Source organism: Sphaeramia orbicularis, unplaced genomic scaffold (assembly GCF_902148855.1).
Source record: "Sphaeramia orbicularis unplaced genomic scaffold, fSphaOr1.1, whole genome shotgun sequence".
NCBI lineage: Eukaryota > Metazoa > Chordata > Actinopteri > Kurtiformes > Apogonidae > Sphaeramia > Sphaeramia orbicularis.
In genome coordinates, this window is record NW_021941630.1 from 47,501 (window position 1) to 174,138 (window position 126,638).

Here is a 126,638-nt window from a genome sequence, read left to right on the forward strand (position 1 = left end):
TAATCCTTGGTTTCCTGCCGTTCCATATATACCTAGATATGAGCTTATCCCACTCAACAAATCGTTGGTTTGTCACCTCCACTAGAAATGTCTGAAAGACGTACAGTATCCTTGGCATCCTGCATTTATTTTAATGGATTCAACCCTTGAGCTTAGATTTAAGAAAGGAATAACTTCCCATCTTCAGCTAGTCTGGTAAACCTCAGTCACAATGCCTCTTAAGAACGTTGAGTTCGTACGAATCTCCCGGTTGGTATGAGATCTGGAGTTCGTAGACATTTGTGGAAGGATCAGTAGTTTCTTACGGCCGTCTTATGAAGCTGGTACAGCTGCCGTTCAAAACGCAAGATTAACTGAGGCCTCCGTCAGAAAATGTGCGATTTTGTCGTACAGTTGTTACGTTCTTCGTAAGTGTGCCTTGGGACCTTCCTACATCAGACCTACGGCCACTTCAGGAATTTTTCTTGTCATAAGGTGAATTCACTATGTGAAAGTCACGGTGCTCTCCAGGCGCTGGTAGAAGATCGTACACTGTTCAGAATATTTAGGTCGGTGTATAAACAGTGGCCGTGTACTAAAGTCCTGTGTCATGATTATCGCATTCAAGATGGTAATAATGCTCACAACACTGAAACTTCTACAGATGCAAGACAAAGAAAAGGAAGATCCAGTGGTTGTGGCCGCAGCAGCAGAAGCAGAGGAACATTCTAAAACACTTCATGTAAAAAAAGCTTGACATCACTTAAGGCCCTAGAACAGCGATCAGTCATCACCAAAGTTCGTGTGGACGTCTGCAGTCGTGTCCACTTTCACCTCTGCAAAAAAACTTAACATAGTTTAATCTAATGCTGCATTTCCACTGCGTGGAACCGGCATGACTCGGCTCGGCTCAGGTACCAGGTCCTATTCCAGACCGTTTCCATTACAGAATACTACCCACTTCACAGTACCTGGACATCATAGTGATGCGGCGTGTTACTTCCGTGTCGTCTGCTCAGAGTTGCTGATAAACTCGCTCGTTGCCTGTTGTCTCGTCAAACTCATGCTGAATTTTTACGTCGGCCACCAAAGACTGAACCTCCTCACCTGCCCATGGTGTAGTTCTACAGGCTGTCATCATGTGGATGAACCTACGGCCATATTTACTGTCCACTTCCACATGTGTTTTGTAAAAGGGCGGGTCACAGAGACGACTCTGACCAATCAGTGGTCTGCAGTGTTTACACGTCACGTTTTAGCATCTATTCCCCCATCCTGGAACCTCAGCGGAGGTGGTACCAAAAAAACTAGTACCAGGTACCAGATTCCAGGTCCTTTTCCATAATGGAAAAGCAAAAAGGCCGAGTCGAGTCGAGCCGGTACCACGTAGTGGAAACACGGCATGCGAGTATTGTTTTTTCATTCATTCATTCATTCATTCATTTTCTGAACCACTTTATCCTCCAGACAGTCGTGGAGGCGGAGCCTATCCCAGCATTAGAGATGTCCACCATAATTTGGTGATGATTGATGCTCTTTTCAGACATTAAACTGCATTAAGCTTTTTTACTTTAAACGTTTTAGAATTTGAATTTGCGTTTTATATGTTTGGGATTGTGCACTGTCCGTGGTGCTGAATCACACATTACTGCGGGAAAACTGACCTGTACTTTTAAAAATTAGGAGTCATAATAAGATGTCAAACTAAGAAATTTGAAGTAGAAAGTAAAAGAATAAAACAAAGATACACAAGAATAGTAGAGGGAAGTGAATGTTGAAAACACTAACTGTTCAACACCAGGTACTGAACCCTAACTGGTCCTCGTCCCTGTGGACTGCAGACTGTACATGATCTGTCTACAGGTTTTGGTTCATGTTCTTCTTGCTGTTAATAAAACACTTTCTCTTCAGCACCGTGTGTTTGAGTCCAGTCATTTACCCCCTTAAAGAACACCACCAATGATGCACCAATGATGCACCACTGTCTATAGAAACACCTTCAGTCCACCTTAAGAAAGCCTTGTGAATCTGTCTGTACGTCTGTTCATGTGAACTCCTTAATGGACCCCTAATAACAACATGTGTTCTTCTGATCTACTTGCAGCCACCACAGGAACACGTGGGTTCTGGAAAGGCCTCCTGATCCACGAATGTCGTGCGCTGTTCTTAGGTTGTTCCTAAGGCATTTGTTAGGGCACCTTATGAAAGGGGATTTCCCAGTGTGTTGGTAGAAAGTCTTGCACAAAATCCTCCACCTGGCTACGAACTTAGAAACGGTCCACGAACACTCCATTCTTATAAGTCCACCTGAGAAGGTCCTACAGAATGGTCCATAAATCATTTGCATGGTGTTGGTAGCTGTTCATAATGGCATTTGTGACTGAGGCATAAGTCTTTGGGTAAGTACACACCCAAGTATGTTACTGAGTCGTCTTCCCCTTCTAGCTGATATTTTTGAATGTTTTTGGTGAGTTCATAAATGAATGTGAGAATCTGTGTTTTTGACGTATTAAGCTTGTATTCAGACATTGGACCACATGCTCCCATACAATCCATCAATCTGGGTAAAGATTGTGTGGGCTGTTCTAAGTATACTAAGACATCATCTGCAAAAAGTGTGATCTTTTGTTCACCCCCCATGGTTGAAAATCCTCTAATATGAGGGTCTTGGCAGATCCACTGACTTAAGGGCTCAATAAATATGGCAAATAAGAGAAGGGAGACAGCACATGCCTGTCTGCATCCTCCCTGTAGGCAAACGGAGGTGGTCCGATCCCTGTTCACTTTGATTCTAGCTGTTGGTTTGTTGAATGAAGCTTGAATCACTTTAATGAAGTTCCCATGAAATCTGAATGTAAACAGTGTTTTATATAGAAACAAACTTTATCAAACATGTTTTGGGCATGTAGGCTAATCAAAGCTGATTCAACATTAGTTTCTGTGACATGTCGTATAATACGTAATGTTCTTATGTTATCCTGTGTCGGTCTTTGCTTCATAAATCCAGTCTGGTCAAGATGAATATTGACTAGTAGAAAGTTTTCTAGTGTAGGCTCCTACAGAGTCGGGTGTACTGTGCACGTACTGTGCACGTACTGTGCACGTACTGTGCACGTGCTGTGAGTGGCGCAGACTCCACGTGCACTGTCCACAGATGTTTAAGGTTTCATAGTCAAGCAAACCAACTTCACATTTAAAACAGGTCGATGTGAAGACTTCCTGCCAACAGTCTGTTATGTGACACCAAGTACAGGGAGTCCACGCAGTCGTAAAAACTGAGCTTTGCGTGTCCGGCGGATGTCTGCTTTGGGTCCGCCTCCAGTACACATGGACGTCCACAGAGTCAAGTCCACCTGACTCTGTGGGGACCTTGTCTTTGTTAGTATAGATGTAAATATTCGGTAGTCTACATTCAGAACACTTATAGGTCTTAAATTTTCACATTCTTGTCTATTTTTCCTCTCCTTGGGAATAAGAGGTAACTGCTTCTCTCCATGATGAGGGAATTTCACATTTTTTATGAACCCAGTTCTACATTTATATCAATCTGGGCACTAATTTATTCCTCAGATTTTTTTTCACCATTCAGTGATAGAACGGTCCAACAGTTCATAGTCTGGTCACAGCCTGGGTCATGTCCTCAACAGTCACCTCAGCTCCAGGAATGTTATTTGGGTGTCTGTGACTTTTGGCAAATTGAGTGACTGTAAAACATGTGTCTATTTCTGAGTCATTGTTGAGAATTGTTGTTGTAAAGTTTTTGCTCAAAAGATACCAAACATAATCTTTTCCTGCTGGTATTCAATGATCTTAGTCTCAGGATTCCTTATTTTGTACACAGTACTATCAGCTGGTTTTTTCTTTCACCTATAAGCCAATAGTTTGGATGTCTGACCACTGGTCTCCAGTTTCTCTATTTCAGATAGACGAGCTTTTTCTGTATTTCTTCAGTTTATATTTCATCAGTCTCATTTTCAACTATCTTTATTTCTTGCTCAGTTTTAGAGTCTATATTAACTTTATGCTTTCTTTGTGTTCTTTGTGTTTTTTTAAACTGAATTCTAATTAACCTGGAATGCTTAATGTTGTTCTGCTGGTATGATGGTTTTTCCAGTTAAGGCATCAATTTCAGTGGTTTTTTGATGGTTTATTACATAATGCACCAAATTATCACTTTTTTTCCCCAAGTGTTACACTCGCATTGTGATGGCGTTAGTACAAACACTGAATCCAAATGCAGGAACTCGGACACAAAAATAAGGTTCAAAAGGTTTATTATTCACACACAGGTGTAAGACTAATAATAATGACAGAATCTTGAGGATAAAGGTGGGAGATATCCTCCTCTGATTCGTCCTCCGGTTCGAGGGCGGCAGCCCGTCTCCCCGAGCGGCGTTTGGGGTATTTTTCCCGACTGGGGAAAAGCAAAGGGAGGTCAGGGACGGAAACAGGTCATACACAGGCAGGCTATCACTCAGGCAACAGGACATAAGGGCTAGACAAATACTCACGTACCAGAAAGTCAGGGCAAGAAGATCGAAACCAGGTATCAGATGAGGCAGACAAAACTGACAGGGAGCAGGCAGTAGGCAAAAAACCGAGGAATCCAAAACGGGTCACAACAGGCAGAAAAAACGAACAGACGAGGTCAAGACGCTGGTAAGAACTGCAAGAGTTACAAACTGGCGACTGACTGAGGGAAGAGACAGGGTTTAAATACACAAAAGGGAGGGAAGACAACTAGACACAGGTGGAGCAAATCAGGGCGGAGACAGGTAATCAGGTAAGAGGTCAGGGAGAACAGGGAACAGGAAGTAAAGACGACAGACAAGACACATGAGGGGAAACTTAACAAAATAAAACAGGAAGTGACAAACAAAACATAAAAGACAGACAAAACCAGACTAACGTCTGGCTGCGGGTATGACAGTACCCCCCCTCCTAGGGACGGCACCAGACGGACCAGGGACATCAGGATGACTGCGATGGAACTGTCGTATCAGGTCCGGGTCCAGAATACGGGAAGCCGGCACCCAGGAACGTTCCTCAGGTCCATAACCCTCCCAATCCACGAGGTACTGGAACCCTCTCCCCCGCCGACGAGCTGCCATTAGTCGTCGGACCGTGTAAGCTGGATCCCCATCAATCATCCGTGGAGGAGGTGGAGGTTGGGTGGGCAGGACCAGGTGGCTCTCTTTCACCGGTTTGATTTGGCTCACATGAAAAGTGGGATGGATCCTCATAGACCTTGGCAGTTTTAGGCGTACAGAAACAGGATTAATAACTTTCGAGATAGGAAATGGACCTACAAACCTGGGTGCCAACTTGTGACTCTCAATGCGAAGGGGCAGGTGTTTGGCCGACAGCCAAACCCGCTGGTCTGGATGGTAAACGGAAGCGGGGCTTCTATGGGAATCCGCCGAGGTCTTGTAACGGCTAGAAGCCTTTAACAGGGCCTGTCGAGCTCGAGTCCAGGTCCTCTTGCATCTGTGGATCAGAGCCAAGGCCGAAGGCACGCCCACCTCCTTCTCTAGTGAAGGGAACAAGGGCGGCTGATAACCATACACCACGTGAAATGGTGATAAACCCGAAGAAGCACTGGGAAGCGAGTTGTGACCCACACCAGATGACGGCTCCAGGAGGCGGGGTTTTGAGAGGCCAACACACGGAGTCCCACCTCCAGGACCTGATTAAGCCTTTCCGTTTGGCCGTTGGTCTGTGGGTGAAAACCAGAAGACAAACTGACAGAAGCACCAACGAGAGAACAAAAGGCTTTCCAAAAACTAGCAATGAACTGGGGCCCTCTATCGGAGACCACGTCTCGAGGGAAACCATGTATGCGAAAAACATGAAGAAGCAGCGCCTCTGCTGTTTCCTTAGCTGAGGGAAGTTTAGGTAGGGGAATAAAATGCACCATCTTAGAGAACCTATCCACTACAGAAAGAACAACCGTGTTACCGTTGGACAAGGGCAAACCAGTCACGAAGTCCAGAGCAATGTCCGACCAGGGCCTTTTAGGGACAGGCAACGGCCGCAGCTCCCCCATGGGAGCCTTATTGGAGACTTTATTGACGGCACATATAGGACAGGCGGCCACGTATTCGGCGACGTCCTTCTCCATGGCTGTCCACCAAAAACGTTGCTTCAGCACAAACAGAGTCCTCTTCACCCCGGGATGGCACGCCATCTTGGATGCGTGGCCCCACTGGATCACCTGGGGGCGGAGGTGAGGAGGGACAAACAGGCGGTCTGGCGGTACGCCATCCGGAATCTCACAGTCATTAAGGGCCTCCATAACCAACTTCTCAACACCCCACTGAAAAGCCCCCACCATACAGGAACTGGGTAGAATAGTTTCAGGTTCAGAGATAGACGTGTCAGGAGAAAACACTCTGGAGAGAGCGTCCGGCTTCCCATTCTTGGAGCCAGGACGGTAGGAAAGGGTGAAATTGAAGCGAGTGAAAAACAGAGCCCACCTGGCCTGACGGGAGTTGAGGCGTTTAGCTGATCGCAGATATTCAAGGTTCTTATGGTCAGTCCAGATGAGAAACGGCACATCCGTCCCCTCCAGCCAATGCCGCCATTCTTCCAACGCCACCTTGATGGCCAACAACTCACGATTTCCAATGTCATAGTTCCTCTCCGCTGGCGACAGTCTCTTAGACAAGTAGGCGCAGGGGTGGAGCCTACTGTCAGCAGGAGAGCGTTGAGATATGACAGCCCCGACACCCAAATCAGAGGCATCGACTTCCACCACAAACTGCAGAGCTGGGTCAGGGACGGACAGGACAGGAGCGGTGGAGAACGCCCCCTTCAGGCGGTTAAATGCTTTATCAGCCTCGGGACTCCACCTGAATACAGACTTGGAAGAGGTGAGAGAATGCAGGGGGGCAGCCACACTGCTGAACCCCCGGATAAACTTTCTATAGAAGTTAGCGAAGCCAAGAAACCTCTGAACATCCTTCCGGGAAACAGGAGTGGGCCACTCCCTCACCGCACTAACCTTCTCAGGATCCATCTGGACACTTCCCTCTGAAATGATGAAACCCAGAAAGGAAACCGTAGGCTGGTGGAACTCGCATTTTTCTGCCTTGACGAATAGTTGGTTGGCGAGTAATCTTTGAAGCACCTGGCGAACATGTTGAATGTGCGTCTCCTCGTCTGGGGAAAAAATCAGAATGTCGTCCAGATAGACAAACACAAACACATTTAGCATATCCCTGAGCACGTCATTAACAAGGGCCTGGAAGACAGCAGGGGCGTTGGTGAGGCCAAAAGGCATTACCAGGTACTCGTAGTGGCCACTGGGGGTGTTGAACGCCGTCTTCCACTCATCTCCTTCTCTGATTCTGACTAAGTGGTAAGCATTGCGAAGGTCTAGTTTGGAGAAAATCTTGGCCCCATGTAACAGTTCAAAGGCTGAGGACATCAGCGGCAAAGGATATCTGTTACGGATAGTAATGTCATTAAGCCCCCGGTAGTCTATGCATGGCCTTAGCGACTTATCCTTCTTATCTACAAAAAAGAAGCCTGCTCCTGCAGGCGACGAACAGGGCCGAATTAACCCAGCTGCCAGGGACTCATCTATGTACTTTTTCATGGCTAGATTCTCTGGACCAGACAGAGAATATAACCTCCCTTTAGGAGGAGAAGTACCAGGTCGTAAATCAATGGAACAATCATACGAACGATGAGGAGGTAGGGCCGTAGCCTTAGACTTACTGAATACCTCCTTTAGGTCATGATAACATAGGGGAACCTTTTCCAGTGCAGGGAAGTCCTTATCCTCCTCCTGAGGAACACTAACCGGGGCCACGGAGATCTGAGGCATCTTGGGAGGACAAACAGGTAACTTAACAAACTTGCAACAAGATCCACAGTCTTTACCCCAAGAATAAACCTCCCCCGTGCCCCAGTCAATAAAGGGTTCGTGTTTCTGCAACCAAGGATAACCCAGAATTAGTGGCTGAGTGTCAGAGTTATAAATATGAAAACTAATGTTCTCAGTGTGTCCGTCCATGAACTGCACAGCGACCGGCTCGGTACAGTGGGTTATCCTGCAGATCACGTGATCATCCAGGGCTCGAGCTTCTAGCGGACGCTGGATCGGAGTAGAGCTGAGTCCCAACCTTTGTACCAGGTTCTGGTCCATAAGATTAGCGTCGGAACCGGAATCGATCAGGACGGGGTGCTGGAGAGACAGAGAATCAGAGCACAGAAGAACCACAGGAAACGGACGAGTGACAGTGGACAGACAAACAGTTCGGCTCAGTAGCGACCCCTCACCTGTCTTAGCATCCGGTCTTAGAGTACAGGTGCTGACTCTGTGCCCTCCTTGTCCGCAGTATAGACAGAGACCTTCAACCATACGTCGTCGGCGTTCTTCAGCTGAGATGTGAGCCCGGCCCAGTTGCATTGGCTCCTCCTTATTACTGCCGGTCTCAGCAACCGGGAGACGAACCACCTCACGACCTGGTCCCTTACTAGTCGGAGTGCGGACCTCAGGTTCCTCTGACTGCCACACTGATTCTTGATCAGCGACCCGGATAGCCTCGGTGATGACGTCGTCTAGGGAGTGAAGCTGTTGGCGAAGCGCCATCTCCCGACCAACAGAACGATTAAGGCCGGTCAAAAAGGCAGTGATCAGGGCCTGGTTGTTCCACCCTGATTCTACTGCTAGGGAACGAAAGGCGCTCACATACTGCCTGATGGTCTTATCTCCCTGTCTAAGCCTCATGAGCTGATGACCAGCAAATTGGCTCCGGACCGGGTGGTCATATACTCTCTTAAGTTCTGATACAAGGGCCGAAAAAGACTGAACAGCAGGGGATTCTTGCTCAAAAAGAGCAATGAAATAGCTTAAAGGAGGACCCTCCAACAGGCTGACCACATAGGCAATCTTAACAGAGTCTTTAGCAAATCAATTCAATTCAATTCAATTCAACTTTATTTGTATAGCCCAATATCACAACAAGGTTATCTCAAAGGGCTTTACAGAGGCAGTTAGAGTAAACAACAGTCAAATGAACAGCAAGAAAATGAGTCATGTCCAGGGCATCCCCCGTCCTTAGACCCTCCTTCTCGGCAAGGAAAAACTCAAAACCCAGTGGGAAAAGGGAGAAACCTCGGGGAGAACCACAGTGAAGGAGAGATCCACTCCCATGGACGGACAGGCTATAGATGCACCAGGACTGATGGACGTCCATTTGCAGATGTAGTTCTAGTCTGCAAGGATGCAGTAGGGTGGACACATGGGGGGTCCATCCCGCTGGATGAGACAGGCAGGGGCGAGGAGGCCCATCCACAGTGGTGAGGCCGAGGACGTCCATCCAGACAGGTGGGGGAGGGGGTCAGGACACAGGACAGGGCAGGACACAGATGGGTCAGCGCAGATCCTGCCATCATTGGCTCCCAAGTGGTTACAACTGAAAAAGTAGCCACTCCCCCGGAGGGGAGTGGGGAAAGGGGACATCGGGTGAATAGTACTGCACAGACTAAGTTGGCTAAATAAATAAATAAATCAATCAAACGGGCTGGGAATCAAAAATTAACTGGAGCTGGGTGAAAAAATCTCGACAAGTGTCAGGATTACCAGAATATTTAGATGGCGCCGGAATGTTCGGTTCAACCGAGTCACGAACTGGCGGGATAGCGGCCCGATTCTCGCCTGACGCAGCTGCAGCCGCAGCTTGGGTACTGGTGAGTTGGGTGACCTGAGTAGTGAGCTGGTTCATTTTGTCGAGGAGGGTGTGGAGAGCCTGGTCATGTCCACCCAGCCTGTGCCCCTGGGACTGGATAGCCTCCTTGACCTGTGTGAGTTCTGCTGGATTCATTTTGTGGCCAGTTTGTACTGTGAAGGCGTTAGTACAAACACTGAATCCAAATGCAGGAACTCGGACACAAAAATAAGGTTCAAAAGATTTATTATTCCCACACAGGTGAAAGAATAATAATAATGACAGAATCTTGAGGATAAAGGTGGGAGATATCCTCCTCTGATTCGTCCTCCGGTTCGAGGGCGGCAGCCCGTCTCCCCGAGCGGCGTTTGGGGTATTTTCCCCGACTGGGGAAAAGCAGAGGGAGGTCAGGGACGGAAACAGGTCATGCACAGGCAGGCTATCACTCAGGCAACAGGACATAAGGGCTGGACAAATACTCACGTACCAGAAAGTCAGGGCGAGAAGATCGAAACCAGGTATCAGATGAGGCAGACAAAAACCGACAGGGAGCAGGCAGTAGGCAAAAAACCGAGGAATCCAAAAAGGGTCACAACAGGCAGACAAACGAACAGATGAGGTCAAAACGCTGGTAAGAACTACAAGAGTTACAAACTGGCGTCTGACTGAGGGAAGAGACAGGGTTTAAATACACAAAAGGGAGGGAAGACAACTAGACACAGGTGGAGCAAATCAGGGCGGAGACAGGTAATCAGGTAAGATTGGGTCTGCTCAACTGCAGACCCACTGCAGTTCACCTACCAGCCTAACATCGGGGTTGAGGACGCCGTCATCTTCCTCACGCAGAGATCCCTGTGTCACCTGGAGAGGCCTGGAAGCACTGTGAGAATCATGTTCTATGATTTCTCCAGTGCTTTCAACACCATCCAGCCAGCTCTGCTGAAGGACAAACTGGACCATGCAGGAGTGAGCCAACAACTGACACCATGGCTCGTAGATTTCTTAACCAACAGGCCACAGTTTGTGAGGACAAAAGGCTGTGAGTCTGACACTGTGGTCTGCAGCACGGGGGCTCCACAGGGGACTGTCCTGGCCCCTCTCCTGTTCACCATCTATGCAGCAGACTTCACACACCACACAACAAACTGCCACCTGCAAAAGTTCTCAGACGACTCAGCCATTGTCGGTCTCATCAACAATGGAGACGAAAATGAGTACAGAGAACTGAACCAGAACTTTGTGGCCTGGTACCAGCGGAACTGCCTCCAGATTAATGCTGGAAAACAAAGGCGCTGGTGGTGGACTTTCGCCGGCAAAAGGCCACCCCTCCCTCCCCAGTGAACATCCAGGGTACAGACATTGAGACAGTGGACTCTTACAAGTACCTGGGTGTTCACCTGAACCAGAACCTGGACTGGGCTGCCAACACCCAGGCTCTTTTCAAGAAGGGCCAAAGCAGACTCCACCTACTGCGGAGACTGAGGTCCTTCAGAGTGCAGGAAGCTCTCCTGAGGACCTTTTACAACTCTGTAGTAGCATCTGCCATCTTCTACAGTGTGGTCTGCTGGAGCAGCAGCATCACGGCAGCAGAGAGGAAGAGACTGAACAAACTGGTGAAGAAAGCCGGTTCGGTTCTAGGCTGCAGTCTCCATCCAGTGGAGGTGGTGGGGGACAGAAGAATGACAGCGAAGCTGTCGTCAGTCATGGACAATGTGTCCCACCCCCTACATGAGACTGGAAGAGCCTGGGAAGCTCCATCAGTGAGCAGCTTCTTCACCCACGCTGTACGAAGGACAGATACCGCAGGTCCTTCCTTCTGCTGTCAGACTGAACAGTCAGTCCTGCTCCCAGAAGATCACCACATATGTGGAGGAAGAACAACCTTCACTGCATTCCATCTATGCTGTATATACTCAAATCTGTATTTATATATATATATATATATACATATATATTTATATTCTAACCATTGCACTACATCATACCAAACCATATTTGCACTATCCTTTTTAAACACTTTTTTATTCAAATTTATATGACTGCTCTTACGTGTATGTGCATGTTGTGTGTATGTTTCTATGCTGCTGTTAACACTGTGAATTTCCCCATTGTGGGATCAATAAAGGAATATCTTATCTTATCTTATCTTATCTTATCTTATCTTATCTTATCTTAAGAGGTCAGGGAGAACAGGGAACAGGAAGTAAAGACGACAGACAAGACACATGAGGGGAAACTTAACAAAATAAAACAGGAAATGACAAACAAAACATAAAAGACAGATAAAACCAGACTAATGTCTGGCTGCGGGTATGACACGCATTTTGTAATAACTGATGCAATATGTGATAAGTTATTACAAAATGTGGCAAAGTTTATTACCTCTGCCAGGAGGTATTGTGGTCACTTCGCTTTGTGTGTTTGTTTGTTTGTTTGTTTGTTTGTTTGTTTGTTTGTGTGTTTGTTTGTTTGTTTGTTAGCAAGATAACTCAAAAAGTTATGAACGGATTTCCATGAAATTTTCAGGAAATGTTGATACTGGCACAAGGAAGAAATGATTACATTTTGGTGGTTATCAGGTGGGTGGGGGGGCTCAATCTGTCTTGGCGGAGGTCTGCGCTCTCCGAGTGCTTTTCTTGTTCTAAAATGCGTTCAAAAATTTTATTACAAAATGGGGCATTTAATTACAAAGTGTGGTGTTGTTACACAATGAGGTGAAAAAGTATTACATTATTACATACTGCATCATTATTACACAATGCGACGCTACATGCGTCACTAACACGCAGCCGCCATGTCAGCTGACAGGATCAGAAGCCTCATCTTACTGTTTGTTCTGCTTTCTTAGAATAACGGTCTGCCTGACATTCGGCTGAAAATCACCCCCCCACAATGAGATAATCTGGGTAAATTCTACATTTCCTGAATCCTCAGAGTCCTGCCAGTATTACAGTGTTTGTATTTTGAATCTCTGATGTTTCCTGATGCCACAGGACGAAAAGAAAAGAGATGATTTAGGTGAAAATGGTAGGAAAAATTGTGTGACTAAAAGTTTGAAGAGCTCCAGTGTCTACTGTCCTGGTCGAAAGTATTCACAAAAGAGCTGGAATGAACGCCCAGAGTGTCCCCTTTAAAACGATACCAAACATGTTCATATAAAACACTCAAACATGTCCTTAATCAGGACCAATACCAACATAGGCACCAGTACTTTTTCAGTGGGGGGGGGCTTTAACAGCTGAAAACATCATTTAGCTGCGACTGCAGAAGGTGATCAGAACAACATGGGGACCACACACATGGACCTGTTACCTATGAGACACCTGGACTGGACCCACATCTGATCTGGTCCACGGACTAAGAGGAAACAGCTGGACAGGTCAGCATGGGCACACTGGGACAGGTTTACTGCAGTGCATTGTGGGTACTGGTCATGTTGCTTTTTTCTGTGCAGGGTTCAGCAGGTTGTGGTGTTGGTGTGAATCTGGAGTACGTGTGTGTGTGTGTGTGTGTGTGTGTGTGTGTGTGTTGACTCTCAGTGTGAGTCAGAGCCACAGTTGAACCAGACCTGAACAGTTCATCTGACGTCACTTTACTTCATTTAATGTAAATGACGTCCCAGCTGTCAGATTTACTCCTAAATATTCGTGTGAACATGTTTCTTTGAGTTCTTTAAGTCGAGCATAGGTACATTTGTTAAAGTGCAGTCATTCCTAAGATAAAAGAATGTTTAGATCAAATTATTTACTTTGATTAAATTCAAATTAATGCACTGATCAGTGTATACGATTATTGCTCAATTATATATCACTGAAATGTAAAATTAAATCCATTTTTTATAAAGACTAGTGCTGGGACTGTTGGTTCTGTGAAGGGAGTCGTTCACTCAGGAGTCGTTCACTGAAAAGAGTCGTTCACTGAAAAGAGTCGTTCACAGACTGGCTCTGTTCTGTTTTTTTCATTCTTTTCAAACACCAGTGTTTGAAAACTAAACAGGCCACATGTGATGACTGACATTCCATTTTAAAGGTGTTTGGTTAATATTATCTCACCATAAAACAGAATGGTTAGTTCAAATGTGTGGGTTAAAGCCATGACAGTAGACAGATGATGGAACTGGAGCAGAACCATCCCAGTCCGTTCTGTGGACTAGTCTGTCGAAGTAAAATGAAGAAGAAAAGAAAACAGTTTCTGATGAAAGAACATTTGATTCTCCTCAAAACCAGAACAATAAATGTGTGGAAACAGACGGAAAAGCTGCACAAACAACACAGATGAATGACTGTAATTATTGAAACAGCTGAACTGGAGGACGCTGTCAGAACTAGAACAGTCTGGAGGTGAACTGACCGTCACACACTCCCTCCTTAAAAAAAAAATGAACGGCTCTTTACAAAGAGTCGGTTCCCATCGTTCATTTCAAAGAGCCGTTCAAAAGATTCGATTTGTTCGTGAACGTCACATGACTAATAAATACTAATTACATATTTAGAAGTTTATCTTTTTCGTATCAACTCAGTGTTTGTGTTTAGTTTTGAATGAATCCCATGTTGTTTCACATTCAGACCTCCTCATATGAGTGGATGACCATTAGAGGCTTCATGTCGTTCACGTTTACTCAACACCAGAGTCACATGTGACTCAGAACACTTGTCCTGTGTTGTCTCAGTTTTACTGAGTAGATAGGGGCTGTCTGTTTTTATGTTCAGTTCCACACAGTCTAATTCAATGGTAATTAAGGCTGAAAAGGTCGTTAAGGAAGAACCTGTGCAGCAGTCATTAGATGGAGCTGGCATCGCTGTCACTGGTGAACCATAACCAGCTGAATGAGCAGATGAAACCCTGAAAGCACACGGCTTCAGCCCTGGAGTCAGGACCTCATGTGGGGTCGCCTGGAATTTCTAGTAATAGATAAAAAATGAAAACTTACCAATAAAAATGTACATTATCCAGTCTACATGTTAATTAAACTTAATGTTTATTTGCTACATATTATAGTAAACTGTTACATGATGAAAAACAAATGAATTTTATGAAATAAATGTCTGTGTTTTGAATGTGTGATGTTAAAAGTACCTGGGGTTAGCCTTAGACCCAACATTAACACTTAAACTACACATAACACCACAGAAGAAGACGGTGCATTTGAACAGAGACCCTCTGGAACCACCTGACCCCCCAGACCCTCACACGCCTGTCCTGTCCATGACTGTCACTCATACTGAATCCTGGTGAACTTCTGCTGGAACCACACTCACACCCATAGGATCCCCTTTAACCCTTTCATGCACAGTGGTCAGTCCAGTGGTCAGTCCAGTGGTCAGTTCTTCTGCAGCTGTTCTCTTGTATATTCATGGGTTTGTTGTTTCAGTTCCAGATCAGCCAACACAGTGGACACTAATGCACCATCCCATAATAATCCCTGTCCACTCAGACCAGAACTGGAACTGCTGTTCTAGATAAACCTGGTCTGCACCAACAGGTTTTAAATCAGCTGCGAATTGTTATTCGACTATAATTAACAGTTTTCTTAATCAAAAAGTTGTTTTTTTGTTTTTTTTTTTGCATCTTATCTCCATGAAGTCAGCACTAGTATTAGAGTGAGTTCAAAAGAGAGAAAACAGCAGATGATCTGTGGGTTTGGGTCCACAGGTGTTCTTCTTCCAACTCCTTTTCCAGAGTAGACGAATGATTCTGGAATTTTTAATTTGCATGTATTCTGTAAATGCTCTAAATAAACAAAAACTAATGAATGAACAAATGAATGAATGAATGAATGAATGAACAAACAAATGAATGAATGAACGAACAAACAAACAAATGAATGAATGAATGAATGAGCAGCTTCCACACAGTCTGTGTCTTTCTGATGATGGGTTTTAATTACATGTTTCTTTGCTTCAGAAATTAAACCCGTGGTGTCCGGCTGAGTGGACGTGTTTGTAACTCCATGACAAACAGGTTCATAAAAAAAAAAAAATAATAATAATAATAAAAAATTTCAATTGTATTGGTTTTTTTTATGCCTAAAGAGGAATAAAAACACTCAGGAAAAAAAACTCTTGACAAAGGTTCTTGTTGTTGGTGAATGAAAGGGTTAAAAAAGCCACACAAATATTTGATAAAACCGTTTCATTTCCACCACTGCATTGTTTTAGATAAATATAAGGTTCTTAATTTTAATAATTTTGTGAATGTTAAAAATGCTTACCTGATATTTAAGGTCTTGCATGGACTGGCCCCTCCTCCCTGGACAGATTTTATCCAATCCCGCTCTGTCAGTGGGAGGGGCCACACAGGTGCACTGCTATTGGACAGACTCCGCTGTCAGTCAGTGGGACTGACTACTGGACCAGTTTACCAGTAAACAGAGCAGACTCCCAGTCCTCTGCCTCCTTCAGATCACAGCTGAAACAGTGAGTGAAGGAAAACCAGACTGGGAGCGACAGCAGAGCGTCCCCACTGTGTTCGGTTTGGTTTTAGGAGGTTTTATGTTTCTGTCATCTGTCCGCTGTCCTGGGACCACAGACGGACATGAGCACTGCTGCTGCAGTCGGACAGGTTCAGGAACCGGCACTGGCCCTAGTAAACAAACAAACAAACAAACAAACAAACAAACAAATGTGTTCAGGAACAGAAAAGGGTTGGGACCACTGGACTGAATAGAACAGAACTAACCCTACACAAATAAAGCAGCTCCTGGTGTTAGACAGCTGTCAGACTCCCTTTCCTGTTCAGGTGGGACTCATGCTCAGGTGGGCTTTGCTGACATCCGTTCGTTCACTGGTTTCAACCTGTTTTTTTTTTTTCTTCCTGACTCCATTTGAACATCACACATTTCAGGCGAACCCACACATTCAGAACAGAGACTTTTTATTTTGGCTAAAATTCATTTGTTTTTGATCGTCTAATAGTTTGTTATAACATGTTTCAAATAAAGGTTCATTTTATACAACAGTTAGTTTATATAATCGACATGTTTTATTTGTAAGTTTTAATTTTTTTTATCAATTACCAGAACTTCCAGGCGACCCCACATAGAAACACTGCATGAACTGCATCCAGTCCCCTTTGTCAGCTGTGGTCCGGTCCGGTCCGGTCCGGGTCAAACTGATCCAGTCTTGTAGCACAAACATGTGAGACCAGTGTTGACGGGGTTAAACTGACCTGAGGAGGACAGAGGGTCCGATCCAGAGGTTCAGCTCCAGAGCCCCCAGCAGAACAGCCAGCCTTTTACACTGGAGGAACTGGTTTTTTTATCAGTTATTAGAACTTCCAGGCGACCCCACTGGGGCACCGACCCCACTGGGGCACCGACCCCACTGGGGCACCGACCCCACTGGGGCACCGACCCCACTGGGGCACCGACCCCACTGGGGTACCGACCCCACTGGGGCACCGACCCCACTGGGGGCACCGACCCCACTGGGGCACCGACCCCACTGGGGCACCGACCCCACTGGGGCACCGACCCCACTGGGGTACCGACCCCACTGGGGCACCGACCCCACTGGGGGCACCGACCCCACTGGGGCACCGACCCCACTGGGGGCACCGACCCCACTGGGGCACCGACCCCACTGGGGCACCGACCCCAGGGTAGAAACAGGGCGTTAGAACAAAAGCTGTGACTGACCTGAGGACAGTACGGACCCTGTGAGGACGGTCCACCTGGGCCTGGTCTGGATCTGGATGAAGAGTGAGCCTGTGACCTGACACCTGAACCACTTCCATCTGAAGTCCACCACACCTGTGTATGGAGGTCAGTCTGGGCCATCAGGTCCTGAATTACAAAAGACATCGAATTTGTAGTTCTGAGTGTTTTTGCACCAAAATTAAGTATGTTGATTGTGTGTGAATTCAACTGTGTTTATAAATTTATGAAAAAAAAAAAAATCAGATGTAAAAAATTTGGATACTTAATTTCAGTGCAAAAAAAACCAGTGTTATAAATCCAATGGCTTTTATAATTCACATTCTGACGACACAGATTTCCTTCCATTCAAAGCTGCTGTTAAAGCCCTGTATTTAAAAACAAAGATCCTTTACAGTGGTTTCATGTTGAGCCTTCTGCAGACACAGGTGGGAGGTCTCACTCTGATCAGAAAACTGAGACCAAAACCATCAAACACAAGTTCATATGTACCTCAGCATCTGCGTCGTCCCATTGGTTTAGAGCAGACCAACCTGTCAATGAGTCACCACACAGGCCACGCCCCCATTACCACACAGGCCACGCCCCCATTACCTGAACTCCAGCTGTCATTTCCTGCTCGATGCAGATTCAGTGACATCATCAGTTTTCATGGAGGTCACATGACGTCTCCAGTGTGTGAGGATGGAGGAGCAGGAGGAGGAGGAGAGCGGGGGTGGGGGGTGGGGGTGGGGGGGAGGAGAGCAGGAGGGGGGGGAGGAGGAGCAGGAGGAGGAGGGTTGAGGAGGAGGGGGGGGGAGCAGGAGGAGGAGGAGAGCGGGGGGGGGGGGGGGGGGAGGAGGAGGAGCAGGAGGAGGGTTGAGGAGGAGGGGGGGAGTGGGAGGAGCAGGAGGAGGGGAGGAGGGGGGGGGGGGAGGAGCAGGAGGAGGGGCAGGAGGAGGGTTGAGGAGGAGGGGGGTGGAAGGAGGAGCAGGAGGAGGGTTGAGGAGGAGGGGGGGGGGGGAGCAGGAGTAGGAGCAGGAGGGGGGGGGGGAGCAGGAGGAGGAGGGTTGAGGAGGAGGGGGGGGGAGCAGGAGGAGGAGGAGCAGGAGGAGGAGGGTTGAGGAGGAGGGGGGGGGGGGGGAGGAGCAGGAGGAGGGGCAGGAGGAGGAGGAGGGTTGAGGAGGAGGGGGGTGGAAGGAGGAGCAGGAGGAGGGGCAGGAGGAGGAGGGTTGAGGAGGGGGGGGGGGCAGGAGTAGGAGCAGGAGGGGGGGGGAGCAGGAGGAGGAGGAGCAGGAGGTCCAGATGGTCCTGCAGGAGGAGGAGGTCCAGCAGCTCAAGGACCAGACTGGACTAGATCAGACTAGACCAGACCGGACCAGACCGGACCGGACCAGACCGGACCATTGTAAACGTTGGTAAAAACAGTACCAGCCGGCCCCTCAGAGCGGTTTCATGAATGCGAACAGTCCCAGTGCAGTTACAAATCTGTTTTATTGAGAAAGCGACACAAGCTCGTCTTAAAAAAAGTGAATAAAAGAAAAACACGTCCAACAATTCACCAAAAAAAGAAAGAAAACAAAAAAAAAACAGAGAAAATAACTGTCATGACTGCAGGGGTCTGGGGGGGGGGGTAGTTGGTGGGACGTCGGGTCAGTCCGGCCTTTGTTTAGAACCTTCCCGAACGTTCTCGGTCCCTCGACCGCCGCCGCTCGCGGTCCCGTCGTCGATCCCTGGAGCGGGGAACGGCGCTCCCTGGAACGTGAGCGAGAGCGGTGCCTGATGAGAAAAAAAAAAAAAAAAAGCGTCATTACGAACTTTAAACAGAAGGAGGAGCTTCGTCAGTGAAAAGACGAGAAAAGTGAAGCTACGACAAAATTTAAACGGATCCGTTCAACAGTTCATCCACGACTTTAACCGACAAAAAAATACAAAAAAACTGTGGAAGGAGACACGACAGCCTGGGTTCAGAGGCCCCGCCCACACCACCACAGCCTGGGTTCAGAGGCCCCGCCCACACCACCACAGCCTGGGTTCAGAGGCCCCGCCCACACGGGGCTGTGAAGTGTCGTATGGTGCCGCTAGCTAAAATTGCTAGAGCAAAATAAATCGATTTTGCATCAATCTGATGTTGACAAAACTGAAAATGAAGGGAATTTTATCCATAATTTTTGTTTTAGTTAGTTTTGTAAACACCGAGGTTATTATCGTTAACGAAAACTAACAAATGATGAAAACTACAATTGACAAAACATTTTCGTTAACTGAAATAAATAAAAACTAGAATTAAAAGAAAAAAAAGATAACTAACTGAAACTATTGTGTGTTTATAAAACTAATACAAAAAAATTATGGATAAAATTCCCTTCGTTTCCGTCTTTGTCAATGTCAGATTGATACGAAATAAGAGAAAAGATACAACTAAACTAAAATTAATACTAAAACTAAACTAAAACTAAGCATTTAGAAAATAATGAAAACTAATAAAAACTATCAAACCTGCTCTAAAAATGAATTATAACAAACTGAATTAGAGAAAAAAAGTCCAAACTAAATCAAAGTAAACTAAAATGAAAAATGTAAAACTATTGGAACCTTGGTGCTAAGGCATCGGGGTTTGGGTCCGCTCTTTCGCAGGCGCTGCGTACGAATCCATATTTTCAATTATTGCCGTGGACTGTTTTCTGTGTTTGTCTTCATCCGGTACATTTTGTTTTATTGAACTGAACATGTGGACTGGCTTCAACTGCAGACTGAACAGCTGTAGGTTCAGCTGACCGTCCAACATGGAGGCAGACGCTGTTTACGTCCCACAATGCACTGCACAGTGACGTCTGTTTACCAGGATCTACTGAAAATATACATGTTTATGGAAGCAGATCTGTGTCATCAGATTCTGAATTGTAAAAGCCATTGAATTTATAGCACTGATTTTTTTTTTTTTTTCTTGCACTGAAATTAAGTATCTGAATTTTATGAATTTTAAATTTATGAACATAGTTGAATTCAGGGACAAACAATTCAGATATTTCATTTCAGTGCAAAAAAAATAAATTCAGATACTTAATTTCAGTGCAAAAAAATTCAGTGGTACAAATTCAGTCTTGTAATTTTAAATGTGATGGCACAGATTTACTTCCATACCTGTTCAATAAACAGTCCACCACCTCCATGTGTGTGTTGAACACCCACCCACCCACACATGTTCAGGTTCTACAGTTGGACCTGGAGAACAGACACTGAAATAAACCACACAAGTGCATGTGACGTGTTCACACCTTTTCCTGCGTCGGCCGTACAACTCCCGTCGAAGTTCCCGTGAAATGGGTTTGAGGTGCATGAAGTTACAGAAGCCTCCTCTGGTGCACTCCCTGAGGAGAGAGAGAGCAGGGTTAAAGGGTTTAAGGGTTAAAGGGGGACGTTTGGGTCTGTAAGGGTTAAAGGTGGACGTTTGGGTCTGTAAGGGTTAAAGGGGGACGTTTGGGTCTGTAAGGGTTAAAGGGGGACGTTTGGGTCTGTAAGGGTTAAAGGGGGACGTTTGGGTCTGTAAGGGTTAAAGGGGGACGTTTGGGTCTGTAAGGGTTAAAGGGGGACGTTTGGGTCTGTAAGGGTTAAAGGGGGACGTTTGGGTCTGTAAGGGTTAAAGGGGGACGTTTGGGTCTGTAAGGGTTAAAGGGGGACGTTTGGGTCTGTAAGGGTTAAAGGGGGACGTTTGGGTCTGTAAGGGTTAAAGGGGGACGTTTGGGTCTGTAAGGGTTAAAGGGGGACGTTTGGGTCTGTAAGGGTTAAAGGGGGACGTTTGGGTCTGTAAGGGTTAAAGGGGGACGTTTGGGTCTGTAAGGGTTAAAGGGGGACGTTTGGGTCTGTAAGGGTTAAAGGTGGACGTTTGGGTCTGTAAGGGTTAAAGGGGGACATTTGGGTCTGTAAGGGTTAAAGGGGGACATTTGGGTCTTTAATCTGACAGAAATGCCGTTATGTGTTTTGCATCATTGGTGGTTTTCTTTCCAGTCTTTTGTGGTCTTTTTTGAGGTCTTTTGCAGTCTTTTCCGGTCTTTTCTCATCTTTTTTGCGTTTTTTCCTGGTCTTTTGCAGTCTTTTTTGTGGTCTTTGCGGTCTTCTTTGGTCTTTTGCGATCTTTTTAGTGGTCTTTTGCAGTCTTTGGTCTTTTGCGGTCTTTGGTCTTTTGCGGTCTTTTTGTGGTCTTTTGCGGTCTTTTTGTGGTCTTTTGCAGTCTTTGGTCTTTTGCGGTCTTTGGTCTTTTGCGGTCTTTTTGTGGTCTTTTGCGGTCTTTTTGTGGTCTTTTGCAGTCTTTGGTCTTTTGCGGTCTTTGGTCTTTTGCGGTCTTTGGTCTTTTGCGGTCTTTTTGTGGTCTTTTGCGGTCTTTTTGTGGTCTTTTGCAGTCTTTGGTCTTTTGCGGTCTTTGGTCTTTTGCGGTCTTTTTGTGGTCTTTTGCGGTCTTTTTGTGGTCTTTTGCAGTCTTTGGTCTTTTGCGGTCTTTGGTCTTTTGCGGTCTTTTTTGTGGTCTTTTGCGGTCTTTTTTGTGGTCTTTTCTGGTCTTTTGTGTTTTTTTCCGGTCTTCTGTGATCTTTTTTGTGGTCTTTTGCAGTCTTTTCTGGTCTTTTGCGTTTTTTTCTGGTCTTTTGCGGTCCTACTCACCCCATCTCGTACTGGCGGCAGCACGCTTCCCTGAAGTCGGTGACTGGCGACAGCTCTGCGTGGATGGGTTGGGCGTTGAACCAGCGGTTGTTCAGGTCCATCACCGCTTTCTCTGCGTCTTCCTCACGACGAAACTACAGACGAGCAGAAAAGAGAAGACGATCTGAAGACGGAAAGACGCGATTCCACCCAAAGGACCGTTTCAACCCCACACCTCTGTTTTCTACGTACTCACAGGTTTGGACAGAGGACATGGAAGACTTTAAGGGTTAAAACTCACTTTAATAAACGTTTCACAGCCTGTTTCGCAGCCACACTGACAAAACTCGGTGACTCCTTGACTTTAGGAAAACGCATTAATTTCGTCCAACTCCTTGGTTTGTGACGTTCAGAGTCAGTTCTCACCAGGGCTGAAAATTTCGCTTTAACTGGTTCCTGATTTCTTTTTCGTGGCGTGTCTTGTCCAGTATCGTAACAGCAGAATGGTGGTCTGGCTGCACTGTTGCGCTGAACTAATCCGCTTTGCCAAAGGGAACTTCAGCAAGTATATAACCGGTTCCTAATTTCCATCTAAATCGTGGGTTTGGAACTGAGTTGACTGACGTTCTTAACGGACACATGTAAACTCAACAGGTTTACGCCCACAGAACTGAAGACCTACCAGACCATATGAAACACCTTCAAAGACTTTTTTAAGGCGCTCAGAGCAGATTTGTAAATTCCAGACTTTTCAGACCCCGAGGGAACCCTGTGTTTCACAGTATCTGACTTTGGACACACTCATAATCACATGGACTCCAACGTTTAGACCGTATCATCACCAACCTTAACATAGACATTGCCGACAAGATGGTCACCTAAGTTATCGCATACGTTCATCTCCTCCACCTCTCCGTACTTCTCCTCCATTTCTGTGAAGACTTCCTGTGAAGAAAAGAAGAAGAGCATGAGCCAATCAGAGCGGTTCCTGACACTGAGGTTCTGTATGTTCTAACTCTGTGTCTGTGTTGGTTCTGTATGTTCTAACTCTGTGTTTGTGTTGGTTCTGTATGTTCTAACCCTGTGTTTGTGTTGGTTCTGTATGTTCTAACTCTGTCTGTGTTGGTTCTGTATGTTCTAACCCTGTGTTTGTGTTGGTTCTGTATGTTCTAACTCTGTTTGTGTTGGTTCTGTATGTTCTAACTCTGTGTCTGTGTTGGTTCTGTATGTTCTAACTCTGTGTTTGTGTTGGTTCTGTATGTTCTAACTCTGTGTCTGTGTTGGTTCTGTATGTTCTATATGTTCTAACTCTGTGTTTGTGTTGGTTCTGTACGTTCTAACTCTGTGCCTGTGTTGGTTCTGTATGTTCTAACTCTGTGTTTGTGTTGGTTCTGTATGTTCTAACTGTGTTTGTGTTGGTTCTGTATGTTCTAACTCTGTGTTTGTGTTGGTTCTGTATGTTCTAACTCTGTTTGTGTTGGTTCTGTATGTTCTAACTCTGTGTTTGTGTTGGTTCTGTATGTTCTAACTCTGTCTGTGTTGGTTCTGTATGTTCTAACCCTGTGTTTGTGTTGGTTCTGTATGTTCTAACTCTGTTTGTGTTGGTTCTGTATGTTCTAACTCTGTGTCTGTGTTGGTTCTGTATGTTCTAACTCTGTGTTTGTGTTGGTTCTGTATGTTCTAACTCTGTGTCTGTGTTGGTTCTGTATGTTCTAACTCTGTGTTTGTGTTGGTTCTGTATGTTCTATATGTTCTAACTCTGTGTTTGTGTTGGTTCTGTACGTTCTAACTCTGTGTCTGTGTTGGTTCTGTATGTTCTAACTCTGTGTTTGTGTTGGTTCTGTATGTTCTAACTGTGTTTGTGTTGGTTCTGTATGTTCTAACTCTGTGTTTGTGTTGGTTCTGTATGTTCTAACTCTGTTTGTGTTGGTTCTGTATGTTCTAACTCTGTGTTTGTGTTGGTTCTGTATGTTCTAATTCTGTTTGTGTTGGTTCTGTATGTTCTAACTCTGTGTTTGTGTTGGTTCTGTACGTTCTAACTCTGTGTCTGTGTTGGTTCTGTATGTTCTAACTCTGTGTTTGTGTTGGTTCTGTATGTTCTAACTGTGTTTGTGTTGGTTCTGTATGTTCTAACTCTGTGTTTGTGTTGGTTCTGTATGTTCTAACTCTGTTTGTGTTGGTTCTGTATGTTCTAACTCTGTGTCTGTGTTGGTTCTGTATGTTCTAACCCTGTGTTTGTGTTGGTTCTGTATGTTCTAACTCTGTCTGTGTTGGTTCTGTATGTTCTAACCCTGTGTTTGTGTTGGTTCTGTATGTTCTAACTCTGTTTGTGTTGGTTCTGTATGTTCTAACTCTGTGTCTGTGTTGGTTCTGTATGTTCTAACTCTGTGTTTGTGTTGGTTCTGTATGTTCTAACTCTGTGTCTGTGTTGGTTCTGTATGTTCTAACTCTGTGTTTGTGTTGGTTCTGTATGTTCTATATGTTCTAACTCTGTGTTTGTGTTGGTTCTGTACGTTCTAACTCTGTGTCTGTGTTGGTTCTGTATGTTCTAACTCTGTGTTTGTGTTGGTTCTGTATGTTCTAACTGTGTTTGTGTTGGTTCTGTATGTTCTAACTCTGTGTTTGTGTTGGTTCTGTATGTTCTAACTCTGTTTGTGTTGGTTCTGTATGTTCTAACTCTGTGTTTGTGTTGGTTCTGTATGTTCTAATTCTGTTTGTGTTGGTTCTGTATGTTCTAACTCTGTGTCTGTGTTGGTTCTGTATGTTCTAACTCTGTGTTTGTGTTGGTTCTGTATGTTCTAACTCTGTCTGTGTTGGTTCTGTATGTTCTAACTCTGTGTCTGTGTTGGTTCTGTATGTTCTAACTCTGTGTTTGTGTTGGTTCTGTATGTTCTAACTCTGTCTGTGTTGGTTCTGTATGTTCTAACTCTGTGTCTGTGTTGGTTCTGTATGTTCTAACTCTGTGTTTGTGTTGGTTCTGTATGTTCTATATGTTCTAACTCTGTGTTTGTGTTGGTTCTGTACGTTCTAACTCTGTGTCTGTGTTGGTTCTGTATGTTCTAACTCTGTGTTTGTGTTGGTTCTGTATGTTCTAACTGTGTTTGTGTTGGTTCTGTATGTTCTAACTCTGTGTTTGTGTTGGTTCTGTATGTTCTAACTCTGTTTGTGTTGGTTCTGTATGTTCTAACTCTGTGTTTGTGTTGGTTCTGTATGTTCTAATTCTGTTTGTGTTGGTTCTGTATGTTCTAACTCTGTGTCTGTGTTGGTTCTGTATGTTCTAACTCTGTGTTTGTGTTGGTTCTGTATGTTCTAACCCTGTGTTTGTGTTGGTTCTGTATGTTCTAACTCTGTTTGTGTTGGTTCTGTATGTTCTAACTCTGTGTCTGTGTTGGTTCTGTATGTTCTAACTCTGTGTCTGTGTTGGTTCTGTATGTTCTAACTCTGTGTTTGTGTTGGTTCTGTATGTTCTAACTCTGTGTTTGTGTTGGTTCTGTATGTTCTAACTCTGTGTCTGTGTTGGTCCTATATGTTCTAACCCTGTGTCTGTGTTGGTTCTGTATGTTCTAACTCTGTGTCTGTGTTGGTTCTGTATGTTCTAACCCTGTGTCTGTGTTGGTTCTGTATGTTCTAACTCTGTGTTTGTGTTGGTTCTGTATGTTCTAACTCTGCTTGTGTTGGTTCTGTATATTCTAACCCTGTGTTTGTGTCGGTTCTATATGTTCTCTGTGTTTGTGTTGGTTCTGTATGTTCTAACCCTGTTTGTGTTGGTTCTGAATGTTCTAACTCTGTGTTTGTATTGGTTCTGTATGTTCTAACTCTGTGTCTGTGTTGGTTCTGTATGTTCTAACTCTGTTTGTGTTGGTTCTGTATGTTCTAACTCTGTGTCTGTGTTGGTTCTGTATGTTCTAACTCTGTTTGTGTTAATTCTGTATGTTCTAACTCTGTGTTTGTGTTGGTTCTGTATGTTCTAACTCTGTGTCTGTGTTGGTTCTGTATGTTCTAACTCTGTTTGTGTTGGTTCTGTATGTTCTGACTCTGTGTCTGTGTTGGTTCTGTATGTTCTAACTCTGTGTCTGTGTCGGTTCTGTATGTTCTAACCCTGTGTTTGTGTCAGTTCTATATGTTCTCTGTGTGTTGGTTCTATATGTTCTCTGTTTGTGTTGGTTCTGTATGTTCTAACTCTGCTTGTGTTGGTTCTGTATGTTCTAACTCTGTCTGTGTTGGTTCTGTATGTTCTAACTCTGTTTGTGTTGATTCTGTATGTTCTAACTCTGTGTTTGTGTTGGTTCTGTATGTTCTAACTCTGTGTCTGTGTTGGTTCTGTATGTTCTAACTCTGTTTGTGTTGGGTCTGTATGTTCTAACTCTGTGTCTGTGTTGGTTCTGTATGTTCTAACTCTGTGTCTGTGTCGGTTCTGTATGTTCTAACCCTATGTTTGTGTCAGTTCTATATGTTCTCTGCGTTTGTGTTGGTTCTATATGTTCTCTGTGTTTGTGTTGGTTCTGTATGTTCTAACTCTGTGTTTGTATTGGTTCTTTATGTTCTAACTCTGTGTTTGTGTTGGTTCTGTATGTTCTAACTCTGTGTTTGTGTTGGTTCTGTATGTTCTAACTCTGTGTCTGTGTTGGTTCTGTATGTTCTAACTCTGTTTGTGTTGGTTCTGTATGTTCTAACTCTGTGTCTGTGTCGGTTCTGTATGTTCTAACCCTGTGTTTGTGTCAGTTCTATATGTTCTCTGTGTCTGTGTTGGTTCTATATGTTCTCTGTGTTTGTGTTGGTTCTGTATGTTCTAACTCTGCTTGTGTTGGTTCTGTATGTTCTAACTCTGTCTGTGTTGGTTCTGTATGTTCTAACTCTGTTTGTGTTGATTCTGTATGTTCTAACTCTGTTTGTGTTGATTCTGTATGTTCTAACTCTGTGTTTGTGTTGGTTCTGTATGTTCTAACTCTGTGTCTGTGTTGGTTCTGTATGTTCTAACTCTGTTTGTGTTGGTTCTGTATGTTCTAACTCTGTGTCTGTGTTGGTTCTGTATGTTCTAACTCTGTGTCTGTGTCGGTTCTGTATGTTCTAACCCTGTGTTTGTGTCAGTTCTATATGTTCTCTGCGTTTGTGTTGGTTCTATATGTTCTCTGTGTTTGTGTTGGTTCTGTATGTTCTAACTCTGTGTTTGTATTGGTTCTTTATGTTCTAACTCTGTGTTTGTGTTGGTTCTGTATGTTCTAACTCTGTGTTTGTATTGGCTCTTTATGTTCTAACCCTGTGTTTGTGTTGGTTCTGTATGTTCTAACTCTGTTTGTGTTGGTTCTGTATGTTCTAACTCTGTGTCTGTGTTGGTTCTGTATGTTCTAACTCTGTGTCGGTTCTGTATGTTCTAACCCTGTGTTTGTGTCAGTTCTATATGTTCTCTGTGTTTGTGTCGGTTCTATATGTTCTCTGTGTTTGTGTTGGTTCTGTATGTTCTAACTCTGCTTGTGTTGGTTCTGTATGTTCTAACTCTGTGTCTGTGTTGGTTCTGTATGTTCTAACTCTGTGTCGGTTCTGTATGTTCTAACCCTGTGTTTGTGTCAGTTCTATATGTTCTCTGTGTTTGTGTCGGTTCTATATGTTCTCTGTGTTTGTGTTGGTTCTGTATGTTCTAACTCTGCTTGTGTTGGTTCTGTATGTTCTAACTCTGTGTCTGTGTTGGTTCTGTATGTTCTAACTCTGTGTCGGTTCTGTATGTTCTAACCCTGTGTTTGTGTCAGTTCTATATGTTCTCTGTGTTTGTGTCGGTTCTATATGTTCTCTGTGTTTGTGTTGGTTCTGTGTGTTCTAACCCTGTGTTGGTGGTGTCTAAACCCCGCCTTCATCTGAAACATAGTTGGATAGGCTCCGCCCCCTTGGTCCTCTTAAGGATAAAGTGTTTTTATTTGAATGTTTTTTGTTTTGTTTTTTGCTCCTGTCAGAGGTGCAGTCTGTGCTGGTCAGTCTGTTAGTTTTGAAGGACTCCTGCTGAACTTCCCACACAGTCATTTTTGTTGAAGTTTCTTCTGGGTGCATCCAAAAACACAATACATTTGGAGAAACAGCCCCAGTTGTGTGTTTGATCGTGTTTGGACTGGTCTTCTGTGGTGGTCTGTAGGTAGAGGACTGGTGGATATTCGTCCACATTTACAGACCACAGGTTTACATGCATGAGTGAGCAGGAGCAAACAATCCAAGGTAAAACTGGACTGAGCGAAGCAGGGGTGGGGTTTAAATCCAATCAAAGGTCATGGGAGGGGCCAATGGGAGGGGCCAATGGACATGCATCTGGTTTTCCTCAAAACTGTCAGGTTCCAGCATTAACACTTTGGACACCATGTCAGTTTCATTTCTTTACCCATGGTTAATCCTAGCCTGTCCTGTCCTCAGGGACATTTTCAGACCTAAACAAGCTGAACAAGAAAAAGACTGATCTGGCCGCCCCACCCCCCCCCCCCCACCGCCACCCCCAATCACCACCAAAATTTAATATATTATAAATAAAATAATAAATAATAAATTTAATATATATATATATATATATATATATATATATATATATATATGCAGGGTGGGGAAGCAAAATGTACAATATTTTGAGGCAGGGATTGAAAGACAGTGTATGACCAATTAGTTTATTGAAAGTCATGAGAATTTATTTGCCACAAGAAAATGTCCATAATAGAAAATGTTTTTATTCTATGTGTCCTCCTTCTTTCTCAATAACTGCCTTCACACGCTTCCTGAAACTTGTGCAAGTGTTCCTCAAATATTGGGGTGACAACTTCTCCCATTCTTCTTTAATAGTATCTTCCAGACTTTCTGGTAATAGTTTTGCTCATAGTCATTCTCTTCTTTCCATTATAAACAGTCTTTATGGACACTCCAACTATTTTTGAAATCTCCTTTGGTGTGACGAGTGCATTCAGCAAATCACACACTCTTTGACGTTTGCTTTCCTGATTACTCATATGGGCAAAAGTTTGTGCAAAGGTATGGATAATAGTGTTAGGTATGATTATGACATCAGTATATGTTTGGGTTCAAAACAACTGACGTAGTGTCTGCTGAGAAAAAACAACTAAATGTTCATCGTAAATTTTGCTTCCCCACCCTGTATATAGATATAGATAGATAGACAGATAGATAGAGGGAGAGAGAGAAATAATGTTGTTCATATGTGACAGTGTTACACATGTCATATCCATTTACCTCTGGCACTATTTCCCAGATCCTGCTCTATTCTATCTCTCTCTCTCTATATATATATATACATATATGTATATATATATATATATATATATATATATATACACAGTACAGGCCAAAAGTTTGGACACACCTTCTCATTCTTCACATTTTCTTTATTTTCATGACTATTTTCATTGTAGATTCTCACTGAAGGCATCAAAACTATGAATGAACACATGTGGAATTATGTACTTAACAAAAAAGTGTGAAATAACTGAAAACATCTCTTATATTCTAGTTTCTTCAAAGTATCCACCCTTAGCTCTGATGACTGCCTTGCACACTCTTGGCATTCTCTTGATGAGCTTCCAGAGGTAGTCACCTGAAATGGTTTCCACTTCATAGCTGTGCCTTGTCAGGGTTACTTAGTGGAATTTCTTGCCTTATTGATGGGGTTGGGACCATCAGTTGTGTTGTGCAGAAGTCAGGTTGATGCACAGCTGACAGCCCTATTGGACACCTGTTAGAATGCATATTATGGCGAGAACCAATCAGCTAAGTAAAGACAAACGAGTGGCCATCATTACTTTAAGAAATGAAGGTCAGTCAGTCTAGAACATTTCAAAAACTTTGAATGTGTCCCCAAGTGCAGTCGCAAAAACCATCAAGCGCTCCAACGAAACTGGCTCACATGAGGACCGCCCCAGGAAAGGAAGACCAAGAGTCACCTCTGATGCTGAAGATAAGTTCATCTGAGTCACCAGCCTCAGAAATCGCAAATTAACAGCAGCTCAGATTAGAGACCAGATGAATACCACACAGAGCTCTAGCAGCAGACACATCTCTACAACAACTGTTAAGAGGAGACTGCGTGAATCAGGCCTTCATGGTCAAACAGCTGCTAGGAAACCACTGCTCAGGAGAGGCAACAAACACAAGAGATTTATTTGGGCCAAGAAACCCAAGGAATGGACATTAGACCAGTGGAAATCTGTGCTTTGGTCTGATGAGTCCAAATTTCAGATCTTTGGATCCAACCGCCGTGTCTTTGTGCGACGCAGAAAAGGTGAACGGATGGATGCTACATGCCTGGTTCCCACCGTGAAGCATGGAGGGGGAGGTGTGATGGTGTGGGGGTGCTTTGCTGGTGACGCTGTCGGGGATTTATTCAAGATTGAAGGCAACCTGAATCAGCATGGCTACCACAGCATCCTGAAGTGACATGCCATTCCATCCGGTCTGCGTTTAGTTGGACCATCATTTATGTTTCAACAGGACAATGACCCCAAACACACCTCCAGGCTGTGTGAGGGATATTTGACCAAGAAGGAGAGTGATGGAGTGCTGCGCCAGATGACCTGGCCTCCACAGTCACCGGACCTGAACCCGATCGAGATGGTTTGGTTGAGCTGGACCGCAGAGTGAAGGCAAAAGGACCAACAAGTGCTAAGCATCTGTGGGAACTTCTTCAAGACTGTTAGGAAACCATTTCAGGTGACTACCTCTGGAAGCTCATCAAGAGAATGGCAAGAGTGTGCAGAACAGTCATCAGAGCTAAGGGTGGATACTTTGAAGAAACTAGAATATAAGAGATGTTTTCAGTTATTTCACACTTTTTTGTTAAGTACATAATTCCACATGTGTTCATTCATAGTTTTGATGCCTTCAGTGAGAATCTACAATGAAAATAGTCATGAAAATAAAGAAAATGCAAAGAATGAGAAGGTGTGTCCAAACTTTTGGCCTGTACTGTATATATATATATATATATATATATATATATATATATATATATATATATATATATATATATATATATATATATATATATGAAAAAGGTGTTTATTCAAATTCCTGTAATTTTCCAAATGTAACAGAATTTCCAAACCTCCTTTCCTTGGTTTGTCTCTTCCTGTTCTCAAACTGACATCTGCTCTGGTCCAGACTCTGATGACAAACACAACCAGTGGAATCACACAAACACAACCAGTGGAATCACACAAACACAACCAGTGGAATCACACAAACACAACCAGTGGAATCACACAAACACAACCAGTGGAATCACACACAAACACAACCAGTGGAATCACACAAACACAACCAGTGGAATCACACAAACACAACCAGTGGAATCACACAAACACAACCAGTGGAATCACACACAAACACAACCAGTGGAATCACACAAACACAACCAGTGGAATCACACAAACACAACCAGTGGAATCACACACAAACACAACCAGTGGAATCACACACAAACACAACCAGTGGAATCACACAAACACAACCAGTGGAATCACACACAAACACAACCAGTGGAATCACACAAACACAACCAGTGGAATCACACAAACACAACCAGTGGAATCACACAAACACAACCAGTGGAATCACACAAACACAACCAGTGGAATCACACAAACACAACCAGTGGAATCACACACAAACACAACCAGTGGAATCACACAAACACAACCAGTGGAATCACACAAACACAACCAGTGGAATCACACAAACACAACCAGTGGAATCACACACAAACACAACCAGTGGAATCACACAAACACAACCAGTGGAATCACACAAACACAACCAGTGGAATCACACAAACACAACCAGTGGAATCACACACAAACACAACCAGTGGAATCACACACAAACACAACCAGTGGAATCACACAAACACAACCAGTGGAATCACACACAAACACAACCAGTGGAATCACACAAACACAACCAGTGGAATCACACAAACACAACCAGTGGAATCACACAAACACAACCAGTGGAATCACACACAAACACAACCAGTGGAATCACACAAACACAACCAGTGGAATCACACACAAACACAACCAGTGGAATCACACAAACACAACCAGTGGAATCCCACCCATGTCCAAACAGTTCCTTGGTATTTGTGTTTGTTCACCTTCAGTGTCTGCTGTCAGTTCAGTTCTGTTGCAGGTCTCAGAGCAGACTGTGTCTTTTAGGCATAAATATAAAAACAGTCTAGTGCTGTGAGGTCTGGAGAACACTGAGGGGATTCACCCAGACCCAATCCACCTGTTGGTCCAGTTCACCAGACCAAACCCCACTGGACTACCAGTGTCTGGACCAGAACCGACGTCAGTTTGAGAACAGGAAGTGACAAAACAGGAAAAGGAGGTTTGGAAATTCTATTACATTTGGAAAACTAGAAGCACTCGGAGAGTGCAGACCTCTGCCAAGGCTGATCAGTGGCCCCCCCCGCGGGCCCCCCCACGCCCGATCACCACCAAAATTTAATCATTTCTTCCTTATCCCATTTCCAACAAACCCTGAAAATTTCATCAAAATCTGTCCATAACTTTTTGAGTTATGTTGCACACTAACGGACAGACAGACAGACAAACAAACCCTGGCAAAAACATAACCTCCTTGGCGGAGGTAATTACATGAATTTGAATAAACACCTACTTTACAATTATTTAAAATGTGGATACATTTTTTGAGACATGTATACAGATATATTCTTGTTGCAATGGAGTTTATATTTTATGCTCATTCTGTTTTTCATGCCATGCTTAAATGCTACTTTGTTTTATTTGTTTTCATTTTCTTCATTAATTCTTCTACGTATTCTCATCCATCTTAAATCCTCTTTTTATTGTCCAGATAAACCTGTTTCTACTGAACACAGGACAATAAAACACTCGTCTGTTTTCCATCAGACATCTGTGTAACACTTTACCCATATTTACTGAATGTAAAAAAAAAAAAAACAGAAGTGTGTAAAGTGGGTGTTTCCATTAAATCACAAATGCAATGATTTGTTTATTTATTAGCGCAAAATGACACGAGAAGTCATTCCCTAACTGTGGTGTTTATTTACAGATATATTCCTTGTTCTTACATATTCCTCCTCTATCTCCTCCTAAATTCTAAACTGATGTGGTTTCCTGCTGTGTCCACACAAACCCACATGTTTGGGTTCAACTCTTCTCTCGTTCTAACATCTGTCAACATCCATTTGTTTTTTTAATTGACGTGACTCCAGTTGCACAAAAAAGTCTTTCCATTGCAGTTTTGTGTCATATACCATTTGTGCTCCGCCTGAAAAACCACCCCTAACCATGGTTATTATCGTTAACGAAAACTAACGAAATGACGAAAACTAGAATAAAAGGGTAAAAAACATTTTCGTTAACTGAAATAAATAAAAACTATAATTAAAAGAAAAAAAACATAACTAACTGAAACTGTATTGTGTGTTTACAAAACTAACTAAAACAGATAAAAATTATGGATCAAATTCCCTTGGTTTTGGTCTTTGTCAGTGTCAGATTGATGTTAAATGGATTTCTTTGTCTCTCTCAGTTTTCTGTGCTGTCTCCATACGACACTTTTTGCTCCGTCACTTGTGTTCACTTGTGGTTTCCAGTCGTCTTCTGGTCCCCACTCTACCTGGAAACATGGAGACTAAAGCAGCAGAGTCCTGTCTGGGATTGATTTGAATAGGAGCACAGAGAAGAAGAGAAAAGAGACCACTGAACTACAACTAAAACTAAACTACAACTAAGCATTTAGAAAATAACAAAAACGAATAAAAACTATCAAACCTGCTCTAAAAACGAAATAAAACTAACTGAATTAGAGAAAAAAAACAGTCCAAACTAAATTAAACTAAACTAGAATGAAAAATCCAAAACTATTAGAACCTTGCCTCTAACAAGAACAAAATCTTTAGATCGAAAAACAACAGTTTGGGCGAAATTGTTGTTTTTATGCGCAAGTTATATTGATGTAATGGACTCTGCGCAGCTCCACTACTTCCTGAACTTCAGGTGGGTTTATTTCCTGTCTGTCATTACTGGACACACTGGTTAATCCAGGTGTGTCTAATTAATCAACAGTCACAACAAGAAGCAGCAGACACACCTGGATTAATCAGTGTGTCCAATAATGACAGACAGGAAATACAGAACCCACCTGAAGTTCAGGAAGTAGTGGGGCGGAGCTTAGAGTCCATTTGAGGGTGAATGGAAAAGCGACTCTTTTGAATGTGTGAAGTTTAGATTATTCAGATTGGATGAACAACACTGGACAGAAGAAACAAAACCCCGCTGACGTAAAACCGTCCCATGTTGGCGTCGACCTGTCCTGGTGAAATGAGCAGAGCTGGTGTCAACAGTGCATGTGTGCACCCGTCAGAGCCAGAACAGCTGCTGGACTGTCCTGCTCAGTCAATATTTGTCCAGCGTCCATCTGCATGTGTTCACTCTGCACTAACCACACTCCTCTGTACAGACAGGACGCTCTTTTCTGCTGCATTCAGGGACACCACAGCAGATAAAAGCCCTGTGTGACGTCATCAGAGGGAATAATGCACATGTGTAACGGCAGGACACTCACCTCAAAGAACTCATCGTAGTGCTCTTGCATTTCCACATCACTGACAGCACCTGGAAAAGGACAACAGACGGGTCACAGACGGGTCACAGACGGGTCACAGACAGGTCACAGACGGGTCACAGATGGGTCAGGGTTGGACAACGGAACCGAACAGAACATCCTGCACATCTGACCGTCCAGTAAAGGTCCAGTATAAATGTGTCCATCAGATGAAAAGAATCTGTCCAACTACATCTGTGTCAAACACAGCACAGACACCTGGACCAGAGGTCGCACTAGACATTTTTATTGTCCGTCATTTTGACAGACAGGGTTGTAAAAATTCTGTCATAACATATTATTATCCATCATTTCAAATGTTTATTTTTTAATGATAAAGAGATATATTTAGTAGTATTTAATGTTCAAAAACATCTCAGTGATGCAGCAGCTGTAGTTGCTGTTGGCTGATAAACCAACGTGATATCACGACTCACATAATTCTATAGGCCACTTTGAACTGGTGTGTTCTCATGCACTGAGGGTAGGAGTTCAGCTTCTGTGAACCACAGATCTACACACAAATTTACATGCCATCAAACAACACATGAAAGGTAGAAAATGTGTACATAGAACACACCAAATGACATCAGAACTGGAGTATTCCTTGCTTGTCCTTCATCCTTCACTCCATCAGTCCCTCTTTTTTTAACCGCGTTTATCAATGTCATCACATTTACTGGGCTTTAAAATAAGGAGACTGGGCTGTGTGCACAGTTTGCACTAGCAAAGGAGCATCGAATTTAGGCTAAAGTCAGAAAAACAACAAGACAAGACTGACACTGATAAATATTCACACTCACCGGCAACTGGACAGGGTCTACTACAGCTGGACTAACTGGACAGGGTCTACTACAGCTGGACTAACTGGACAGGGTCTACTACAGCTGGACTAACTGGACAGGGTCTACTACAGGTGGACTAACTGGACAGGGTCTACTACAGCTGGACTAACTGGACAGGGGGTCTACTACAGGTGGACTAACTGGACAGGGTCTACTACAGGTGGACTAACTGGACAGGGTCTACTACAGCTGGACTAACTGGACAGGGGGTCTACTACAGCTGGACTAACTGGACAGGGTCTACTACAGGTGGACTAACTGGACAGGGTCTACTACAGCTGGACTAACTGGACAGGGTCTACTACAGGTGGACTAACTGGACAGGGTCTACTACAGGTGAACTAATGGTGAGTCATGTGACTGCAGTACTGCTGTTGTATTCAGTGTAGTTGTGAACAGTGGTGCTGTTGGTTCTATACAGGTGGATGTAGGTTCTATACAGGTGGATGTAGGTTCTATTCAGGTGGATGTTGGTTCTATACAGGTGGATGTTGGTTCTATACAGGTGGATGTTGGTTCTATTCAGGTGGATGTTGGTTCTATACAGGTGGATGTAGGTTCTATACAGGTGGATGTTGGTTCTATACAGGTGGATGTAGGTTCTATACAGGTGGATGTAGGTTCTATACAGGTGGATGTAGGTTCTATACAGGTGGATGTAGGTTCTATGCAGGTGGATGCTGTTCTGGACTGTTTGATGCCTTGCTCACAGACAGACCAGCGATTCTGCAGCAGGTTCTGTTCAGTGTTGTGTGAAAACTTTCTTTGGTAGTGTTATGAGACCGGTGTGTGTGTTCCTTTAAGTGTGAGAGCGGTGTGTGGCGCATGCGTGTGCGTATGGTGTGAGTGGTCGAGCAAGGTGAGGGAGCGTCAGTTTTGAGTCTGAGTGTGTCAGAGGACAGAAGTGACAGTGTTCTAACATGGACATACTGTGCAGAAACCACAGCTGCTGTCTTCCACTGCTGCTAAAGGAGTTAACCCACATCTGCCCTGGAGGAAACCTGCCCTGTGCTCGCTGACTACGGTCGGACCAGCCGAGCAGGAAAGGTTAACAGTAGATTACCCTCAGGATCTGAATCTGTCAAAATGACGGACGGCCTTCAGAATTTTCCATCATTTAAAAAAAATATTTGTCAATGACGGAATATTTTCGGTTAACGCGACCTCTGACCAGGACAGGCATGTTCTACTTCCACCACATGTCCCTGCTGGGTCATTCCATATGAAATCAACAGATTTGAAGAAAATTTCCCACCTGACCCTCTCAGATTTTTCTAAATTTTTACATACTTCCAGTACATTATATATGATGGAAAAATCCAAAATGTCAAGGCTTAATTGTAAATAGTTCCAAAGTTCTGACCATTTGAAGTAGGTAGGGCCTACCCTAAAATTGCGACCCAAATTCAGACTAACTGTTCGTCTATTTTCAGGCTTCTGTAACTTCTGAACAACAAGAGCTAGAGGTCTGAAATTGTTCATTTTGGGGCCTTTCTTTGGCATTTTTTTTCTTCAATTTTGTTCAGTTTGTAGCTTATTTTGTTAATTTTACTAATTATTTTGTTGATTTATTTTTCATTTTGTTTACTTTATTAATTATTTTGGTTGCTTTTGTTCAGTTTGTGGCTTATTTTGTTCATTTTACTAGTTATTTTGTTGATTTATTATTCATTTTGTTTACTTTATTAATTATTTTGGTTGCTTTTGTTTAGTTTGTGGCTTATTTTGTTCATGCTACTTATTATTCCGTTGATTTATTATTCATTTTGTTCATTTTCTTGATTACTTTGGCTGCTTTTGTTCATTTTGTGGCCTTTATCAGTAGATGATTTTGGTAGATGGTGGATGTTTGGGTCTTTATGGGTTAACCACTAATATGGTCATGAGCACTGACCTACTTCTAGAGGAAATAAGGAGACAACTGCCACCTTATGAACAGTGCTTCACACAGGTGAGCTCTGGACAACACTGGAGCTCTACCAGGTTCTATATGTTTTATATGTGACATAAACTGAATATGTGTCAGTTATTAGAGACAGACATGTTGAGCTTTGGGAAACACTTCTTCACCATTTTGTGGAAAACTGGAATAATGGTATGTAATCATTCCATAATAACCTTATTTAATCCTTGTCATATGCGTTTCAGAGGCTCCAAACACATCTAATTGCGTCCTAAACTGTATTAGTCACATGCAGTGGGTTCATACATTTACATGTGAGCGATGTCCACGCTGAGCTGAAACGTGGGACAAACATAGTCTGAGTACCAGAGCAGGTGTTTTCTGCTGGTTCTGATAAGTGACTGTAAATATTTGGTTTGGGCCACTTGGGAGATACTGCGGTCTCGAGTTTTTTCTCCCGTCGACGGAGCTGAAGCGACACCTGACCGCGATATTTAGAGGGCAACATGTGTACGGACGTGTCCGACAGATGTGAGACTTACAGCGAGAGGCGTCGGCCGTCTGTGCGCTGTTCTGGGGATTCCGGTAGATGTTCTGGATCAGGATGGTCTGCAGAGGAAGCACAGGAACATGGGTTAGGACAGGGGTCTCAAACATGTGGCCCAAACGGGGGCCAAATGCAGCCCACCAAAGGTTCCAGTCCAGCCCCTGGGATGAATTTATACAGTGCAAACATTCCAGTCTTGAACTGAATTAAGCAAAAAAATAAAATAAAATCAGCTTGAATTAAGGAAAAAAATGTTGAATTAAGCAAAAAAAATCTTCAATTAAGTAAAAGAATCTTGAATTAGGCAAAAAAATATTGAATTAAGCAAGAAATCTTGAATTAACTTCAAATTTTTTCTTTGTTTCAGTGCAAAAAATAACATTAAATTATGAAAGTATTTACATTTACAAACTATCATGTAACAATAAAATGTGAATAACCTGAAAAAATATGAACAACCTGAAATGTCTGTATTAAATTCGGCCCAATTTGAACTCTTTTCTTCCTGTTCCTCAGTGTTTAGTGTCACTCTGTAGATCTGATCCAGAATGCACATGGACCAATGAGAAGTTACTACTTAAAAATCACCCAAATTCACCCAAAAATTACCCTAAAACCACCTAAAAATTACTCAAAAAACACATAAAAATCACCCCAAAATCACCTAAAAATTACTCAAAAAACACATAAAAATCACCCCAAAATCACCTAAAAATTACTCAAAAACCATCTAAAAATCACCTCAAAACCACCTAAAAATCACCAAAAAAAACCCATCTAAAAATCAACCAAAAAATGACCCCAAAACTATCTAAAATTACTCAAAAAACACCTAAAAATCACCCAAAAATCACCTAAACCACCCAAAAACCACCTAAAATCACCCAAAACCACCTAAAAATCACAAAAAAACCCAAAAGAACTTAAAAATCACCCAAAAATGACCCCCAAATTACCTAAAAATTACTCAAAAACCACCTAAAAATCACACAAAACCACCTAAAAATCCCAAAAAACCCCACCTAAAAATCAACTAAAAAATGACCCCAAAACTACCTAAAATTACTCATAAAACACCTAAAAATCACCCAAAAACTACATAAAAAACCACCCAAAAACACCTAAAAATCACCCAAAAATTACCCAAAAACCACCTGAATAGAACCCAAAAAAAACACCTAAAAATCACCCAAAAATCACCAAAACCACCCAAAAAACACCTAAAAATCACCCAACAACCACCTAAGAATCACAAAAAACCCAAAAAACTTAAAAATCACCCAAAAATGACCCCCAAATCACCTAAAAATTACTCAAAAACCACCTACAAATCACCCAAAAACCACCTAAAAATCAACAAAAAAATGACCCCAAAACTAACTAAAATTACTCAAAAAACACCTAAAAATCACCCAAAAACTACGTAAAAACCACCCAAAAAACACCTAAAAATCACCCAAAAATTACCCAAAAACCACCTGAAAATCACCAAAAAAACACCTAACATTATGCCTATAAATAATGACAACTTCAAATTTTAGTGCAAAAACCCCCCATTAAACTATGAGAATCTTTCCATTTCCAAACTCTCCTGTACCAATAAACTGTGACTAACCTGAACAAATGTGTCCAACCTGAAATGTCTGTATTAAATTCAGTCCAGTTTGAACTCTTTTCTTCCTGTTCCTCAGTGTTTAGTGTCTTTGGAGATCTGATCCAGAATGCACATGGACTAATGAGAAGTGGAGGAAGAAGACTGAGAAAATTACACTGATTTTACTGAAGAAATGTCAGTTTTTTTCAGGTTATTCACATCTTTTCTTTTTTGTTTGAATAGTTGATAAAAGTAAGTATTTTCATAATTTCATGTTTTATTTCTTTACACTCAAACACAGACATAAATTGTCAGTTGTCATTATTTACAGGTTATTATTCTGTTCTTATTTGACTGGTTCGGTCCACTTCAGATCAAATCAGGCTGAATGTGGAACCTGAAAGAACATGTGTTTGAGAACCCTGGTTTAGGAGAAGGTGGATCTGCACCTTTCCACCACTCTATTCTTTTCTATTTCAGATGATCTCTTTCCAGTGTTTGAAAGGATTTCACATCAAACTAAACAAAAATGAGCTTAGTCCTCTGTTACATATAAATCTATCTTCCATAACTGTTAGACGGTGGATGTGAACTCAGTCTGAGCTCCATGGACCTGATAGTGTCAGAAGAATGACCCCATTTAACCCTAAACTCCAGCAGGGACTCAAACTGACCCCATGTGAACTCTGGATGGAAGACAGAACATGGACATGTGGAAGAACAGCAACAGGACCCACATGTGACTCTGGATGATTTATGTCCAAAACACTGGTGTTGAACTACAGCGCCCCCGTGTGGACGACTAATAACACTGACAGAAGCTGAAATCCATAGAGTTCTTCTTCTAGGGGTTCATTATGGTGGTTATCAAGAGGAAATCCAACCAAATCTGTCTGAGTTATCGACAAAACACCAAGGAGATCCGACAGCGATCAGGGTAAAACCATTATATGAAGAACAGGAAATCTAGTTCTGTCAGCTGACAGATGGGAAAAGATCTTCAAACTACAGTGGATGACTTCAAGTTCCAACAATTGGAGGGAATTCTGTTGGAAAAGTATTGTTAGATTTTTTTGTAACTCCTGCCCAGAAAAAACCTCAGGGCAGTGGAGACCCCTGTTGGACACTCTGTGGGACAAAGAACACCAATCACTATCATATTTTCTGGAGTTGTCCAGTCATCAAACCATTTTGGGAGCAGTTGTGTGAACATTTAAATAACATTTTTACTGAAAAAATTCCTTGTAAATGTGAAGCCCTGTATTTAGGAGATATTTCATGTGAGAACTGGAGTTAGGGCTGCACGATTTTGGCAAAAAAAAAAATCCCGATTTTTTCCTCTAAAAACTCGATTTTCGATTTTGATTTTTGGGTAAAACTACAAAAGACAACAGAAGTCAGCATGCCATTTTCGTGAGCAGCCCACAGTGCAAGGCACTGCTCTAACCTCAAATCTGTGATGGGATCACGTGATGAACCCACAGAAGTTTTATTCTTAATTAAATCTTTATTGAATGAAGTAGAGTATACAAACAATATATACAACAAGAAAATAACAGAACTTTGTCAGGGGGAATACACTATATAATACAATGTCCAAATCAGAGCAAATATTTATGTTTTTTACAGCCTTTTTGTTTCCACATTTATCTAACAGCTTTAAATAAAGTTCAACATCTTTCAAAAAATAAATAATATTTGGTTTTGTGTTACAGAACTTACATTTGTGAATGAAAAATTTAGCAAGTAAGAGGACTAAATTATAAATATATATAAATATATAAATATATATATATATATATATATATATATATATATATATATATATATATATGTATATATGTGTATATATATATATATATATATGTATATATGTGTATATATATATGTGTATATATATATATATATATATATATATATATATATATATATATATATATTTGTTTTGGGTTTTTTTTTCCTGGGTATCTGGGCCCACAGAAGTGATACCAATGTAAGTCAGTGACAGGCATCAGTCGTGCGTGCGTGTGGACCAGGTTAATATGAGTGATCCACATGTGGTTCTATTTAAACTGGGGGATCCGTGCGTGGAACAGACCGACCCAGGACACGCTGGAGGGATTCTATGTGTGGAGCTGGTGGATGTGTGTGGGCTCCTCTGCTGAGGCTGATGACCCAGAGACTCGGACCCGGTTCAGCAGAAGACAGTACGGTACGGATCCGGGACAACGGAAGATGAGTGATCCACATGCAGTTCTATTTCAGTTGCGGGATCCGTGCATGAAGCCACGGCTTATATTTCTATAAGTACTGCGGGCTCAATAACACATTTAAAGTCCAGTCATTACATGGACTTCTGTGACAGACTGCTGTCACTGAAAGGAGGAGGAGCCTACGGGAGCCCGCAAGTGCGCGGCCCGCAGGCACAAGAGAGATGAAATCGGTTTTACGATTTCCCTTTTTTTAAAATCGTACTAATTAAAAAATCCGATTTCGATTTAAAATCGATTAATCGTGCAGCCCTAACTGGAGTGTGAAAGATAAAAAAAACTGTTGTTAACGCTTTTGGCAGTGAGTAAAAAGACTATCAGTAGAAAATGGTTAAAGCCTGAAGCACCCACAACTGAAGAATGGATGGACATGGGACAGGACATTTACACTCTGGACAAGTGGACATTTGATTTTAAGGGTCAAAGGGAATCTTTTTTCACTATTTGGTCAAAATGGACAAACTATGTTAAATTTGTAATGGATGTGAAATGAATACATCAGTGACGTGAATACTTTTACATGTGAAACATTTGTGTTTAGAGTGCTGTAAACATACACACCTTATAGAGTCTTGTCTTTTCAGTGAAGTAATGGAGTCAGCCCTCTCTTCCAGCCCACTTTTCCTTATTTACTTTATAAGTTCTTTATATGACAGAAAATCTTGGATAAGCATTTTTTCATTTGACGTGTAGAAATTGAACTGTGCATGGAAAAGAAGTTTTGTAACTTGTGCTTTTCCAAATAAACAAAGAATTTAAAAAAAATAATAATAAAATTATAATAATAATAATAAAAATACCTATTATAATAAAACCTATTATTTTGCTGATTTATTATTTATTATGTTCATTATTTTGGCGTTAGATTTCTGACCATATCTACGTCAAATTTTGTCCTTTTTCAAAATGGAAAAAAACTGGTCAAATCTGCTGATTTTAATCCGCACTGCATTAGCATTACAGGTATGGGTGAGGAAACACCTATGTACAGATCTGTTTTTATGTCAAACATATCAGTATAGTTTTAATTTAGTACCATTTTAATTTTCTATACCTAATATTTGGAACCAATATTCACTTTAAAGTCTTTGAAAAAGTTTGTGAAGCATCTGTGTGTTATTTATGCAATAAATTATATACATTTTTCAAATCAGATTTTACATATTTTGTGTGTTTTTTGTCCTTTTGTGTTGATATTGTAGGTTATTTACTTATTTATTTATTTTTGTTGTTTTTAATTGTGTAACTTTGCAATCTATTCTTGTATTTTATTCTTTTATCTGAGTTTTATTTATTCTTCTGTATAGCACTTTGTTCTTTTTTGTACAGTTTCTGTGTCTTTAAATCTATTTCTGTATTTTATTCTTCTATTTTGGTTTTAATTATTCTTCTGTACAGCACTTTGGTCCACTGCGTTTTTTTTTTAAAGTGCTTTACAAATCAAGTTGGAGTGGATTGGATAAGGTGAAAAAATAATAGACAGATGAGATACAAAAACAGATCCCAAACATGGGTATAAGAAACATTTCTGAATATAGTATATAAAGGCCAAATCTAAATGACTGAAAAACGGACAAAAAAGACTCAGACCAATAAAGGTGGAGTAAATATATATAAAAACAGGTGTGTAAAATACAGTTGTGTGTGATTCTAACTGTGTGGCTCTAAGGTGGACAAAGACTGGACGATGTGGTTCATGGTGCATTCAGGTGCACCATGACACCCCCCACCCCCCCACCAGGCCTGGCCATGGAACAGCTGACTGAGACCGGGTTTGAGATGATCCAGGTTGAAAATTCTGCATCTGAACGAACCAGGAGCACTTTCCCTCCGCACACCCCCCACAGGTAAACGTCGAACAGAAGGGGTTTGTGTATTAAAGCCTCAGACCAAACTGGGTCCAACACTCACCTGGCTGAAGGTTGGTTTGTTGTGCAATCTAGAGCAGCGGTCCCCATGTCTGCAAGCACCGATTTTAAAGTAGAAGGAGCAGTTGACCCTGGACAGGAAGGAAGACCAGGTTATATTAAAGAGTAGAGTTATTGAACACTAACAGAAGACATACGACCATGACAGAGCGGTATTAACTATAAATACACCTGTGAACAAGAGATACGACCACGACAGAGCAGTATTAACTACAAATACACCTGTGAACAAGAGATACGACCACGACAGAGCAGTATTAACTACAAATACACCTGTGAACTGAAGACATACGACCACGACAGAGCAGTATTAACTACAAATACACCTGTGAACTGAAGACATACGACCACGACAGAGCAGTATTAACTACAAATACACCTGTGAACTGAAGACATACGACCACGACAGAGCAGTATTAACTACAAATACACCTGTGAACTGAAGACATACGACCACGACAGAGCAGTATTAACTACAAATACACCTGTGAACAAGAGATACGACCACGACAGAGCGGTATTAACTACAAATACACCTGTGAACAAGACATACGACCACGACAGAGCAGTATTAACTACAAATACACCTGTGAACTGAAGAGATACGACCACGACAGAGCAGTATTAACTACAAATACACCTGTGAACTGAAGAGATACGACCACGACAGAGCAGTATTAACTACAAATACACCTGTGAAAAAGACATACGACCACGACAGAGCAGTATTAACTACAAATACACCTGTGAACTGAAGACATACGACCACGACAGAGCGGTATTAACTACAAATACACCTGTGAAAAAGACATACGACCACGACAGAGCAGTATTAACTACAAATACACCTGTGAACTGAAGAGATACGACCACGACAGAGCAGTATTAACTACAAATACACCTGTGAACTGAAGAGATACGACCACGACAGAGCAGTATTAACTACAAATACACCTGTGAACAAGAGATACGACCACGACAGAGCAGTATTAACTACAAATACACCTGTGAACTGAAGAGATACGACCACGACAGAGCAGTATTAACTACAAATACACCTGTGAACTGAAGACATACGACCACGACAGAGCAGTATTAACTACAAATACACCTGTGAACTGAAGACATACGACCACGACAGAGCGGTATTAACTACAAATACACCTGTGAACAAGAGATACGACCACGACAGAGCAGTATTAACTACAAATACACCTGTGAACTGAAGACATACGACCACGACAGAGCAGTATTAACTACAAATACACCTGTGAACTGAAGACATACGACCACGACAGAGCAGTATTAACTACAAATACACCTGTGAACTGAAGACATACGACCACGACAGAGCAGTATTAACTACAAATACACCTGTGAACAAGAGATACGACAACGACAGAGCAGTATTAACTACAAATACACCTGTGAACTGAAGACATACGACCACGACAGAGCAGTATTAACTACAAATACACCTGTGAACAAGAGATACGACCACGACAGAGCAGTATTAACTACAAATACACCTGTGAACTGAAGAGATACGACCACGACAGAGCAGTATTAACTACAAATACACCTGTGAACAAGAGATACGACCACGACAGAGCAGTATTAACTACAAATACACCTGTGAACAAGAGATACGACCACGACAGAGCAGTATTAACTACAAATACACCTGTGAACTGAAGACATACGACCACGACAGAGCGGTATTAACTACAAATACACCTGTGAACTGAAGAGATACGACCACGACAGAGCAGTATTAACTACAAATACACCTGTGAACAAGAGATACGACCACGACAGAGCGGTATTAACTACAAATACACCTGTGAACTGAAGAGATACGACCACGACAGAGCAGTATTAACTACAAATACACCTGTGAACTGAAGACATACGACCACAACAGAGCAGTATTAACTACAAATACACCTGTGAACAAGAGATACGACCACGACAGAGCAGTATTAACTACAAATACACCTGTGAACTGAAGAGATACGACCACGACAGAGCAGTATTAACTACAAATACACCTGTGAACTGAAGACATACGACCACGACAGAGCAGTATTAACTACAAATACACCTGTGAACAAGAGATACGACCACGACAGAGCAGTATTAACTACAAATACACCTGTGAACTGAAGACATACGACCACGACAGAGCAGTATTAACTACAAATACACCTGTGAACAAGAGATACGACCACGACAGAGCGGTATTAACTACAAATACACCTGTGAACTGAAGACATACGACCACGACAGAGCAGTATTAACTACAAATACACCTGTGAACAAGAGATACGACCACGACAGAGCGGTATTAACTACAAATACACCTGTGAACAAGAGATACGACCACAACAGAGCAGTATTAACTACAAATACACCTGTGAACTGAAGACATACGACCACGACAGAGCAGTATTAACTACAAATACACCTGTGAACTGAAGAGATACGACCACGACAGAGCAGTATTAACTACAAATACACCTGTGAACAAGAGATACGACCACGACAGAGCAGTATTAACTACAAATACACCTGTGAACTGAAGACATACGACCACGACAGAGCAGTATTAACTACAAATACACCTGTGAACTGAAGACATACGACCACGACAGAGCAGTATTAACTACAAATACACCTGTGAACTGAAGAGATACGACCACGACAGAGCAGTATTAACTACAAATACACCTGTGAACAAGAGATACGACCACGACAGAGCAGTATTAACTACAAATACACCTGTGAACTGAAGAGATACGACCACGACAGAGCAGTATTAACTACAAATACACCTGTGAACAAGAGATACGACCACGACAGAGCAGTATTAACTACAAATACACCTGTGAACAAGAGATACGACCACGACAGAGCAGCATTAACTACAAATACACCTGTGAACTGAAGACATACGACCACGACAGAGCAGTATTAACTACAAATACACCTGTGAACTGAAGACATACGACCACGACAGAGCAGTATTAACTACAAATACACCTGTGAACTGAAGAGATACGACCACGACAGAGCGGTATTAACTACAAATACACCTGTGAACAAGAGATACGACCACGACAGAGCAGTATTAACTACAAATACACCTGTGAACTGAAGACATACGACCACGACAGAGCAGTATTAACTACAAATACACCTGTGAACTGAAGAGATACGACCACGACAGAGCGGTATTAACTACAAATACACCTGTGAACAAGAGATACGACCACGACAGAGCAGTATTAACTACAAATACACCTGTGAACAAGAGATACGACCACGACAGAGCAGTATTAACTACAAATACACCTGTGAACAAGAGATACGACCACGACAGAGCAGTATTAACTACAAATACACCTGTGAACAAGAGATACGACCACGACAGAGCAGTATTAACTACAAATACACCTGTGAACTGAAGACATACGACCACAACAGAGCAGTATTAACTACAAATACACCTGTGAACAAGAGATACGACCACGACAGAGCGGTATTAACTACAAATACACCTGTGAACTGAAGACATACGACCACGACAGAGCAGTATTAACTACAAATACACCTGTGAACAAGAGATACGACCACGACAGAGCAGTATTAACTACAAATACACCTGTGAACTGAAGAGATACGACCACGACAGAGCAGTATTAACTACAAATACACCTGTGAACTGAAGACATACGACCACGACAGAGCAGTATTAACTACAAATACACCTGTGAACAAGAGATACGACCACGACAGAGCAGTATTAACTACAAATACACCTGTGAACTGAAGACATACGACCACGACAGAGCAGTATTAACTACAAATACACCTGTGAACAAGAGATACGACCACGACAGAGCGGTATTAACTACAAATACACCTGTGAACTGAAGACATACGACCACGACAGAGCAGTATTAACTACAAATACACCTGTGAACAAGAGATACGACCACGACAGAGCGGTATTAACTACAAATACACCTGTGAACTGAAGACATACGACCACGACAGAGCAGTATTAACTACAAATACACCTGTGAACTGAAGAGATACGACCACGACAGAGCAGTATTAACTACAAATACACCTGTGAACAAGAGATACGACCACGACAGAGCAGTATTAACTACAAATACACCTGTGAACTGAAGACATACGACCACGACAGAGCAGTATTAACTACAAATACACCTGTGAACAAGAGATACGACCACGACAGAGCAGTATTAACTACAAATACACCTGTGAACTGAAGAGATACGACCACGACAGAGCAGTATTAACTACAAATACACCTGTGAACAAGAGATACGACCACGACAGAGCAGTATTAACTACAAATACACCTGTGAACTGAAGACATACGACCACGACAGAGCAGTATTAACTACAAATACACCTGTGAACTGAAGACATACGACCACGACAGAGCAGTATTAACTACAAATACACCTGTGAACTGAAGACATACGACCACGACAGAGCAGTATTAACTACAAATACACCTGTGAACTGAAGAGATACGACCACGACAGAGCGGTATTAACTACAAATACACCTGTGAACAAGAGATACGACCACGACAGAGCAGTATTAACTACAAATACACCTGTGAACTGAAGACATACGACCACGACAGAGCAGTATTAACTACAAATACACCTGTGAACTGAAGAGATACGACCACGACAGAGCGGTATTAACTACAAATACACCTGTGAACAAGAGATACGACCACGACAGAGCAGTATTAACTACAAATACACCTGTGAACAAGAGATACGACCACGACAGAGCAGTATTAACTACAAATACACCTGTGAACAAGAGATACGACCACGACAGAGCAGTATTAACTACAAATACACCTGTGAACAAGAGATACGACCACGACAGAGCAGTATTAACTACAAATACACCTGTGAACTGAAGACATACGACCACGACAGAGCGGTATTAACTACAAATACACCTGTGAACTGAAGACATACGACCACGACAGAGCAGTATTAACTACAAATACACCTGTGAACTGAAGACATATGACCACGACAGAGCAGTATTAACTACAAATACACCTGTGAACTGAAGAGATACGACCACGACAGAGCAGTATTAACTACAAATACACCTGTGAACTGAAGACATACGACCACGACAGAGCAGTATTAACTACAAATACACCTGTGAACAAGAGATACGACCACGACAGAGCAGTATTAACTACAAATACACCTGTGAACAAGAGATACGACCACGACAGAGCAGTATTAACTACAAATACACCTGTGAACTGAAGACATACGACCACGACAGAGCGGTATTAACTACAAATACACCTGTGAAAAAGAGATACGACCACGACAGAGCGGTATTAACTACAAATACACCTGTGAACTGAAGAGATACGACCACGACAGAGCAGTATTAACTACAAATACACCTGTGAACAAGAGATACGACCACGACAGAGCAGTATTAACTACAAATACACCTGTGAACTGAAGACATACGACCACGACAGAGCAGTATTAACTACAAATACACCTGTGAACTGAAGACATACGACCACGACAGAGCAGTATTAACTACAAATACACCTGTGAACAAGAGATACGACCACGACAGAGCGGTATTAACTACAAATACACCTGTGAACTGAAGAGATACGACCACGACAGAGCAGTATTAACTACAAATACACCTGTGAACTGAAGACATACGACCACGACAGAGCAGTATTAACTACAAATACACCTGTGAACTGAAGACATACGACCACGACAGAGCGGTATTAACTACAAATACACCTGTGAACTGAAGAGATACGACCACGACAGAGCAGTATTAACTACAAATACACCTGTGAACAAGAGATACGACCACGACAGAGCAGTATTAACTACAAATACACCTGTGAACTGAAGACATACGACCACGACAGAGCAGTATTAACTACAAATACACCTGTGAACAAGAGATACGACCACAACAGAGCAGTATTAACTACAAATACACCTGTGAACTGAAGACATACGACCACAACAGAGCAGTATTAACTACAAATACACCTGTGAACAAGAGATACGACCACGACAGAGCAGTATTAACTACAAATACACCTGTGAACAAGAGATACGACCACGACAGAGCAGTATTAACTACAAATACACCTGTGAACTGAAGAGATACGACCACGACAGAGCAGTATTAACTACAAATACACCTGTGAACTGAAGACATACGACCACGACAGAGCGGTATTAACTACAAATACACCTGTGAACTGAAGAGATACGACCACGACAGAGCGGTATTAACTACAAATACACCTGTGAACTGAAGACATACGACCACGACAGAGCAGTATTAACTACAAATACACCTGTGAACTGAAGACATACGACCACGACAGAGCAGTATTAACTACAAATACACCTGTGAACTGAAGACATACGACCACGACAGAGCAGTATTAACTACAAATACACCTGTGAACTGAAGAGATACGACCACGACAGAGCAGTATTAACTACAAATACACCTGTGAACTCCAGCGTTATTATGGATGGACTCAGTCTAATGTCACAGCTGGATAAATTAATTTAACAGTCAAGAAAACCCACAACACTGAAAACAATTCAACTCAAATAACTTCAATATTTTTCAATTAATAAGTAAAAAAAACATTAATTACAGCACAGCTCTCATATAAGAAATGCTTCAGTGACAGAAAACTAAACTTTCAGTTGTTCAATTCAAATATAAACTGGAAAAAAACACTGATGAGCAATGTGTTTATAAGGATGTACACATGTGTGAGTGATGGGTTTACGCTGGTGTGTTACTTTATTTTAGCTGCTTTTATTGGTATGTTTATATAGATTTTATATATGATGTACAGACTGGATGGCACTTTTAAATTTCATTGTACTTATTACAATGACAATAAAGACATTCTATTATATGACATTCTATAGGCAGACGTCCATCCTCCTCAGTCTGGGTCTGCTCCAGGTTTCTGCTGTTAAAGGGAAGTTCTTCCTTCCACTGTCACCATCACTAGTGTTTGCTCCTGGAGGATTCTGTTGGGTTTCTGTAAACTGGCTTAGAGTCTGGTTTGGACCAACTCTATACATAAAATGTCATGAGATAACTTTTTTGTTGTGATCTGGCGCTATATAAATAAAATTTGATTGACTGAGTGATTTGATTGCTTTTCCCCTGTAAGTTGCTTTGGAAAAAAGCGTCTGCCAAATGCATAAACATATACATATTCTAGATTACTTATGATTGGTTTTCAACATATATGAGTCTGAACAAATATTATTATAGTTATTAGTGCATTTACATATATGAGTCTGAACAAATATTATTATAGTTAATAGTGCATTTACATATGAGTCTGAACAAATATTATTATTATAGTTAATAGTGCATTTACATATATGAGTCTGAACAAATATTATTATAGTTAATAGTGCATTTACATATATGAGTCTGAACAAATATTATTATAGTTAATAGTGCATTTACATATGAGTCTGAACAAATATTATTATTATAGTTAATAGTGCATTTACATATATGAGTCTGAACAAATATTATTATAGTTAATAGTGCATTTACATATATGAGTCTGAACAAATATTATTATAGTTATTAGTGCATTTACATATATGAGTCTGAACAAATATTATTATTATAGTTAATAGTGCATTTACATATATGAGTCTGAACAAATATTATTATAGTTAATAGTGCATTTACATATGAGTCTGAACAAATATTATTATTATAGTTAATAGTGCATTTACATATATGAGTCTGAACAAATATTATTATTATAGTTAATAGTGCATTTACATATATGAGTCTGAACAAATATTATTATAGTTAATAGTGCATTTACATATATAAGTCTGAACAAATATTATTATAGTTATTAGTGCATTTACATATATGAGTCTGAACAAATATTATTATAGTTATTAGTGCATTTACTTATATGAGTCTGAACAAATATTATTATAGTTATTAGTGCATTTACTTATATGAGTCTGAACAAATATTATTATAGTTAATAGCGCATTTACATATATGAGTCTGAACAAATATCATTATTATAGTTAATAGTGCATTTACATATATGAGTCTGAACAAATATTATTATTATAGTTAATAGTGCATTTACATATATGAGTCTGAACAAATATTATTATTAAAGTTAATAGTGCATTTACATACGAGTGTGAAAAAACATTATTATTATAGTTAACAGTGCATTTATATATGAGTCTGAATAAATATTATTATCATTATAGTTACTAGTGTATTTACATATTTTAGTCCATTTTAGGTTACATTTTATATAAATTATATCTTTTTGTTCTATAAGTGATACTGACATTTTGTAAACAGTTCCATAAAATAGAGTTCTGAAGCTAAAAACATGAGTCAATTTGTTGAATACCAGGTTAAACTTTATTTAATGTCACTGATTTTGACTTTAGTTTGACCTAACTCTTCAGTTCGTGTTAAAAACATTCGTCTCTTCTTGAATCTCCTATTTTGTTTAGTTTCGGTCACCGTATTTCTTCTAGTATAAATAGCACATGCTTGGACGCTCGTACTTTCACTTTAATCATCCTAATCGTCCTATAATTTGAATAAAACTACCAGAATTGCATCCGTACACTTTATTTTGTAAATATCAGTCAGGTCGCTTGTGTCCTAAAGTGTGCTACTGCTGCACCGGTGAAAAAACACAAAAACAATCCACCCTGGAAAGAACTCAACTAAACTAAACACTTCACCTGCACAGAAATAAGTCATTAGAATGTAAAGTGTGTTGAAATGTGTGTTGAACATTTGTAAAGTGGTTTTGGCGCAATCCCACAGCAGCTGCAGGTTAAGCTAGCTGAGCCTACAGGACTTTTCATTCAATGCGTTAGCTTAGCATTAGCATCCTGCTGCTAACCACAGCCTCTTTTACACATTCAGCAGAACTACCAACAATAATTCCACCCCGCGTCCGGTGACCGCGGACTGCAGCAGGAACATGTGATAAAAGGCCTGTGTTTCCATCCCCAACAGGAGCAGGTTTTGTGCTCAGACTTACTTGTCTTTCTCTGTGCCGAAAATGGATGCCAGGTACTCCGCCATTTTCGGCTCGCCACGACGTAATGACGTACGTCATCACGTAAGGACGGAGAAGACTACGCAGGGAAGGAGAGGCAGTTTTTTGTTTTTTTTTGTTTTTCAAATCACACCCAAATTTTAGAACCTTCCGAATGGAATTTGAAAAATATATAAATCTTTAGAATTTATCTATAATAAAAAAAAAACTCTAACCCCCTGGCAATTTATAAACAATTCTTTAAAATGACTGAATTCTCTGATGTATTTATTTATTTATTTTTCTTAGATGTTATTTTATTTATTTATTTATTCATTTTTTACTATTATTTGTCTATTCTGCTTTTTTATCTTTAAATCTATGCATTATTTTCGTAAACTGCTTAAACTTCTTGTTTGTTTATTCACAACGTATGTACTGTATACTCAACTGTTTTCAATAAAGTTGCAAGAAAAAAATAAACAAATAATTAAAAAAAAAAGATTTGCAGTTTCACAATGTAATTACATATTTTAAACATGACATTCACAATTTAGAATTTGTTGTAAATTTGATCATTTTATTTGGAAAATTTCATATACATAAAAATAATTACACCTAAATAAAAAAATATATAAATAAATAAATAAAAAAAAAAAAAAAAAAAAAAAAAAAAAAAAAAAACCACCTCAATTTTAAATCCTTCCTAATGGAACTTGAAAAATATATTAAATCTTTAGAATTTATCTATAGCAAAACAAACAAACAAACAAAAAAAAAAACCTCTAGCACCCTTGGAATTTATGAACAATTCTCTAAAGTAAACTGAACTCTGTTGCATTTATTTATTTATTTTTGTTAGACTTGTTATTTTTATTTATTTAATTATTTTTTTATGCTATTATTTGTATATTATACTTTGTATCTTTAAATCTATGCATTTCTTTCTCAAACTTATTTGTTTAAATGCTTTTTCCTTTTTGACATCTTGTTGTTTGTTCAAAATGTATGTACTGTATACTCAATTGTTTTCAATAAAGTTTGAAAAAAAAAAAAAAGATTTGCAGTTCCAAAATGTAATGATATATTTTAAACATGACATTCACAATTTAGAATTTGTTTTAAATTTGATCATTTTATTTGGAAAATGTCATCTACATAAAAATAAATATGCAAAACAAAAAACAAAAAAAACATACCCAAATTGTAAAACCTTCCTGATGGAATTTGAAAAATATATTAAATCTTTAGAATTTATCTATAACAAAAAAAAAAAAACAAAACAAAAAAAGCTCTAGCACCCTGGCTATGTATAAACAATTCTTTAAAATAGACCGAACTCTCTGATGTATTTATTTTTGTTAGATTTGTTATTTTGATTTTTTTTTTATACTGTGTCTATTCCTCTTTGTGTCTTTAAATCTGTGCATTATTATTTTCTCAAACTTATTTGTTCAAATGCTTTTTCCTTTCTGACATCTTGTTGTTTGTTTGTTCCAAATGTATGTACTGTATACTCAAATATTTTCAATAAAGTTGGAAAAAAAAATCCTGTTTTGGGAATGTGCCTCCAGTCACATGTTTTGCTGTGATATCAGTCGTTTTTGGTTTTTTTTTTTAATAGAAAACTGGATATTTCTCTAAACTTCAAAACTGAATATATTTGATTTGGTTTATTAATGAGCTGCCTGTTAAGAAACTGTTTATTCTTAATCTCATTTCATTATTAGCAAAATGTCCTGTGTATGTGAGTGAATTAGGCCGACACAAACCCAGCTCTGCTGTCAGTCCTTCTTCACATCCTCCTGGGACTGTGAACTCCACAGCTGTGAAAACTGAAGCCTTACGGAACCAATTTAAGATGTAATTGTTTAAATTTATTTTTTAACCTGTATGTATTTATTTAATTTACTTACCTATCTGTGTACATATATTTAATTTCATCCTGCCTCACCTCGAGCGTTATGTTTTTTCCACGTTATGTTTATCACAGCTGACTGCTGTTGATCTAGTTTGAATACAGCATTATCTTCATAAAATAAAAAATACAAAAAAAATTAAAAATTAAATAAAATAAAATAATAAAATAAAATAAAAAAATAAATAAAAAATAAAAATAAAAAATGTAATAAAAAAATAAAAATAAGTAAATAAATAAAAAACAAATAAAAAATTAAATGAAAAATAATAAATAAATAAATCTAAATTAATTAATTTTAAAAATTAATTTAAAAAAAAAAGATTTGCAGTTTTCCGTAACTGCCACACAGAGGCACTGTTTCTGCATAAAAACACTTCACACTGTCTTTTTTTTTTTTTTTTTTTTTTTTTACAGTGGAACATTCATTCATCTTCCAGATAATCTGACTTGTCTTGTTCACATTATTAGCTTTTTATTATAATTATTTTATCTCTAAATTAACTTTGTTTTCATGATTATCTCACAGTCTTTTTTTGTGTGTGTTTTTTTGGGGGGTTTTCCTCTTCTTTGTACTTTTTGGTTCTTACTCATGCATGTTTAAAACTCCTTTCTCTGACAGAAGGGCATCCATTCAGTGTCAAAGTGAAACTGTGGGTGGGAGGAAACACATTCACTTCTGACTCCTGTTCAGAGTCTGTTAACCAAGAATTATTCTATTTATTTATGTTTATGTGTGTCGCATAATGATGTGTATGAAACATGTGGACGTTCTGTTTTATTATGAAGCTGAAACAACACAGTTCACAGAGCGCACAAGCTCCAAATCTGACAAACAAACAAACAGATAATTTTAAAAAATGACAAAGCATGCATACACTGCAAAAAATGAATATAAAAATGACAAAGCATGCATACACTGCAAAAAGTGAATATAACAAATGATAAAACATGCAAACACTGCAAAAAACATCGGTCCACCCAGGCGGCGTCCTCTGGTCGAAGGCCACGCCCACCCAGGCGTCCTCTGGTTAAGGCCACGCCTCTTGCTCAAACCGCAGCGCCGTGCACACGTTTGCAGGAGATGCAGACGTGAAGATGAAAGAGGAGAAGAAAGGAAAGGATGTGAGTTTGAAGAAGAAAAACCACAGAAGAAGAAGAGCAGAGGAGGAGAACGAGTATGAGCAGAGGAGCACACTGTAAAAAATGACTCCAAACACACTCTGTTACACCAGGTTTTTCATCCAATCAGAAGAAAAAAGTGACCAAGACATTTTTACTGAAGAAAACATTTGTCTTTTGAAAAAACAAGTTTTCTTCATCAGATGTTTACGGATTACATTAAAATCCAATATATATATACCGTAAATTCCAGACTATAGACCGCACCTGAATATAAGCCGCAGACCCTCATTTTAGACAGAAAATCCATTTATTACACGTATAAACCGCACCGGTTTCTAAGCCGTGGGTGTCCACCAGTGGTGATTCCTCACAGACTGACAGAGAAGCCCGGCCTCCCCTATCATTACCAAAATGAAATGGTTAAATCTGTTTGGTTGTGTTGACATTTCATTGACTACACGTGTGTTCAAACACGTTCATCTCACAGACGAGTTGGTTCAGAATCAGCTTCATCACAAATCATCAGACTCCATGTTGTTCACTTCTCATCCATTCCCGTTGTGCTGTTTCCTCATACGATCTGTGCTCAGTGCATTTCCTGTTGAAGCCTGGCTTCTATGGGAGTCTGTGGGACCCAGTGGAACCTGGTTTTTCGTTGCGTCCAAACTGGACGGTAATTGGATAAAGGTTTTCTTTGAGTTCAAATGAAATTCTTCCCTGTATGTAAATGGTCTGATATGTGTGAGCCTGCTGTCATATCTATAGGCTGATTCGTTGTTAATATGATGATTAAAAAACAAAAGACAAAAAACGAGGCAATAAAAGGATAGTAATAAAAGCACATTTTCTCTTTCTGTTTTTTGTCGGTGGACTTATCAGGGTTTCCTTTGGATTCCTGCCGATACAGGATTGAGTTGCTTTTGCGCCGGCTGTGGATTCACGGACTGAAAATGACTTGAAAGACACTTGAAAGTGAACACATGTTTGTTTTTCTTTAGAGTAGGACTTTTAATTTATTTTAAAATATAAAGATTAAAAACAAGTAATTACGTCTGTTGTAATATCATTTTCATTTAACATTAGGCACGACGTGCAGTAGGGACGAGATGCCACGGTACCTGGTACCGAGCTGTGGTACCTGCACTGTAACAAATTACTGTAAAAAAACGGTAAATTTTGTCCAGTATCCTGCTGTTCTTTGTAAATCCAGTATAATGCTGTAAATAATGAGGTCTGTAAGGAGTAAATGTAAAACAGTCAGCTCCTGCTACATGTGACAGTATTCTCCAGTCTGTTCTTCAGCTCCTCCACTGCTGTCCGCCCAGAACTGGAATGAACAAAGTCATCTGGCATCAACACAGTGTCATTCATCAGTGATCTCCCATTGTCCAAATGTGTTCCACTGCAGCTGATCCTGAGCTCACCCTGACCCTCCAGCCAGTCCCACACTAATACTGCTGGAAGTGTGTGTATGTGTGTGTGTGTGTGTGTGTGTGTGTCTGTCATTCAGTCTGTCTGTTAGCTGTCTGTCTGTATCTGAGGAATAAAAGACCTGCTTTTGTCCTTCCATGACAGTGTCTACCACTGGAAGACAACAGCCCTAAGTGGCAGCAGTAGAACTTCTGATACCAAATTTAAATAAAGTACGAAAAAGTAACCTCAGTTCTTGTCTCCATCAGTTGCAGGTGATGAAGTCACATCTGGAAGTTGGATGATGAGCATTCAAAGCCATGTAGTCTGTGAAGGCCTCCAACCAAGCTTCATCACAACGCTGCTGCTGTTGGAGTGAATTTAAGAAAAGCTCATGTTATAAGGTCAGCTCTTGTTTGAGCTTTTTCTACCAATGTTCATGATTTTGTATTTTAAAATGTAATTTGAAATGTTACAATCCTAGCTTTTTGCTGTTATACTGTAAATATTACATTAAATACGTTTTACAGTAATATATTGTTTCTTGGAATACGGTAGTTACTGTAAAATGCAGCAACTGTGGCTGACAGTATTTGACTGTAAAAGGAACATTATATACAGCCCAGTACTGTAATACTTTTTACAGTAAGAAACTGTAGTTGTAGATTACAGTAGATACTGTAGAATAACAGTAACATGCTGGACACTCTAGCTGACAGTATTTTACCGTTATTTAACAGTAAAATTTGTTACAGTGTGGTACCGAGCCGTGGTACCGAGCTGAGCCGTGGTACCGAGCCATGGTCCCACGGCGCCACGGCACCTGGCACCGAGCTGTGGTACCGGTAAAATGGTCTTATAAGCCACAGTGTTTAAATTGTGGGAAAAAAGTAGCGGCTTATAGTCTGGAATTTACGGTATATTTTTTATGATTATTCTGAGAAAAAGTCAGAATTCTGAGACGTTCTCATAGTGGTTCTTTGACAGTTCCACATGTTCCACTTCAGTTTTCTGTTCATCACTTCCATCCATGTGTCTCCCCCTACCTCCCCCAGTCTCTCTCTCTCTTCCTCTCTCTCTTTATCCCTCTCTCTCCTCCTGTCGCTCGTCCATCCTCCTCAGGTTTAAACCTGTTAAAGCTTCTTCTTCCGTCCTCTGTCGTTAGTCTTTACTTCTGTAAACTGTCCTCAGTCTGGTTTAGACAAACTCTGTATGGGAAGAGTCATCAGAGAACTGTGGTTATGGTTTGGTGTTAGAGAAATAAAATTTGATTTGATTTGAGATTAAAGTCAGAATTCTGACTTTTTATAAAAATCAGAATTCTGATTTTTTTCCTCAGAATTCTGACTGTTTTCACAAAATTCAGTTTTTTTTCCACAGAATTCTGACCGTATTAAATATGTTTTAAATTATTGCTCTGATATTGAAGTCAGAATTCTGACTTTTTTCTCAGAATTCTGTTTTAAATATTCTTTTAAATTGTTGTTCTGAGAGTAAAGTCAGAATTCTGAGAAAAAAGGTCAGAGTTCTGACTTTTTGTCAGAATTTTGACATTTTTTCTCAGAACTCTGACTTTTTCCTCAGCATTCAGATTTTTTTGTCTCAGAATTTTGTTTTAAATGTTTTTCAAATTATTGTTTTGAGATTAAAGTCAGAATTCTGAGAAAAAAAGTTGGAATTCTGACTTTTTGCCTGAATTCTGATAGAATTTATTATTTCTTTAACCCTGTTGGCAGATTTTTATTTCTATTTTATTTTTTTTTACCCCGTTAGCAGATGTTTTTTTTTTTTTTTTTTTTTTGCTCAGTATAAGACATTTGGACCAGATTTGGGAACATTAGTATTTTTTTTAACAGGACATTTTTTGCAGTGCAGGAAACCCATCATCACATGCTGTTGTTGTATGTGGACCTGTGGGAACCCCCTGAGCTGGAACGGCTCAGAGTTATAGGAAGACCACCTACCGACCCCCCTTACCCCCCCCCCCCCCCCCCCATCCACGTGCACTCCGACACCAGTGTCAGTTTCAGGGAAACGTCTGAAAGAGGAAGCAGAGTGAGTGCAGCTGGTCTCACTTCTGTGTTCTGCCGCTCCAGAACCATGTGCAGCAGGGACACTTGGACCCACTTAGACCTGGATGTGGACCATGACAGCTGAAGGCCTCAGGACCCCCTTCAGGACCCCCTTCAGGACCCCCCTCCGCTGCTGGACTGGCCTCTGTGTGTGGGTGTGGGCGGTGCTGGTTCTGGTCTCGAACGGGGACGGTAGGTGCAGGTTTAGCCTCAGGACCTGGACCTGGACCTGGACCTGGACCAGGACCAGGTTAGGCTCCCTTCCTTCTTTCCTTCCTCTAACAGGTCCAGTTGGACCCGGCTCAGAACTACATGGACTGACTGGAAACGGTCTGGTTCTGACCCGGACCCAAACCAACCCCTGTACGTAGAAGTGATCATAAACGGACACTTCATCTGCAGACGGACTGAGTTCATCTGGACCTGTTTTCAGGACCTTTTCCTCAGGTTCAGGGGTTTTCAGCTGGTTTTTAGTCGTGTAGAAGCTCCGCTCAGCTGCTGTTGAACCTGTCAGTGTTTGTCATGGACGTGTTCACAGCGGCTCAGACAAAACAGCACAGCCTGTGGAATTAGACCAAAAACTGGAATTAAACTAAACTAATGTAGAATTAAACTAAACAAAATCTAGAATAAAAAAAAACAAAATCTAGAATTAAACTAAACAAAACAAAAATCATGGACGTGTTCACAGGGGTTTGTAGACGTCCACAGGTCCTTTGGAATTCAGCAAATAAAGCCGCTTAAATTAAGCAAAAACAACCTTTAATTAAACAAACAAACAAACAAAAAAACAGCTTAAATTAAGCAAAAAAAAAAAAAAAACTTGAAGCAAAAATAAATAACTCAATAAATCTTGAATTCAGAAAAGTGAATCCCCCCTGCCTGTTCTGTGTTCAGGTGTTTGCAGAGGTCAGCAGGTCAAAGTGGACTGAACACACTAAAGGTTTTTTACACTGGAAAAAATAAAAAACAAACCAAGATCATTTTCACTTCGTCCACTGGCAGATTTATTTATTTATTATTATTATTTTTTATTAAATTCAAGATTTTTATGCTTGAATTAAGAAAAAAAAATCAATCTTGAATTAAGAAACTGAATTTTCAATTTTTCTCTAACTTTAATTTTTACTGCATTTTACTCTGTTTTTCTAGTCATGGAAAAAAATTATGACACCATCCAAAGTCATCAGAAACAATAGTTCTGTAGTTCTGTAATTCAGACCTGACTCCAGTGTGGATCATGTGACTAAAACTGACAGAACAGAAAACATATATATATATACACAGGGTGGGGAAGCAAAATGTACAATATTTTGAGGCAGGGATTGAAAGACAGTGTATGACCAATTAGTTTAGTGAAAGTCATGAGAATTTAAATCTTCAGATCCTATTTTACTGCATTTCTAATGCTCTTGTTGTCTACCTCAAGTTCAATTACCATTTTTCTCATGGATTTGGTTGGATCCTTTAGGATTTTGGATTTGAGAGCTTTAATAAAAGCTTTGGTACGTTTTTTGTTGCTTCGTCCACTTCCAGACTTTCTGGTAATAGTTTTGCTCATAGTCATTCTCTTCTTTCCATTATAAACAGTCTTTATGGACACTCCAACTATTTTTGAAATCTCCTTTGGTGTGACGAGTGCATTCAGCAAATCACACACTCTTTGACGTTTGCTTTCCTGATTACTCATGTGGGCAAAAGTTTGTGAAAAGGTATGGATAATAGTGTTAGGTATGATTATGACATCAGTATATGTTTGGGTTCAAAACAACTGACGTAGTGTCTGCTGAGAAAAAACAACTAAATGTTCAGTGTACATTTGGCTTCCACACCCTGTATGTGTATATACATATATATATATATATATATATATATATATATATATATATATATATATATATATACACACACACACACACACACAAATATTTATATATGTGTGAGTGTATCTATCTATCTATCTATCTATCTATCTATCTATATATATATATATATAAATATATATATATATATATATATATATATATGTGTGTGTGTGTGTGTGTGTGTGTGTGTGTGTGTGTGTGTATAGTGTTTCCAACAGTCAGTGTTTTCAGCAGGTTGAGTCAGTTCAGTTGTGCTCATGTGTCGTTGGTGTTCATCAGGTGGACTTTGAACGCCTCCTCCTCCTCAGAACGGTGGAACAACTGAAGGAACATGAAGGAACATGTAAATGTAGTGAATCAGACAAAAACACACATTTAGATCTGAGGTGAAAAACACCAAAGTACAGTTTGAGTTCAATAATGTGTCAGAGTCTGAAGGAGGGAGTGGGAGAAGAGTGGAAAAGAAGAGAAAGAAAAGACAAGACGAACAGAAGAGAAAAAATGACAAAAGTGGAAAAGAAGAGAAAGAAAAGACAAGACGAACAGAAGAGAAAAAATGACAAAAGTGAAAAAGAAGAGAAAGAAAAGACAAGACGAACAGAAGAGAAAAAAATGACAAAAGTGGAAAAGAAGAGAAAGAAAAGACAAGACGAACAGAAGAGAAAAAATGACAAAAGTGGAAAAGAAGAGAAAGAAAAGACAAGACGAACAGAAGAGAAAAAATGACAAAAGTGGAAAAGAAGAGAAAGAAAAGACAAGACGAACAGAAGAGAAAAAATGACAAAAGTGGAAAAGAAGAGAAAGAAAAGACAAGACGAACAGAAGAGAAAAAATGACAAAAGTGGAAAGGAAGAGAAAGAAAAGACAAGACCAAAAGAAGAGAAAAAATGACAAAAGTGGAAAAGAAGAGAAAGAAAAGACAAGACCAAAAGAAGAGAAAAAATGACAAAAGTTTGAAAAGAAGAGAAAGAAAAGACAAGACCAAAAGAGAGAAAAAATGACAAAAGTGGAAAAGAAGAGAAAGAAAAGACAAGACCAAAAGAAGAGAAAAAATGACAAAAGTGGAAAAGAAGAGAAAGAAAAGACAAGACGAAAAGAAGAGAAAAAATGACAAAAGTGGAAAAGAAGAGAAAGAAAAGACAAGACGAACAGAAGAGAAAAAAAATGACAAAGTGGAAAAGAAGAGAAAGAAAAGACAAGAGAAAAAGAAGAGAAAAAATGACAAAAGTGGAAAAGAAGAGAAAGAAAAGACAAGAGCAAAAGAAGAGAAAAAATGACAAAAGTGGAAAAGAAGAGAAAGAAAAGACAAGACCAAAAGAAGAGAAAAAATGACAAAAGTGGAAAAGAAGAGAAAGAAAAGACAAGACCAAAGAAGAGAAAAAATGACAAAAGTGGGAAAAGAAGAGAAAGAAAAGACAAGACCAAAAGAAGAGAAAAAATGACAAAAGTGGAAAAGAAGAGAAAGAAAAGACAAGCGAAAAGAAAGAAGAGAAAAAAAATGACAAAGTACGGAAAAGAAGAGAAAGAAAAGACAAGACGAAAGAAGAGAAAAAATGACAAAAGTGGAAAAGAAGAGAAAGAAAAGACAAGACGAAAAGAAGAGAAAAAATGACAAAAGGGAAAAGAAGAGGAAAGAAAAGACAAGAGCAAAAGAAGAGAAAAAATGACAAAAGTGGAAAAGAAGAGAAAGAAAAGGACAAGACCAAAAGAAGGAAAAAAAAACAAAAGTGGAAAAGAAGAGAAAGAAAAGACAAGACGAAAAGAAGAGAAAAATGACAAAAGTGGAAAAGAAGAGAAAGAAAAGACAAGAGCAAAAGAAGAGAAAAAAAAATGACAAAAGTGGAAAAGAAGAGAAAGAAAAGACAAGAGCAAAAGAAGAGAAAAAATGACAAAGTGGAAAAGAAGAGAAAGAAAAGACAAGAGCAAAAGAAGAGAAAAAATGACAAAAGGAAAAGAAGAGAAAGAAAAGACAAGAGCAAAAGAAGAGAAAAAAATAACAAAAGTGGAAAAGAAGAGAAAGAAAAGAAAGACGAAAAAAAAAAAAAGAAGAGAAAAAAATGACAAAGTGGAAAAGAAAGAAGAGAAAGAAAAGCAAGAGCAAAAGAAGAGAAAAAATGAAAAAGTGGAAAGAAGAGAAGAAAAGACAAGAGCAAAAGAAGAGAAAAAAATAACAAAAGTGGAAAAGAAGAGAAAAAGAAAAGACAAGACGAAAAAGAGAAAAAAATGAAAAAGTGGAAAAGAAGAGAAAGAAAAAGACAGAGCAAAAGAAGAGAAAAAAAATGACAAAAGTGGAAAAGAAGAGAAAGAAAAGACAAGAGCAAAAGAAGAGAAAAATGACAAAAGTGGAAAAGAAGAGAGGAAAGACAAAAGAGCAAAAGAAGAGAAAAAAATAACAAAAGTGGAAAAGAAGAGAAAGAAAAGACAAGACGAAAAGAAGAGAAAAAATGACAAAAGTGGAAAAGAAGAGAAAGAAAAGACAAGAGCAAAAGAAGAGAAAAAAATGACAAAAGTGGAAAAGAAGAGAAAGAAAAGACAAGACGAAAAGAAGAGAAAAAATAACAAAAGTGGAAAAGAGAGAAAGAAAAGACAAGACGAAAGAAGAGAAAAAAATGACAAGTGGAGACAAGAACGAATGGAAAGAAGAAGAGCAAAAATGACACAAAGTGGAAACAGAAGAGAAAGAAAAGACAAGAGCAAAAGAAGAGAAAAATGACAAAAGTGGAAAAGAGAGAAGAAAAGCCAAGAGCAAAAGAAGAGAAAAAATGACAAAAGTGGAAAAGAAGAGGAAAGAAAGACAAGCCGAAAAGAAGAGAAAAAATGACAAAAGTGGAAAAGAAGAGAAAGAAAAGACAAGAGCAAAAGAAGAGAAAAAATGACAAAAGTGGAAAAGAAGAGAAAGAAAAGACAAGAGCAAAAGAAGAGAAAAAAATGACAAAAGTGGAAAAGAAGAGAAAGAAAAGACAAGAGCAAAAGAAGAGAAAAAATGACAAAAGTGGAAAAGAAGAGAAAGAAAAGACAAGACGAAAAGAAGAGAAAAAATGACAAAAGTGGAAAAGAAGAGAAAGAAAAGACAAGAGCAAAAGAAGAGAAAAAATGACAAAAGTGGAAAAGAAGAGAAAGAAAAGACAAGAGCAAAAGAAGAGAAAAAATGACAAAAGTGGAAAAGAAGAGAAAGAAAAGACAAGAGCAAAAGAAGAGAAAAAATGACAAAAGTGGAAAAGAAGAGAAAGAAAAGACAAGAGCAAAAGAAGAGAAAAAATGACAAAAGTGGAAAAGAAGAGAAAGAAAAGACAAGAGCAAAAGAAGAGAAAGACAAAAGTGCAGACAGTGGTAGAAGGCAGAAGTGGAGCTGACCTCCCAGACTTCAGTGTGTTCTGTTGGTTTTTCACACAGGGTCAGTTCACTGACACTAACATCCAAACATGAGAGAGGGATTCCAACAGAAACTCATCCTTCTGTTCCTTCTGAATGTGTGTATGTGTGTATGTGTGTATGTGTGTATTTGTGTATGTGTATGTGTGTATGTGTATTTGTGTATGTGTGTATGTGTGTATTTGTGTATGTGTGTATGTGTGTATGTGTGTATTTGTGTATTTGTGTATGTGTATGTGTGTATGTGTATGTGTGTATGTGTGTATGTGTGTATGTGTGTATTTGTGTATGTGTGTATGTGTGTATGTGTGTATGTGTGTATGTGTATTTGTGTATTTGTGTATGTGTGTATCTGTGTATTTGTGTATGTATGTGTGTGTATTTGCAGTGCTTGTGTTGTCAGTAAATGAACAGTTCCTGTGGTTTGTGTGATTCCACATCAGAATGTGTGACGTATTAAACTGAACTGTGTCAGTGAAGGAGCAGATCTGAAAACAGCTGTCAATCAAACAGATTCAGCCTTCAGACCCATCCTCCAATCAGCATGCGGAAGCTCGGTGTCCGACCCGGCCAAACTCCGCCCACAGCTCTGAGCGTCTGGGGGCGGGACGACAGGTGTGATGTGTCCAGTGCTGGTCCAGTTTGTAGTGGTTTTACAGGAGTTCCACTCAGTCCCATTGAAGTGAATGGACCAGAGGAGGAGAAGTGAACAACAGCCAGTCCACTGACCTGAGATCAGACCGACTGTGAACAAACTGACCTGAGATCAGACCGACTGTGAACCCACTGACCTGAGATCAGACCGACTGTGAACCACTGACCTGAGATCAGACCGACTGTGAACCCACTGACCTGAGATCAGACCGACTGTGAACCCACTGACCTGAGATCAGACCGACTGTGAACAAACTGACCTGAGATCAGACCGACTGTGAACAAACTGACCTGAGATCAGACCGACTGTGAACCCACTGACCTGAGATCAGACCGACTGTGAACCAACTGACCTGAGATCAGACCGACTGTGAACCCACTGACCTGAGATCAGACCGACTGTGAACCACTGACCTGAGATCAGACCGACTGTGAACAAACTGACCTGAGATCAGACCGACTGTGAACCCACTGACCTGAGATCAGACCGACTGACTTGAGATCAGACCGACTGTGAACCCACTGACCTGAGATCAGACCGACTGTGAACAAACTGACCTGAGATCAGACCGACTGTGAACCCACTGACCTGAGATCAGACCGACTGTGAACCCACTGACCTGAGATCAGACCGACTGTGAACCACTGACCTGAGATCAGACCGACTGTGAACCCACTGACCTGAGATCAGACCGACTGTGAACCAACTGACCTGAGATCAGACCGACTGTGAACCCACTGACCTGAGATCAGACCGACTGTGAACCCACTGACCTGAGATCAGACCGACTGTGAACCCACTGACCTGAGATCAGACCGACTGTGAACCCACTGACCTGAGATCAGACCGACTGACTTGAGATCAGACCGACTGTGAACCCACTGACCTGAGATCAGACCGACTGTGAACCACTGACCTGAGATCAGACCGACTGTGAACCCACTGACCTGAGATCAGACCGACTGTGAACCCACTGACCTGAGATCAGACCGACTGACTTGAGATCAGACCGACTGTGAACCCACTGACCTGAGATCAGACCGACTGTGAACCACTGACCTGAGATCAGACCGACTGTGAACCAACTGACCTGAGATCAGACCGACTGTGAACCCACTGACCTGAGATCAGACCGACTGACTTGAGATCAGACCGACTGTGAACCCACTGACCTGAGATCAGACCGACTGTGAACCCACTGACCTGAGATCAGACCGACTGTGAACCAACTGACCTGAGATCAGACCGACTGTGAACCAACTGACCTGAGATCAGACCGACTGTGAACAAACTGACCTGAGATCAGACCGACTGTGAACCCACTGACCTGAGATCAGACCGACTGTGAACCCACTGACCTGAGATCAGACCGACTGTGAACCAACTGACCTGAGATCAGACCGACTGTGAACCCACTGACCTGAGATCAGACCGACTGACCTGAGATCAGACCGACTGTGAACCCACTGACCTGAGATCAGACCGACTGTGAACCCACTGACCTGAGATCAGACCGACTGTGAACCCACTGACCTGAGATCAGACCGACTGTGAACCCACTGACCTGAGATCAGACCGACTGTGAACCAACTGACCTGAGATCAGACCGACTGTGAACCCACTGACCTGAGATCAGACCGACTGTGAACCCACTGACCTGAGATCAGACCGACTGACCTGAGATCAGACCGACTGTGAACCCACTGACCTGAGATCAGACCGACTGTGAACCCACTGACCTGAGATCAGACTGACTGTGAACCCACTGACCTGAGATCAGACCGACTGTGAACCCACTGACCTGAGATCAGACCGACTGTGAACCAACTGACCTGAGATCAGACCGACTGTGAACCCACTGACCTGAGATCAGACCGACTGTGAACCCACTGACCTGAGATCAGACCGACTGTGAACCCACTGACCTGAGATCAGACCGACTGTGAACCCACTGACCTGAGATCAGACCGACTGTGAACCAACTGACCTGAGATCAGACCGACTGTGAACCACTGACCTGAGATCAGACCGACTGTGAACAAACTGACCTGAGATCAGACCGACTGTGAACCCACTGACCTGAGATCAGACCGACTGTGAACCAACTGACCTGAGATCAGACCGACTGTGAACCACTGACCTGAGATCAGACCGACTGTGAACCCACTGACCTGAGATCAGACCGACTGTGAACAAACTGACCTGAGATCAGACCGACTGTGAACCCACTGACCTGAGATCAGACCGACTGACTTGAGATCAGACCGACTGTGAACCCACTGACCTGAGATCAGACCGACTGTGAACAAACTGACCTGAGATCAGACCGACTGTGAACCCACTGACCTGAGATCAGACCGACTGACTTGAGATCAGACCGACTGTGAACCCACTGACCTGAGATCAGACCGACTGTGAACCAACTGACCTGAGATCAGACCGACTGTGAACCAACTGACCTGAGATCAGACCGACTGTGAACAAACTGACCTGAGATCAGACCGACTGTGAACCCACTGACCTGAGATCAGACCGACTGTGAACCCACTGACCTGAGATCAGACCGACTGTGAACAAACTGACCTGAGATCAGACCGACTGTGAACCCACTGACCTGAGATCAGACCGACTGTGAACCCACTGACCTGAGATCAGACCGACTGTGAACCACTGACCTGAGATCAGACCGACTGTGAACCCACTGACCTGAGATCAGACCGACTGTGAACCAACTGACCTGAGATCAGACCGACTGTGAACCCACTGACCTGAGATCAGACCGACTGTGAACCCACTGACCTGAGATCAGACCGACTGTGAACCCACTGACCTGAGATCAGACCGACTGTGAACCCACTGACCTGAGATCAGACCGACTGACTTGAGATCAGACCGACTGTGAACCCACTGACCTGAGATCAGACCGACTGTGAACCACTGACCTGAGATCAGACCGACTGTGAACCCACTGACCTGAGATCAGACCGACTGTGAACCCACTGACCTGAGATCAGACCGACTGTGAACCCACTGACCTGAGATCAGACCGACTGACTTGAGATCAGACCGACTGTGAACCCACTGACCTGAGATCAGACCGACTGTGAACCACTGACCTGAGATCAGACCGACTGTGAACCAACTGACCTGAGATCAGACCGACTGTGAACCCACTGACCTGAGATCAGACCGACTGACTTGAGATCAGACCGACTGTGAACCCACTGACCTGAGATCAGACCGACTGACTTGAGATCAGACCGACTGTGAACCCACTGACCTGAGATCAGACCGACTGTGAACCAACTGACCTGAGATCAGACCGACTGTGAACCAACTGACCTGAGATCAGACCGACTGTGAACAAACTGACCTGAGATCAGACCGACTGTGAACCCACTGACCTGAGATCAGACCGACTGTGAACCCACTGACCTGAGATCAGACCGACTGTGAACCAACTGACCTGAGATCAGACCGACTGTGAACCCACTGACCTGAGATCAGACCGACTGACCTGAGATCAGACCGACTGTGAACCCACTGACCTGAGATCAGACCGACTGTGAACCCACTGACCTGAGATCAGACCGACTGTGAACCCACTGACCTGAGATCAGACTGACTGTGAACCCACTGACCTGAGATCAGACCGACTGTGAACCCACTGACCTGAGATCAGACCGACTGTGAACCAACTGACCTGAGATCAGACCGACTGTGAACCCACTGACCTGAGATCAGACCGACTGTGAACCCACTGACCTGAGATCAGACCGACTGACCTGAGATCAGACCGACTGTGAACCAACTGACCTGAGATCAGACCGACTGTGAACCCACTGACCTGAGATCAGACCGACTGACCTGAGATCAGACCGACTGTGAACCCACTGACCTGAGATCAGACCGACTGTGAACCCACTGACCTGAGATCAGACCGACTGTGAACCCACTGACCTGAGATCAGACTGACTGTGAACCCACTGACCTGAGATCAGACCGACTGTGAACCCACTGACCTGAGATCAGACCGACTGTGAACCAACTGACCTGAGATCAGACCGACTGTGAACCCACTGACCTGAGATCAGACCGACTGTGAACCCACTGACCTGAGATCAGACCGACTGACCTGAGATCAGACCGACTGTGAACCCACTGACCTGAGATCAGACCGACTGTGAACCCACTGACCTGAGATCAGACCGACTGTGAACCCACTGACCTGAGATCAGACCGACTGTGAACAAACTGACCTGAGATCAGACCGACTGTGAACCCACTGACCTGAGCTGAACCAGTTCTAACACATGTGGAGTCAATGAAATGAAAATAACTGAACAGATTTGAGTCATTTTAGGAGAAGATGAACTTCTACTGCAGTCTGACACTAAACACCTGAGATAGAACTAGAGTTAACAGAAGAGACGACAGCATAGAACTAGAGTTAACAGAAGAGACGACAGCATAGAACTAGAGTTCACAGAAGAGACGACAGCACAGAACTAGAGTTAACAGAAGAGACGACAGCATAGAACTAGAGTTAACAGAAGAGACGACAGCATAGAACTAGAGTTCACAGAAGAGACGACAGCACAGAACTAGAGTTAACAGAAGAGACGACAGCATAGAACTAGAGTTAACAGAAGAGACGACAGCACAGAACTAGAGTTCACAGAAGTGACGACAGCACAGAACTAGAGTTCACAGAAGAGACGACAGCATAGAACTAGAGTTAACAGAAGAGACAACAGCACAGAACTAGAATTCACAGAAGAGACGACAGCATAGAACTAGAGTTAACAGAAGAGACGACAGCATAGAACTAGAGTTCACAGAAGTGACGACAGCATAGAACTAGAGTTAACAGAAGAGACGACAGCATAGAACTAGAGTTCACAGAAGTGACGACAGCACAGAACTAGAGTTAACAGAAGAGACGACAGCACAGAACTAGAGTTCACAGAAGAGACGACAGCATAGAACTAGAGTTCACAGAAGTGACGACAGCACAGAACTAGAGTTCACAGAAGAGACGACAGCATAGAACTAGAGTTAACAGAAGAGACATCAGCACAGAACTAGAGTTCACAGAAGTGACGACAGCATAGAACTAGAGTTAACAGAAGAGACGACAGCACAGAACTAGAGTTAACAGAAGAGACGACAGCATAGAACTAGAGTTCACAGAAGTGACGACAGCATAGAACTAGAGTTAACAGAAGAGACGACAGCATAGAACTAGAGTTCACAGAAGTGACGACAGCACAGAACTAGAGTTCACAGAAGAGACGACAGCATAGAACTAGAGTTAACAGAAGAGACAACAGCATAGAACTAGAGTTAACAGAAGAGACGACAGCATAGAACTAGAGTTAACAGAAGAGACGACAGCATAGAACTAGAGTTAACAGAAGTGACGACAGCACAGAACTAGAGTTCACAGAAGAGACGACAGCATAGAACTAGAGTTCACAGAAGAGACGACAGCATAGAACTAGAGTTAACAAAAGAGACGACAGCATAGAACTAGAGTTAACAGAAGAGACGACAGTATAGAACTAGAGTTCACAGAAGTGACGACAGCACAAAACTAGAGTTCACAGAAGAGACGACAGCATAGAACTAGAGTTAACAGAAGAGACAACAGCACAGAACTAGAATTCACAGAAGAGACGACAGCACAGAACTAGAGTTCACAGAAGAGACAACAACATAGAACTAGAACACAGGCCCAACCAGACAGGTAAGGGGGTTGGGGGAGTTCTGGGGTCACAGGTCAAAGGTCAAAGGTCAGGACTGGCCTGACGTGTCCACATCTAGAACAGTAGCCCCTCCCCCAGAGGGGCGTGGTTAAAGGGACAGCATTGATGGACAGACTGAATACAGTCATTTATCTGCACTGACACACATGTGCAGTTCAGCCCATGGACTGGACCAGAACCTTAACTGGACCAGAACCTTCAGTGAACCAGAACCTTAACTGGACCAGAACCTTAACTGGACCAGAACCTTTAGTGGACCAGAACCTTAACTGGACCAGAACCTTTAGTGAACCAGAACCTTTAGTGAACCAGAACCTTCAGTGAACCAGAACCTTTAGTGGACTAGAACCTTAACTGGACCAGAACCGTAACTGGACCAGAACCTTCAGTAGACCAGAACCTTTAGTGGACCAGAACCTTTAGTGGACTAGAACCTTAACTGGACCAGAACCTTAACTGGACCAGAACCTTCAGTGGACCGGTTCTGATCCACATGGGGCCACATGTGGGACACCCCTGGTTCAGAGGTTCACCTTTAAGTCCTGTTTGCTGTGAATGTGAAGGTGGACCCCTCAGACCGGTCTCCTGGGTCCAGGTGGACTCTCAGTTCCCCATTCTGGACCACATGTAAAGTGGTTTTCACTTCCACATACGGTGGAACTGAACCAGGTTCATTTAACCCTTTAGGACCTGACGTGTCTGTGGAGACACCAACTGAAAGAACTGACTTCAATATTCATGTGAATTCAACTGGTACTGGAATAGACCTGGATCTGAGCATGCTCAGATCAGACCCCGCCCCAAAACTGTCCTTCAAATAAGACTGTACACACTTAGACCTCCCCCTAAACCTCCCCCTCGGCCCTCAAACCTTTACCCCTCCCCCTAAGCCTCCCCCTTACTCCTCCCCCTTGACCCTTCCTTCTACCCCTTCCCCCTCCCCTAGGCCTCCCCCTTACTCCCCCCCCTTGGCCCTCCCCCTTACTCCTCCCCCTTGGCCCTTGGGGTGCAGTGGGATTGGGCCTAAGGCTCCGCCCACAGCAGGTCTAATGTACAGTTCTGTTTTTTTTTTTTTTTTTTTGGTGAAATCTGATTTTGTGGGTTCATATTCCACATTAAAAGTGATTTCTATCAGTCTAGAGTCTGAACTGAAGTGACCCACATGCACTAAAGTGGTCTAGGTCAGATTTAGGACCACATATAACAGTGGTCTAGGTCAGATTTAGGACCACATATGACAGTGGTCTAGGTCAGATTTAGGACCACATATGACAGTGGTCTAGGTCAGATTTAGGACCATATATAACAGTGGTCTGGGTCAGATTTAGGACCACATATGACAGTGATCTGGGTCAGATTTAGGACCATATATAACAGTGGTCTGGGTCAGATTTAGGACCATATATAACAGTGGTCTGGGTCAGATTTAGGACCACATATGACAGTGGTCTAGGTCAGATTTAGGACCATATATAACAGTGGTCTGGGTCAGATTTAGGACCACATATGACAGTGGTCTGGGTCAGATTTAGGACCATATATAACAGTGGTCTGGGTCAGATTTAGGACCATATATAACAGTGGTCTGGGTCAGATTTAGGACCATATATAACAGTGGTCTGGGTCAGATTTAGGACCATATATAACAGTGGTCTGGGTCAGATTTAGGACCATATATAACAGTGGTCTGGGTCAGATTTAGGACCACATATGACAGTGGTCTAGGTCAGATTTAGGACCATATATAACAGTGGTCTGGGTCAGATTTAGGACCATATATAACAGTGGTCTGGGTCAGATTTAGGACCATATATAACAGTGGTCTGGGTCAGATTTAGGACCACATATGACAGTGGTCTAGGTCAGATTTAGGACCATATATAACAGTGGTCTGGGTCAGATTTAGGACCATATATAACAGTGGTCTGGGTCAGATTTAGGACCATATATAACAGTGGTCTAGGTCAGATTTAGGACCATATATAACAGTGGTCTGGGTCAGATTTAGGACCATATATAACAGTGGTCTGGGTCAGATTTAGGACCACATATGACAGTAGTCTAGGTCAGATTTAGGACCATATATAACAGTGGTCTGGGTCAGATTTAGGACCATATATAACAGTGGTCTGGGTCAGATTTAGGACCATATATAACAGTGGTCTGGGTCAGATTTAGGACCACATATGACAGTGGTCTAGGTCAGATTTAGGACCACATATGACAGTGGTCTAGGTCAGATTTAGGACCATATATAACAGTGGTCTGGGTCAGATTTAGGACCATATATAACAGTGGTCTGGGTCAGATTTAGGACCATATATAACAGTGGTCTGGGTCAGATTTAGGACCACATATGACAGTGGTCTAGGTCAGATTTAGGACCACATATGACAGTGGTCTAGGTCAGATTTAGGACCACATATGACAGTGGTCTAGGTCAGATTTAGGACCACATATGACAGTGGTCTAGGTCAGATTTAGGACCACATATGACAGTGGTCTGGGTCAGATCCAGGTCACATATGGACACATTTACCTACAGTGTGAACACAGTCTTAGTTTCCCTCTAATCATGTTTCTGTTTAATTCTGCTGTTGTCAGTCTGATGCATTTGTTTTTCATTTGTTGGTGTTTGTTCTTCTGTTTCTGTTTCAGGTGCAGTTGCAGATCCAAAGTGTCAAACAGAAATTAAAGTTCGACGCCACACAGTTTATGAGGCTTCAGTTGGACAGAAGCTGAGGATTAACTGTACAGTAGAGTTCTGTGAGGGTCCACCACCACCGGTCTACTGGTATAAACTGGAAAATAGTGAAGTCCTGGTAAACGTCAGCAGGATCAGGCACCTGGAAACAGAATGGAGGATGGAGAAACATCTGGGAGGAGTTTCACTGTTGGTGTTCGGTGGAGTTCTCAGCTCTGACTCAGGCATCTATCAGTGTGAAAGTGGAAACGCACTGAGTCACTACATCAACGTGTCCATCAGTGGTGAGTGGGACTTCCATCTGAATGTGTTCTGGAAATGTCTATGCCCACAGTACTGAGGGAGTAAATGTGGGTGTGTCCACGTCCACAGTACTGAGGGAGTAAATGTGGGTGTGTCCACGTCCACAGTACTGAGGGAGTAAATGTGGGTGTGTCCACGTCCACAGTACTGAGGGAGTAAATGTGGGTGTGTCCACGTCCACAGTACTGAGGGAGTAAATGTGGGTGTGTCCACGTCCACAGTACTGAGGGAGTAAATGTGGGTGTGTCCACGTCCACAGTACTGAGGGAGTAAATGTGGGTGTGTCCACGTCCACAGTACTGAGGGAGTAAATGTGGGTGTGTCCACGTCCACAGTACTGAGGGAGTAAATGTGGGTGTGTCCACGTCCACAGTACTGAGGGAGTAAATGTGGGTGTGTCCACGTCCACAGTACTGAGGGAGTAAATGTGGGTGTGTCCACGTCCACAGTACTGAGGGAGTAAATGTGGGTGTGTCCACGTCCACAGTACTGAGGGAGTAAATGTGGGTGTGTCCACGTCCACAGTACTGAGGGAGTAAATGTGGGTGTGTCCACGTCCACAGTACTGAGGGAGTAAATGTGGGTGTGTCCACGTCCACAGTACTGAGGGAGTAAATGTGGGTGTGTCCACGTCCACAGTACTGAGGGAGTAAATGTGGGTGTGTCCACGTCCACAGTACTGAGGGAGTAAATGTGGGTGTGTCCACGTCCACAGTACTGAGGGAGTAAATGTGGGTGTGTCCACGTCCACAGTACTGAGGGAGTAAATGTGGGTGTGTCTACGTCCACAGTACTGAGGGGTAATGTGGGTGTGTCCACGTCCACAGTACTGAGGGAGTAAATGTGGGGTGTGTCTACGTCCACAGTACTGATGGAGTAAATGTGTGGTGTGTCCACGTCCACAGTACTGAGGGAGTAAATGTGGGTGTGTCCACGTCCACAGTACTGAGGGAGTAAATGTGGGGTGTGTCCACGTCCACAGTACTGAGGGAGTAAATGTGGGTGTGTCCACGTCCACAGTACTGAGGGAGTAAATGTGGGTGTGTCCACGTCCACAGTACTGAGGGAGTAAATGTGGTGTGTGTCTACGGTCCACAGTACTGAGGGAGTAAATGTGGGTGTGTCCACGTCCACAGTACTGAGGGGAGTAAATGTGGGTGTGTCCACGTCCACAGTACTGAAGGAGTAAATGTGGGTGTGTCTACGTCCACAGTGCTGAGGGAGTAAATGTGGGTGTGTCCACGTCCACAGTACTGAGGGAGTAAATTTGGGTGTGTCCACGTCCACAGTCCTGAGGGAGTAAATGTGGGTGTGTCGACGTCCACAGTGCTGAGGGAGTAAATGTGGGTGTGTCCACGTCCACAGTACTGAGGGAGTAAATGTGGGTGTGTCCACGTCCACAGTCCTGAGGGAGTAAATGTGGGTGTGTCCACGTCCACAGTACTACTGAGGGAGTAAATGTGGGTGTGTCCACGTCCACAGTACTACTGAGGGAGTAAATGTGGGTGTGTCCACGTCCACAGTGCTGAGGGAGTAAATGTGGGTGTGTCTACGTCCACAGTACTGAGGGAGTAAATGTGGGTGTGTCCACGTCCACAGTACTACTGAGGGAGTAAATGTGGGTGTGTCCACGTCCACAGTGCTGAGGGAGTAAATGTGGGTGTGTCCACGTCCACAGTACTACTGAGGGAGTAAATGTGGGTGTGTCTACGTCCACAGTGCTGAGGGAGTAAATGTGGGTGTGTCTACGTCCACAGTACTGAGGGAGTAAATGTGGGTGTGTCTACGTCCACAGTACTACTGAGGGAGTAAATGTGGGTGTGTCTACGTCCACAGTGCTGAGGGAGTAAATGTGGGTGTGTCTACGTCCACAGTACTGAGGGAGTAAATGTGGGTGTGTCTACGTCCACAGTACTGAGGGAGTAAATGTGGGTGTGTCCACGTCCACAGTACTGAGGGAGTAAATGTGGGTGTGTCCACGTCCACAGTACTGAGGGAGTAAATGTGGGTGTGTCTACGTCCACAGTACTGAGGGAGTAAATGTGGGTGTGTCTACGTCCACAGTACTACTGAGGGAGTAAATGTGGGTGTGTCCACGTCCACAGTACTACTGAGGGAGTAAATGTGGGTGTGTCCACGTCCACAGTACTACTGAGGGAGTAAATGTGGGTGTGTCCACGTCCACAGTACTGAGGGAGTAAATGTGGGTGTGTCTACGTCCACAGTACTGAGGGAGTAAATGTGGGTGTGTCCACGTCCACAGTACTGAGGGAGTAAATGTGGGTGTGTCCACGTCCACAGTACTGAGGGAGTAAATGTGGGTGTGTCCACGTCCACAGTACTGAGGGAGTAAATGTGGGTGTGTCCACGTCCACAGTACTACTGAGGGAGTAAATGTGGGTGTGTCTACGTCCACAGTACTGAGGGAGTAAATGTGGGTGTGTCTACGTCCACAGAGCCAATCAGATGTTCTCATTTGTTCTGTTCCAATCAGCAGTAAGGACATGTTGTTGTCCCAGATCCAATCATGGACACTGTTCCATGAACTCATTGTCCTCTTGTGTCCACAGTACTGTGGTCGTACATGGAGTATACCCCCCCCCCACGTACACACCACAACCACATGGTGTCGGTCCACTACAGCTGAATATGGTTTGGTCCTGTCATGTTATGAATCCACTGAAAAGGATCAATTTCAGGGAAACAGACACAACAAACGAAGTACGGTAAAAAGATACTGTCATTGTACAACGACAAGAATACAGGTTACGAACTACACCAGGAAGTGAGGTAGAAGTCCCAAACAAATACTCACTAAAGGAACACAGGACAAAGGAGCCTCTAGAGCAGGGGTCTCAAACTCATTTACTTTCAGGGGCCACATTCAGCCTGATTTGATCTCCAGCGGGCCGAACCAGTAAAATAATAGCAAAATAACCTATAAATAATGGCAACTCCAAATTTTTGTCTCTGTTTTAGTGCAAAGAAACCCCATTAAATTATGAAAATACTTACTTTCATAAACTATCCAAACAAAAAAGATGCAAATAACCTGAAAAAAAACTTAAATTTCTTAAGAAAAACACGTGCAATTTTAACAATATTATGCCTCAACTTATCATTTATACATGTGCATTATGGATCAGATCTACAAAGACACTGTTGTTTGTCCATCAGTCTCTATGACGACCTTGACTTCAGTTTTTGTGGGTCCTGGAGTGGGTTGTCAGCCCTATTTTTGCCCTGAGGTATCTGCCACAAAGACACTAAACACTGAGGAACAGGCAGAAAATTGTTAAAATTGTGCTTAATTTTCTTTAGACATTTCAGGTTGTTCATATTTGTTCAGGTTATTCACATATTATTGTTACAGGATAGTTTGTAAATGTAAATATTTCCATAATTTAATGTTATTTTTTGCACAACAACAAAGACAAAAATTTGAAGTTGTGATTACTTCTAGACATAATGTAATAATTTTTTTCACATCAAACTGAGAAGAAAACATGGAGTCTTTATTTTTTGTAGGTTATTCTGCCGTTATTATTTTACAGTAGATCATATTGGTCTGTATGTGGAACCTGAACTAACTAAATTTTGACTGTGGAATTTTTGCACTTTGCAAATTCATCCCACGGGCCGCATTGAAACCTTTGGCGGGCCGCATTTGGCCCCCGGGCCGCATGTTTGAGACCCCTGCTCTAGAGAGAGCAGGCGGAATAACTGACACTAGAATGTTCCAAAATAACAGACCCACAAGGGGGAAATGTAGGCAGGTTAGCAGGACCCACTAACAGGTACAAGACCACTGAACTGAAGGACTACAGGACCCACTAACAGGTACAAGACCACTGAACTGAAGGACTACAGGACCCACTAACAGGTACAAGACCACTGAACTGAAGGACTACAGGACCACTAACAGGTACAAGACCACTGAACTGAAGGACTACAGGACCCACTAACAGGTACAAGACCACTGAACTGAAGGACTACAGGACCCACTAACAGGTACAAGACCACTGAACTGAAGGACTACAGGACCCACTAACAGGTACAAGACCACTGAACTGAAGGACTACAGGACCCACTAACAGGTACAAGACCACTGAACTGAAGGACTACAGGACCCACTAACAGGTACAAGACCACTGAACTGAAGGACTACAGGACCCACTAACAGGTACAAGACCACTGAACTGAAGGACTACAGGACCCACTAACAGGTACAAGACCACTGAACTGAAGGACTACAGGACCCACTAACAGGTACAAGACCACTGAACTGAAGGACTACAGGACCCACTAACAGGTACAAGACCACTGAACTGAAGGACTACAGGACCCACTAACAGGTATAAGACCACTGAACTGAAGGACTACAGGACCCACTAACAGGTACAAGACCACTGAACTGAAGGACTACAGGACAAACACTAGATCTTGCAAAAACAGAAATAAATTTCAAAGTCTGGCTCAGGAGTTGCCAAGGACTTACCTGAGGCTGAACGTTGAGAGGGGGGTATCAGGGGTCGCGGCAGAAGATCGGTGATGTGTGACATTGGTGTGTTGCTTGGTGGAGGTGGGGGTGCAGCAGCTGAGATCCAGTCAGCCTGGTGGAGTCACCTTGGTGGTTGAGGGAGGGGGCTGCAGATGGAGATTCAGACAGTGGAGGCCTTGAGCAGAAGAACCTGGGTGTGGGTCTGAGGAGGTGGGGGTCCAGACTGAAAAAGAAAGCATGTAGAATAAAGCAACGGAGGGAGGACTGGAACAGAGAACCAGGACTGACCATGGGTGCTGGAGGGTCCGGTACACAGGTGGTGTGCAGAGTCAGAGGCCGAAGGGCTGGATGACGCCCACCTGCTCACTGATTGGATTGGCTGCACCTGTCTGTCAAACACCACGCACACACATCCACATGAGGAGAGACAGGAAGGGAGGGGGAGGGACCACTGCCATGGCCAGAGCCGGAGGCAGAGGGCCCAACTTCTCCACCAGGCGTTAGCCTATGGAGAGACACACCCAGAGCCCTAATAAGAGGGTTACGACACGCTCTGATGTGTCCGCTCCAGTGATCATGGTTCATGTAAGCCCGAATAGTTCCAAAACAACCCAGCACTGGATGTTATTTAATGGGACAAACAGCAGTGGCATGGTCAATCTGAAATAAGCCCCACCCAACTGTTGTGTCACTACTGTGTTTACTGTTGTGTGTGTCATTTAGGGCTAAAGGTTGGCATTAGCTTGGATAGGCTACTTCCATGAGTGGTGCTAACTTTAGCAGTTCATTACCTCCGCCAAGGAGGTTATGTTTTTGCCAGGGTTTGTTTGTTTGTTTGTCTGTCTGTTTGTTTGTCTGTCCATTAGTGTGCAACATAACTCAAAAAGTTATGGACAGATTTTGATGAAATTTTCAGGGTTTGTTGGAAATGGGATAAGAGATGATTAAATTTTGGTGGTGATCGGGAGTGGGGGGGCCCACGGGGGGGGCCCATTTCCAACAAACCCTGAAAATTTCATCCAAATCTGTCCATAACTTCTTGAGTTATGTTGCACACTAACGGACAGACAAACAGACAGACAGACAAACCCTGGCAAAAACATAACCTCCTTGGCGTGGGGGGGGCCCACGGGGGGGGGGGGGGGGGGTACTGATCAGCCTTGGCGGAGGTCTGTGCTCTCCGAGTGCTTCTAGTTTATTCTGTCATTGGACTGGACCGGTAAAGAGACAGACGATGGACCATTAGAGTTTTCCTATTGGAGGACTGTGGTCCAATCAGAAAACAGTGTTTATCTGTGAACACCATGTGTCTGCCAAGCTCTGCTCTGAGAACACAAACAATAAGGCATTAACCACAGGATAGCATACAGGCTAACTTAGCATATTAGCATTAGCACACACACAATAAGGCATTAACCACAGGATAGCATACAGGCTAACTTAGCATATTAGCATTAGCACACACACAATAAGGCATTAACCACAGGATAGCATACAGGCTAACTTAGCATATTAGCATTAGCACACACACAATAAGGCATTGACCACAGGATAGCATACAGGCTAACTTAGCATGTTAGGATTAGCACACACACAAAAAGGCATTAAGTGCAGGATAGCATACAGGCTAACTTAGCATGTTAGCGTTAGCACACACACAATAAGGCATTAACCACAGAACCAGAACAGAAGCAGGACACTGCTTGGATCTGTGGGAACATGACGACAGTACCACAGGACCAGGGACAGAGGACACTTCCGTTAGACTTCTCTGTATGAAACTGGACAGACTTTCCTTGAACTCCGTGGAACAGACGGAATAATCCAACATTCGCTTCGGTACAGTACTGTGGTGGCCCAAGGAGAACAGCCCAAAGAAATGATCCACTATAAGAAAAAACACATCATCCACTTTTTCTATTAGGGGGCACTGTTTACCCAAAGGTCTCTTGCTTTAAAATGAAGGCCACCACAAAAATAAAAGCATAGGCTGAAATTTTTAAGGCCTTCAGGTGTTTCTTCTTATAGTGGATCATTTTCTGGGCTGGTGGAAAAATTTTTTGGCTGTTCTCATTTTTTTTCTTACAGTGGATAATTTTTTTGGGCTGTTTTCCTTATTTTATGGTGGACAATTTTTTGGGCTGTTTTCTTTTTTTCTTATAGGGATAATTTTTGGGCTGTTCTCTTTTTTTTTTCTTATAGTGGATAATTTTTTTGTGCTGTTTTCTTTTTTTCTTACAGTGGATAATTTTTTGGGCTGTTCTTTTTCTCTTACAGTGGAAATTTTTTTGAGCTGTTTTTCTTTTTTTCTTATAGTGGACAATCTTTTGGGCTGTTTTCTTTTTTTTATAGTGGACAAATTTTTTGGGTTGTTTTTCTTTTTTTTTATAGTGGACAGTTTTTTTGGCTTTTTCTTTTTTATAGGGGATAATTTTTGGGCTGTTTTTCTTTTTTTTTTATAGTGGACAGTTTTTTTGGCTTTTTCTTTTTTATAGGGGGATAATTTTTTGGGCTGTTTTCTTTTTTCTTATAGTGGATAATTTTTTGGGCTGTTTTCTTTTTTTCTTACAGTGGATCATTTTTTGGGCTGTTTTCTTTTTTTCTTATAGTGGATAATCTTTTTGGGGTGATTTCTTTTTTTATAGTGGACAATTTTTTGGGTTGTTCTTCTTTTTTTTTATAGTGGGCAGTTTTTGGGCTTTTTCTTTTCATAGGGATAATTTTTTGGGCTGTTTTTCTTTTTTAATAGGGACAGTTTTTTGGGCTGTTGTCTTTTTTTTCTTATAGTGGCTAATGTTTTGGGCTGTTTTCTTTTTTTATAGTGGACAGTTTTTTTTGGGCTGTTTTCTTTTTTTTCTTATAGTGGCTAATGTTTGGGCTGTTTTCTTTTTTTTATAGTGGACAGTTTTTGGGCTGTTGTCTTTTTTTCTTATAGTGGCTAATGTTTTGGGCTGTTTTCTTTTTTTATAGTGGACAGTTTTTTGGGCTGTTGTCTTTTTTCTTCTTATAGTGGCTAATGTTTTGGGCTGTTTTCTTTTTTTATAGTGGACAAGTTTTTTTGGGCTGTTTCTTTTTTTCTTATAGGGCTAATGTTTGGGTGTTTTCTTTTTTTATAGTGGACGTTTTTTGGGCTGTGTCTTTTTTCTTATAGTGGCTAATGTTTGGGCTGTTTATTTTTTATAGTGGACAGTTTTTTTGGGCTGTTTTCTTTTTTTCTTATAGTGGCTAATGTTTTGGGCTGTTTTCTTTTTTATAGTGGACAGTTTTTTTGGGCTGTTTCCTTTTTTTCTTATAGTGGCTAATGTTTGGGTCTGTTTTATTTTTTTTATAGTGGACAGTTTTTTGGGCTGTTGTCTTTTTTTCTTATAGTGGCTAATGTTTTGGGCTGTTTTCTTTTTTTTATAGTGGACAGTTTTTTTTGGTGTTTTCTTTTTTTCTTATAGGGCTAATGTTTTGGGCTCTGTTTTCTTTTTTTATAGAGGACAGTTTTTTTGGGCTGTTTTCTTTTTTTCTTATAGTGGCTAATGTTTGGGCTGTTTTATTTTTTTTTATAGTGGACAGTTTTTTGGGCTGTTGTCTTTTTTTCTTATAGTGGCTAATGTTTTGGGCTGTTTTTCTTTTTTTTATAGTGGGACAGTTTTTTTTGGGCTGTTTTCTTTTTTTCTTATAGTGGCTAATGTTTTGGGCTGTTTTCTTTTTTTATAGAGGACAGTTTTTTTTGGGCTGTTTTCTTTTTTTCTTATAGTGGCTATGTTTTGGGCTGTTTTCTTTTTTTTATAGTGGACAGTTTTTTGGGCTGTTGTCTTTTTTTTCTTATAGTGGCTAATGTTTTGGGCTGTTTTCTTTTTTTATAGTGGACAGTTTTTTTTGGGCTGTTGTCTTTTTTTCTTATAGTGGCTAATGTTTGGGCTGTTTTCTTTTTTATAGGGGACAGTTTTTTTGGGCTGTTTTCCTTTTTTTCTTATAGTGGCTAATGTTTTGGGCTGTTTTCTTTTTTTATAGGGGACAGTTTTTTGGGCTGTTTTCTTTTTTTCTATAGTGGCTAATGTTTTGGGCTGTTTTCTTTTTTTATAGTGGACAGTTTTTTTGGGCTGTTTTCTTTTTTTCTTATAGTGGCTAATGTTTTGGGCTGTTTTCTTTTTTTATAGGGGACAGTTTTTTTGGGCTGTTTTCTTTTTTTTCTATAGTGGCTAATGTTTGGGCTGTTTTCTTTTTTTATAGTGGACAGTTTTTTTTGGGCTGTTTTCTTTTTTTCTTATAGTGGCTAATGTTTTGGGCTGTTTTCTTTTTTTATAGGGGAAAGTTTTTTTGGCTGTTTTCTTTTTTTCTTATAGTGGCTAATGTTTTGGGCTGTTTTCTTTTTTTATAGTGGACAGTTTTTTTGGGCTGTTTTCTTTTTTTCTTGTAGTGGCTAATGTTTTGGGCTGTTTTCTTTTTTTCTTATAGTGGCTAATGTTTTGGGCTGTTTTCTTTTTTATAGTGGACAGTTTTTTGGGCTGTTTTCTTTTTTTTCTTATAGTGGCTAATGTTTGGGCTGTTTTTCTTTTTTTTATAGTGGACAGTTTTTTGGGCTGTTTTCTTTTTTTCTTATAGTGGCTAATGTTTTGGGCTGTTTTATTTTTTTATAGTGGACAGTTTTTTGGGCTGTTGTCTTTTTTTCTTATAGTGGCTAATGTTTTGGGCTGTTTTCTTTTTTATAGTGGACAGTTTTTGGGCTGTTGTCTTTTTTTTCTTATAGTGGCTAATGTTTTGGGCTGTTTTCTTTTTTCTTATAGTGGATAATTTTTTGGGCTGTTTTCTTTTTTTCTTACAGTGGATAATTTTTTGGGCTGTTTTCTTTTTTTCTTAGAGTGGATAATCTTTTGGGCTGTTTTCTTTTTTTATAGTGGACAGGTTTTTTGGGCTGTTTTCTTTTTTTCTTTATAGTGGCTAATGTTTTTGGGCTGTTTTCTTTTTTTTATAGTGGACAGTTTTTTTGGGCTGTTTTCTTTTTTTCTTATAGTGGCTAATGTTTTGGGCTGTTTTCTTTTTTTATAGTGGACAGTTTTTTTGGGCTGTTGTCTTTTTTTTCTTATAGTGGCTAATGTTTTGGGCTGTTTTCTTTTTTTTATAGTGGACAGTTTTTGGGCTGTTGTCTTTTTTTTTCTTATAGTGGCTAATGTTTTGGGCTGTTTTCTTTTTTTATAGGGGACAGTTTTTGTTTGGGCTGTTGTCTTTTTTTTTCTTGTAGTGGCTAATGTTTTGGGCTGTTTTCTTTTTTTATAGTGGACAGTTTTTTTGGGCTGTTTCTTTTTTTCTTATAGTGGCTAATGTTTGGGCTGTTTTTCTTTTTTTATAGGGGACAGTTTTTTGGGCTGTTTTCTTTTTTTCTTATAGTGGCTAATGTTTTGGGCTGTTTTTCTTTTTTTTATAGTGGACAGTTTTTGGGCTGTTTTCTTTTTTTCTTATAGTGGATAATTTTTTGGGCTGTTTTCTTTTTTTCTTACAGTGGATAATTTTTGGGCTGTTTTCTTTTTTTCTTATAGTGGATAATCTTTTGGGCTGTTTTCTTTTTTTATAGTGGATAGTTTTTTTGGGCTGTTTTCTTTTTTTTCTTATAGTGGCTAATGTTTTGGGCTGTTTTCTTTTTTTTATAGTGGACAGTTTTTTTGGGCTGTTTTTCTTTTTTTTCTTATAGTGGCTATGTTTTGGGCTGTTGTCTTTTTTTATAGTGGACAGTTTTTTGGGCTGTTTTCTTTTTTTCTACAGTGGATAATTTTTTGGGCTGTTTTCTTTTTTTCTTAGAGTGGATAATCTTTTGGGCTGTTTTCTTTTTTTATAGGTGGACAGTTTTTTTGGGCTGTTTTCTTTTTTTCTTATAGTGGCTAATGTTTTGGGCTGTTTTCTTTTTTTATAGTGGACAGTTTTTTTGGGCTGTTTTCTTTTTTCTTATAGTGGCTAATTTTTTGGCTTTTTTTTTTTTTTTATAGTGGACAGTTTTTTTTGGGCTGTTTTCTTTTTTTCTTATAGTGGCTAATGTTTTGGGCTGTTTTCTTTTTTTATAGTGGACAGTTTTTTTGGGCTGTTGTCTTTTTTTCTTATAGTGGCTAATGTTTGGGCTGTTTTCTTTTTTTATAGTGGACAGTTTTTTGGGCTGTTGTCTTTTTTTTCTTATAGTGGCTAATGTTGGGGCTGTTTTCTTTTTTTATAGGGGACAGTTTTTTTTTGGGCTGTTGTCTTTTTTTTCTTGTAGTGGCTAATGTTTTGGGCTGTTTTCTTTTTTTATAGTGGACAGTTTTTTTGGGCTGTTTTCTTTTTTTCTTATATGGCTAATGTTTTGGGCTGTTTTCTTTTTTTATAGGGGACAGTTTTTTGGGCTGTTTTTCTTTTTTCTTATAGTGGCTAATGTTTTGGGCTGTTTTCTTTTTTATAGGGGACAGTTTTTTTGGGCTGTTTTCTTTTTTCTTATAGTGGCTAATGTTTTGGGCTGTTTTCTTTTTTATAGTGGACAGTTTTTGGGCTGTTTTCTTTTTTTCTTATAGTGGATAATTTTTTTGGGCTGTTTTCTTTTTTCTTACAGTGGATAATTTTTTGGGCTGTTTTCTTTTTTTCTTATAGTGGATAATCTTTGGGCTGTTTTCTTTTTTTATAGTGGATAGTTTTTTTGGGCTGTTTTCTTTTTTCTTATAGTGGCTAATGTTTTGGGCTGTTTTCTTTTTTTTATAGAGGACAGTTTTTTTGGGCTGTTTTCTTTTTTTTCTTATAGTGGCTAATGTTTTGGGCTGTTTTCTTTTTTTATAGTAGACAGTTTTTTTGGGCTGTTTCTTTTTTTCTTATAGTGGCTAATGTTTTGGGCTGTTTTCTTTTTTTATAGTGGACAGTTTTTTTGGGCTTTTTTTCTTTTTTTCTTATAGTGGCTAATGTTTTGGGCTGTTTTCTTTTTTTATAGTGGACAGTTTTTTTTGGGCTGTTTCTTTTTTTCTTATAGTGGCTAATGTTTTGGGCTGTTTTCTTTTTTTATAGTGGACAGTTTTTTGGGCTGTTTTCTTTTTTTCTTACAGTGGATAATTTTTTGGGCTGTTTTCTTTTTTTCTTATAGTGGATAATCTTTTGGGCTGTTTTCTTTTTTTATAGTGGACAGTTTTTTTGGGCTGTTTTCTTTTTTTCTTATAGTGGCTAATGTTTTGGGCTGTTTTCTTTTTTTATAGTGGACAGTTTTTTTGGGCTGTTTTCTTTTTTTCTTATAGTGGCTAATGTTTTGGGCTGTTTTCTTTTTTTATAGTGGACAGTTATTTTGGGCTGTTTTCTTTTTTTCTTATAGTGGCTAATGTTTTGGGCTGTTTTCTTTTTTTATAGTGGACAGTTATTTTGGGCTGTTTTCTTTTTTTCTTATAGTGGCTAATGTTTTGGGCTGTTTTCTTTTTTTATAGTGGACAGTTTTTTTTGGGTTGTTTTCTTTTTTTTCTTATAGTGGCTAATGTTTTGGGCTGTTTTCTTTTTTATAGTGGACAGTTTTTTTGGGCTGTTTTCTCTTTTTCTTATAGTGGCTAATGTTTTGGGCTGTTTTCTTTTTTTATAGTGGACAGTTTTTTGGGCTGTTTTCTTTTTTTCTCATAGTGGCTAATGTTTTGGGCTGTTTTCTTTTTTTATAGTGGACAGTTTTTTGGGCTGTTTTCCTTTTTTCTTATAGTGGCTAATGTTTTGGGCTGTTTTCTTTTTTATAGTGGACAGTTTTTTTGGGCTGTTTTCTTTTTTTCTTATAGTGGCTAATGTTTTGGGCTGTTTTCTTTTTTTTATAGTGGACAGTTTTTGGGCTGTTTTCTTTTTTTCTTATAGTGGCTAATGTTTTGGGCTGTTTTCTTTTTTATAGTGGACAGTTTTTTGGGCTGTTTTCTTTTTTTCTCATAGTGGCTAATGTTTTGGGCTGTTTCTTTTTTCTTATAGTGGATAATTTTTTGGCTGTTTTCTTTTTTTCTTACAGTGGATAAGTTTTTGGGCTGTTTTCTTTTTTTCTTATAGTGGATAATCTTTTGGGCTGTTTTCTTTTTTTATAGTGGACAGTTTTTTTGGGCTGTTTTCTTTTTTTCTTATAGTGGCTAATGTTTTGGGCTGTTTTCTTTTTTTATAGTGGACAGTTTTTTGGGCTGTTTTCTTTTTTTCTTATAGTGGCTAATGTTTTGGGCTGTTTTCTTTTTTTATAGTGGACAGTTTTTTTGGGCTGTTTTCTTTTTTTCTTACAGTGGATAATTTTGGGCTGTTTTCTTTTTTCTTATAGTGGATAATCTTTTGGGCTGTTTTATTTTTATAGTGGACAGTTTTTTTGGGCTGTTTTCTTTTTTTCTTATAGTGGCTAATGTTTGGGGCTGTTTTTCTTTTTTTTATAGTGGACAGTTTTTTTTGGGCTGTTTCTTTTTTTCTCATAGTGGCTAATGTTTTGGGCTGTTTTCTTTTTTATAGTGGACAGTTTTTTGGGCTGTTTTCTTTTTTCTTATAGTGGCTAATGTTTGGGCTGTTTCTTTTTTTATAGTGGACAGTTTTTTTGGGCTGGTTTTCTTTTTTTCTTATAGTGGCTAATGTTTTGGGCTGTTTTCTTTTTTTATAGTGGACAGTTATTTTGGGCTGTTTCTTTTTTTCTTATAGTGGCTAATGTTTTTGGGCTGTTTTCTTTTTTATAGTGGACAGTTTTTTTGGGCTGTTTTCTTTTTTTCTTATAGTGGCTAATGTTTTGGGCTGTTTTCTTTTTTATAGTGGACAGTTTTTTTGGCTGTTTCTTTTTTTCTTATAGTGGCTAATGTTTTGGGCTGTTTCCTTTTTTTATAGTGGACAGTTTTTTGGGCTGTTTCTTTTTTTCTTACAGTGGATAATTTTTTTGGGCTGTTTTCTTTTTTTCCTTATAGTGGACAGTTTTTTTGGGCTGTTTTCTTTTTTTTCTTATAGTGGCTAATGTTTTGGGCTGTTTTCTTTTTTATAGTGGACAGTTTTTTTTGGGCTGTTTTCTTTTTTTCTATAGTGGCTAATGTTTTTGGCTGTTTTCTTTTTATAGTGGACAGTTTTTTTGGGCTGTTTTCTTTTTTTCTTATAGTGGCTAATGTTTTGGGCTGTTTTCTTTTTTATAGTGGACAGTTTTTTTTGGGCTGTTTTCTTTTTTTCTTATAGTGGCTAATGTTTTGGGCTGTTTTTCTTTTTTATAGTGAACAGTTTTTTTGGGCTGTTTTCTTTTTTTCTTATAGTGGCTAATGTTTTTGGCTGTTTTCTTTTTTTATAGTGGACAGTTTTTTGGGCTGTTTTCTTTTTTTCTCATAGTGGCTAATGTTTGGGGCTGTTTTCTTTTTTTATAGTGGACAGTTTTTTGGGCTGTTTTCCTTTTTTTCTTATAGTGGCTAATGTTTTGGGCTGTTTTCTTTTTTTATAGTGGACAGTTTTTTTTTGGGCTGTTTTCTTTTTTTCTTATAGTGGCTAATGTTTTGGGCTGTTTTCTTTTTTTTATAGTGGACAGTTTTTTTTGGGCTGTTTTCTTTTTTTCTTATAGTGGCTAATGTTTTTGGCTGTTTTCTTTTTTATAGTGGACAGTTTTTTGGGCTGTTTTCTTTTTTTCTTATAGTGGCTAATGTTTTGGGCTGTTTTCTTTTTTATAGTGGACAGTTTTTTTGGGCTGTTTTCTTTTTTCTTATAGTGGCTAATGTTTTGGGCTGTTTTTCTTTTTTATAGTGAACAGTTTTTTTGGGCTGTTTTCTTTTTTTCTTATAGTGGCTAATGTTTTGGGCTGTTTTCTTTTTTTATAGTGGACAGTTTTTTGGGCTGTTTCTTTTTTTCTCATAGTGGCTAATGTTTGGGGCTGTTTTCTTTTTTATAGTGGACAGTTTTTTGGGCTGTTTTCCTTTTTTCTTATAGTGGCTAATGTTTGGGCTGTTTTCTTTTTTATAGTGGACAGTTTTTTTGGGCTGTTTTCTTTTTTTCTTATAGTGGCTAATGTTTTGGGCTGTTTTCTTTTTTATAGTGGACAGTTTTTTTTGGGCTGTTTTCTTTTTTTTCTTATAGTGGCTAATGTTTTGGGCTGTTTTCTTTTTTTATAGTGGACGGTTATTTTGGGCTGTTTTCTTTTTTTCTTATAGTGGCTAATGTTTTGGGCTGTTTTCTTTTTTATAGTGGACAGTTTTTTGGGCTGTTTTCTTTTTTTCTTATAGTGGCTAATGTTTTGGGCTGTTTTCTTTTTTTTTATAGTGGACAGTTTTTTTGGGCTGTTTTTCTTTTTTTCTTATAGTGGCTAATGTTTTGGGCTGTTTTCTTTTTTTATAGTTGACAGTTATTTTGGGCTGTTTTCTTTTTTTATTATAGTGGCTAATGTTTTGGGCTGTTTTCTTTTTTATAGTGGACAGTTTTTTTTTGGCTGTTTTCTTTTTTTTCTTATAGTGGCTAATGTTTTGGGCTGTTTTCTTTTTTATAGTGGACAGTTTTTTTTGGCTGTTTTCTTTTTTTCTTATAGTGGCTAATGTTTTGGGCTGTTTCTTTTTTTATAGTGGACAGTTTTTTGGGCTGTTTTCTTTTTTTCTTACAGTGGATAATTTTTTGGGCTGTTTTCTTTTTTTCTTATAGTGGACAGTTTTTTTGGGCTGTTTTCTTTTTTTCTTATAGTGGCTAATGTTTTGGGCTGTTTTCTTTTTTATAGTGGACAGTTTTTTTGGGCTGTTTTCTTTTTTTCTTATAGTGGCTAATGTTTTTGGCTGTTTTCTTTTTATAGTGCGACAGTTTTTTGGGCTGTTTTCTTTTTTTCTTATAGTAGGCTAATGTTTTGGGCTGTTTTCTTTTTTATAGTGGACAGTTTTTTTGGGCTGTTTTCTTTTTTTCTTATAGTGGCTAATGTTTTGGGCTGTTTTTCTTTTTTATAGTGAACAGTTTTTTTGGGCTGGTTTTCTTTTTTTCTTATAGTGGCTAATGTTTTGGCTGTTTTCTTTTTTATAGTGGACAGTTTTTTGGGCTGTTTTCTTTTTTTCTCATAGTGGCTAATGTTTGGGGCTGTTTTCTTTTTTATAGTGGACAGTTTTTTGGGCTGTTTTCCTTTTTTCTTATAGTGGCTAAGTTTTGGGCTGTTTTCTTTTTTATAGTGACAGTTTTTTTTGGGATGTTTTCTTTTTTCTTATAGTGGCTAATGTTTTGGGCTGTTTCTTTTTTATAGTGGACAGTTTTTTTTGGGCTGTTTTCTTTTTTTTCTCATAGTGGCTAATGTTTTTGGCTGTTTTTCTTTTTTATAGTGGACAGTTTTTTGGGCTGTTTTCTTTTTTTCTTATAGTGGCTAATGTTTTGGGCTGTTTTCTTTTTTATAGTGGACAGTTTTTTTGGGCTGTTTTCTTTTTTTCTTATAGTGGCTAATGTTTTGGGCTGTTTCTTTTTTATAGTGAACAGTTTTTTTGGGCTGTTTCTTTTTTTCTTATAGTGGCTAATGTTTTGGGCTGTTTTCTTTTTTATAGTGGACAGTTTTTTGGGCTGTTTTCTTTTTTTCTCATAGTGGCTAATGTTTGGGGCTGTTTTCTTTTTTTATAGTGGACAGTTTTTTGGGCTGTTTTCCTTTTTTCTTATAGTGGCTAATGTTTTGGGCTGTTTTCTTTTTTATAGTGGACAGTTTTTTTGGGCTGTTTTCTTTTTTTCTTATAGTGGCTAATGTTTTGGGCTGTTTTCTTTTTTATAGTGGACAGTTTTTTTGGGCTGTTTTCTTTTTTTTCTTATAGTGGCTAATGTTTTGGGCTGTTTTCTTTTTTTATAGTGGACAGTTATTTTGGGCTGTTTTCTTTTTTTCTTATAGTGGCTAATGTTTTGGGCTGTTTTCTTTTTTATAGTGGACAGTTTTTTGGGCTGTTTTCTTTTTTTCTTATAGTGGCTAATGTTTTGGGCTGTTTTCTTTTTTTTATAGTGGACAGTTTTTTTTGGGCTGTTTTCTTTTTTTCTTATAGTGGCTAATGTTTTGGGCTGTTTTCTTTTTTTATAGTGGACAGTTATTTTGGGCTGTTTTCTTTTTTTATTATAGTGGCTAATGTTTTGGGCTGTTTTCTTTTTTATAGTGGACAGTTTTTTTGGGCTGTTTTCTTTTTTTCTTATAGTGGCTAATGTTTTGGGCTGTTTTCTTTTTTATAGTGGACAGTTTTTTTGGCTGTTTTCTTTTTTTCTTATAGTGGCTAATGTTTTGGGCTGTTTTCTTTTTTTATAGTGGACAGTTTTTTGGGCTGTTTTCTTTTTTTCTTACAGTGGATAATTTTTTGGGCTGTTTTCTTTTTTTCTTATAGTGGACAGTTTTTTTTGGGCTGTTTTCTTTTTTTCTTATAGTGGCTAATGTTTTGGGCTGTTTTCTTTTTTATAGTGGACAGTTTTTTTTGGGCTTGTTTTCTTTTTTTCTTATAGTGGCTAATGTTTTTGGCTGTTTTCTTTTTTATAGTGGACAGTTTTTTGGGCTGTTTCTTTTTTTCTTATAGTGGCTAATGTTTTGGGCTGTTTTTCTTTTTTATAGTGGACAGTTTTTTTGGGCTGTTTCTTTTTTTCTTATAGTGGCTAATGTTTTGGGCTGTTTTCTTTTTTATAGTGAACAGTTTTTTTGGGCTGTTTTCTTTTTTTCTTATAGTGGCTAATGTTTTGGGCTGTTTTCTTTTTTTATAGTGGACAGTTTTTTGGGCTGTTTTTCTTTTTTTCTCATAGTGGCTAATGTTTGGGGCTGTTTTCTTTTTTATAGTGGACAGTTTTTTGGGCTGTTTTCCTTTTTTCTTATAGTGGCTAATGTTTTGGGCTGTTTTCTTTTTTATAGTGGACAGTTTTTTTGGGCTGTTTTCTTTTTTTCTTATAGTGGCTAATGTTTTGGGCTGTTTTCTTTTTTATAGTGGACAGTTTTTTTGGGCTGTTTTCTTTTTTTCTTATAGTGGCTAATGTTTTTGGCTGTTTTCTTTTTTATAGTGGACAGTTTTTTGGGCTGTTTTCTTTTTTTCTTATAGTGGCTAATGTTTTGGGCTGTTTTCTTTTTTATAGTGGACAGTTTTTTTGGGCTGTTTTCTTTTTTTCTTATAGTGGCTAATGTTTTGGGCTGTTTTCTTTTTTATAGTGAACAGTTTTTTTGGGCTGTTTTCTTTTTTTCTTATAGTGGCTAATGTTTTGGGCTGTTTTCTTTTTTTATAGTGGACAGTTTTTTGGGCTGTTTTCTTTTTTTCTCATAGTGGCTAATGTTTGGGGCTGTTTTCTTTTTTTATAGTGGACAGTTTTTTGGGCTGTTTTCCTTTTTTCTTATAGTGGCTAATGTTTTGGGCTGTTTTCTTTTTTATAGTGGACAGTTTTTTTGGGCTGTTTTCTTTTTTTCTTATAGTGGCTAATGTTTTGGGCTGTTTTCTTTTTTATAGTGGACAGTTTTTTTGGGCTGTTTTCTTTTTTTCTTATAGTGGCTAATGTTTTGGGCTGTTTTCTTTTTTTATAGTGGACAGTTATTTTGGGCTGTTTTCTTTTTTTCTTATAGTGGCTAATGTTTTGGGCTGTTTTCTTTTTTATAGTGGACAGTTTTTTGGGCTGTTTTCTTTTTTTCTTATAGTGGCTAATGTTTTGGGCTGTTTTCTTTTTTTTATAGTGGACAGTTTTTTTGGGCTGTTTTCTTTTTTTCTTATAGTGGCTAATGTTTTGGGCTGTTTTCTTTTTTATAGTGGACAGTTTTTTGGGCTGTTTTCTTTTTTTCTCATAGTGGCTAATGTTTTGGGCTGTTGCACCTCTGGGCCACCGTACTGTCTCCTCCTCAGCTTCAGTTTCAGTTTTTTCTCAGACTTGGACTCTGCGTCTAACCCGGCGTCTCTGAACTGTGTCGTAGGTTCGGCGGCGGCTCGTCCTAACGTCACATCACAGACAGACAGAAGTGAGCTAACGTTTGTATTTGTCACTTTGATGATGTCATCACCACGGCTGTCAGCTGATCGTCAGCTGTTGTTCTGTAAACTGTTCCACAGATCACACATCTGCTTTTACTCCAGACTGGAGCACTTTACAGCCCTACATGTACTGCGCCGCCGGGATCATGGGCATGGTCGTCATGGTGATAGCCGTATCTGTTCTGTCGATGCGAGGATGTAAAGGTGAGAACAGCTGATGGACATTAAAGGAGGAGGAGCAGGAGGTGGAGCAGGAGGAGGAGCAGGAGGAGGAGCAGGAGGAGGAGCAGGAGGAGGAGCAGGAGGAGGAGCAGGAGGAGGAGGTTTGAATGGAGTCAAAGTGACTGTTGTTTGTTTGGCCCTACAGGAAAAGCCCAGGCTGAGTGCCAGACTGAAGCCCAGGTACAGACAGGACTGACGCTGCACCGCACAAGGCCCGCCCACCCTCTGCTTCACACACTCACATGGACTGCTTTCATTTTTTACAGTACATGGTGATCCCCATGGTTGAAACGCCCTACCCCCCCCCCAGACCTTCAGCCCTCCACCCCCCCGTCTGGCCCACCCCCCAGGACGAAGACCCCGCCCCTCCCGCCCAGAGACATGACGACCACGTTTACGGGAAAGTAGAAAACGACCGAGAGCGACGACAGAGGGGCGGGACGACAGAGGAGGGGGCGGGCTCTGTGGTGTACGCCGCTCTCAACCATCAAGCAGGGGCGGGGGCGGGGCCGGGGGCGGGTCCTCGGCCACGGAGGGCGGCGGAGGAAACGTCCGAATACGCCAGCATCCGTGTGTCTTGACCATTAAAGGAAAAGGGAGTGTCTTTAAGAGGTTCACTTTATTAACCCTTAAAGACCCAAATGTCCACCTTAAAAGACCCAAACATCTGCCCTTAATGACCCAAATGTCCACCTTTAACCCTTAAAGACCCAAATGTCCACCTTTAACCCTTAAAGACCCAAACGTCCACCTTAAAAGACCCAAACATCTGCCCTTAATGACCCAAATGTCTACCTTTAACCCTTAAAGACCCAAACGTCTACCTTTAACCCTTAAAGACCCAAACGTCCACCTTTAACCCTTAAAGACCAAACGTCCACCTTTAACCCTTAAACACCCAAACGTCCACCTTTAACCCTTAAAGACCAAACGTCCACCTTTAACCCTTAAAGACCCAAATGTCCACCTTTAACCCTTAAAGACCCAAACATCTGCCCTTAATGACCCAAATGTCCCCCTTTAACCCTTAAAGACCCAAATGTCCACCTTTAACCCTTAAAGACCAAACGTCCACCTTTAACCCTTAAACACCCAAACGTCCACCTTTAACCCTTAAAGACCAAACGTCCACCTTTAACCCTTAAAGACCCAAATGTCCACCTTTAACCCTTAAAGACCCAAACATCTGCCCTTAATGACCCAAATGTCCCCCTTTAACCCTTAAAGACCCAAATGTCCACCTTTAACCCTTAAAGACCCAAACATCCACCTTAAAAGACCCAAACATCCACCTTAAAAAACCCAAACATCCACCTTTAACCCTTAAAGACCCAAATGTCCACCTTTAACCCTTAAAGACCCAAACGTCCACCTTTAACCCTTAAAGACCAAACGTCCACCTTTAACCCTTAAAGACCCAAATGTCCACCTTTAACCCTTAAAGACCCAAACATCTGCCCTTAATGACCCAAATGTCCCCCTTTAACCCTTAAAGACCCAAATGTCCACCTTTAACCCTTAAAGACCCAAATGTCCACCTTTAACCCTTAAAGACCCAAATGTCCACCTTTAACCCTTAAAGACCCAAACGTCCACCTTAAAAGACCCAAACATCTGCCCTTAATGACCCAAATGTCTACCTTTAACCCTTAAAGACCCAAACGTCTACCTTTAACCCTTAAAGACCCAAACGTCCACCTTTAACCCTTAAAGACCAAACGTCCACCTTTAACCCTTAAAGACCCAAACGTCCACCTTTAACCCTTAAAGACCAAACGTCCACCTTTAACCCTTAAAGACCCAAATGTCCACCTTTAACCCTTAAAGACCCAAACATCTGCCCTTAATGACCCAAATGTCCCCCTTTAACCCTTAAAGACCCAAATGTCCACCTTTAACCCTTAAAGACCCAAACATCCACCTTAAAAGACCCAAACATCCACCTTAAAAAACCCAAACATCCACCTTTAACCCTTAAAGACCCAAATGTCCACCTTTAACCCTTAAAGACCCAAACGTCCACCTTTAACCCTTAAAGACCCAAATGTCCACCTTTAACCCTTAAAGACCCAAATGTCCGCCTTTAACCCTTAAAGACCCAAACATCTGCCCTTAATGACCCAAATGTCCCCCTTTAACCCTTAAAGACCCAAATGTCCCCCTTTAACCCTTAAAGACCCAAATGTCCACCTTTAACCCTTAAAGACCCAAACATCTGCCCTTAATGACCCAAATGTCCCCCTTTAACCCTTAATGACCCAAATGTCCCCCTTTAACCCTTAAAGACCCAAACATCTGCCCTTAATGACCCAAATGTCCCCCTTTAACCCTTACAGACCCAAACGTCCACCTTTAACCCTTAAAGACCCAAACGTCCACCTTTAACCCTTAAAGACCCAAACATCTACCCTTAAAAGACCTAAATGTCCATCTTTAACCCTTAAAGACCCAAACATCCACCTTTAACCCTTAAAGAGCCAAATGTCCACCTTTAACCCTTAAAGAGCCAAATGTCCACCTTTAACCCTTAAAGAGCCAAACATCTACCCTTAAAGACCCAGACATCCACCTTAAAAGACCTAAATGTCCACCTTTAACCCTTAAAGACCCAAAAGTCCTCCTTTAATCCTTAACTGTTTATTCCGTTTCCTCTGTTTCAGTGTAATCTGAAGGCTTTGGGGTTCCTCAGGGCTCTGTTCTGGATCCTGTTTTCTTTGTATATGTTGCCTCTAGGTTCCATTTTTAGAAAAACATTCCAATTTCATATTGTGTTTGTTCATTGTTTGACATATTGAGTTTTCATGAGTGTCTGTATTATGTATAAGAAAATACACGATTCACAGTAAAAAAAACATAAAATACTCAGGATGGTACTGTAAGAAATGCTGAAAAACCCCTTAAATAAAGGTTAAAATAAAGAGTTTAATTTGTGAACTGACACTAAAGTTGAACTGGGTCTGTGTCTGTGGTCGTGTCAACAGTCGTGTGTGAATGCGATGGAATCACTGAAATAAAGTCGGAAAGTTGAACGTACGTCTTTAAGCCTTTAGAGTCACTCATTGAAACACTCTGAAAATTAACAGTTCAACTTTAGTCTGTTATCCGACGTCACCATCAAACGCCTCGTCGGTTGCCATGACAACAATCTCCCTCCTGTTGCCATAAAAATATTAGGTTACGAATGATGCTAAATAAAGAGTCGTTTGGGATCTGAAAGAGATGACTCTTCTTTGGGAGCCGAGCTAAAAGAGCCGACTCTTCTTTGGGAGCCCAGCTAAAAGAGCCGATTCTTTTTTGGGACCTGAGCTAAAAGAGCCGACTCTTCTTTGGGAGCTGAGCTAAAAGAGCCGACTCTTCTTTGGGAGCTGAGCTAAAAGAGCCGACTCTTCTTTGGGAGCTGAGCTAAAAGAGCCGACTCTTCTTTGGGAGCTGAGCTAAAAGAGCCGACTCTTATTTGGGAGCTGAGCTAAAAGAGCTCACTCTTCTTTGGGAGCTGAACTAAAAGAGCCGACTCTTCTTTGGGAGCTGAGCTAAAAGAGCCGACTCTTCTTTGGGAGCTGAACTAAAAGAGCCGATTCTTTTTTGGGACCTGAGCTAAAAGAGCCGACTCTTCTTTGGGAGCTGAGCTAAAAGAGCCGACTCTTATTTGGGAGCTGAGCTAAAAGAGCTCACTCTTCTTTGGGAGCTGAACTAAAAGAGCCGACTCTTCTTTGGGAGCTGAGCTAAAAGAGCCGACTCTTCTTTGGGAGCTGAACTAAAAGAGCTCACTCTTCTTTGGGAGCTGAACTAAAAGAGCCGACTCTTCTTTGGGAGCTGAGCTAAAAGAGCCGACTCTTCTTTGGGAGCCCAGCTAAAAGAGCCGATTCTTTTTTGGGACCTGAGCTAAAAGAGCCGACTCTTCTTTGGGAGCTGAGCTAAAAGAGCCGACTCTTATTTGGGAGCTGAGCTAAAAGAGCTCACTCTTCTTTGGGAGCTGAACTAAAAGAGCCGACTCTTCTTTGGGAGCCCAGCTAAAAGAGCCGATTCTTTTTTGGGACCTGAGCTAAAAGAGCCGACTCTTCTTTGGGAGCTGAGCTAAAAGAGCCGACTCTTATTTGGGAGCTGAGCTAAAAGAGCTCACTCTTCTTTGGGAGCTGAACTAAAAGAGCCGACTCTTCTTTGGGAGCTGAACTAAAAGAGCTCACTCTTCTTTGGGAGCTGAACTAAAAGAGCCGACTCTTCTTTGGGAGCTGAGCTAAAAGAGCCGACTCTTCTTTGGGAGCCCAGCTAAAAGAGCCGATTCTTTTTTGGGACCTGAGCTAAAAGAGCTCACTCTTCTTTGGGAGCTGAGCTAAAAGAGCCGACTCTTCTTTGGGAGCCCAGCTAAAAGAGCCGATTCTTTTTGGGACCTGAGCTAAAAGAGCTCACTCTTTTTTTGGGACCTGAGCTAAAAGAGCCGACTCTTCTTTGGGAGCTGAACTAAAAGAGCCGACTCTTCTTTGGGAGCTGAGCTAAAAGAGCCGACTCTCTGAAAAGAGCCAAATTTCGTATCATTACCCGGTAATTAATAAACAAATCATTGCATTTATGATTGAATGGAAAAACCCACATTTCATACTTCTGTTCGTTTAAATGTAGTAAATATCGGTTAAAGTTTTTCGCAGATGTCCAACAGAAAACCCACAGCTGACTTTCAGTAAATAAAATTCAACGTGTTGGGTGATTAAACCCAGACCAGAGTGAGCTGAACCGGTCCGTTGTGGGCTAAAGGGTTAACTGGTTTTGTGTCAGTGCATTGATGCGAGGCAGGAGGAGAACGCCACCGCTGAAGACCACCGCTGAAGACCACCGCAGCTACAAACAGGAAGTACACGCTCAAACAGGAAGTACACGCTCACCACACATGCAGGTGCACAGCTCCAGGACCTGCTGGTCTACAGACGTACGTCGACCCCCATCAGTCCACCATGAGGTCCCACCGCCTCTGGGTGCTGGTCCTGGTGCTGGTCCATCTGTCGGAAGCTGATGGTGAGTCCTGCTTTTAGACCTTCTTTAGACCTGGTACTATGGGTTTAGACCTGGTCCTAAGGGTTTAGACCTGGTCCTATGGGTTTAGACCTGGTCCTAAGGGTTTAGACCTGATCCTATGGCTTTAGACCTGGTCCTAAGGGTTTAGACCTGGTCCTAAGGGTTTAGACCTGATCCTATGGGTTTAGACCTGGTCCTAAGGGTTTAGAACTGGTCCTAAGGGTTTAGAACTGGTCCTAAGGGTTTAGAACTGGTCCTAAGGTTTTAGACCTGGCAATATGGGTTCAGACCTGGTCCTATGGGTTTAGACCTGGTCCTACGGGTTTAGACCTGGTCTTGTGGGTTTAGGCCTGGTCCTATGGGTTTAGACCTGGTCCTAAGGGTTTAGACGTGGTCCTAAGGGTTTAGACCTGGTCCTGTGGGTTTAGACCTGGCCCTATGGGTTTAGACCTGGTCCTATGGGTTTAGACCTGGTCCTAAGGGTTCAGACCTGGTCCTATGGGTTTAGACCTGGTCTTAAGGGTTTAAACCTGGTCCTATGGGTTTAGACCTGGTCCTAAGGGTTTAGACCTGGTCTTGTGGGTTTAGACCTGGTCCTGTGGGTTCAGACCTGGTCCTGTAGCTTCAGACCTGGTCCTGTGGGTTCAGACCTGGTCCTGTGGGTTCAGACCTGGTCCTGTAGGTTCAGACCTGGTCCTGTGGGTTCAGACCTGGTCCTGTAGCTTCAGACCTGGTCCTGTGGGTTCAGACCTGGTCCTGTGGGTTCAGACCTGGTCCTGTGGGTTTAGACCTGGTCCTGTGGGTTCAGACCTGGTCCTGTGGGTTCAGACCTGGTCCTAAGGGTTTAGACCTGGTCCTGTGGGTTCAGACCTGGTCCTGTGGGTTCAGACCTGGTTCTGTGGGTTTAGACCTGGTCCTGTGGGTTCAGACCTGGTCCTGTAGGTTTAGACCTGGTCCTGTGGGTTCAGACCTGGTCCTGTGGGTTCAGACCTGGTCCTGTAGGTTCAGACCTGGTCCTGTGGGTTCAGACCTGGTCCTGTGGGTTCAGACCTGGTCCTGTAGGTTTAGACCTGGTCCTGTAGGTTTAGACCTGGTCCTGTAGGTTCAGACCTGGTCCTGTAGGTTCAGACCTGGTCCTGTAGGTTTAGACCTGGTCCTGTGGGTTCAGACCTGGTCCTGTGGGTTTAGACCTGGTCCTGTGGGTTCAGACCTGGTCCTGTGGGTTCAGACCTGGTCCTAAGGGTTTAGACCTGGTCCTGTGGGTTCAGACCTGGTCCTGTGGGTTCAGACCTGGTTCTGTGGGTTTAGACCTGGTCCTGTGGGTTCAGACCTGGTCCTGTAGGTTTAGACCTGGTCCTGTGGGTTCAGACCTGGTCCTGTGGGTTCAGACCTGGTCCTGTAGGTTCAGACCTGGTCCTGTAGGTTCAGACCTGGTCCTGTAGGTTCAGACCTGGTCCTGTAGGTTTAGACCTGGTCCTGTAGGTTCAGACCTGGTCCTGTAGGTTCAGACCTGGTCCTGTGGGTTCAGACCTGGTCCTGTAGGTTCAGACCTGGTCCTGTAGGTTTAGACCTGGTCCTGTGGGTTCAGACCTGGTCCTGTAGGTTCAGACCTGGTCCTGTAGGTTCAGACCTGGTCCTGTGGGTTCAGACCTGGTCCTGTAGGTTCAGACCTGGTCCTGTAGGTTCAGACCTGGTCCTGTAGGTTTAGACCTGGTCCTGTGGGTTCAGACCTGGTCCTGTAGGTTCAGACCTGGTCCTGTGGGTTCAGACCTGGTCCTGTGGGTTCTGTGGTGGTATATATATATATATATATATATATATATATATATATATATATATATATATATATATATATATATATATATATATATATATATATATATATATGTGTATAGGGTGGGGAATCAAAATGTACAATATTTTGAGGCAGGGATTGAAAGACAGTGTATGACCAATTAGTTTATTGGAAGTCATGAGAATTTATTTGCCACAAGAAAATTCATTTGAACTGGAACAGACTGACAGCTGTTTGGTTTGTTTCAGCTGGTCCCACCACAGCCACTGTGACCTCTGACCCCTGTACAGGTGGTGAGTGTGTGTGTGTGTGTGTGTGTATATGTGTGTGTATGTGTATATGTGTGTATATGTGTGTGTTAATGTGTATATGTGTGTATATGTGTGTATATGTGTGTGTTAATGTGTATATGTGTATATGTGTGTGTTAAAGTGTGTATGTGTGTATATGTGCGTATATGTGTGTGTTAATGTGTATATGTGTATATGTGTATATGTGTGTGTTAATGTGTATATGTGTGTGTTAATGTGTATATGTGTATATGTGTATATGTGTGTGTTAATGTGTATATGTGTGTGTTAATGTGTATATGTGTGTGTTAATGTGTATATGTGTGTGTGTGTATATGTGTGTGTTAATGTGTATATGTGTGTGTGTGTATATGTGTGTGTTAATGTGTATATGTGTGTGTATATGTGTATATGTGTGTGTTAATGTGTATATGTGTTTATGTGTGTGTGTGTGTACATGTATATGTGTGTGTGTTGACTCTGTGTGTGTCCTCCAGGTCCGTCCTCACCCCAGTCCTTCTCCTGGTCTTTCATGTATCGTCTGATGGCAGTCGTGGTGTTCGTCGCAGCCGTCACCTCCGTCTGCGTCGCATCCAAACACGCATGGAAAAGTACGACTGAGCTGTGATCTGGATTTAGAACTGGTTTGACCTGGGTTGAACTGGGTTGAACCGGGTTAAACCGGATTGAACTGGGTTGAACTGATTTGAACTGGGTAGAACTGGTTTGACCTGGGTTGAACTGGTTTGAACTGGGTTGAACTGTTTTGAACTGGGTAGAACTGGGTAGAACTGGGTTGAACCGGTTTGAACTAGGTTGAACTGTTTTGACCTGGGTTGAACCGGTTTGACCTGGGTTGAACTGGTTTGACCTGGTTTGAACTGGGTTGAACTGTTTTGAACTGGGTTGAACTGTTTTGAACTGGGTTGAACTGGTTTGAACTGGGTTGAACTGGTTTGAACTGGGTTGAACTGGTTTGAACTAGGTTGAACTGTTTTGACCTGGGTTGAACTGGTTTGAACTGGGTTGAACTGGTTTGACCTGGGTTGAACTGGTTTTCATTTAGACCTGGTGTCGTTCTTGGGGGGGGGTTGAAAACACAGAAGAGACAGACCACCTTCCAGAGTGGAAGTCTGTAAAACCACTCCAGTGGGTGATCCTGGTCTGGAACAGTGTTTGTCAGCAGAGGTGGGTCCACCCTCCAGGGGCTGTTGGACCCAGAACAGATGAGGGGAATGTGGGCGCTGGTCTGTGGATATGTAAACACAAACCTGCAGGTGATGGCATTAGTGAATGACCCCCCCCCATGTCTACCACAGTGAGGTGCAGCACTGAACATGTCATCCACATCCAACTGTAACTGTATGAATTATCCTGATAAAAGACAAACAGACAAACAAACAGACAGACAGACCAACCCTGATGAAAACATGACCTCTGCTGTTCCCTGGCAGAGGAAAAAAGAAAACCCTGTTGTTTTTCCTTCTTTCGACTGTTTGCACAAATTAAAAACTGTAACCAATCAAATGGAGCAGATGTGTGGTTTCATGTTGACAGGTCTGATATCTGACTGTGTTTGACCGTTAGCTCCTGTTGTTGTGGACAGTGGTGGGCTTGTTCGTATTCTGTCGAATGCATTCTGCGATAAACGCAGAATTCAGTGTTATATTCAGACGATACAGTGTCTGATACAGTGGGTTCATGGAAGAAGATCTAAGGAGAAAACACTGAAACTAACAACAACAACAACAGGAACTAACAGGTCAGACCAAATCAGATATCCAACCTGTTACCATGAACTGAGAACAGAAAACACGACACTTTTCATTAGTGGGTTATCTGTACGTATTATAAGCCTGCTGCATGTATGTTCACGCAGCAAAAAATAGCACACAATTTGTGCAGTTAGCATGATTACCAGCTAACACAATTAGTGGTTAGGGTTAGCGGGTAGCATGATTAGCAGCTAGCATGATTACTGGTTAGGGTTAGCAGTTAGTGTGATTAGTGACTAGCATGATTAGTGGTTAGGGTTAGCTTTAGGGTTAGCGGTTAGCATGATTAGTGGTTAGGGTTAGCGGTTAGCATGATTAGTGGCTAGCAATATTCATGGTTTGATTAGCTTTAGGGTTATCGGTTAGTGTGATTAGTGGCTAGCATGATTAGTGGTTAGGGTTAGCTTTAGGGTGAGCGGTTAGCATGATTAGAGGTTAGGTTTAGCTTTAGGGTTAGCAGTTAGCATGATCAGTAGTTAGGGTTAGCGGTTAGCATGATCAGTAGTTAAGGTTAGCTTTAGGGTTAGTGGTTAGCATGATCAGCGGTCAGGGTTAGCTTCAGGGTTAGGGTTAGCTTTAGTTTTTTTTTTTATCTCTTTTCTCTTCTTCTCTGTGGTCGTATTCAAATAAATCCCAGACAGGACTCTGCTGCTTTCTCCCAACTTCAGTCTCCTTAGGCTCTTTCCCACCAAAAGGCCCAGGAACTTATTTACCAGGAACTTTTTGGGGTAGAAGAGTTCCTGGTAACTGCGTTTCCACCGCACCCGAAAGTTCAGGGTAATTTCTTCAAATCAGGTTGATGATGTCTGAGGAGCAGAACCAGAACCTGTAGTCCAGTTCATGTCCGTTCACAAACTCACCTCTAACACAATAAAATGACACAGAACTGAAGTGGACGGGTTGGGTTTAATATTTTACTGGTTGTTGAATCACTGAATCCATCTGGAATACATTTGAAATGAAGTTAACCATCATTCCAGATCCTTCATTTGTATTTAAAAATGGTAGAACATGTATTTTCAACTTCTCATTCCTTAAACTAAATCACATCTAACTTTCAGTGTGATGGATGGTTCTGTTTCATTTCTATTGTTTTCCAGATATAGTCCAGGTTCACCCTAAAGTCACACACATTTACTCAAATACCTGCATTTAATTCAACTACATATTACTGATAAAAGTACTTATACTCATATTTGGATGCCTTGTAAATGAACAGACAGTATTAGGTTAGATTATATTTATTAAAATTTGAAACAAAACAAAAGGTGCCTTGAGATTAAAAGGGGAATAAACACGTGTGAAAGGTTCAGGCTTTTGGACCAGGATCTGGTCCAGCTGGTCCAGGACAGCCGGTCTGGAACTCCATGGTCCTCGTCCCTTTTTCGCTTTCCTACAGGAAAAGTAATAAAAATGTTAAAATGAAAACAGAACACATGATGACAGATTCCTACCAGTGTGATGTGTCATGTGACCTGTCTGACCTGGGCCGTTAGGGTCAGGGGTCACACGTCTGACCTGGGCCGTTAGGGTCAGGGGTCACATGTGTGACCTGGGCCGTTGTAAACAGTAGATGTTGGACCAGGACACAAACGAGCCCCAGGTTCAGAAAAAGAGGAGAGTCGGTCCGCTCCAGTTCAGGTGGAAATCCCAAACATACAGAATAAACCAGTGTTCAGCTCACAGTGACAACATGAATCCAACCAGTTCTGATTTAGGTTTAGTGTCAGACTGTTGACCAGTTAGCATTAGCATTAGCATTAGGTTAACTGGACTTCACTTTTGTCTAAACAGCTGATGCCTCTGACTACTGTTACAGCATGAACCAACTAAACTGTGCATATTTGTGTCCTATTCAGACCGTTGGTTTGTTCCACAGTCAGATCCACTGTGACCGTTGTGTTCCTTTAGTTTCTTTGAATCCTGCATACATTTCGTCTTCTTTCCTCGTATTTCTTTAGGCGTGTGTCTTATATTTGGTTCTGACAGCTTTTACTCGCTCGTTTCATGTCTGTGATTCACAGCCCGTCTGAATTTCCTGGTCGTCCGTCCACTTGTTGTAGCTTCTCTTTTGGTCCATTTTCTGAATTATCCAAATCCAAAGCTTGTGGAAATTATATGAGTTAAATATTGGCGGTGAACAGAATGTGTAAACACTGTCAGTCTAGTCCACCACTCAGCCTTCTGCAGCACACAGCTCCGCCCCTTAAAGTTCCCGGTAATCTGAACAGTACTACCTCTGTACCAGGAACTTCTTCAGGGTAAATTCAGGGCCGGGGGAGGGTCAGTTACCAGGGTAATTTTCGGTGGAAGCGCACCAGGAACTTTGAAAGTTCAGGGGAATACAGAAAGTTCTGCAAAAGTTCCTTTGGTGGGAAAGGGCCTCATGTTTCCAGGTAGAGTGGGGACCAGAAGACGACTGGAAACCACAAGTGACGGACCAAAAAGTGTGGTATGGAGACAGCACAGAAAACTGAGACAAGGAAATCCATTTCACATCAGTCTGACACTGACAAAGACCAAAACCAAGGGAACTGGATCCAGAGTTTTTATTATTGTTATTATTTTATAAACACACAACACAGTTTCAGTTAGTTATGATTTTTTCGTTTAATTATAGTTGTTATTTATTTCAGTTAATGAAAGTGTTTTTTCAATTCCAGTTTGGTCATTTGGTTCGTTTTCGTTAACGATAATAACTTTGGTTCAGACGGTTCATGTGTAAACACAGCCTCAGACCAACGTGTCATGGACGTTCATCATCTAAAACACTAACGTCACATGATCTCCATCCAGGAGGCGGGACTCCACCACCACAGAGGGACGGTCCACATGCAAGCCACGCCCTCCAGCCTCCGACTGGAAGACAAGGCTCCTCCCACCACGACAATGACAATGATCAGCCTCAGGACGAAGAAATGTGTCTGTGATTGAACCCATAAGAGACACCCCTTAAAATACAGTTACACCTTAGACTGTTATTGTCTGAAACAGAGGAAAGGTTAAGACCACCCTTAACCCTTAAAGACCCAGAACTAACCCTTAAACAGCCAAAACTAACCTTTAAAACCCAAAACTAACCCTTAAACAGCCAAAACTAACCTTTAAAACCCAAAACTAACCCTTAAACAGCCAAAACTAACCCTTAAAACCCAAAACTAACGCTTAAGCAGCCAAAACTAACCTTTAAAACCCAAAACTAACCCTTAAACAGCCAAAACTAACCTTTAAAACCCAAAACTAACCCTTAAACAGCCAAAACTAACCCTTAAAACCCAAAACTAACGCTTAAACAGCCAAAACTAACCTTTAAAACCCAAAACTAACCCTTAAACAGCCAAAACTAACCTTTAAAACCCAAAACTAACCCTTAAACAGCCAAAACTAACCTTTAAAACCCAAAACTAACCCTTAAACAGCCAAAACTAACCCTTAAAACCCAAAACTAACGCTTAAACAGCCAAAACTAACCCTTAAAGACCCAAAACTAACGCTTAAACAGCCAAAACTAACCCTTAAAGACCCAAAACTAACCCTTAAACAACCAAAACTAACCCTTAAAGACCCAAAACTAACGCTTAAACAGCCAAACTAACCCTTAAAGACCCAAAACTACGCTTAAACAGCTAAAACTAACCCTTAAAGACCCCAAAACTAACGCTTAAAACAGCTAAAACTAACCCTTAAAGACCCAAAACTAATGCTTAAACAGCCAAAACTAACCCTTAAAGACCAAAACTAACCCTTAAAGACCCAAAACTAACCTTTAAAACCCCAAACTAACACTTAAACAGCCAAAACTAACCTTAAAGACCCAAAACTAACGCTTAAACAGCTAAAACTACCCTTAAAGACCAAAACTAATGCTTAAACAGCCAAAACTAACCCTTAAAGACCCAAAACTAACCCTTAAAGACCCAAAACTAACCTTTAAAACCCAAAACTAACACTTAAACAGCCAAAACTAACCCTTAAAGACCCAAAACTAACGCTTAAACAGCTAAAACTAACCCTTAAAGACCCAAAACTAATGCTTAAACAGCCAAAACTAACCCTTAAAGACCCAAAACTAACCCTTAAAGACCCAAAACTAACCTTTAAAACCCAAAACTAACGCTTAAACAGCCAAAACTAACCCTTAAAGACCCAAAACTAACGCTTAAACAGCTAAAACTAACCCTTAAAGACCCAAAACTAACGCTTAAACAGCTAAAGCTAACCCTTAAAGACCCAAAACTAATGCTTAAACAGCCAAAACTAACCCTTAAAACCCAAAACTAACCCTTAAACAGCTAAAACTAACCCTTAAAGACCCAAAACTAATGCTTAAACAGCCAAAACTAACCCTTAAAACCCAAAACTAACCCTTAAACAGCTAAAACTAACCCTTAAAGACCCAAAACTAACGCTTAAACAGCCAAAACTAACGTTTAAAACCCAAAACTAACGCTTAAACAGCCAAAACTAATCCTTAAAGACCCAAAACTAACCCTTAAAGACCCAAAACTAACTTTTAAACAGCTAAAACTAACCCTTAAAGACCCAAAACTAACACTTAAACAGCCAAAACTAACCCTTAAAGACCCAAAACTAACTTTTAAACAGCTAAAACTAACCCTTAAAGACCCAAAACTAACGCTTAAACAGCCAAAACTAGCCCTTAAAGACCCAAAACTAACGATTAAACAGCCAAAACTAACCCTTAAAACCCAAAACTAACGCTTAAACAGCCAAAACTAACCCTTAAACAGCTAAAACTAACCCTTAAAGACCCCAAACTAACCCTTAAACAACTAAAACTAACCCTTAAAGACCCAAAACTAACCCTTAAACAGCTAAAACTAACCCTTAAACAGCTAAAACTAACCCTTAAACAGCCAAAACTAACCCTTAAACAGCTAAAACTAACCCTTAAAGACCCCAAACTAACCCTTAAACAACTAAAACTAACCCTTAAAGACCCAAAACTAACCCTTAAACAGCTAAAACTAACCCTTAAACAGCTAAAACTAACCCTTAAACAGCCAAAACTAACCCTTAAACAGCCAAAACTAATGCTTAATGACCCAAAACTAACCCTTAAACAGCTAAAACTAACCCTTAAACAGCTAAAACTAACCCTTAAACAGCTAAAACTAACCCTTAAAGACCCAAAACTAACCCTTAAACAGCTAAAACTAACCCTTAAAGACCCAAAACTAACCCTTAACAGCTAAAACTAACCCTTAAAGACCCAAACTAACCCTTAAACAGCTAAAACTAACCCTTAAACAGCTAAAACTAACCCTTAAAGACCCAAAACTAACCCTTTAACAGCTAAAACTAACCCTTAAACAGCTAAAACTAACCCTTAAACAGCTAAAACTAATGCTTAAAGACCCAAAACTAATGCTTAAACAGCTAAAACTAACCCTTAAAGACCCAAATTTAACCCTTAAACAGCTAAAACTAACCCTTAAACAGCCAAAACTAACCCTTAAACAGCCAAAACTAACCCTTAAACAGCTAAAACTAACCCTTACAGACCCAAAACTAACCCTTAAACAGCCAAAACTAACCCTTTAAGACCCAAAACTAACCCTTAAACAGCCAAAACTAACCCTTAAACAGCCAAAACTAACCCTTAAACAGCTAAAACTAACCCTTAAACAGCCAAAACTAACCCTTAAAGACCCAAAACTAACCCTTAAACAGCCAAAACTAACCCTTAAACAGCTAAAACTAACCCTTACAGACCCAAAACTAACCCTTAAACAGCCAAAACTAACCCTTAAAGACCCAAAACTAACCCTTAAACAGCCAAAACTAACCCTTAAACAGCTAAAACTAACCCTTACAGACCCAAAACTAACCCTTAAACAGCCAAAACTAACCCTTAAAGACCCAAAACTAACCCTTAAACAGCCAAAACTAACCCTTAAACAGCTAAAACTAACGCTTAAAGTCTGAAAACTCACCCTTAGAGACCCAGACATAACCCTTCAAGACCCAAATGTCCACCTTTAATCCTTAAAGGCCAAAACCTAACCCTTAAAGACCCAAACATCCACCTTTAACCCTTAAAGACGACCACCTTTAACCCTTAAATTCAGGTACATCCATGGTTTACAGTACACATACTAACTCCAGAGGATAATCTTACATTAACTGGTGATAAATCCCTTAGTAAAGGTTAAATGTTGAAACCAGTTCCTTTGGGAACAGAAGTTTCCTGTGGGTGTTTCAGTTCTGTTCTCTGTATTTGAATGTGTGAACACAGAGGTTCTGTAAATGACGCAGTTAGACTAAATGAACACACACACACACACACACACACACACACATATATATACACACACACACACGCACACATATATATACACACACACACACACACACACATATATACACACATATACACACACACACACACACACACATATGTATACACACACACACACACATATATACACACACACACACACACACACACACACATATATACACACACACATATACACACACACGCGCACACACACATATATACACACACACACATATACACACACACACACACACATATATATACACACACACATACACACACACAGGTAAAGGCTGTTTCCTGTCGATAACACTTTTTTTTGCTGACAGTGTTTTGACTTTTACTTTGAGTTCTGTCTGCTGTTGTTCTGCTCAGTGTGTGTGTGTGTGTGTGTGTGTGTGTGTGTGTGTGTGTGTGTTTTGTGCACAGACTGAAATGAATGGAACAGGAAGTACAGTTGAAGCACACACACACAGACACACTCCTGTAGTGAGAGTAAGAGTGTGTGTAGGTGTGTGTGTGTGTGTGTGTGTGTGTGTGTGAGTTCAACAGGAAACTGGATGACAGATGAACAGATATGATCATATAGGAATGAAAATGGACATGTGTGAATATATTTGAACATATATGACTGTATATGGACATGTGTGAATATATTTGAACATATATGACTGTATATGGACATGTGTGAATATATTTGAACATATATGACTGTATATGGACATGTGTGAATATATTTGAACATATATGACTGTATATGGACATGTGTGAATATATTTGAACATATATGACTGTATATGGACATGTGTGAATATATTTGAACATATATGACTGTATATGGACATGTGTGAATATATTTGAACATATATGACTGTATATGGACATGTGTGAATATATTTGAACATATATGACTGTATATGGACATGTGTGAATATATTTGAACATATATGACTGTATATGGACATGTGTGAATATATTTGAACATATATGACTGTATATGGACATATGTGAATATATTTGAACATATATGACTGTATATGGACATGTGTGAATATATTTGAACATATATGACTGTATATGGACATGTGTGAATATATTTGAACATATATGACTGTATATGGACATGTGTGAATATATTTGAACATATATGACTGTATATGGACATGTGTGAATATATTTGAACATATATGACTGTATATGGACATGTGTGAATATATTTGAACATATATGACTGTATATGGACATGTGTGAATATATTTGAACATATATGGGTCTATGGTACACATTGTGTCCTGGTCATTTTTAAAGGTGGTTCATTTCTTTAGTTCATTTGGGATCGTTTCATGTCAGAGGAAAGTCTGGATTCTATAAAGGATGGGAAAGGATGTTTCCTCCTGTGGGCAGTCCTTAAGGCTCATGTGGGCGGTCTTTAAATCTCTTTGGGTGGTCCTTAAATCTCTCCTGTGGGAAGTCCTTAAATTTCTCCTGTAGGTGGTCCTTAAGGCTCCTGTGGGCGATCCTTAAATCTCTCCCATGGGCAGATCTTAAATTTCTTCAGTGGGCGGTCTTTAAATCTTATCTGTAGGCAGTCCTTAAATCTCCCCAGTGGGTGGTCCTTAAATCTCTTCTGTGGGTGGTCTTTTAATCTCTCCTGCGGGTGGTCCTTAAATCTCTCCTGTGGGCGGTCCTTAAATCTCTCCTGTGGGTGGTCCTTAAATCTCTTCTGTGGGCGGTCCTTAAATCTCTTCTGTGGGCGGTCCTTAAATCTCTCCTGTGGGTGGTCCTTAAATCTCTTCTGTGGGCGGTCCTTAAATCTCTTCTGTGGGCGGTCTTTAAATTGCACAAAGTATAAAAGAACATTTCCTTTCTTTCTTTCTAAATCAGTGGATTCACCTTAAATCAGTGGATTCCTGTCCTTACATAAATCAGTGGATTCATGTCCTTTAATCAGTGGATTCCAGTCCTTAAATCAGTGGATTCCTGTCCTTTAATAAATCAGTGGATTCATGTCCTTAAATAAATCAGTGGATTTATCTTAAGTCAGTGGATTCCTGTCCTTAAATCAGTGGATTCATGTCCTTACATAAATCAGTGGATTTATCTTAAATCAGTAGATTCCTGTCCTTAAATCAGTGGATTCATGTCCTTACATAAATCAGTGGATTTATCTTAAATCAGTGGATTCCTGTCCTTAAATCAGTGGATTCATGTCCTTACATAAATCAGTGGATTTATCTTAAATCAGTAGATTCCTGTCCTTAAATCAGTGGATTCCTGTCCTTAAATAAATCAGTGGATTCCTGTCCTTCAATAAATCAGTGGATTCCAGTCCTTAAATCAGTGGATTCCAGTCCTTAAATCAGTGGATTCCTGTCCTTAAATAAATCAGTAGATTCCTGTCCTTAAATCAGTGGATTCCTGTCCTTAAATAAATCAGTGGATTCCTGTCCTTAAATCAGTGGATTCCTGTCCTTAAATAAATCAGTGGATTCCTGTCCTTAAATCAGTGGATTCCAGTCCTTAAATCAGTGGATTCCTGTCCTTAAATAAATCAGTGGATTCCAGTCCTTAAATCAGTGGATTCCAGTCCTTAAATCAGTGGATTCCTGTCCTTAAATAAATCAGTGGATTCCTGTCCTTAAATAAATCAGTAGATTCCTGTCCTTAAATCAGTGGATTCCTGTCCTTAAATAAATCAGTGGATTCCTGTCCTTAAATCAGTGGATTCCTGTCCTTAAATCAGTGGATTCCAGTCCTTAAATCAGTGGATTCCTGTCCTTAAATCAGTGGATTCCAGTCCTTAAATCAGTGGATTCCTGTCCTTAAATAAATCAGTGGATTCCTGTCCTTAAATAAATCAGTAGATTCCTGTCCTTAAATCAGTGGATTCCTGTCCTTAAATAAATCAGTGGATTCCTGTCCTTAAATAAATCAGTGGATTCCTGTCCTTAAATAAATCAGTGGATTCCTGTCCTTAAATAAATCAGTGGATTCCTGTCCTTAAATCAGTGGATTCCTGTCCTTAAATAAATCAGTGGATTCCTGTCCTTAAATCAGTGGATTCCTGTCCTTAAATCAGTGGATTCCTGTCCTTAAATAAATCAGTGGATTCCTGTCCTTAAATCAGTGGATTCCTGTCCTTAAATCAGTGGATTCCAGTCCTGGGTCTCAGGGTTTGGACCTGGTCCTCTTCGTCAGAACTCGTGTTCAAACCTGAATTCAGGAAATGAGTGTTTTCAGTTCAGACTGAAACTATAAACAGGATGTCAACCTGCACAACCTGTTGTCATGGAGACGGGTCTGAAAGGTCACTGATGGACCAGGGCCTAGACCTGTGTGTAGGTGGACCTGGACCAGGACCAGGACCAGGGCCTGGACCTGTGTGTAGGTGGACCTGGACCAGGACCTGGACCTGGACCTGTGTGTAGGTAGACCTGTGTTGGACCTGGACCTATGTTGTCATGGCGACAGGCTGGTGTGGGTTGTGTTAAGTGTTAAAGGCTGAGTGGACGTTCATGTTTACAGACCATTACCCATGATGCACCACTCTGAACTGTGTGTGTGTGTGTGTGTGTGTGTGTGTGTGCGTTCAGTCCTGATGGAAGGAAGTGGAACCAGGACCCCCTCTAGTGGAGAACACATGGAACTGTCTCCATTTATTCAAACATTCCAGTTATTTCTGTGTCAACATTCGTCTGTTTTCCATTGATCCACAAACAGAATGAAAAAAAACGTATGCATAAAAATTTGCCTAATGGAAAAATGACAATTAATTATTATCATTATTATTATTATTGTTACATTCATGAACACAGTCCTCTTCATATCCAGATAACCGACTGCGTTTCACTACTTTTTGGATCTTTTTTCGGTGGTAAACTATTTTCGGTGACATTAGGGGTTTAGATTCACACATTTCAAAATAAAAGCATGAATCGGACACTGGTGCTGTTCAGCAGAACTACACTGAAAAAAAAAAGCATCTACATCTGACCAGATGTGTTTGACTCATTTCTATTATTGAATCAGACTTAAGATCCGACCGAATCACCTGCAGAGGAACTGTTCGCTCAGAAAGAACTGAATTACAGACCACAGATGTGGAACATGTGAGTTCCACTCATCTGAACGAGTGTTTTCACTGGTTCCACTGGAAGAATTCATTTATTAATTCAACTGGTTTTTCTTTAATTAGTGGGTTTCAGTGGTTTAAAGTGGGTTTTCTAAACTGGTTTTTAGTGGTTTATAGCACTTTTACTGGGTGTTTGTGTTTTTCAGCGTTTTATAGGTTTTTTTTAGTGTGGTTATTTTTCTTTAGTTTTTAGTGTTTTAGAGAATTTTTTTAACTGGTTTTTAATGCTTTATACATTTTTAGTGTTTTATAGTAGTTTTGTTTACAGCAGTGTTTAGTGTTTTTAACTGTTTTATTGTAGCTTTTTTTGTGTGTGTTTTATAGTAGTTTTTTTTGCTAGTTTTGAGTATTTTATAGTAATTTTTAATGTTTTTTTAAGTTGTTTTTTTTAACACTGGTTTTTAGTGTTTTACAGTAGTTTTTACAGCAGTGTTTAGTGTTTTTTACTGTTTTATCTTTTTTTTTTTTTTTTTTTTTTTTTTACTTTTTTTTAGTGTTTTATAGTAGTCTTTAGTGTGTTTTTCTGTTTTTTTTAACACTGGTTTTTAGTGTTTTATAGTAGTTTTTACAGCAGTGTTTAGTGTTTTTTACTGTTTTATCATACTAGGTTTTTTTTGTTTTTTTTAACTGGTTTTTAGTGTTTTACAGTAGTTTTTTTAAAAACTTGTTTTTAGTGTTTTATAGTAGTTTTTAGTATTTTATAGAAGTTTTTTTTTTTTTTAAACCGTTTTTTTGGGTTTTATAGTAGTTTTTTTAATCGTAGTATTTTCTTAGTGCTTTAGTTTAATACAGATTCCAAGAAAAGAAATTAATATAGATTTTAGTTCTGAATATATTTTTGAAACCCTTTTTGGATTGAATGTAGAAAACAGGTTTAAAATCATTTTCTTTTCTTTTGTGTTTTTTTTTTTTTTTTTAGTTCAGATTGACAGCTGTTGGTGCATTGGTTCCACTGAACTGACTGGGTTCTGTTTGGTTCTGCTTGGGTTCTGTTTGGTTCCATTTGGTTCTGGCTGACGTACACATGTTGGTCTGGACCTCAGTCTGTTTGGACACGTCCTGGTCCAGGACCTGGGTCCGTTTGGTCTGTTCGTCCCCACAGGGTCCAGTGTTCTGTCAGTGGAAGTGGGCTTAGTGTCCTTACAGGTGCAGCTCACTGTGGTTCTGTTGGGTTCTGCTCATGTCATTCCTGTTTTCAAAGCAGAACCAGAACCATCTGGACCTTCAGAACCATCTGGACCTTCCTGTCAGTGCTCAGATGTAGGTCAGCTTCGGTTCCACTGGATCTTCAAAGGAGTTCTGTCCGACTAGTTCCAGAGTCAGTCTGAAAAAAAAAAGAACAAACACTGAACCATGAGTGGGTCAGTCTGAACCTGAGTCTGCAGAACCCCCACAGTTTAGAACCAGAGGGGAAAGGTTACCTAGAACCAGAGGGGAAAGGTTACCTAGAACCAGGAGGAACCAGGGGTTAAAAGGGTTACCTAGACCCAAACGTCCTCCTTTAACCCTTACAGACCCTTAAACCTCCTCCTTTAACCCTTACAGACCCTTAAACCTCCTCCTTTAACCCTTACAGACCCTTAAACCTCCTCCTTTAACCCTTACAGACCCTTAAACCTCCTCCTTTAACCCTTACAGACCCTTAAACCTCCTCCTTTAACCCTTACAGACCCTTAAACCCCCTCCTTTAACCCTTATAGACCCTTATACCTCCTCCTTTAACCCTTACAGACCCTTAAACCTCCTCCTTTAACCCTTACAGACCCTTAAACCTCCTCCTTTAACCCTTACAGACCCTTAAACCCCCTCCTTTAACCCTTACAGACCCTTAAACCTCCTCCTTTAACCCTTACAGACCCTTAAACCCCCTCCTTTAACCCTTACAGACCCTTAAACCCCCTCCTTTAACCCTTACAGACCCTTAAACCTCCTCCTTTAACCCTTACAGACCCTTAAACCCCCTCCTTTAACCTTTACAGACCCTTAAACCTCCTCCTTTAACCCTTACAGACCCTTAAACCTCCTCCTTTAACCCTTACAGACCCTTAAACCTCCTCCTTTAACCCTTACAGACCCTTATACCTCCTCCTTTAACCCTTACAGACCCTTAAACCTCCTCCTTTAACCCTTACAGACCCTTAAACCTCCTCCTTTAACCCTTACAGACCCTTAAACCTCCTCCTTTAACCCTTACAGACCCTTAAACCTCCTCCTTTAACCCTTACAGACCCTTAAACCTCCTCCTTAACCCTTACAGACTCTTATACCTCCTCCTTTAACCCTTACAGACCCTTAAACCTCCTCCTTTAACCCTTACAGACCCTTAAACCTCCTCCTTTAACCCTTACAGACTCTTATACCTCCTCCTTTAACCCTTACAGACCCTTAAACCTCCTCCTTTAACCCTTACAGACCCTTAACCTCCTCCTTTAACCCTTACAGACCCTTAAACCTTCTCCTTTAACCCTTACAGACCCTTAAACCTCCTCCTTTAACCCTTACAGACCCTTAAACCTCCTCCTTTAACCCTTACAGACTCTTATACCTCCTCCTTTAACCCTTACAGACCCTTAAACCTCCTCCTTTAACCCTTACAGACTCTTATACCTCCTCCTTTAACCCTTACAGACTCTTATACCTCCTCCTTTAACCCTTACAGACCCTTAAACCTCCTCCTTTAACCCTTACAGACCCTTAAACCTCCTCCTTTAACCCTTACAGACTCTTATACCTCCTCCTTTAACCCTTACAGACTCTTATACCTCCTCCTTTAACCCTTACAGACCCTTAAACCTCCTCCTTTAACCCTTACAGACCCTTAAACCTCCTCCTTTAACCCTTACAGACTCTTATACCTCCTCCTTTAACCCTTACAGACCCTTAAACCTCCTCCTTTAACCCTTACAGACTCTTATACCTCCTCCTTTAACCCTTACAGACCCTTAAACCTCCTCCTTTAACCCTTACAGACCCTTAAACCTCCTCCTTTAACCCTTACAGACCCTTAAACCTCCTCCTTTAACCCTTACAGACTCTTATACCTCCTCCTTTAACCCTTACAGACCCTTAAACCTCCTCCTTTAACCCTTACAGACCCTTAAACCTCCTCCTTTAACCCTTACAGACCCTTAAACCTCCTCCTTTAACCCTTACAGACCCTTAAACCTCCTCCTTTAACCCTTACAGACCCTTAAACCTCCTCCTTTAACCCTTACAGACTCTTATACCTCCTCCTTTAACCCTTACAGACCCTTAAACCTCCTCCTTTAACCCTTACAGACCCTTAAACCTCCTCCTTTAACCCTTACAGACTCTTATACCTCCTCCTTTAACCCTTACAGACCCTTAAACCTCCTCCTTTAAACCCTTACAGACCCTTAAACCTCCTCCTTTAACCCTTACAGACCCTTAAACCTCCTCCTTTAACCCTTACAGACCCTTATACCTCCTCCTTTAACCCTTACAGACCCTTAAACCTCCTCCTTTAACCCTTACAGACCCTTAAACCTCCTCCTTTAACCCTTACAGACCCTTAAACCTCCTCCTTTAACCCTTACAGACTCTTATACCTCCTCCTTTAACCCTTACAGACCCTTAAACCTCCTCCTTTAACCCTTACAGACTCTTATACCTCCTCCTTTAACCCTTACAGACCCTTAAACCTCCTCCTTTAACCCTTACAGACCCTTAAACCCCCTCCTTTAACCCTTAAACACACTGTTTCTTCAGTGTCCTTTGTTTCTTTTATCCAAACTCAGTTTTCATGAACATCTAAATTAAATTCAGGTAAATACATAATTTACAGTAAAAACTGTCAAATACTGAGGGAAACTTTGTACTTAAATGGTGATAAATCCCTTAGTAAAGGTTAAAAATAGATTCCTCTGGGAGCTGACACTTAAGTATGTGTGTGTGTTTAAGGGTTAATGTGGACCACCTCAGGAATGTTCTGGGAGGACCACATCCGGACTGGAACACAAACATGAAGACTGAGGCCAGCACTGATTAGACCAACAAAGACATGAGGGTCCGATCAGAGGGCGGAGCCTACGGAGGAACAGGCCACGCCCACTGTAGGATGAAAATAAACCCAGTGACACACACTATTGGTCCAAACAGGAGGAGGTGTGGCCACACACACACACACACACACACACACACACTACAGAAGGACCTGGAACAGCTAAGGTGGAACTAAGGGTTAAAGGAGGACCTTTAAGGGTCTGTAAGGGTTAAGGTGGACTTGTGGGTCTTTAAGGGTTAAGGTGGACTTGTGGGTCTTTAAGGGTTAAGGTGGACTTGTGGGTCCTGTATTTGTGCTCCAGTTCTGCTTCAGCTGGGACTGAAAACACCAAGACCTGGGTCCACATATGAACTGGCCCAGGTCCACATATGAACCAGTCCAGGTCCACATATGAACTGGCCCAGGTCCACATATGAACAGGTCCAGGTCCACATGTGAACCGGTCTTTTCGTGGGACATGGTTTTCCAGGGACAGAGGAGGACCTGAATAAATGGAACCTGTTGTGGTTCAGGACATGGACCTCCAGACCTGGTCCATCATGTTCTTGGCCTGAACTTCAGTCTGTCCTCAGTGGACCAGGACTAGACCAGGACTAGACAGGCCTGTGTGTGTGTGTGTGTGTGTGTGTGTGTGTGTACAGTTAGAATAGAGGAGGCCTTGTTATCAGACTGCCCCCCCCCCCCCGGTCCACGTCCCAGTCCCCTCCCCCCAGACCCACACAGACCCAGTCCTGTATCCGTCTCAGACCTCAACACTAACACTTGTTCTGGTCCTCAGAACCAGAACTATTGTTAATGGAGCGAACTGGTCAGTTTCAGACCACGTGGACCGTCTCAAACCAACTGGACTGGGGGGACCACCACGGTCAGAGCAGGAACCAGACACCATCAAGTCCACTACAGTCCAGAGCCCAGACCCCAGAGCCCATCATCTGAGTCCACAGCCTCTGTGTGTGTGTGTGTGTGTGTGTGTGTGTGTGCGTGTGTGTGTGTTGGTCTTCTGTGTGACATCAGTACTTTCAGGTCCGTTCACAGATGGATCTACTTTTAGACTCAACAGTCTAAAACCCAAACAGGACCTGTGGTGGCTCTGATCACATGGCCCTTAGAACTCCTCTGCACACTTCCCAGAATGCCCAGGGAAACCCACTGAACAGCAGCGACAACCCTGCACTTAACCCTGGATAAGGCAAGTGACTATATTTAGTCATTCCCACACACTGTATCAGGCAGTGACGGGAACAGTTCCAGTGACGACAGCGAGTCCCCAGTCTGAGGTCCAATGTGGTCTACAGGGTCTGGAAGGTCCAGTGTGGTCTCCAGGGTCTGACAGGTCCAATGTGGTCTGCAGGGTCTGACAGGTCCAATGTGGTCTCCAGGGTCTGACAGGTCCAATGTGGTCTCATCTCAGCACAGAACTGTGACGTTTGTCGCATTTCAATGACGTAAAGATCAGATAAATGTGACCTGGACGTTCAGACTGAAGTCACATTGGAAAATATCAGATCTGGATCAGATGTAGGACCACATATGAAAGTGGTCTGGATCAGATGTAGAACCACATATGAAAGTGTTCTGGGTCAGATTTAGGACCACATATGAAAGCGGTCTGGGTCAGATTTGTGCTGTTCAGACTGCCTGTATCAGATCAGATCCAGGTCACATATGGGTGAATAGCCTAAGGGCTGTTGTCACTGACTCATGCCCCTGTAGTTCCTGTGTGGGAGGAGCTTCCTGGTCATGTGACCTTCATAGGTGCAGTGTGCAGAGTGAACTCACCGTTGCAGATGAAACACCTGCAGAAACACACACACAGACACAGGAGTAGAAGCGCTGCCACCGCACACACCGACAGCAGGACCACCAGGGCCGGACCCACTGTGGACACAAACACACACAGGTCACCACACACTCAGCGCTCATGTGACCCGACATGTGGGTTTGGTCATGTGGTACGAGCCTTCCCGCACGCAGCCACACCCCAGTGTTTAGGAACCCCTTAAAAACAACCACAGAAATACCTTAAAATACACACATGTGGAAACAACTGTCTGTGCATTACACCGAAGAACGGAGAGGAGAGACGGTGTGGAGTCCAATCTGTAACAACTGTAAGAATGGTAACATCTGTAACAACTGTAAGAGCAGTAACATCTGTAACAACTGTAAGAGCAGTAACATCTGTAACAACTGTAAGAGCAGTAACATCTGTAACAACTGTAAGAGCAGTAACAACTGTAACAAGTGTAAGAGCAGTAACATCTGTAACAACTGAAAGAGCTGTAACATCTGTAACAACTGAAAGAGCAGTAACATCTGTAACAACTGAAAGAGCAGTAACATCTGTAACAACTGAAAGAGCAGTAACAACTGTAAGAGCAGTAACAACTGTAACAAGTGTAAGAGCAGTAACATCTGTACAACTGAAAGAGCGGTAACATCTGTAACAACTGAAAGAGCGGTAACATCTGTAACAACTGAAAGAGCAGTAACATCTGTAACAACTGAAAGAGCAGTAACATCTGTAACAACTGAAAGAGCAGTAACATCTGTAACAACTGTAAGAGCAGTAACATCTGTAACAACTGAAAGAGCGGTAACATCTGTAACAACTGTAAGAGCAGTAACATCTGTAACAACTGTAAGAGCAGTAACATCTGTAACAACTGTAAGAGCGGTAACATCTGTAACAACTGTAAGAGCAGTAACATCTGTAACAACTGTAAGAGCAGTAACAACTGTAACAAGTGTAAGAGCAGTAACATCTGTAACAACTGTAAGAGCAGTAACATCTGTACAACTGAAAGAGCTGTAACATCTGTAACAACTGTAAGAGCAGTAACATCTGTAACAACTGTAAGAGCAGTAACATCTGTAACAACTGAAAGAGCAGTAACATCTGTAACAACTGAAAGAGCGGTAACATCTGTAACAACTGAAAGAGCGGTAACATCTGTAACAACTGTAAGAGCGGTAACATCTGTAACAACTGAAAGAGCAGTAACATCTGTAACAACTGTAAGAGCAGTAACATCTGTAACAACTGTAAGAGCAGTAACATCTGTACAACTGAAAGAGCGGTAACATCTGTAACAACTGTAAGAGCAGTAACATCTGTAACAACTGTAAGAATGGTAACATCTGAAACAACTGTAAGAGCAGTAACATCTGTAACAACTGAAAGAGCAGTAACATCTGTAACAACTGTAAGAGCAGTAACATCTGTAACAACTGAAAGAGCAGTAACATCTGTAACAACTGTAAGAGCAGTAACATCTGTAACAAGTGTAAGAGCAGTAACATCTGTAACAAGTGTAAGAGCAGTAACATCTGTAACAACTGTAAGAGCAGTAACATCTGTACAACTGAAAGAGCAGTAACATCTGTAACAACTGTAAGAGCAGTAACAACTGTAACAAGTGTAAGAGCAGTAACATCTGTAACAACTGTAAGAGCAGTAACATCTGTAACAACTGTAAGAGCAGTAACATCTGTAACAACTGTAAGAGCAGTAACAACTGTAACAAGTGTAAGAGCAGTAACATCTGTAACAACTGTAAGAGCAGTAACATCTGTACAACTGAAAGAGCTGTAACATCTGTAACAACTGTAAGAGCGGTAACATCTGTAACAAGTGTAAGAGCAGTAACATCTGTACAACTGTAAGAGCAGTAACATCTGTACAACTGAAAGAGCGGTAACATCTGTAACAACTATAACAGCGGTAACATCTGTAACAACTGTAAGAGCGGTAACATCTGTAACAACTGTACAAGCGGTAACATCTGTAACAACTGTAAGAGCAGTAACATCTCTAACAACTGTAAGAGCGGTAACATCTGTAACAACTGTAAGAGCGGTAACATCTGTAACAACTGTACGAGTGGTAACATCTGTAACAACTGTAAGAGCAGTAACATCTGTAACAACTGTACGAGTGGTAACATCTGTAACAACTGTACGAGCGGTAACATCTGTAACAACTGTAAGAGCGGTAACATCTGTACAACTGTACGAGTGGTAACATCTGTAACAACTGTACGAGCGGTAACATCTGTAACAACTGTAAGAGCGGTAACATCTGTAACAACTGTACGAGTGGTAACATCTGTAACAACTGTACGAGCGGTAACATCTGTAACAACTGTAAGAGCAGTAACATCTGTACAACTGTAAGAGCAGTAACATCTGTAACAACTGTAAGAGCAGTAACATCTGTAACAACTGTACGAGTGGTAACATCTGTAACAACTGTACGAGCGGTAACATCTGTAACAACTGTAAGAGCGGTAACATCTGTAACAACTGTAAGAGCAGTAACATCTGTAACAACTGTAAGAGCAGTAACATCTGTAACAACTGAAAGAGTGGTAACATCCGTACAACTGTAAGAGCGGTAACATCTGTAACAACTGTACGAGCGGTAACATCTGTAACAACTGTACGAGCGGTAACATCTGTAACAACTGTAAGAGCGGTAACATCTGTAACAACTGTAAGAGCAGTAACATCTGTAACAACTGTAAGAGCAGTAACATCTGTAACAACTGAAAGAGTGGTAACATCCGTACAACTGTAAGAGCGGTAACATCTGTAACAACTGTAAGAGCGGTAACATCTGTAACAACTGTACGAGCGGTAACATCTGTAACAACTGTAAGAGCAGTAACATCTGTACAACTGTAAGAGCGGTAACATCTGTAACAACTGTACGAGCGGTAACATCTGTAACAACTGTACGAGCGGTAACATCTGTAACAACTGACAGAGCAATAACTAGGGCTGGGTATCATGGCCAATTTCCATCGATTTCGATTCATACAGTTCTGAATCAATTAATCACGATTCGATTCGATATCGATTCGATTCAGTATTAATTGATTCATTCAGATTAATTTAGTGATACCAAAGTACAATTTTGAGTTGTAACCTGATTATTTGAGTGCCGCAGTCATGCAACACATCAATACTGGGATCAGTATTGATATTATAAAGGAAATAAATCTGACATTTCCGCAGTAAATTGCTGAATGTGATCTTAAATAATGAACAGGACAGAAACATGTCCATGTTTTTACAGTTGCTAAGAACGGACTTCGTCACCTTTATTCTGTTTTATGGCTGGAGGCTTCTACTCACTGGGGTTGGGGGTGGGGGGTGCGCTCCATGATTGTTGGTCGGAGCAGAGCGGGTCTGGGGGGTGCACGTGCTCCGTGAATGTTGGTCGGGGAGGGGGGGGTAGCGTAGCGGTCGGACATTGTCGCTTTACTCTTCTTCTAACTCCATACTCAGCCATAGGTGATAGTATGGATCCAAGTTATTATTCCAAGAACGACCGGCTTCCGCGACTCGCAGGGCGGCCACTTCCTTCACACTGCGGGTTCAAGTTTGAGGCCGGAGGACCTCCAGCAGAGGGGTTTCCCCACCGCATCTTTTCCATGTCTTTTTCACAAGCGAGACCAAGTCTTCCCCAGGGCTTTGCAAGACGGAGCCGCACGCGGTTCCGCGTACTCCTGGTCCTGCTCTGAAAAATCGATCTCATCCACTATTAATCGATTACGCAAAATTAAAATGAGATCGATCTAAGATCGATTAAATCGATTTTTTTACCCAGCCCTAGCAGTAACATCAAACTACTGTAAGAGTAGTAACAGCAGTAACATTTATAACATCTGTAACAGCAGTAACATTTATAACATCTGTAACAGCAGTAACATTTATAACATCTGTAACAGCAGTAACATTTATAACATCTGTAACAGCAGTAACATTTATAACATCTGTAACAGCAGTAACATTTATAACATCTGTAACAGCAGTAACATTTATAACATCTGTAACAGCAGTAACATTTATAACATCTGTAACAGCAGTAACATTTATAACATCTGTAACAGCAGTAACATCTGTAACAGCAGTAACGTCTGTAATAGAACCTTCCAGAGGCTCCTGTGTGCAGCTCTTACCGTTGGTGTTCAGGGACACAGACAGCGGTTTGTCCAGACCCTGGTGATGCACCGTGCACCGGACCGACCCGTCTGAGAACTGTCCGGACTGGAAGGACACAGTACTGGTCACTACGGTGGTCCCGTCCCCCTGCTCGTAGGACCAGGACACGGGGGGTCCCAGGGTCCGGTTGTCCCCGTCCACGTCCCACACGATGTCTGCTGCAGGTCTGGAGCGAGCGGTGCAGTTAACCTCCACCAGCCCCGAAGGGGAGGTCAGGAAGGTCAGCTGAGGGTCAGGAAGAACTGGAGGGAGACAGAGGAGACGTGTCCATGAAGACCACTGATGACCACAAGGGTTCAATGAACCAAAGCATGAACAACATCAGACAGAAAACACACACACACACACACACACACACATATAACCCTAACCCAACATCAGACAGAAAACACACACACACACACACACACACACACACATATAACCCTAACCCAACATCAGACAGAAAACACACACACACACACACACACACACACACACATATAACCCTAACCCAACATCAGACAGAAAACACACACACACACACACACACACACACACACACACACACACACACACACATATAACCCTAACCCAACATCAGACAGAAAACACACACACACACACACACACACACACACATATAACCCTAACCCAACATCAGACAGAAAACACACACACACACACACACACACACACACACACACATATAACCCTAACCCAACATCAGACAGAAAACACACACTCACACACACACACACACACACACACACACACACACACACATATAACCCTAACCCAACATCAGACAGAAAACACACACACACACACACACACACACACACACACACATATAACCCTAACCCAACATCAGACAGAAAACACACACGCACACTCAAGGAAAAAAAGAAACTTACCATTTTCATTTTCTCTATTTTTTCAGAAATATGACAGTTATTGAAAATGTCAAACTCCAGTGAGTTCAGTTCTGTTCTGAGTCCAAATGAAATGACTGTTTTCCTGGTTCTGGTTGGTTTGGATTATCAGTCAGAACTGTTTGTGTGTTCACACCCATGTCTGCTCAGGAGTCAGACTCAGATGAACTGGACCTGTGCTCAGCTGTGCACAAACATTAACTATACAGACACCAAATGGAGCACACACACATGTGTCCACACTGACACCACTACTGGAACCACACACACATGTGTCCACACTGACACCACTACTGGAACCAGACACACATGTGTCCACACTGACACCACTACTGGAACCACACACACATGTGTCCACACTGACACCACTACTGGAACCACACACACATGTGTCCACACTGACACCACTACTGGAACCAGACACACATGTGTCCACACTGACACCACTACTGGAACCAGACACACATGTGTCCACACTGACACCACTACTGGAACCACACACACATGTGTCCACACTGACACCACTACTGGAACCACACACACATGTGTCCACACTGACACCACTACTGGAACCACACACACATGTGTCCACACTGACACCACTACTGGAACCACACACACATGTGTCCACACTGACACCACTACTGGAACCACACACACATGTGTCCACACTGACACCACTACTGGAACCACACACACATGGGTCCACACTGACACCACTACTGGAACCACACACACATGTGTCCACACTGACACCACTACTGGAACCACACACACATGTGTCCACACTGACACCACTACTGGAACCAGACACAGATCAGGCCAAACTGGGTCCAAACTGTCATGTAGATGTGACGGCTGATTGTCCCGGTTCTGTGCAGCGGTTGGAACAGGCGGTCGGAACAGGTGGTCGACCAGATCTGGACGGTGGTTGGAGGAGCCGGTGGTGTGGTAACGCTCAGCAGGAGTACAACAGTAGAGCGGTGCAGTCCAAACCCCCTGTCTCCACCCGTCTGCTCCGTCCAGCTGAAACATACCAGTGGACCCATGTGTGTCTGGTTCCAGTAGTGGTGTCAGTGTGGACACATGTGTGTCTGGTTCCAGTAGTGGTGTCAGTGTGGACACATGTGTGTCTGGTTCCAGTAGTGGTGTCAGTGTGGACACATGTGTGTGTGGTTCCAGTAGTGGTGTCAGTGTGGACACATGTGTGTCTGGTTCCAGTAGTGGTGTCAGTGTGGACACATGTGTGTGTGGTTCCAGTAGTGGTGTCAGTGTGGACACATGTGTGTGTGGTTCCAGTAGTGGTGTCAGTGTGGACACATGTGTGTGTGGTTCCAGTAGTGGTGTCAGTGTGGACACATGTGTGTGTGGTTCCAGTAGTGGTGTCAGTGTGGACACATGTGTGTCTGGTTCCAGTAGTGGTGTCAGTGTGGACACATGTGTGTGTGGTTCCAGTAGTGGTGTCAGTGTGGACACATGTGTGTGTGCTCCATTTGGTGTCTGTATAGTTAATGTTTGTGCACAGCTGAGCACAGGTCCAGTTCATCTGAGTCTGACTCCTGAGCAGACATGGGTGTGAACACACAAACAGTTCTGACTGATAATCCAAACCAACCAGAACCAGGAAAACAGTCATTTCATTTGGACTCAGAACAGAACTGAACTCACTGGAGTTTGACATTTTCAATAACTGTCATATTTCTGAAAAAATAGAGAAAATGAAAATGGTGCGTTTCTTTTTTCCTTGAGTGTACAACTCTAACCCAACATCAGACAGAAAACACACACACACACACACACACACACACACACACACACACACACACACACATATATGAAAACACCAGACAGTGAAGGCTTGAATCTGTGTATCTGAGAATCACTGTGGTTTGGGTTTAGAACTACTAGGGTCACGTCTGTCACCCTGACCCTGACCCTGACCCTAACCCAGACCCTGACCCTAACCCAGACCCTGACCCTAACCCAGACCTTAACCCAGACCCAGACCTTAACCCAGACCTTAACCCAGACCCAGACCTTAACCCAGACCCAGACCTTAACCCAGACCCAGACCTTAACCCTGGATTCCAAACACAGACATGACCTCAGTGGTTCAACAGCCTGTTCTAAATCTGTGTCTGGTTCACACAGAGCAAACAAAAGCAACAACTGTGAAGGAGGAAAACAACACACACACACACACACACACACACACACACACACACATATAACCCTAACCCAACATCAGACAGAAAACACACACACACACACACACACACACACACACACACACACACACACACACATATAACCCTAACCCAACATCAGACAGAAAACACACACACACACACACACACACACACACATATAACCCTAACCCAACATCAGACAGAAAACACACACTCACACACACACACACACACACACACACACACACATATAACCCTAACCCAACATCAGACAGAAAACACACACACACACACACACACACATATAACCCTAACCCAACATCAGACAGAAAACACACACACACACACACACACACACACACACACACATATAACCCTAACCCAACATCAGACAGTAAACACACACACACACTCAAGGAAAAAAAGAAACTTACCATTTTCATTTTCTCTATTTTTTCAGAAATATGACAGTTATTGAAAATGTCAAACTCCAGTGAGTTCAGTTCTGTTCTGAGTCCAAATGAAATGACTGTTTTCCTGGTTCTGGTTGGTTTGGATTATCAGTCAGAACTGTTTGTGTGTTCACACCCATGTCTGCTCAGGAGTCAGACTCAGATGAACTGGACCTGTGCTCAGCTGTGCACAAACATTAACTATACAGACACCAAATGGAGCACACACACATGTGTCCACACTGACACCACTACTGGAACCACACACACATGTGTCCACACTGACACCACTACTGGAACCAGACACACATGTGTCCACACTGACACCACTACTGGAACCAGACACACATGTGTCCACACTGACACCACTACTGGAACCACACACACATGTGTCCACACTGACACCACTACTGGAACCAGACACACATGTGTCCACACTGACACCACTACTGGAACCACACACACATGTGTCCACACTGACACCACTACTGGAACCACACACACATGTGTCCACACTGACACCACTACTGGAACCACACACACATGTGTCCACACTGACACCACTACTGGAACCACACACACATGTGTCCACACTGACACCACTACTGGAACCAGACACAGATCAGGCCAAACTGGGTCCAAACCTGTCATGTAGATGTGACGGCTGATTGTCCCGGTTCTGTGCAGCGGTTGGAACAGGCGGTCGGAACAGGTGGTCGACCAGATCTGGACGGTGGTTGGAGGAGCCGGTGGTGTGGTAACGCTCAGCAGGAGTACAACAGTAGAGCGGTGCAGTCCAAACCCCCTGTCTCCACCCGTCTGCTCCGTCCAGCTGAAACATACCAGTGGACCCATGTGTGTCTGGTTCCAGTAGTGGTGTCAGTGTGGACACATGTGTGTCTGGTTCCAGTAGTGGTGTCAGTGTGGACACATGTGTGTCTGGTTCCAGTAGTGGTGTCAGTGTGGACACATGTGTGTCTGGTTCCAGTAGTGGTGTCAGTGTGGACACATGTGTGTCTGGTTCCAGTAGTGGTGTCAGTGTGGACACATGTGTGTGTGGTTCCAGTAGTGGTGTCAGTGTGGACACATGTGTGTGTGGTTCCAGTAGTGGTGTCAGTGTGGACACATGTGTGTGTGGTTCCAGTAGTGGTGTCAGTGTG

General features: G+C 41.4%; 3 protein-coding genes across 7 annotated transcripts; 1 reads left to right on the top strand and 2 right to left on the bottom strand.

Annotated features, from left to right (window-relative positions):
• Positions 1-18,875: 18,875 nt before the first annotated feature.
• On the bottom strand, positions 18,876-52,924 carry LOC115416606 (splicing factor U2AF 35 kDa subunit-like). Its single transcript, XM_030130427.1, is given in 9 exon segments — positions 18,876-19,030; positions 19,032-19,068; positions 20,568-20,660; positions 21,946-22,079; positions 22,771-22,869; positions 34,519-34,568; positions 37,848-37,914; positions 43,628-43,715; positions 52,814-52,924. Coding segments are annotated over 9 exon segments (684 nt in total). The 5' UTR covers positions 52,858-52,924; the 3' UTR covers positions 18,876-18,958.
• A 6,339-nt stretch (positions 52,925-59,263) lies between these two features.
• On the top strand, positions 59,264-93,323 carry btla (B and T lymphocyte associated). 4 transcript variants are annotated; one of them, XM_030130430.1, is made up of 6 exons: positions 59,264-59,527; positions 73,654-73,983; positions 92,308-92,352; positions 92,444-92,569; positions 92,733-92,767; positions 92,854-93,323. In XM_030130430.1, the coding sequence occupies exons 1-6, from the start codon at positions 59,401-59,403 to the stop codon at positions 93,166-93,168; spliced, it is 978 nt and encodes a 325-aa protein (XP_029986290.1). In that variant the 5' UTR covers positions 59,264-59,400; the 3' UTR covers positions 93,169-93,323. The 4 variants fall into 4 exon arrangements, with proteins under 4 accessions (XP_029986290.1, XP_029986291.1, XP_029986292.1 ...); XM_030130431.1 differs by having other exon boundaries at positions 92,468-92,569; XM_030130432.1 differs by lacking the exon at positions 92,308-92,352.
• Positions 93,324-112,667: 19,344 nt separating this feature from the next.
• On the bottom strand, positions 112,668-126,426 carry LOC115416607 (uncharacterized). Of its 2 annotated transcripts, XM_030130428.1 has the most exons (5): positions 126,123-126,422; positions 123,676-123,863; positions 121,881-122,165; positions 117,694-117,792; positions 112,668-113,214 (listed from the first exon to the last, which is right to left on the bottom strand). In XM_030130428.1, the coding sequence occupies exons 1-5, from the start codon at positions 126,317-126,319 to the stop codon at positions 113,210-113,212; spliced, it is 774 nt and encodes a 257-aa protein (XP_029986288.1). In that variant the 5' UTR covers positions 126,320-126,422; the 3' UTR covers positions 112,668-113,209. The 2 variants fall into 2 exon arrangements, with proteins under 2 accessions (XP_029986288.1, XP_029986289.1); XM_030130429.1 differs by lacking the exon at positions 117,694-117,792 and having other exon boundaries at positions 126,123-126,426.
• Positions 126,427-126,638: the final 212 nt, after the last annotated feature.

Excerpts from the sequence above, each read along its gene's own strand:
- btla (XM_030130430.1), top strand. The coding sequence starts at position 59,401 with ATGTGGACCATGACAGCTGAAGGCCTCAGGACCCCCTTCAGGACCCCC. Across the intron at positions 59,528-73,653 it reads TCTGGTCTCGAACGGGGACG|GTGCAGTTGCAGATCCAAAG; the intron begins GTAGGTGCAGGT and ends TTTCTGTTTCAG. Across the intron at positions 92,570-92,732 it reads GTCGATGCGAGGATGTAAAG|GAAAAGCCCAGGCTGAGTGC; the intron begins GTGAGAACAGCT and ends TTGGCCCTACAG.
- LOC115416607 (XM_030130428.1), bottom strand. The coding sequence starts at position 126,319 with ATGTTTCAGCTGGACGGAGCAGACGGGTGGAGACAGGGGGTTTGGACT. Across the intron at positions 122,166-123,675 it reads CCGTCACATCTACATGACAG|TTCTTCCTGACCCTCAGCTG; the intron begins TTTGGACCCAGT and ends GTCTCCCTCCAG. Across the intron at positions 117,793-121,880 it reads TGTGTCCCTGAACACCAACG|TGGGTCCGGCCCTGGTGGTC; the intron begins GTAAGAGCTGCA and ends TTGTGTCCACAG.